This window comes from Archocentrus centrarchus, chromosome 17 (assembly GCF_007364275.1).
Source record: "Archocentrus centrarchus isolate MPI-CPG fArcCen1 chromosome 17, fArcCen1, whole genome shotgun sequence".
Classification (NCBI taxonomy): Eukaryota; Metazoa; Chordata; class Actinopteri; order Cichliformes; family Cichlidae; genus Archocentrus; species Archocentrus centrarchus.
In genome coordinates this window covers 23280994-23402889 of record NC_044362.1, presented here as the reverse complement: position 1 = coordinate 23402889, position 121896 = coordinate 23280994, and the positions used below count along the sequence as shown (strand labels likewise).

General features: G+C 39.8%; 3 protein-coding genes and 3 long non-coding RNA genes across 15 annotated transcripts; 2 read left to right on the top strand and 4 right to left on the bottom strand.

Annotated features, from left to right (window-relative positions):
- The first annotated feature begins 396 nt into the window (after positions 1 to 396).
- Positions 397 to 21687, top strand: lrrcc1 (leucine rich repeat and coiled-coil centrosomal protein 1). 3 transcript variants are annotated; one of them, XM_030752072.1, is made up of 20 exons: positions 397 to 430; positions 721 to 810; positions 3161 to 3366; positions 3535 to 3600; positions 3694 to 3861; positions 9285 to 9451; positions 10161 to 10379; positions 11865 to 12064; positions 12781 to 12955; positions 14355 to 14503; positions 15488 to 15692; positions 16620 to 16759; positions 17163 to 17364; positions 17908 to 18093; positions 18381 to 18555; positions 18928 to 19091; positions 19271 to 19479; positions 19696 to 19833; positions 20418 to 20553; positions 21548 to 21687. In XM_030752072.1, the coding sequence occupies exons 2-20, from the start codon at positions 767 to 769 to the stop codon at positions 21656 to 21658; spliced, it is 3060 nt and encodes a 1019-aa protein (XP_030607932.1). In that variant the 5' UTR covers positions 397 to 430; positions 721 to 766; the 3' UTR covers positions 21659 to 21687. The 3 variants fall into 3 exon arrangements, with proteins under 3 accessions (XP_030607932.1, XP_030607934.1, XP_030607931.1); XM_030752074.1 differs by having other exon boundaries at positions 407 to 810; positions 11919 to 12064; XM_030752071.1 differs by having other exon boundaries at positions 407 to 810.
- Positions 21688 to 22790: 1103 nt separating this feature from the next.
- On the top strand, positions 22791 to 50959 carry e2f5 (E2F transcription factor 5). Of its 7 annotated transcripts, none has more exons than XR_004021281.1 (9): positions 22791 to 23086; positions 24529 to 24638; positions 24839 to 25000; positions 25542 to 25650; positions 26192 to 26513; positions 30252 to 30383; positions 30665 to 30703; positions 31091 to 31212; positions 46911 to 47249. XR_004021281.1 is itself a non-coding variant. In XM_030752110.1 (8 exons), the coding sequence occupies exons 1-8, from the start codon at positions 22958 to 22960 to the stop codon at positions 50803 to 50805; spliced, it is 1056 nt and encodes a 351-aa protein (XP_030607970.1). In that variant the 5' UTR covers positions 22791 to 22957; the 3' UTR covers positions 50806 to 50959. The 7 variants fall into 7 exon arrangements, 3 of the variants coding, with proteins under 3 accessions (XP_030607970.1, XP_030607971.1, XP_030607969.1); XR_004021278.1 differs by lacking the exons at positions 31091 to 31212; positions 46911 to 47249 and adding exons at positions 31592 to 32604; positions 32695 to 32824; XR_004021279.1 differs by lacking the exon at positions 46911 to 47249 and adding an exon at positions 31592 to 32624.
- On the bottom strand, positions 32863 to 43512 carry ackr4a (atypical chemokine receptor 4a). Its single transcript, XM_030752108.1, has 2 exons — positions 43446 to 43512; positions 32863 to 37724 (listed from the first exon to the last, which is right to left on the bottom strand). Exon 2 carries the CDS (start codon positions 37707 to 37709, stop codon positions 36603 to 36605), a length of 1107 nt encoding a protein of 368 aa, XP_030607968.1. The 5' UTR covers positions 37710 to 37724; positions 43446 to 43512; the 3' UTR covers positions 32863 to 36602.
- Positions 50960 to 59677: 8718 nt separating the features above from the next.
- Positions 59678 to 62696, bottom strand: LOC115796244 (uncharacterized). Its single transcript, XR_004021292.1, has 2 exons — positions 62572 to 62696; positions 59678 to 59817 (listed from the first exon to the last, which is right to left on the bottom strand). It is a non-coding gene; the product is annotated as an uncharacterized LOC115796244 (long non-coding RNA).
- A 42450-nt stretch (positions 62697 to 105146) lies between these two features.
- On the bottom strand, positions 105147 to 105835 carry LOC115796471 (uncharacterized). Its single transcript, XR_004021304.1, has 3 exons — positions 105690 to 105835; positions 105512 to 105595; positions 105147 to 105368 (listed from the first exon to the last, which is right to left on the bottom strand). It is a non-coding gene; the product is annotated as an uncharacterized LOC115796471 (long non-coding RNA).
- A 5436-nt stretch (positions 105836 to 111271) lies between these two features.
- LOC115795322 (uncharacterized) lies at positions 111272 to 115842 on the bottom strand. Of its 2 annotated transcripts, none has more exons than XR_004021251.1 (4): positions 115824 to 115842; positions 115251 to 115389; positions 115055 to 115175; positions 111272 to 112916 (listed from the first exon to the last, which is right to left on the bottom strand). It is a non-coding gene; the product is annotated as an uncharacterized LOC115795322 (long non-coding RNA). The 2 variants fall into 2 exon arrangements; XR_004021250.1 differs by having other exon boundaries at positions 115819 to 115837.
- Positions 115843 to 121896: the final 6054 nt, after the last annotated feature.

Genomic DNA, 121896 nt, shown 5'->3' with positions numbered 1-121896 from the left:
TAGTGATCCCCAAAGGGAGCAGCCGAGTCCTAGTTTGTGAATCAGAGGGAAGTATAAACATAAAGAAACATCTAGTAAACTCTTTATTTTCTTGTATTTTACAAGAGAAACATTACTGTGATGTTTTATTTGTTTATTTTTATCACAAACGTCAGTTATAAAATAAGAGAGGTGTTTTTTACACGCCATGTGTTGTGTATGCCTCTTTTTCTATATTTAAGCAGAGAACTGCAGTGAATAATCTTTCTGAATCTTTTCTAATGGCTGATTAACCATTTCCCCTATTAGTTTTGTATTAGTTTTGTGTAGGTACATGTGTTGTGTTGCTCAACATATCTGAATGAAAGGTTCAGTGGGCGGAGCATAGAAAGCTGTCCCGGATGTGCCCGTTAGCGACGTCAAGTAAACAGGAAGTATAATGCGAGAAGCGGTTCGTTCAACTGAACTACAATGAACAATGAATAGCCTGACGAATTTTTAACATGTTGTTTGAAAATTAAGTTCTAAGGATTTTTGGGCCCTCTCAGAAGTTGTAACGGTTCTCTCTTGATGGCTCGTGATGAGTTTGCCTCCTCCGAGCCTGCTCGGTAGTCGCTAAACTTTGGCTAGCCTGCTGAGTAACTTAGCAAGAATTTTTGGCAGATGTGTTCTTTGACTTCTCGCAAATTGTCTGCATATTTAGCCAAATGTCAGTGACGGTTTCTTAATGTACTTTTTTAGTCAGCAGACTTGATGTGTAGTGGTAGGATAGCTGCATGTCGTCGCTATGGCAGGCAAGGAACTGAGTCTTATTGACAAGAACGTAACAAGGTAAAGTTACCTCTTCACAACTTTTTTTTAGACAAAAAACTTGTGCCTGTATAAAACATTCGAGCCACTGGGTCCTAACTTTGTAAAGTAGGTTAACAGGTATTAATGAAAAAAATGTAATAACGTATCAAAATTGACATATTGCACTATTTTGTTCTTGGCTGTTCTTGGCTGACAAGAGTGGCACCCAATGTAGTTTCCTGCTGTTGTAGCCCATCCACTTCAATGTTTGATATGTTGTACATTCAGAGATGCTCTTCTGCATACCTTAGTTGTAATGAATGTTTATTTGAGTTACCATTGTCTTCCTATCAGCTGAAAGCAGTCTGGCCATTCTCCTCTGACCTCTGACATCAACAAAGCATTTTCGTCCAAATAACTGCCCCTCACTGAATATTATCTCTTTTTCAGACCATTGTCTAGAAACCCTAGGAGTGTTTGTGCTTGAAAATCCCAACTTATCAGCAGATTCTGAAACATTCAGACCAGCATGTCTGATATAACAACCATTCCACATTTAAAGTCACTTTTCTTTCTCATTCTGATGCTCTGTTTGAGGTTCAGCAGATTGTCTTGACCATATCTACATGCCTAAATGCACTGAGTTACTGTCATGTGATTGGCTGATTGGATATTTGTGTTAAAGAGCAGTAGGACAAGTGTAACTACAGTGGCTGGTGAGTGTATGCTAACAGACTGACAGTCCAAATCCAGAAATATTGTGATAAAAGAAGCAAATTCTCTCAGCTGAAAAGCTGTAAGACGGTTTAGCATCTCTTCTTAATTAATTGACTATCAACATTTGCCAGTTCTCTTTCATTGAAGCCTGCCATTTCAACTCAAGTACTTAATCTCTTTGGAGCCTTTAAAAATAATTAAAACAGTTTAAACAACAGTTTGATTAAAATTCTCACAGGTCACATAAAGACTATAACTTGTGATGGCAGAAAGATTTAGAGCAGAAGCATTTAGTCAGTTGAGAGGCAGTTAAGCAGCAGCAGCTGCATTAAATATACACAGCTTAAAAAAATAAAGGAACACTTTGTAGTCAGAATATATAACATTAAGTCAGTTAAACGCCTGGGATATTGATCTAGTCAGTTAAGTAGCAAAGAGGGTTGTTAACCGTGGAGCCTGATTGATATTTGCCATAGAATACCAGAATTGGCAGGTCCACCACTGGTGCCTGTGCTTTTCTCAAATGAGAGCAGGTTCACCCTGGGCATCTTGAGAAGCTGTGGAGAATATGCTGCCTGTAACATTGCTCAGCATGACCAATTTGGTTATGGGTCAGTGATGGTCTGGGGAGGCGTATCCATGGAGGGATGCACAGACCTCTACAGGCTAGGGAATGGCACCCTGACTGCTACTTGTCAGACCTGGCACTGGTGCAGTGGGTCCTCCTGGTGTGCGACAATTTGCGGCCTCATGTAGTGAGAGTATGCAGGCAGTTGCTGGAGGATGAAGGAATTGATACCATTGACTGGCCCCCATGCTCACCTGACCTAAGTCCAATAGAACACCTCTGGGATTATGTTACAGTTCATACGACACCACCAGGTTGCACCTCAGACTGTCCAGGCGATCACTGAGCTCTTGGATCTGGGAGCTGATCCCCAAAGACACCATCCATCGTCTCATGAGGAGTATGCCCCGATGTTGTGAGGCATGCATAGAAGCACATCTGGACCATACAAACTACTTAGTTCAATTTTTTTTACTTGCTGTAATTAAAGTTTGGCAAAATGGACTACCCTGCAGTATAATTTTTTTTTTTTTTTTTTTTTTTTAACATTTTTTATGTTTAGGGTGTCTTTGACTTCAACCCTCTGTAGGTTGATCATTTTAATTTCCATCCAAAGATTTAGCAGCGTTCCATTCCTAACACATCACCCAGCCCATATCATTATAGATATCCAGCATGACAGGTGTTCCTTTAATTTTTTTTGAGCAGTGTAGTGTAGTTCACAATTTCATCAAGCACTTGTGTTTGATGACAATAAAGGCTTCTGATCTGATCTGATCTGTATGAATGCCACATTTTTAGTAAGTGACCAGAGGTTGCTGGTTTGGAGTATTTTCTTTGTAGTAAAATATGAGTATTGTCTTTAATGTTTTCGAAAACTTGGTACCTTCTGAGTTTTGCACAGTTGAATTGAGTTTTTTGAATTTTCAATAGACATTTTTCTAAAGTTTGGCAGGAGTCATAAAGTAAACTGTTAAGCAATTGTTGAAATAAATCAAAGTTATTATTAAGATAATAATCATTAGCTGGTACACATTTACCTGCAGTTATGTGCACAAAGTTTTACCTTCCACTGAGACTCTGACCTTGCTGCCCTCTTTCTAGCTTGCTAGATATTCCCCTGATACCCACTGTAACATCACTTAATCTGCACTGCAATCACATCCCGAGGATCGAGGGCCTGACCTCAGCTTGGCACCTGCGACACTTAGACCTTTCCTCCAATTGCATTTCGAAGATTGAGGGTCTAAGTTCCCTCACTTCCCTGAGGACTTTAAATTTATCCTGCAACATAATCACCAAGGTTGAAGGTGAGTCTTTAGTCACCATTTAACGGAGATAATAAATGCCTCTGCTCTCTGTGAGTTCTCCACTAATAATTCTTTATTAGTGGATCTCGTGTTTACTCTGACATTGCTGTCACTGCTCTTTGAGCTGTAAAATCACTCAGATGTTAATGTTCTTTCCTTTCACTCCAGGACTGAATGGCCTTGTGAATCTAACAAGATTAAATTTGTCCTACAATCAGATAAATGATCTCACTGGTAAGTTGAATATTCTCTTAACAGTGTTTTCTTTTTCTGCACCCAAATGAGAACACTAACGCGTAAACGATTCCCCAATGCTGTCCTCATTAGGCTTGTTGTATCTCCATGGCACGGAGAACAAGCTGAAACACCTCAGTCTCCATAGCAACCACCTGGACAGCATTGATCACCTCCTGCAGTGCCTACTGGGATTACAAAGGTTAAGAGAGGTCACTTTAAGTCAGGATGGCAGAGACAACCCTGTCTGTGGGTCACCAGGTAGGAATCCTTAACTTGAATGTAGAAAAAAAGTAAGAAAGACCAGCAAATAAACAGTGATAGACAGAAGTCCTATTCACATCTATGGCAATAAATATGTATGTAGAGGTATTCAATATGAATACGTTGGTGACAGTGATAGCGCTCTTTTTTTTTTTTCTCTAAGATGACTTTTTCTTTGTGTTCACTTGATTGTGATAGCAGACATACAGATAAAAAAAAATGCAGGGAGACTGGAGGCAACAAACAAACCAGAACTTTATTATGTGTAAGCTATAGCTTATCTGAACCACAAGGCCAACAGACACTTAAGTTGATTGAATACGTGGCCACTTCTGTATTGGAGTGCAATTGTAGCAAGTAGTTGGCTCTTATAATAGCTGTAAATGTTGGCTTATCAAACATATCAATACACTGAATTGATGTAGAAAAAGAAAAAGAGAAGGCTGACGATTGTCTGGGTGGAATTTTCATTACAGCACAATGCATAGAAAACATAATTTAGCTGAAAAGGCTTGAAGTCAACTCTAAAAGTTTTTGTACTTGCATACTTGAGTTATTTCCCTTTGAACTTTTTTCGGTTCCTTTCATTCGTAGTCTGATCCTGTGGCTACACTGAAGACATAACATATGCCCAGCAGATGCATGTAAAATGACTGCATTAGAGCAGCGCCCAAATGGTGTGTGTGAGATTTGCTCCTCAAATAAAAAAATACTACTACTTCATTTATTTAATGTAAGTTGTGTGCCGGCGTTTTCCACAAAGAAAGTGTTTTTTTTTTCCGTTTTTTTAAAAATGGAACTTCTGGTATATGTGAAATTATTTTAGCACTGGGGTTTATTTTGCCAGTAGAAGATGACTGATTTGAAGTAAATTGATCAATTAAACAGTATTTTTCTCTTGATTATATTGATCATACTAGATTATAATATTTTCATAATATTTTTATTTTAGAGAGTTTGATTTTCTGTTACATGGCACTGAACAGGAGTGGCCCTCCAATCTCATTGTACATCCTGTATAATGACAATAAAGGCATTCTATTCTATTCTATTCTATTAAAGCTGTGGTCTATAATTCAGACTAAATCAGCTTACCCATATTTCATATACTTAAAGTGAGAAACTTTAAGTTTTATAGAACACTATTGGGTCAGAAAACTGAACACTTAATACAACCATGGAAACAAAAGCTCATCATCTTGTTTGTCAATTGTCTGCAAAATATCTGCAAATCCTGTATGGGTATTGTGGCCCAAGTGTTGTTTAGTATGCGGTTTCTGCAGCTAGATGAATCATACATCCTGTGGATGCTTTTTGAGGTTTTATAGCAACAGATACCCTCTCCTTAGCTAGCCAGGGTTGATCTCACCACAGCTTGTATCCCAGCAGCAACTGTCCATGGATCTGCCCTCTTGATCCAAATCCACCTACTGGCTCTCTGTGACTTTAATGACCTTCCTTGACCAGTGTTGCCTAGCAATAGAAGTACTTTTCAGAGTGATGGCCCTGCAAATCCTCAGCACCCTATGTCACCAGTCTCACAGTACCAGCTTTTTCTTTGGCATGCATCAACTAGTTCCTGGCACACTTTCATTTGCCTCATCAATATGTTCTTCCTCGGCTACTGTTATGTCCAGCATGATCACTTGCTCGATGAATTTGATTACAGTGATCATGTACCTATGTTAGTGTTATCTGGGGTGGGAAATTCAGCTGCTTACTAAGGTGCACTTCCATATGCTAGTTGTTGGTGGTGGGGAGGGGGCCAGCTTTAGTTTCATCTTGTTGGTGAGATTTTTCTCCAGCTCTTAGGCGATGGTCACTGGCTGATGGCAGCCTCTGGTGGTTTTAATGGCCGTGGCTACACTCTCAGAGATTGCCTGTGATAGTACCTGTGTCTAAGTGCTTTTGAGCAGCTGCTAAGAAGGTGTTCCAAGGAGCACCTTCTAGAGTAAAGGGGGCAAACCTCCACGTCTCCTGCCCCAGACGTGGAGGTTTGCTGGACTGGGCAGGACATCGTAAACACCTTGGACCAAGAGCTTTATGTAGCTATAATACCTGTGAGTTCATCAGGCTACGAGAGCATCTGATGAACTGCTCATTCTTTGTTTAAGGGCATCCTAAACTCGCCACTTGGCAGGCTTTTGCATATGTTACATAGTAATGTAGGTAAGTCATGTAAGAAAAGCCTGGACTGTCAACAAGGTGTTTGCTAAGTAGCAGTGTTTCATGTGGGGAAGAATAACTCCCTTTGGCATTGGTTTTGTCACTTTTCAGAAATTTTACATGCACTAAGAAAGTTCTATAACATGTTAAAGAAAAATAAACTTAATATGGGGACTTTAATCTTCTGTCGACTGTCTAATCGCACAAGTCAGTGAAAAAGATCATCACATCAGCTAAAGTACTATGTAGGAAATTCACAAATATTCCATCCATCAATTTATTTATTTATTTATTTTCTTCTGCTTATCTGGGGCTGGGGCACAGGGTCCTGAGCAGAGAAACCCAGACCTGCCTCCTCTTGCTTATCTGGGGGAACACCAAGAGTTATCATCTCTCCAGCATGTCCTGGGCCTGCCCCTGGGCCTCTTCCTGGTAGGACATGCCTAGAACACGTCGCCTAACAGGCACCCAGGAAGCATTCTAGTCAGATGCCTGAACCATCTCAACTGGCTCCTTTTGATTTGGAGGAGTACTGGTTCTACTCTAATCACTGCTCAAATGACTCCACCCTATCTCTGAGGGAGAGGCCAGCCCCTCTTCTGAGGAAGCTCATTTCAGCCGCTTGTAACAGTGATATTGATCTTTCAGTCTCTACCCAAAGCTCCTGACCATGGGTTAGGGTAGGAACATAGCTCGGTCGACAGCTTTGTTTTTAACGCTCAGCTCTCTCTTCACCTCAGTGGACTGATGTAGCGTCGGCATCACTGCAGCCACGGCCCCAATTGGACTGTCAATCTCCTGCTCCCCTCTCCCCTCACTCGTGAACAAGACTCCAAGATACTTAAACTCCTCCACTTGGGGAAGCAACTCATTCCTGACCAGGGGTGGGAATTCCATCCTCTTCTGGCTTCTGACCAAGGCCTCAGACTTACAGATGTTAATTCTCATACCTGTCGCTTCACACTCGACTGTGAACCATTCCAGTGTGAGCTGGAGGCTACCACCTGATGAAATAAACAGGACCATATCATCCGCAAAACACGGAGATGAGATTCTGAGGCCACCAAGCCTTCCGCCACTTCATCGAATTAGTGAAACAAGTTCAACTTATAACTGGCAATGTGGACCAAGCTCTCGCTGCAGTTGTACAGGGACTGAATGGCCTATAACAGAGAACGTCAACCGGCAGCCCTCGGGCCACATCCAGCTCCCAGAATAGTATTGCCACAGGTACTATATGCCAATCAATCATGTCACATCATAACCCGTTAAATACCCGTCTCTGATCAGTCTGAATTATCGAAAGCCTCCAAATGCACTTCCCACTGCCTGTAAAAGCCTCCATGGTCCTAGAACCAATCACAATACAAGATCGGACCATGTGACTTCAAATATTTTCAGCACTGCGCTGCACTGAGGAGCCGGCTTTTGTTGGTGGTGATCAGATTGTAAACACAGTGGAAGTCTAGCCTTGTTTTGTGTCGAAAAAATGTTTGGCGATCAAACTTGTCTAACCAAAGGAAGTAAAATTGTAACGAGATTTCTGTGAGTGAGCATGCAGAAGGATCATTACTGGCTGCTAAGCCTACTTCCTGACCTGCGCGGGGCTCCTGTCTCCTTTGCTGTGAGGGTCTCTCACCCGGGCTGCTTGCAGGGGGACTAGATGGGTAGGTGGCTTGGCGTATACCCCATGTGGTCGCAGCCCCCCGTATGCGTCTGTCCCTCAGTTGTCATGAACCCCGCGGCCTAGTATCTACTATTCTGTTGTTAAAATAAATGTGCTGCCATTTTGTGTCATTGCAGTTGTAATGTGTGAATCTATGTCAAAATCTTTTTAATCATAGTCTGATATTTGGGCCTTTTGCCTTCATTCAGACTGGACAGAGGACGGACTGAAGCTTTTGCTGGATTTGCGTCAAAACAAAATATTATTTATTAAAAAGTAGGTAAATTACTATATTTACATTTTTGAAAAAAGGCACCTCACCATTGCCTGTAAAATGAAATTACTAAAATTCACCATAGGATCTGGATTTTTTTTTAAAAAAAGCTCTTTTAAAAGAAAAGTGTCCAGGCAGATTTAGATGGTTTTGCATCTGAACTCATTCATGTATTCCTATATTCATTTTTTTTTAAAAAATCAACAAAAAAGGCTTCTGAAAAGTAGATTGTGCATCTTGTTGCTCTCATGTAACATTTTATTTTTTCCTGTGCTCATATCTATAATGAGCACAATTTGACACAATTGCGGTGTCTCCATAACAACCGCCAACATAACAGAAATCACGTAAGTGCAAGACTTGCACATCACATCAAAATAACAATAACAATGGGCCAGACACCCCATATTCCCACAGCTCTCCCCCCACAGGATACCCCGAGGGACACGATTGAATGCTTTCTCCATGTCCTCAAAACACATGGAGACCTACACCCTGGCATTGACCTTCCCAGGGAGGCTGAGGAGTGTGATCCCCTAATAGCTACAACTCACCCTATGATTCCCCATCTTGAAGATGGCGACCACCACCCCAGTCTGCCAATCCAGAGGCATTGGCCTAGATCTCCATGTGATGTTGCAGAGATGTTTATTTACATACTGATAGACAATTTTGTTATCTTAATTTTACCCATAGTTTGATCAGAGTTTATTAATAGTCATTAACAGTATCAGCTATGAGCAGCAAATATTTGTTTTTTAAAAAATCGTACACAAATCCAGAGGATATTTTTCAGCTTTTACAGAATAACCGATTTAAAACTTTCCCTGCAATGAAAGCCAGTGAAAAACAGTCAAACTGACAGCGGCTACGAGTAATGACTGTGATCTTTTAATCTCTCTGTTCATCTTATATTTGTGCTTCTTCGTTAATTGGATTGACTGCAGTGATATTAATGTAAAAAGCTTTTCAGTGATCCTCTGCACCCATTATCCATAGCTTTCTGTTCATGATTAATTTACAGCACTGGTTGTTGAAGGAATCTCTTTTCATGTTGTTAAATCTAGGAATCCTTGCTTTCAGTACGCGTAGATATACTTACATAAGCTGTGCTCAGTATCCATTAAATAGGGTGCATCAGTAGTGCATATGGAGGTGGCAGGCAGAGGTTATTCATTTAGAAGTAATTATTTGATCTTTCGTGAAGGTCATAAACCCCACTGATGTGACATTACTAAATAACAGGCTCATTGCAATCAGACAACTCCAATCTCATCAGGTTTTTCTGACACGTGTGTTCCTGTCTTACTGCAGGTTACAGGGAGATTGTTATGCAGTCGCTGCCACAGATCTCTGTTCTTGATGGCCTGAACCGACTGGGAAACCCATCACCACAAAGTCTAGGTAGTCTCTGTGATATCCCTGGCCTGGAAGACTACGTGGACCTCCTGCTCTCATCTGACACGAGTCACAATGAAGCGGTAATTTTTGATGTCAAGCAATTGGCATAAAAAATTAATTGATGCCATCAGTTAATTCAAGTGTAATTCTCTTATTTGTTTAAATATACTTACCATATTTCAGAGACAATTTTTTTTTTATTAAATCAAGTTTTATTTAACCAGAAAGTCTCTTACAATATGTTAGCTTTTTTGCAAGTTAATTTACAACAGTTAATTTACAGCATTCATAAGCAGTACAATGCAATAGGATAAGAGGCATAAGGAAAAAAAAAACTTTTAGAGCAGTTACCACTTATTGTATGAGTGACTTTTGAATGCAGCATTTCAAAATCCTAAGAGCATAGTTCATTATACAAATACAATTCCCATCTATTCATCTAATATCATAATTACACAACAATGCTAATGGAAGGGTTATTGTTGAGCCAAATAGATTCCCCAGTTGTCTCTGAATTATTCAAACATGATGAATTTAGTGGATTTATGTGTACTGGGATAGTGAAAGTTTGGTACAATATACTTCTTTGCATATTCATTGCACCAGATGGCAGTTTCTGTCTGTGGTTCTATAGCAAGACCACTGCATCAGGAACTATTTTGTTTGCCATTTTGAACTCTTTTCTGTCTCTTTTCCTGTGTGCAATGAAGTTCTGGAAATGCATTATAATTCTACACCACACATTTGCATTTGGAAACCCTGAAATAAAAGTGAAAGTTTCCATTGCAGGTCAGAAGTGATGGTTCTCTCACCACACCCCGCATTGACCAGCTGCTGACCCAATTTCGTCGGAGGAGTACTGCCTCTGAAGTAATCGCAGATCCAGTCACACAACCAGAACCTCAGTGTACCCAGCCGGTCCGTTCCACTGTGGCTGATAAAGCAGACCCTGTTAACGAAGAGCGCATCAGGAAACTGGAGCACCAGATGTCCCGGCTCATCCAACAGGTGGACACTTTTTTTAAAGATTAATTTTTTGGCATTTGTGGGTTTTTTGTTTTGCTTTGTTAGTTTTTTAAATAGTGAAAGAAAGGAAGAGATGGAAAATTTGCACTAAGTGTTAAATTCTTTTTTTTTTTCCATCTACTGCACTTTGACATTATTTGTTTAATATTCATGGTTATATTTTTGAAATAATCTTCACTTATATTCACTGTGTCTTTATATCAAATATTTTTTAAATCTTTTTTGGTGGTTAAATAGTGATTTATCACCATATACAGTACTGTGCAGAAGTCTTGAATCACCCCTAATTTCTTTATATTTTGTTTCCAAGGAGCAAGGCTTTCTTTAATTTTTTTTTCTTGATCAATAGTTCTCCAGGCTTTCTGAATGTCTTTCAAAGTTTTTCTTTAGACTTTGGCAGCTGTCTCACTCAAATTCAGTCCAGTCCCCGTACCTGACCATTTTCAAAGGAATGTTGTTTTTCCTTTATTAAACAGCTTAATACTGACCTATGAATTTTTCAAGCATAAAATAAAACAAAACAGACAACTTAGCAAAGAAACAACTTTAAATTGTATCTTTAGGCACTTTGGTAGTAGCAGCCTGTCACAAAAACACATCGTTTGTTTTAATTTCTTTAGTTGAATCCATGAAAAATGCCAAAGATAACACAATTTGACAGGCATAAAATAGTATTTTTGCACCAACAAGGTGATCCCAAAGAGCTATTAGCTGAAAACCTGACATATCTTGGCCAGTGTGTCCTTAAAATAATGAGGAAACTAGACAAGTGGAGGACAAAAGAAGGCCTAAAAAAAATTATCTACAGCAGATGAACAGTATCTAAAAGGCATATCCTTAAGAAACAGGAACAAATCTAGCCAAGACCTGACACAGGACCTGAGAAATGCATCTTGCCCATTCAGTTGATCCATCTACTGTTCGTTGAAGCTTCAGCAGAAATGGTCACAGTGGCTGTCAAGAAGCCATTCTTCAGGAAGGGAAATGAGGAGAAAAGGCTGAGATATGCCAAATTAAATAAGAACTGAGCTAAAAATCAGTGCAGTGGGTCTTATGGAGTGATGAGTTTCAATTTGAATATTTTTGTTTCTAATTGTTAGGCATGTATGGAACAGGTGAGGAGAGCGGTACAAGAGTTAGTGTCTACAGCCAGCTGTAAAACACGGTGGAGGCTCTCATGGTTTGGGGCTGCGTTTCAGCCAGTGGATTTGGGGATCTTGTCAAAATTGAAAAGTACTGTCAGATTTTGATCCACTGTGCAGTACCATCTGGAAAGGGTCTGATTGGCAGCAGCTTCAAACCGCATAAACTCTGTTTTTGCCTTAGATACTCTTTATGGTTATACATGTTTCAATAAATTGCTGCACCTATTTCCCATTCTCCTAACAAAATATAAAGAAATGAGGTGTGACACAAAATTTTAGCACAGTATTGTATATTTTTAATATTTCTTTAATATTTACCCAGGCCCCTGCAGATAATAAATCTCAAAGATCTACCCATTCTGTGGTGGTGGTACAGAAAGCCAAGCGGGACACAGACCGCACTTCAGAAAGTGAGTGTGACAGTGGGAAGGAAAACAAGAGGCGGACAAGAATTCCCAAATATCATAACAGCATAACATCGACAACGACAGCCAAGGAGACCAGGAGCACGAGATCAGACAGGTGATTCTGCACACAAAAGAGGTTTCAGCTGTCATGTTAGCTACTTTGAAATGCCATCATGTTCACATTTGGACTCCCTGATTTTGTTACAGTAGCTGAGAGCCACCTCAGCAAAGCCCAAAACTCCCTGAACCTAAATTATGTGAAGGCATTTTAAACACTGGTGGGCACTATATCAAAATCAGGGACTGCGCCTCTGAGCAATGATAATCACATTCATAAACTCACCAAACAATATGCAGCAATGGGTATTTCCATATTGTTCGCTATGCATCAACTTAATATCATCAGGTGTCTTGATTAGGGAAAATCCTTTTACCTCTCAGTTGAGAGGAGGTGATAAATTTTCCTCAGTGAGATGATATGTTATAGACTTTCCTCCTCTCTGTTAGAAATTACAGCCGACACCTCGCTCGGATGATTAATGACCAAGTTTCTCTGTCCTGCCCCCTCATCTTACTTCATCAGCCACTAATGACATGTGCTTAAGATTCAGTAATTTAACTTAAGTAATCTCACAACAGCCTTCATCAAAAAAACCAAGGTGATTTTTAAATAATACTTTGAAATTAAGTTCAGAGGTGTTCAGACTTTGCATCCCTATAAAACGGAGTAAAATTTCTGCTTTGACCTTTGTTTAGCCAAACATGAGCTGGAGGGTTGTTTAGAATCAATTTTACATCTGGTTCAATACTTGTGATTTGTTTTATGTGCAGCGATCAGGAAAATCATAAACAGAGGGCTTCAAAGTCTGCTGTGGGACCCAAGAGGAAGGCTGGCAGCACAGGGAGTGCAGAGGCAGCGAGGCCAACAAGGAAAGGACCTTTGAGAGCAGCTAAGGCCTCAGGCGATGTGAAAACCAAATCCACGGAGGAGGAGGAAACCTACAGGGTCACCTAACTGCTTCTGTTTTTATTGACTGAATATGAAATGGAAAAGATTATGTCCCCCATACAAAAAGAGAGTAATGTAGTGTGTTTCTAGCAACATCTGCGTAAGCAAAAAATACAGGAATGGAGTAATAGATGCCTCTTCCAGGAGGTGACAGAAAAGATAACCACAATGAAGAGAAGGTTTTCGCTTTAAACTTTTTGCTCTGTTTTATTAAGAGCGTTCTGTCGGTAATCTCAAGGTGAATTCTTCTTGATACGTTATTTTAAATTTAAGCACAAAATAGAATTCAAGTTAAGAGTCATCATCTGTTGGCTATTTTATTCCAGTACATTCAATGAAACTCTTGGTGTTTTACTTTGATAAGTAAGCATTTGATTATTTTCCTCCATATAGAAAGTTAGTTTTTTAATTATTCAACAAAAAATCAACAGATGCAATGTTCTTCTGTCAAAGTAACAAAATTCTCTGCCAGTTAGGCAGGTTCTCTACAAGTCTCTTACATTAGTTTGCTTATATTATTTGACAACTCCTCCATGTAAAATTCCTTCAGTTACAAGAGATTCTGGGGTTATCATGCATATACTGTCTCTTTCAGATACCCCCCCCCCCCCCAGCATTTCAAATTATTTCGAGCTGCACTTTCTGTTCTTTGTCATTCCTTATCCTGCCGATGAGATCACTTTGCTTCAACTTTTGAACAAATACTTGTCCATTATCTTCAAGCAGAATTCATAGTCGAATCAGTTACTGCAAACTCCCCTGTCCTGAGGCAGCAAAGCAACATCACTCATATTTCTACCATCATGCTTCACAGATTATTTCAGGGTCTTCTTCTGAAAAACTATAATTCATATGCATCAAGCCCATCTACTGTCATTGTGGCCAAACAGCTCTTTTATTTGATCTGCCTGTCCAGAGCACATTATTCAAAAAAGGCCCCGTCATATTCTTGATGTTTGTTGGAAGACTGGAGTTTTTCTTTAATGTTCTTTTTGGACTGCATAGACTTTTTTTCTGGCACACATCCCATGCAAATCAAATTTGTGCAAAACTTTCTGATATTGGATTCATGCACCCTGACACAGAGTTTTAAGTCTTACCAGCAAGCCGCAAAGCAGATGTAACATATGAAGAAAAAATGGTGAAATTTCCCTTTATTCTTAATATTCTTTGGAGCTACTCACTTATTCATTAAAAAAAAAAAAACCCTCAATGTTGTTTTTCATAGTTCATGTGCAAACATTTTTGTGAGACGTTTTGAATAGAAATGTGAAAAACACTTGAGTTGTAAGTAGGGATCAGCTTTTCAAGTTAAAGAAAAATAATGTCACCTGTTTAACACTCTTTTTGTGTTTGCTCCGTGGGTATTCATGCTTTGTGTATGTGCTTTGCTCAGACGATTGTGGAGGAGCGTGACCAGGAACGGGAAAGACGTTGGAAGGCAGAACAAGCTGTGAGGAAGCTAACGGAAGAGCTCAAGTGCCTGCAGACCAAGGTCAGTGAGGAAAAAGACCTTCAGAGCATGGCCCTGCACACTACAGACAGGTAAGCACAGTTACTGTATGCAGCTCTTTACACAAACATCCACTTGAATCAGTTAGGCAGCTCTAAAAGCAGATTTCATGCTGAAAAAAAGATAATTGAACTTGTCTCTATGGATTTTAGTTGTCAACTTCATAATGGATCCTCGTTTATTTCTACTCTCTTCATCTTTTTTTGTATTGGTTCTCTTGAGACCAAGGCCTGCTGCCTGTCTCATTGTTGAACAATGAGTATCCTTCCCACCATTAAAATTTCTCACTATCACGGTGCCATAGCCTCTTTTGAAATCAAGCTCATATTTTGGCTCCGTTACACCAAAACCTTTCAAGTATGCCTGCAGTCGTCTGTGATAATATAGCTATTTAGTATAAAGATCATTAACCGACGCACCCATCCTGATTATATACCTAACATTTAAATTTCCAGAGGCTATGATTAAATATTCCTATCTCTGCTGCCACAAGGCCATTTTACTTCTTCACTGTACAGTCCTTGCTGGCACCACATCCTGCTTAGATAAATCTGCATTATGGTTGTAATTAGAGGCCCGATGACACGCATATGTCAGCACTATTACACAAATCAATCTTAACTGTCACTTTCTAATGACACTGAACACGGCTGTTACTGGTGCTGGCTATGCTCAGTGACAGACAGATTACAGTGACTCATCAAAGCACATTTTAATAGTGGGCTATTGTGCATGAGCTACTGTTTTGTGCTTTCTTAGATGTCCCCTGTATGCCTCATTTCCATTCTCACTTTCTTTGTCTCTCCTGTGAGATAAGATTTTGACTATACAGTAGTGTTAGATTTCTTCAATTTCATAGGCTATCACATATTCGACGCTATGAGAGGACAGCCAAGGGCATCACAGAATTGGGGGGTGCATTCTGGTACCAATTTCTATAGAAAGGGAAAGGAAAAATTCAGAGTATTACTGTGGCTGCTCTTGGACGCCCTTATCATATTTTTCTTCCCGTCCAGACTGAAGGAATTGTTGCTGAAAGAGCGATCGGGGCGCTCTGAGCTGCAGGCTCGTGTTGAGGAGCTGGAGGGGAGGTGTCAGTCCCTAACCCAGCAGCTGGAGCAGGCCCGCAGCAGCGAGGAACAGCACAAGTCTGCACTGCATAAACTGGAGGAAAGCATTTCCCACGGAGAGGCACTCAGGGCACGCCAACAGGCTGAAGAGGTACAGATGCTCGTTTATTTCCCTGAGAACACATCATTTTGATAAAGATGCGGTATATTCAGTCAAGCAGTCCTAATCAGCGCTCGACATACAGTTTTTCTGCCATCAAAGCAAGTTTATCATTCTGCTTCTGCTATATCCGATTACCAGTGACGTGCGGTGAGGGTCGTGACTGGTGAGGCACTGACGTCATCACATCAGATTTACAAACATATAGCTTATTCACCATTTGATTGGCAACAGTTGTTTTGTTTAACATTAACATAGTCTGAAGCAAACCTTTTAGCTCCGGTGTTGGTCTTCCTTTAATTAGTTGTTAATGAAAAAAACAAAAAAAAAAACTGTGCATTATATACACCAGCTAAAATATGGAAATTTAGTTCATATAGTAAAAGTGTTAGAACATTTTAATAGCCACATGCAAAGGGAAAGTAATCCGGTCTCACTGCATAGCATGCCAGCACAGTTAGTAGTCATTGGCAATGACTATACTGAGCCGCACCCCGGGTTGCGCAATCCGTGGTGCGGCTCGCCGGGCTGGTGCCTCACCGTTCGTCTCTTAGTATTTGACCGGCAAATGCGAAAATTCAGCGATTTTGAAAAAACTAATCTAAAAATGGTGTAGTTAAATGGAAAAGAACTTTAAAATACAAATCACTGAATGAATATAACCATTTAATTTATTTTTTAATTTTATATTTCCACGATGACAGGTGAGGCCGTGCCTCACCTGCCTCCCCTGACTGCACGTCACTGCCGATTACCTGCCACTGAGCTCCCCTTATCGCTCTAATTTTTGATTGTAACCGTGCATTAGTTCACTGATCCAGCCAGGAGTGAATACATTCAGAGAGATAAAAGGATTCAGCACAGGGAGGTCATTCAGCTCTGACAGGCTGGTACAAAACATGTGCTGACCTTCCTCAGATAAAATGGCAACAGGAGCTGGAGAACAAGGCAGCAGCTCTGAGGAGAGAGTTGGACATCCAGAGAGCCTCAGTACGACAGCACAAAGACAAACTGCAGCAACTGCATGAACTGCTGGCAGCGAGGGAACAAGAGCACAGGTAAACCTAAAGGGTTTCTGAATCATTGGAAGAAGCTGGGCTTAATATAAAGTTCATATCATCTTAAATGCCATGGAAAGCTATTCTCTGAGCTATTTTGTGAGCAATGAGTTCCTACACAATGAAACATTTTCTCCTAAAGTTTGAAACATTAAAAATTTTTTTTTAAATGTCTGGAAAACTTTCATTATTGCTTATCTGTCATGAACCCTCCACCCCCAAGGTACCTGATTTAATGCCAAGTTTTAAGGGGTTCTAATACTTAATGTAGTTTTCATTTAGAAATTTGCATCTAAATTAAATATTGGATGCAAAAGATGTAAAAGATTACAATATGCAAGTTAAATGCCTTAGAGTTTCTGAGGCTAATGCCTCATCCCTGTTTGCCTTATTCGTCCTACAGAAAACAGCTGGAGTTGCGGTTACAACCTAGTGGGGCAGATTTTCGTGATGCTGTGGCGAAGGAAGTGGTATTAGTCGAAGAGAGACACAGCCACAGGGAGGCGGAGCTGCAGGAGAAGGTGGCAGAGGGCAGGAAACAGTACTCTGCTCTGGAGAACGAGTTTCGCATGGCGCTAACCATCGAGGCTGCTCGCTTCTCTGAGGTCTGCTGTAAGATGGACCCCTGCCATCCAGATGGCCTGTAATCACTGTAATGTTGCCCTGAATTTTACACTACAATCTCTGAGCAGTCCAGCTGATAAATGATTACTTTGTACACTAAAAAGTGAAATGATTGAACTTGATTTCACCCCAATTTGGTTAGACTTGGCTGATGCCTTTTTCCTAGCATGATGGGGAAAGTTGGTATTAAATTAGGATCTTTTGCCTCTGGACAAGTACCCTGTGATTGCCACATGGAAAGAAACCTACAAAAGGACTGGGTTCAAAGCAATTCAAAATGTTCAAAATGTAATCTCATTCTTGATTGCTACTGCTTGCACAAATTTCTGCTTTTAGTCATCCAAACTTTTGACCTTTGAGAAAAGTGTGAAAAAGCTATTGCTGGCCACATATTTCTGTAAAGCTACGGCTCTGAAACTGTTCTGACTGATTAAAATGTCAAGTCAGGTAATGCTCGGACCTTCACTTTGGTTAACTCCCAAGATTTCTCATTCACATTCAGTTCCACACTCACACTTCTGTAGGTGAAGGAGGCATGTGATCAGATGGCTGCAGAGCTGATGGAGCTCAAGGCAACCCTGGCCCAGTCCCAGGAGAGGGAGAAGAAATCAGGCTCTCTAGTAAAGGAGCTCACCGCTATGGTCAAAGAACAGAAGAGCCGCATCTCTGAGCTCATCAAAGCCAAGAGAGACGCTGTCACTGATCTAAAGGTGTGAAGCACTGCAGTAAGAGAGTGAGGTGTGATTGATTTTATTCTAGCACTTCAACTGGATTTGAGCCCAGATTGAAGGATCTGAAATATTGAAATGTGACTTTATGCGAGATAAAATAGGCAAAGATTCATCAGTTGCTGACTTTTCAAAAACATGTTAACCCTGGTCCTGTAGGAGACCGACTACAGTGAGACATCATGAATACTGAATGGTCCAGCTGCCTTCCCATCTGTCAGTCATGACAGATGGCCATTGATCATTAATACTGTCTGTCTCTCTGCCAGAGCCGTCTGCATTCCTTGGAAGCAGAGGTGGGACAGGACCGGCGCCTTGGCCTGCAGCTAGAGTTGCTTAAGAAAGAAAAGGCACGACTATTGTCTCAACTCACAGCTCAGGAGTCGGTGATAGACGGCCTCAGGGCAGAGAGGAAGATCTGGGGCCAGGAGCTTGCTCAGCAAGGTGGGAAACATCTTGGATGGTACTTGTTTTGCACCTTGAGTCTGCCTTATAGTGCACAGAAAAAGCTGATAATGCACGTTTAGCTGTTTATTGGCAATCAGTAAAGAAGGTCCTCCCGTGGGCCTGTCTAATGCATTGGCTTGTCATTAACTTATAAAATTTTGGCGATTAAACTCTAAAGGTAATTTAAAGGAGGATTATAGTATGTGCTGATTTTATTTTTACCAGGTAAAAGTCTGCCATCTAGTGGTTATAGCCAAGATGCACAAGCAGTTTGAGCCAGTTTTATTTTTGTATCACTCCTTAACACTTGTGTTTTATGTGTTTACATAGTGAATTAAAGCAACGTTTTTGTATGTTATTCTTCTCCAGGAGCGTCCTTGGCTCAGGATCGTGGTCGTCTAGAGGCCAGGATAGAGGTGCTAAACTCTGAGCTGGAGGCTCAGAGGAAACAGAATGAGCGGGATAATGATGCTCTTAGAATCAAAGCCAAAATCATGGACGACCAGACTGAAACCATTCGCAGACTCAAAGAGGTAGGTTGATACTTGTATTACTTAAGTCACAGGATAAACTTGAGGCAAAAAAACAATAAAACATTAAATTAAAAAAAAAACAAAAACGGGTGAGTTTTAGCCTTCTTTTTGTGCTTTTTAATCATATGGATTAATTCATATTCATATGCAGTCTCTCTTCTTCCGTCACTGCTGTTTAGTCCCTGCAGGAGCGTGACGATCAGATCCGGAGACTGAAGGAGGACACAGCTCAGGCCCAGAAGAGGTTTAAGCAGCAGCTGGAGGAGGAAACAACCCACCAGGCTGAGCTGAAGGAACAAGTGGAACATCTGAGCCTGCGCAAGGAAGAACTGAAGCACCAGCTGGAAGACAAGGAAGCAGAGCTCGAGGAGGTTCAAAGAGTTTACAGGCCAGTGCCCCAACATTAACACACAAAAAAAGCCTGTTTTACACAGAATAATAAAATTCAAATGTCCATTCTAATTAGCATATCAAAATTATAGTATCAAAATTTATGTATGTAACATTTTAGCCATAACTGGTGCTGCTGAAATGAAGATGATCAGACATGAAAGTTTATAAAAGTTTCTAAAACCTTTATGTTTTGTGTCTTTTATGTTTTTAGTGAATCCACAAAGAAGTGGCAGGAGAAGGCAGACTTGCTCACTCGGCTGGAGAGCCAGGTGAAGCGTATGAAGGAGAACTTTGATTCCAAGGAGCGCTTGCTGCTGGAAGAAAGAGATAAAGCAACAGAAGCCCACAGGTATGCTAAATGTCAAGATATTCCCTGCCTGTGGTTCTGGGCCTGCCCTTATCAGGGACTTTAGGTGATGCTTTTACACTGCTGCTGGTCCCCTTTCAGGGGTCAGACATGTCAGAATGTTTATATCATTGATTGTTGTGTCTTTGATGTTTGTCTCTTCTTTGGTTGCCTGCTGGGAAGAAGTCAGAAGGGCTCTGCGGTTTATTCTGCCTGGAGGACGGCGGTGTTATTTTCTATGTCAAGGAAGATGATAAATAGCTTTGTAAATTTTGCACAACTAAGAATAATTTTTTTTTTCAAAGACCTTATGCAACTGTAATTTTATATGACTTAAAAAGTCTCAGATGTCATATCAGGATTAGGAAAGTGTTTGAGTTATGTTTACCCGGAAAGCAAGGCAATGCGAATGCTTTCGTTGTAAATAAATCATCACATAGGGCTGCACGTCTTGTGTTAGTGCTTTATATCTGTGGCCCTTACCCTCAAAAATGCAGACTGATGCTTTGTCCAAGGCAGCATTTGGAGAGCATCCAAAGTGCCCCTTGTTATGCAACCTGTCACGTTTGTATTTGTCTGTTCTGCAGAGCTGCAATAGAGAAATTGCACTGTGTAGACGATGCTTTTCGTAGACAACTGGAGTCCGTCCAGACTGCCCATCAAGCCGAACTTCTGCGACTCGCTAATGAAAAACAAAAAAAAATAGAAGAAGCCAATCAAAAGGTAAAATGTGGACAACTTTGCCACAAATGTTTTTCTCCAAGGTGGAATGAAGAAACACTGTTGTGTGTCTGTGTGTCCTGGTGTGAGAAAGGTGAATGCCAGGATTGATTCGCCTCCTTTGTGACAGTTCAAAAAATAAGTAGTAACAGAGACTTAAACATTTCATCACAGGCTTCAGCTGCTTGCATCACTGTTGGATTCATAAAACATTATGAGTGATGGCAAAGATTCAGTCCCTGAAAGGCTGACATTCTTCACATGCTGTAGTAGTTAATTGTCATCCAACAGTTGATGAAATTCATCACTTTTTCTGGAGAAAATAATAGTGACTTTGACAATGTATAAACAGAAAAAAGTGGTTTTCTCACACCTCTAGTCCAGGGGTGGGTTTTCCTCAGAGGGCTATACTGTGTAAGATAAAGTAAGCAAAGGGCCACACTTTGAAGTACTGAATGTAAATGTGATATACACAGCACTGAATTATGCTCCAGGGATTTTTGTAGACATCACAAATAAAAATGGGTCCTTGTTCCAAAAACTAAGAACCTTCTCTTAGAAAATGTGACTTTTTGTGTCTCTGTGGTATACTTCAAAAAACAAAAAGCAAAGAAAATGCATCTTTTCACTTTCTTTGTATTTGCCATTGAAGTAAAGCTGTTGTAGTTCACAGAAAAGGTTTGCTTGGACAAGAGTGGCACACTCTTCTGAAATCGTGTTAAATGGCATTTAAGACTTATCTCAAGATCCATTAACATAAAATATGTCTTTTACTTTTTGTCTTTTTTTTGTGTGTGTGATTGTTTATTTTTCCTTTTAAGACATCCAGGGCCGGATTGAGATGGCCCACGGGCCGGTCTGGCCCTCTGCTTGTATTTTACCCACGTGTGTTCTAGTTATACCCTGGTTTGGATTAAATTTCATCCAATAAATAATAAAATGCTAATGAACATAAAGAACTTTTGAAAAGCAATTTCTCTGCATGCTTCTTCCTCAGGTATTTGAAGTGGAGGAGGAGATGCGTCAGCTCCTGGAGGAGACGGAAACCAATAAGAGAATCATGGAAGAGAAAATGAAACGTCTCAGCAGTGTACTAAAAGACTTTTAACACATAAAGATGGAATAACACTGGATGACTGTAACAATTAAATTATTTTTATTACTTTTTTGTATATTTTAGATTTAATTCTATTTTAGTGTTATTTATTGAATAAATTCTGCTTTAAGCTCATTTTTGTTTTGTCTTTCTAACACAGAGACATGATTTGTTTATGGTTGTTTATTGTTGTCTTGTCTAATCCAGTAAAAGGTTTGGTCTGTAGGCATGCCAGTTCAGCACCTGGACTCTTCTACTGTGAAGCCATGCTGTCGTAATAGAGGCAGTATACGGTTTAGTGTTGTCTTGCTGAAATATGCAAGGCCTTCCCTCAAAAAGATGTTGATGGGAACATATGCTGTTCTAAAACCTGTATATACCTTTCAGCATTTGTGCCTTTCCAGATGTGCAAGCTGCCAATTCTGCAGGCACTGATCCACCCCCATACTATCAGAGATGCAGGCTTTTGAACTGAGCACTGGTAACAAGCCAGATTGTTTCTCTCCTCGTTAGTCCCAAGCAGTCACATGAAAGAACCATGCCTGCTTTTAATGCTCTTGAGGGCCCAAAGATCTTGGGCATGGAGCCTGCCCCTGCTACCATATGGCAAGAGGCAGGGTACACTCTGGACAGGTTGACAGTCGGTCACAGGCTAACACAGACAGACAGACAACCATTTACACTCACATTCACGCCTATGGGCAATTTAGAATCACCAATTAACCTAATTTGTTGCAAAATGTTCCTCCAGCTATTTGTTTTTCGTACCACTTAGTAAAAATTTAATGATTATTAAGTTCTTATGACTTATTAAGTCAACCTTTTAATACATTTTGATATAGTGTTTGGTAATTTTACCAAAATGTGACAAGATTTACTAGGTAGCCCTAAAAAGTTGGAAATTCCTGTTACAGTAGCCAAAACATTAAACACACTCTATAACAAAATAATTTAAATAAATTTATAAAGTAAAATAGCTCACATAAAGAAAGAAATTTTATTTATTTTTAAATATTTTGCTATGGGCTTCCATACTAATACTACTAGTAGGGATTGGTCAGTAGTCTTGTGCAGGGAGGCGGGACTTACGTGGGGTCAGAGAGTGGCTACCACAGCACGAGCGGCAGAAGGGTTGCCATGGCAACAGTACCTAACGTAACGTCCGTTCATTTAAAAAGCCTTCAGGTGCTGCTGTCGTCCCATTGAGGGAACCGACGTTATCTGTCAGCGTAAAGAAATTACCGTTATTTGCGTTCAAACACAGGTGGCTATGTAAAAAAAAAAAGTCAGGGTTTCTTTTATAAAAAGAAGATGGAATTTGAGACGACGGAGACCGCACGCTCGACACAGAGTCGTCACGAGAAAAGTTTGGGGCTCCTCACCATTAAGTTTGTCAGCCTGCTACAAGAAGCCAAGGACGGCGTCCTTGATTTGAAAGTGGTCAGTGAAACGGAGACGACGGGCTTTGCGGGTTGTTCTGGGGGAGCATTAGTTGGTGTTTTTGCACTGCCACCATTTGTCACAACAGATGCGAACAAAGGGCTGTCAGTCATTACTGGTCCAGTCAGGTGTACTGATTTGCTTAACAGGTGGACTAGCCAGCCGCCATTCGCCGGACTCCTCGTTTATGCATCCACTGATACTCAGAAGGTTAAAAAGTGCAGATAAATACTTATTTAGAGATTGTGTGTTGATGTGTTTGCAGTTAATGACAATGAACCAGTTTTTTTCTGTCCATAGCATACTCCCTAAAATGTCATTCCTTTCTTTCCCTCCTTTGTAAACTAACAAAACTGGTAGCCTATTCAGGAAAAAAATAGCTAATGAATGCACGACATATATTTAATCATTGTAGCCTTTCTTTAATGTTAAACCAATCCTAATTGGATTACACTAAAATACACTATTATTAAATTTAATAGCAGACTCTCCTGAAACGGAGCCACTAGGGAGATGCTATTGTACTAGTTTGACACCCCTTGCGTGTCCATCAGTGATCCCCAGTCTGTTTGCATGATGATTAAACATATTATCTTGTAACCCAATGTCACCAGCTGCATATGTCCGTGAGTTACGAGCAGATGAACTAGGAGTCCTCCTTTTTTTTTTTTTTTTTTTTTTTTTTTGAAACACAAGGCACTATTCAGTTATTCACTCAAAGAAAAAAGCTAAGATTTAGATTTAGAGGAATGCCTTCCTGTAATTATGCACATCGGTTTCTACCTTCCTTGTGACCCACGTTCTTGTGACCCATCAGATATCTGTTGTGACTCCCTGTGGGATCCTGACTACTGCACTAGAAACCAACATGTGATAAGACTTATAGCACCTATATAAACTTTTACTAGTTAGTTCTCTATATTTGATTTAATCTATTCAATTGCCACCACTAGCAAGGTCCTCAAATGTTGGGCATCTAGTGAAATTTTGAATCCCACATGCCTAAAACCTTGTAAACAGCTTTCACTCAGCTTTCACACTCTAGTGTCCTTTTTTAAGACTTCTGTGACATGTTAGCTACCTGTATCATCCCCTGATCTACCTGAAGCTTTAATTACTATAATTGTTGCCATTTTCTTTAAATCATTAATAGAGTTTTCCCTCTCTTCCTGCCCGCCAAACTTGGGTAATGTTTACACAGCAGGTTCCTCAACCCTTTCCCTCCTCCCTTTGCCTCTGCTGTTGTATAACTGGCTTCTTCTGCCAAGGAGTTTGATTTGTTGTTTGTGCAGCTTAATTTGCCAAATCCCCCATTTGCTGGCTTCACTAATGCAGTGTTCACTACAGAAATTTCCTGGTATCTGTGGTGGATCTTAACAGGGGTTCATCTTCAGATGTTACTGAGTAAGATCTGATATGCAGATGTCTGTGTGAATTAACAGGCTGCAGACAGCTTGGCAGTGAAGCAGAAGAGGAGGATATATGATATCACCAATGTACTGGAAGGTGTGGGGCTGATTGAGAAGAAAAACAAGAATATAATCCAGTGGAGGTTTGGAAAAGATCTTTGAAGTAGTTATTTTAATGCTTAAGTAGCTTTAAAAATGCACACAAAGTTGCAGCTTCCTCATTTTTAGCTTGGCAACATGAATTTAAAGATAAATGTACTTTTTGATTGACAGTGGAGCAAACGCTAACAAAACGGTGCAGCATTTGGTTGATGTTGCATATCAACGATATATTTATTTGAAGGGGTGAGAACATAGGCAGCCAAACTGAGGAGGGGCTTGAGCAGGTAAAAGTTTTAAAGGCCCAAATTGCTGAGCTGGAGGCCCAAGAGAAAGAGCTGGACAACCAGAAGGCCTGGCTGGAGGAGAACATCAAACACCTGAACCATGATCCCATTACCAGCACATATCCTTTTTATGACTCTACTTGTCTGATATAAATGGTTTTTGGTTCACTTAGGGTCACTGTTTTTGTGCATCACTGCCTTTTTTTTCATGCATTTAGTTGAACAGTAGTTCTGATTCGTCTTTTTATTTTAAGACTTTGTAAAATAGCCAAATATTAACTCAGTGTTTTTCATATTAAGTGAGTAAAATATGGTACTGGGGCTCGCTTTGCTTTTGACATCTTTCCATGAAATGTCATTTTTTTTTTTTTGTTTTTTTTTTTAAATTGGCTGTCTACCTAGTCTGTAATTCTAGACCTCTTGAGGCTCCATTTACTCAATTCAGAGAAAACAAATCCCTCTCTGATCCTTTTAACATTGTTTGCTTATTGAACAGAGAAAACACTATAAAGCAGGGATTATAAATATAATTACCATTGTCAGGCAGTGAAATCACAGCCAGGCTAATCCTGACTTGCACAATACTCACAGTCTTGTTTTTCCAGTTTATTGTCTCTTATTTCCTCACAACAGAAATCCAGTTTCCTTAATACTTCTCACTTATAAATTTGTGACACATGAAGACATCTGCAGTGCTTTTAGTGGAGAAACCCTTCTAGCTATTGTGGCTCCTGCTGGGACTCAGCTGGAGGTGCCGCTGCCAGAAATGGTAGTATTGCTTTACTTATATGGAAATGTACGATTTTGTTGGGCTCTTCATTAACGAAAGCAGGCACCAGAAAGATGAGCATTTATTTTATGTATTCTTTGTTTTTTGTGGTAATGAAGCATGCTATATCTTGCAGATGTTACTGAAAAGAGTGAGGAGCAGGGTCATTATTACATTTGGCTGTCTGTGGCCTGTATGTGCTGAAACATCAGTTGGCTAGTCTGTAACTTGTTTGCAGTGTGTGTGTCCTTGTTTTGCAGAAAACAGCTGCCTGCTGCATGTGGAAATGTTGCTGTGGTAGTAAACTGTAAAGTTAAACAGCAAAAACAAAATGCATAGTGCACTGAAAAAAAAAAAAAAGCTAAAACAGTGTAGACCTGAATAAACTGCAAGATTATCTGATTTTCTTTGGTTTACCACTACAAGCAAGTTATTTCACATGCAAGTGATCATGTGATCAGTTTGATATATTGATGTAAAATACTGACTATACAACTGCTTTATTAAACTACACACTTACTGATATGCTGCTGTTTGTAAGGGTCAGAGTGGTCAAAAGAAGTACCAGGTGAACCTGCGCAGCCACTGTGCTCCCATCCAGGTCATGCTAATCAACAGAGATTCAGACTCCAGACTACCTGTGGTCTTTTCTGTGCCACCCACCAATGACATCTCTCAGATACCAACTCCACCCAGCACTCCCGCCAGCCAGCAGAGATTCCCCCTTTCAAATTCCACTTCCAACATCACCACGACCTCCTTCTACTGCAGCCAGGAGTCTCTCTGCTCAGACCAGCAGATGGTGCTGCCAGAGCATGATGATGTGCTGACCCCATCAGCCACCCCTCCTGACATGCAAATGGGTAAGGACAGGCTTTGATACTTGAGAATTTTAATACTTTTGAAGTTCTTCAGCAAGCCCACCACATACAGTTTATACTGACTGTTAAAGAGGCTGTGGTTAACACAAGTTTCAATAAATTTGAATCTACAATCAGGTTTATAAATGAAATCAGTAAAAACTACAACAACTTAAGTTGTTTATAAAATGCATAAATTAAAGGGGTGTCACAAATAATTTCTGACATAGTGGGCAATTCAGAAAAACTAGCTTTATGTTCTGATGTGTAGTTTTTGTGGGAACAGTTTGGAGAGTTTTAACTAATTTTATAGGTGCCAAAAAATGTTTCAGAGTACTCACACTCTGCTTGTGCTGCATTTGTGGGATAGGTAGAACTATTTCCTTGATCATTGCAGTTATTAGTGCAATTAATGTCTTCAAATGTCCACATTTGCCTAACAAATGATTTGCAAACTGCTGCACTCTGGACACAAATGAATGAACTTGATGTACTTTACAATCAAATTCTTTCCTGAAAGCACACTATTGATGGGTAATACTCAGGACTGATTACTTTGAGTAATGGTTGCTTTTGCCATTACATTTGATCCATAAACACTGCACTTCAGTTAACAGCCTTTAACGGTGGATTCATTCCCACATTCACTTCCTTTAGCACGTTTTGCACTTCCAGCACTTTTTGTAGTTCCAGCTAAAGGAAGCAAGTTAGATATCAGCACTTTCTAAAAAAATGTTTTTTCACCAGTTGTTATCCCTTGAATGCTGTCATAAACAGCATATATGTCAAAGAAACTGGTAAAATATTTCAGATATGATGTGAAGGTGGCATAAACTGACCTCTTCTCACTTGACTTCTGCATATTCCCCATGGAGTTTCTTATAAACATGCAATCAGTGTTCTTTAACAGAACACACTGTGTGTGTTCTTTCCTGATTTCTAACAAAATGTGTTTAAGCCTCAGGAGCTTGTGTACTCATGCCAGTCCCAAGCTGAGATAAATGGGAGGGTTGCGTCAGTAAGGGCATCCAGCGTGAAAATTAAAACATGTGGATCCGTCCTTTGTGGTGACCCCTCGGGCAACAATGAAAATACCTTCTTCTTTATTTAAGGATTTCACTTCTGGTATTTTTGATGTTCATGGCACATTTTTGCAACCAGTAGTGTGAAACCTTTGCCTGCGTATATTAAAAAACAAACAGAGATTGCCAAATCCACACTGTACCTTTCAAGGAGAGAAAAACTTACACCATAATTATTTTAGTGGTACACAGTATAAAGCTTCCCAACTTCAGCCTAAGCATTAGGTTAAACTATAGTGCACAGTATATTCTGCTGTCACATATAGACACCAAAGTGACTGTAACACAAGTCAGCAGGTGACATAATGAAGATTCAAAATGACCATTGAAAGTGTTGTAATTCTCAATTTACTATTTACTTTTGAGTGTCTTGTTATATAGGTAACTGTGAAAAAGGGAATGAGGAGGTATGTTTATCCACAGCTCTGGTATGCAAAATGACTGCTCAGCTACATCAATGAACATGTCACATGTCTAAACTGGCTATAAGACTGTCAACACCCAGCAACCACCCTGCAGCTGTTTATTCATCCTCCACCTTCTAAAAGTCAGAGGATCTCCTGGCTGTTGAACTGTACAGAACAGTCATAGGGAAATATTTTGCCTACATACACAGATTAACTTTCAATAAAACATGCTGCTACTAACATGGAAGTTGCAGTCATGGAAACAAGCCTCACCTGAAATTGCTTGTCAGGCAGTCTGATTATGTCGGAGCCTCTGAAAATGGGGGGGGGGGGGTATTTAGGTGTCTGTAATTCCAAAACTGGTAATGCAATACTTTTGTTAAAGCCATTTAATTAAAGCTAAAAGTCTGCATTTTAATCACATTTTAACTGATAAATCCACTGCAGTAGTGTACAAATGCAAAATTATGAAAATGTGGTATGGTCCAAATACTTATGCACCTGATTTTAAAGCACACTGAAATGGATTATGTAAATGTGATTATTGCTTTAAAAGGATTGCTGTTCATCAGCTGACTCAGAAATATCGGCTGTTACAGTCTTGACTTGCAGTCTTGACAAGAACAGCAGAAGTGTGTTAATCGTTACTTTCTTCTGTAATAGTGTGTGGTGGAAACAAAAATAAAACTGCTCTGTCAGTTATCATGGCTTCCATCGACTTTCAAAGTGCAGTTAAGTGAAATGGACCTCAAGAAATAAATCTAAAATCTTAGAAAAATTATAGCATCAGTAAACAGTTTGGGGAAAAAAATCTGCAAAGAAATAGGACATTCAGACACAAGTACAAGCAGACTTCTACACAGAAAAGTTAACCTTTACTAACCTCAAACTATTGTTACCCTGGGACAGTTTTTCATTTTCTTTATCAGATTCCTCTGAAATAACATCCTCCACCCAAATGAGTCACAACAAGATATTAAATGAAATTCCTCCCAACCGCAAATGCTTGACACCTTGGTTACACTGCTTAATGGTTACCTCACAACTGCCTAATATTGTGAAAGATGCACTTGTGCCAGCAAAACATCTCTGACCCCTGGGGGTATGGTCACATGACCTCTGAGGCTATCCAGTGGTGACTGGCACTGGGATGTCTGCAGTGGGTCCTGTAGGTGCTCCCTGGATGGGACTTGTTTCTGCAATGCTCAGACTGGGTTCTGGGCAACCTGTTTGGCTGTAGTGCTGAGGGAGATGTGTAAGAATGTTTAGGTGGGTGGCACTTGTGACATCCACACTGATGCTAATTTTCAAAATTCCCCAGCAAAATATTGTATTGCAATATCATGCACTTCACTGGTTTTAATGCTGTGGCTAATTGGTGTGTATTTTCATGTGGCATGTAAAGGAGAAAAAAAAAACTCAGAAGATCAGTTTACTACATCAGCCTTTACTCATAAATATTTGTTCAGAGTTAAATACTGTAAATGGTGATCTAGAGTGAAGAAAGCAATAGATCTAGCAGTTTAAAAAAATCACCAGTTCATTATTTTTAAGGTTCTTGCTTCCATCCATAGGAACTGCGTTGATTATGTAAATAACAGGACATCTGGATTCTGGCTATCACGTGAGACCCTGTTTGAACTTTTCCCACATCATGGAAACATATTAGACTTTTTTTTCCCTTGTGCAGGAGACTTCCAGTATATTTGACAGAAAAAAACACACTTCCATTTCTGCATCAGCTGTAGGTTAATAGAGGATGAGTCAGATTGCACCAAAATTAGCATACTGTCAAAGCGAAACCCAGTCTGACCTTCCTTCCAGAAAAAAAATGAGGAATTGCCTCAACAAAATCACAAGACTTTTGCTGAATGATTTTTAGTGTTACTTAACACTTTGCAACTTTCTGCACAATGGCATGAATGTGAAAGAGGTCAATGGATAATTAGTGTGTGGTGGTTATGGTGGTTGATTTTTAAAGACTGAGTTAAGTAAAAATAATTCAGACATAAAGTGGATCGCAGTGACCTCATGGTCACCCAATAATAAATTAACAGGCTTTTGGCTCTAACTTCTTGTTTACCAGACAATTAAGAGTGATCTCAATGTTGTTGCCACAATCCTTACATTAAAGTAAACAAGTGCATGTTCCAACATTTTTCAAACACAGCTGACATTCTGTTTTCTGCATCTGGATAACTTAATCCTGTGTGGTTAAGTGACCCAGTCTCATCCCCTCTTTCTATCTGCAGTGTGTCACAGTCGATCAGCATTAGAACAGCAGCAGATGGACTTGGTGGACCAAGAGTTCCAGTCTGTCCTGGATGTGAACAGCCTGCTAAAATTTAGCACTGCTGGAGACCACATGAAGGATGACAGAGAGGGTGAGGCCCAAGGATTTGAACACAGTTAGAACAAAGACCCCCCCCCCCAAAATCACTGAAGCCATGGGGCAATTTAATGTTTACTTGATATTTGTTTCAGTTCTGATTCAGTTGAGGCTTTTAGATCTGAGCATTATTTTGTTTAATGTTTTTGCTTCCAGTAGGAGATGGACTGGTAAGAGGAAAAAACTGAATTATTTACAGATATGCTACAAATGGTCCATAACAGTGAATGCTTTGCACCACAGTGGAACAAAAACATGTTTTTAATTTCCTTGTAGGAGCTGTTGACCTGATTGATGAACTCATGTCTGCTGATGGTAAGTTTCACAACACCTGTGTTAACTAGATTCAGTATATACAATTATTCCCAGTGGTACATATGCCAACGGTCACAATGAATTTGTCTTTTTTTTTTTTTTTTTTCCTGGCTAAAATGCGTATTGCTGCTGACCCCCTCCACACCACAGTAAATTGCTTAGCTTCCATTTGCCCCTCTGAGCTTTAGTACTGTTGTTGGCAAACTCTTAACTGCTGTAGGTAATACACAGACCTCCATACAGCCCTGCTTCAAATAAACTGAGACCCCTTTAATAATAAGTGCCTTGAGGCGACTGTTGTGATTTGGCACTATATAAATAAAATTGAATTGAATTGAATTAGTTATAAAGCTGTGTTTTGCTGTCCTCTCTGGTTATACATTTCAGGCCTGAAGCATCACTTATAAGTCTGTTTTAGCTACTGGAGGTCAAACAGAAAACAGATGATTAACAGATGATCTACAAGACTAAAAGTGCAGAATTAATGCGAACATGCTGATGCTTACCAGGTGTGTTAACATAAATGCCATCTTAGTTTGGCATGTTAGAATTTATTAAAGAAAATATGAGACTCATTCATTTTTTAAATATATAAATAAGATATATAAATAAATATAACATTAATATTTTTTTTTTTTTAAGTTCTGCAGGTATCTAGTCATAAAGCTGAGTATTTTTGTTTCCCACCGTAGATTTATTTGACACCGAAGGAGGCAGAGCCATTAGAATTTATCATCTGGGTACCGCATTATATAAAACAAAGTGGTGAACTGGCCAGCAGATGATTATTCGCTTCATTTGGTCCATGCCGCTAATGTAGCTGGAATGTGTATTCAGTGTGTGTGCAGTCTTTTCTGTTTTCCCACTGATTCCTCTCTCCACATTCAGGTATAGACTACAGCTTCAACCTGGACAACAATGAGGGAGTGTGTGACCTGTTTGACGTACAGATCCTCAATTACTAATGGCTGACGATGACTCTAAGACTTTGAGAAGCACTTTTTGCCTCGTTAAAACCAGATTGTCCCATTGTGTTAAAATTACACAGCTGATACTTTGATGTACCACTGTCAGCTTTAAAAAAAAAACAAAAAACTTTACTACCATTGCCAGCAAAAGAAAGTGCCTGAATTAATGAATCTTAAGGTATTTACAAAGTCATGAGCCATGATGTCTCAAGTAAGCAGAGACGAATCCTTCAGATTCCTGCTGCACTTTTGTATCTTTGCATTTTTCCATGTCCAATGGAAAGCCTGAAACTTGAACACGACTGTTTACTTTGCGCAGCTCATCAGCATTTGGGACTGTAACAGTTCTGTAACAGTGTGTTGAACTTTACAGTAACTTGTAACTTTTCAGTATTCGCTTCTTTGATGATCCAGTTCAAGGAGTGTAAGTTGTTTTCATGCAGTGCACCTTCACCTAACCAATTTTCCAGTTAGATTTCAACCACCATTTTGTATTTATGAATGAATGTTTTGGATACACTTTGTTCACCTTGTTTCTGGGGAAAAAATGCCAGAAAAATGTATTTTCTAAATTATTGTGATACTGACATTTTAGGCCTTGGTTTATCCTGTCATTAGTTAAATAATTTAATATTTTTACTTGATGGAAAAGAACTTTAGTTCAGGATGGTTGAAACTGAAGTTAGTTGACTGCCTTAATCATTTAATTAGTATAATTTTCTGTATTTCTGTTCTAAAAATAAGGTTGGTGAGTAGCATTTTTTTTTTTGTATATTTCATATTTTTCTTTTTTTTTTTTTTTATACTAAATCTTGTTTATGTTCTAGTTCTATTTGCAAAAGAAATGTATAGAAGGAAAACAACCAAAAATCATTCCAATGTGAACTTTCAGTCTGAAGGGAGTTGTCACGATTGTCTCGAATCACACAGAAGGTATGCAACAGTTAACCCCCCCCCCCCCCCCCCCCCCCCTTTTTTTTTTTTTCCTTTTTGGCTCAGTGAACTGTTTTGCTCTGCTAACAGATGACTAACCTCACTCAGATGTTTTCCATGTGAGAATATGTGACCTGCAGTATAAACAAATACTTGATTTTCACCAGCTGGGATACAGGAAGAAAATGTAAAGATTGTAATAAACAAACCTCACATCTAATGAGTAGAGAATTAATGACACATGTAAACATTTCATTTGATAAAGTTTTTCAAACTACAGCATGCATTTGTAAAAGGATAAGTTGCAATAGATATCTAAGACATTTAAACTATACAATATTATATCTGTCAGGGTTAATGACGCCAACACTGGACTGCAAGTGTAATACTAAATATCTGAATGTGTGCAGCCCTCCCTCTGTGAGCAGATAAACATTTTCTGTCATTTCAACTCAGTGTTAAAACCATATGTAGTGATAAAATACAATTACAAACTTGTCATCATCGCCTCATAAAAAAGTGTTTTTTACCCTGCTGTGCAGCCTTGGCTCTCAGTGCGTAGAAGCAGATCTCTGAAACACATATTTTCCATACAGATGTTCCCAGGAATTCAGGAAACGACAAATGCGGTTTTCCCACATCAAACAGGATTGAGTCCCAGTGGATGTAGATATAGTGCATGATTCTGAAACACCAGCAGTGCATTACAGCAATCTTGTGAATCTTTTTTTTTTTTCCTTCCCTCAGGAAGGCATCTTGAGTTCAGAAAAACGGATATTTGGCAAACATAGGGGTTCAAAGTTTTTTGCTCACCCATTTATAGATGCAGGCATGTAATATCTGGTTTGCAGGCTTTTGCAGTATAACATGAAGAGGGTCTGGAGTATTTATTCAGTCCTGATTGAAATAATGCTTGGCTTAATTACAACAAAGAGCATTTGTTCCAGTAGATCTTGTTTTTCTTTCCTTTTATGGGTTTTGGTGTGTAATGCAGAGACTTCAGTAAGAAATCTTACTAATACTGTGTGGGCAGAGTGGATGTTTCTGGAGAAATCCCAGAGAAGCATCACTTAACAGTATTTTCAATCAAGATCTTCAAGTTAGGTCCATAAATATTTGTACAGTTACATTTTTTATTTTGCCTTTGTGCACCATCCCAGTGGATTTTAAATCAGTTTAATATACTGTATATTGCCAAAAGTATTCATTCACACACCCAAATCATTGAATTCAGCTGTTCCAATCACTTCCATAACCACAGGTATGTAAAATCAAGCAAGCAGACTGCTTCTAGAAACATTTGTGAAAAAATGGCTCGCTCTTAAAAGCTCAGTGAATTCGAGCATGGTATTGTGATAGGATGCCACCTGTGCAAGTCCAGTCATGAAATTTCCTTGCTACTAAATATTTCTGTCAACTTTTAGTGGTATTAATACAAACTGGAAGTGATTGGGAATGACAGCAACTCAGCCATGAAGTGACTGGCCACGTAAAATCACAGTGTGGGGTCAGCAGATGCTGTGGTTCAGAGTGTGCATCCAAGCCTTACCTCAAGTGCAATGCAAAGTATTAAGATGCAGTGGTGTAAAGCAAGATGCCACTGGACTCCAGAGCAGTGGAGACATGTTCACTGGAGTGATAAGTACTACTACTACTACGCCTGGCAATCCAGTGGATTTGGCGATTGCCAGGAGAACGGCTCTTGTCTAACTGCAATGTGCAAAGTTTGGTGGAGGTGGGATTATGGTGTGGGGTTGTTCTTCAGGAGTTGGGCTCAGCCCCTTAGTTCCAGAGAAAGGAACTGAAAGCTGAAAAGAAAGCTTCAGCATACGAAGACATTTTGAACAATTTCATGCTCCCGATTTTGTGGGAACAGTCTGGCGTTATCCCCTTCCTTTTCCAACATGACTGTGCACCAGTGCAGAAAGGAAGGTTCATAAAGACATGGATGAGTGAGTTTGATGTGGAAGAACTTGACTACACAGAGTCCTGACCTCAACCCAAAAGAACACCTTTGGGATGAACTGGAGTGGAGACTGTGAGCCAGGCCTTCTCATCCACCATGAGAGACCTCACAATTGTGCTACTGGTCAGATATTCCCATAAACAAATTCCTAACCCTTGTTGAAAGGCTTCCCAGAAGAATAGAAGCTGTTATAGCTACATCATATTAAACCCTATGGGTTAAGAATGGAATGTCACTATGCGTCCATATGCGTGTGAAGGCAGATGAACAAATATGTTTTGACAATATAGTGTACATGTCTGTTTAGGTATTTAATCTGGACTGACAGATTTAAAACAGCTTGAGAGGGGAGGAGGAAATTTCAGATGAGTCACACAGTAACTTTCTAAATTGGCTTCTGGAGTCATAAGAAGTTAAGTGAAAGTATCTGTACTGTAGGGGAGAGTGGGGTAAGATGAGCCTGTCGGTTAGTTGATCTACCACTTGTATAAAAGCAACCATATTCACATTTTTTTGTCAACTAACCCTGAATTTGGTTAGCACCTTCCTTTTCATTGGTCTGTGAAAGGAAGAACCTGTGAAAAAAAAAAGTGAATACTTTTGGCAACATAGTACATTACTGAAGTGAAGCCTTTATAACTATTTTTAAACACAGTCCCCAGAGGCTCCAAAGTAATTGGGCAATTGACAAGCAGTTTCATTGCTAGCTTAGGCCTGTTCCCTCGTTATTACATGACAAATTAAGCAAATAAAATATCTGGAGTTGGTTCCAAGTATTGAACTTGTATTTGGTAGCTGTTCACTGGAACAATATGGACCCACAAGATGTTGATACAAGTAAGTGAGGGAGGCCATCGTTAGGTTTATTTTGTTTTTTCAGAGAGAAAGTAAAAATCTCCAAATCTACAGTTTAGTATATTCTTAAAAAGAAAGCCAGCTCAGTGAAACCAAAAGACCTGAAAGAACAAAGAAAACAGCTAAACAGCTGCAGAATTCTTTCCTTGGTTAAGAAAAACAAGAACACTCTAGAGGAGGTAGGCATATCACTGCCAAAGTCTACAAAGTGCTCATGACTGATAAGATAAATAGTGTTTACAGCAAGATACCAGAATGATAGCAAGAGAAAAAAGTGTGGAAAAGAGAAACGGTCATGATCTGAATCATACCACATCATCTGTCAAACAGGGGAGGTAATGTTATGGCATGGGTATGGCTACCAGTGTAACTAGGTCACTAGTGTTTACTGATGTTGCTGCTGATAGAAGTAGCAGGATGAGGTCTGTGTACAGGACTGTACCCGCTGCTCAGATTCAGACAAATGCTGCAAAACTGATCAGATGGCACTTGATAGCGCAGAGGAAAAGGACCAAAAGCATACTGTAAAATCAACCCAAGTGTTTCTCAAGGCAAAGAAATGGGATGTTCTTAAATTGCCAAGTCAGTAACCTGATTTCAAGTCAGAGTATGCTTAATTTTGAGCCTCTGAAAATGGAGGACTGTGTATAAAAATGACTGCAGTTCCTGAACAGTTAATGCAACACTTCTGTTAAACCACTTGAGTTAAAACCCCTGATTATTTGATTTCAAATCCACTGTGGCAGGTGTCATTGTCCAAAAACTTATGGATGCTACTGTAAATAACACATTTACTCCTGCAAAGAGTACTTATGAACCTTCTCAGCAGGACCTTTCATAAAATATGGAGTTGAAATTATTTTTTTCTTTGCAACAGAGCGCAAACCTTAGACTGCATAAAGCAATTATTAACAGTCCTGACTACTTAACCACTAGAGGAAATTGTTTCAGATATTCATGTCATATCACATTGCCATAGTTAATATAAAACAAACAAAATTATATATAATGGGGCCTTTTTTGTGTTTAAGCCAGTGGAATTTTTGAACAACTTTATGATTTCCAAACATGCTGCTACTGCAGTTGCTCAACAACACCCTACATCGAAGAAAAGCTGTATCTGATCTCCTGATGGATGCGTGTCCTATATACACCTCGTTGACATTTTAGTCGTGTCTCATATTGAGAATGTGTTCGTCTCTTGGGATGCAGTGTGAGAGTTAAACGACATCTCCATCCCCTCCTCCACAGTAGTTTCTGTTCTTTGGCTTCCCCTCTTCCTTCGCTTCTCTCCAAACTTCTTGGCCACTTTCATCATGTGCATCTTGAAGGAAGACCCGACGAAGGCATAGAGGATAGGGTTGAGACAGCAGTGAGTGAGAGCCAGGCTTTCTGTCACCTGAGCCGCCTGATCCAGCACTTTACTCGTCCCGCAGTGGGTCACTAAACTGTAGACCGTATCCATTGCTCGATATACCTTCACCACATTGTAAGGCAGCTGAGTGACTACAAATACCCCCACTACAATGAGGAGGACACGCAGAGCCTTCCACTTCCTGCTTCTGCTGTCATCAGGGAGGCTTCTGAGAGCACAGCCCACACTCCAGTAGCAGGTCACCATGACCACGAGAGGAAGCAGGAATCCCAGGAACACTTCGACTACCTCCAAGGCAGCTTTACCCCCTCGAGCCATAGATGGAGGATAGACAGCCAGACAGATATTTCTATTAGATGCATGCCTCACTTCTGAAAGTATTAAATCAGGAAGGCCAAGGAGGAAAGCTGTCATCCAAACAGCTAAACACACCTTCCAGCAGCATTTTCTCGTGAACACCCTCTGTAGCCACCCTCTTTGGTCTTTACCTTGTGCTCTGACTAACGCTAAGTAACGATCCAAGCTGATGCATGCCAGCACCAACATGCAGCAGGTGAAATTCACTGTGTAGCAGGCAGACACGATTTTACAGACGACCTCCCCCAGCTCCCAGCCCCTTGCAGCATCAGCAGCCCAGAAAGGGAGCGTGAGGAGCAGGAGCAGGTCGGCCACGGCAAGGTGGGTCAAGAAGGCATCTGCCATGGTCTTCAGGCGTTTGTGGTAAGCGTAGACTGCCACGACTAAAGTGTTTCCAGCCAGCCCCACTACCAGACACATGGTGTACATGATGGGCAGGAAGAGGGCTGCAAAGGACCGGATGTCCCCCTTCTCACACACGGCAGGATAATCATCATAGCTAAAATTGTCGCTAATGTTTTCATAGTAGTAGTCTTCCTCTGAGAAATCCATGGTGATGAGATAAAGCTGTTGGGGAAAACACAGATGTAAACATTCACAAAAATCACAGAAACAGCTTCAACATCAAAAGTTGGCAGTATTTATATACACTGCTCAAAAAAATTAAGGGAACACTTAAACAACACAATATAACTCCAAGTAAATCAAACTTCTGTGAAATCAAACTGTCCACTTAGGAAGCAACACTGATTGGCAATCAATTTCACATGCTGTTGTGCAAATGGAATAGACAACAGGTAGAAATTTTTGGCAATTAGCAAGACACACTCAATAAAGGAGTGGTTCTGCAGGTGGGGACCACAGACCACTTCTCAGTACCTATGCTTTCTGGCTGATGTTTGGTCACTTTTGAATGTTGGTGGTGCTTTCACACTCGCGGTAGCATGAGACGGACTCTACAACCCACACAAGTGGCTCAGGTAGTGCAGCACATCAATGTGAGCTGTGGCAAGAAGGTTCGCTGTGTCTTTCAGTGTAGTGTCCAGAGGCTGGAGGTGCTACCAGGAGACAGGCCAGTACACCAGGAGACGTGGAGGAGACCGTAGGAGGGCAACAACCCAGCAGCAGGACCACTACCTCCGCCTTTGTGCAAGTAGGAACAGGAGGAACACTGCCAGAGCCCTGCAAAATGATCTCCAGCAGGCCACAAATGTGCATGTGTCTGCACAAACAGTTAGAAACCGACTCCATGACGATGGTATGAGGGCCCAACGTCCACAGATGGGGGTTGTGCTCACAGCCCAACACCGTGCAGGACGCTTGGCATTTGCCAGAGAACACCAGGATTGGCAAATTTGCCACTGACACCCTGTGCTCTTCACAGATGAAAGCAGGTTCACACTGAGCACATGTGACAGACGTGACAGAGTCTGGAGATGCCGTGGAGAGCAATCTGCTGCCTGCAACATCCTTCAGCATGACCGGTTTGGCAGTGGGTCAGTAATGGTGTGGGGTAGCATTTCTTTGGTGGGCCGCACAGCCCTCCATGTGCTCGCCAGTGGTAGCATGACTGCCATTAGGTACAGAGATGAGATCCTCAGACCCCTTGTGAGACCATATGCTGGTGCGGTTGGCCCTGGGTTCCTCCTAATGCAGGACAATGCTAGACCTCATGTGGTTGGAGTGTCAGCAGTTCCTGCAAGATGAAGGCATTGAAGCTATGGACTGGCCCGCCCTTTCCCCAGACCTGAATCCGATTGAGCACATCTGGGACATCATGTCTCCCTCCATCCACCAACGTCACGTTGCACCACAGACTGTCCAGGAGTTGGCGGATGCTTTAGTCTAGGTCTGGGAGGAGATCCCTCAGGAGACCATCTGCCACCTCATCAGGAGCATGCCCAGGTGTTGTAGGGGGGTCATACAGGCACGTGGAGGCCACACACAATACTGAGCATCATTTTGACTTGTTTTAAGGACATTACATCAAAATTGGATCAGCCTGTAGTGTGTTTTTCCACTTTAATTTTGTGTGTGACTCCAAATCCAGGCCTCCATTGGTTAATAAATTTGATTTCCATTGATTTTTGTGTGATTTTGTTGTCAGCACATTCAACTTTGTACAGAACAAAGTATTCAATGAGAATATTTCATTCATTCAGATCTAGGATGTGTTATTTGAGTGTTCCCTTTATTTTTTTGAGCAGTGTATAAGATGTATAAATCCAGTCCTTGAGATAAATATTAAGGTTACACAGCTCAGTCTCTGTAAAGACATTGAGCATTCAGATTTACAAGCACAGAAGTGTGTTATCACAGGTTATTTATATCTGTAAGTCACATATGCTCTCTTCTAAGGTTATTTTTCTTCACCTGTGTGTACGTCAGCTGAAGTCTAAAAACTTAAAAACATATCAAGTACAGGGCACAGTATTGTTAAAAACACTGAATTTAAATATTATTAGAAATTTTTAAATGTCTGTGATTTTAAATTTAAGTTGAAGAGAAACAATCAGATTTAAATACCATTCACATTTACAGCAATGCTAATATATGATGTGCTTCATGTTTTTAAGGTAAGGATCAGAAAAGATTTAATGTTTCTTCAACAGAAATTAACAAGCCATACAGCTTTGGGGGGGTTATGGTCAGCTCAAATATGCATGCAAAACAGAAAAAAGTTTTACGGAAGTTTTCTTCTAGAAATTAAAAAAAAAAACTTTAAAGGAGTTCTCATAAGTTTATAGGGGAGGGTGCAACCAGAGGACACACATTCTGCCACTCAGTATTATAACTGAGTGATATAGTTCTCATTTCTATTTTCTCTGTTTTCTTCTTAACTTCAGTTTCTCGTGTTTTCAGAAGTCTCACAGTTGCAGAATGAGAGTTTGCACTGAGGGTGTGAAGTCAGTGTAGCAGAGGTCAGGATGTGACTGCAGCTCTGTATACCACAGGCAATTCATGTAACCAGTGCTCAGATAAAAGAATATTCAACAGTTATCAGTTAAAAGAAACAGAGGGATTTTGTTATAAAAATACTTTTTTTAAAAAAGTGTATACAACAAGAGATAAGTGTTTTTCATTTCACAGTGCCTTTAAACTTTGTGGTTGAGCAACAGTGTGCACATTGCTTGGCAGAAGAACTATCTTAAATCAAGAGGGAACACAAATTAGTAACTGACAAAAATAAATCAAACAGCAGGCAACTATAGATCTGGATTTTATGTTCCCATTACAATGAAACTGTAAAATACAACTCTGCTGAACTGGAGGCAGAACTGGAGTCACATTTGGAAACTGAAGTTCCCTGGGTTTAAGAAAATACATGTAAAGAAGAAATACTGCAATCTGGAAACAGTTGTGTGATTATGTGCTAATTATTTTGTCGTGATACCACCAGTGTTAACATCTGGACATCATGACCTGGCTTGAACTGTTCCTCCCTCTTGTACCTTAACTGAGATAAATAAAGCAATTTCATTCTGCCTCTCTGCATTGACTGACATGTCCAAAGTGCAGAGGACACTAGATTTCACCAGTGCACGTTGTGTAAACTATCAAATTTCCCTGTAGATCTCAGTGCAGTTCATTAATCTTCTGCTCCACTACATTTCACAGGGGGATATTATTCATGCCACTACTGTACATTTATTTGACAGCAACAGTTAACAGTTATCTTCAGAGTTTTGCCTTTTTCCAAATGCTGATTTTGAGGTTTTTAGAGTCAAGTTCAGAGCATGAGACGCCCACGTTTCCACTTGTACACACAAATAAATGATCAAAAAATAAAGTGCTATGCTGGAGCAAATATTTAGAGTACCAGTCAAATATTTGCGCAGATCAACTCAGTCGAGGTTGTTTATGTCCATTCTTTTCTTTTCTTTCTTTTCTTTCTTTCTTTCTTTCTTTCTTTCTTTCTTTCTTTCTTTCTTTCTTTCTTTCTTTCTTTCTTTCTTTCTTTCTTTCTTTCTTTCTTTCTTTCTTTCTTTCTTTCTTTCTACAAACTGTAGATACACAAATGGTATCTTCATCACTTAAGCTTCATGATATGGAACAGTTTTCTGTTAACTGTTGACCTTCAGACTTTTGTTTGTGAAGAGCAGCCTATCAGAATGCTTAAAGAAAGATGAGCTAAAACAGCTTGTTTCAGACTGTGAAGAAACTGCAGGTCTGCACCAGAAGGATAAATGTGGTTTATTCTGAACAGTGAATAATGCAAAGCTACTCCAGTAGACTCCAGGACTAGAAGTATGTAGCTGGAAATTAGAAAAATAGGCTTGCTATTTATATTAAAGCAGATTTTTTTTTAATGAAAGTTACTGTAGGGTCTTTACCTTATATAAAGCACCTTGAGGTGACTGTTGTGATTTGGTGCTATTTAAATTAAATTGAATTGGGATTGAACAGTTTCTTCATCAAACAGTGTCTCTCATGAGGACTGCAAGGATAAGAAGAGCTGTTTCTACTGCAGAAATGTTTATTAGAGCTTCAAAATTCAACAGTTAATGGTATCTCAGGCTGGAGCTCACATCACTGCGTCCCAGATTTCAAGAAGCAGGCACATCTCAGTAACAACAGTATCAGCTTTGGTCAAGAAGCACATGGAATTAAGATCAGACCAGCAGGAATTTTGACTTTGGCCTGATTAGTCATAGTTTAGCTCCAAATGTTTTTTCCAAGGCGTAGAGAAAGTTGGATGTTTGTGCTGAAGCACTGAGAAGGATGTTTTGAGAGAATCTTTGTGTGACACTGTTGGGGATTCTTTGAGAATTCAATGGAACACCTATGCCAACATCCTGGAACCACAAATAATCATCATCTGTTTGGAGTTTAGAGTGAACCTTATCCCTCCACCACAGCTGGCCACTGTGCATATCCGCCCTCCTTGAATCTGAATCTAGTTCTGCCAGGAAGTTTTTTTCTCTCAGCACTGTCACCAAGTGCTCTTATGGGATCATGGGTTTCTGTCTATATTATTGTTTTGTTTTTAACCATAAAACACATTAAGATAACTAAAGTCAGAATTTGCAGTTTATGAATACAACTAATTTTAAATGAAGTTGAATCACTTATTCTGTAACAGGACAGTGAGCCAGAACACACCCCAGGCTCTGTTAAACTGTTCTTAACTGCTGCATCAGATGACCTGACCTCCATACTCCCCCAGCATAGACCCACTGAGATAGTTTGGGATGAGCTGGACTGTAAAGTGAAAGAAAAATAACTGACAACTGTTGAGCATATGCTAGAATGCCTTCACAATAAACACATTAAGGTAAGAGGATCACGAAACTTATCAAAGAATAAGGTGACTGAAGAATTACAGACAGATGCAGGTTTGCAATGACTGTGTGTACTATTTACACAATGCCAGCTGGTCCTGCACGACCATCCACACTAAGAGCCCGGTTCTGTTGGAGGTTTATTCCTATGGAAAGGGAACTTTTCTCCCCACCCCCAGCCAACCAAGATGTGTAATAATATTCCGATACAAAGTGTTCCCGAGTTCTAAAAATGAACAGAAAAAAAGTAATTGCTCTGCTCTTCAGTTTTACTCTACACTGTAGAAAATTATGATGGTGAGCAGGATAATAATAAACCTTAATTGAGAAGATATACTTAAGGTATTCAGTGGTAGTGTATTTAAATATAATCGGTTACACGTAAAAGTCCTGCACTGGAAATGAGACCCCTAATAAGTGTGTGAAAGTCAGAAAAAGGTCCAAATATTGTGTTAAGAAATACTCTCACTAATGTATGCTTATGTTTATAATAGTTTATCAAACAGCCTATCATTTCTTTTTGAGTTTTCATGGATTTGAAGAATAAATTAGTATGAAATCAAATTAAAACAAAGTAAAAGAAAGTTAAAGTACCTCATTTTATATGCTGCAATGAGTAAATATCTGCATGCCACTTTAAATCACACTTTCTGCATAATTAGTTTCATTCAGTCCACTGTGTTATTTTGTATTTATTTGCATGTAAGGCTATTTAATCCTTGTATTACTTGTAATGGAATAATTTCACTCATTCGAATAAAGATCTAAATTTTTATTCAATCATTACTTTGAAGTTTCATAACTTCTGATCCTGACGGTTACAGCACGGAAACCTGACAAAGACCTGTATCCATTAAAAACAAACAAAATCAATGAATGGCGACTGGATAGCAAAGGTGAGAAAAACGAACTCACAGCAAACCTGTCTCTCGCGTTCACCGTAAATCTATGCAGCTGACCACATTTGAAAAAGAAGTTTGCATGAATATGTTCAATAAATACTCACTGTGCCTTTTTAACGATCAGTCTTGTGCGCACAGTGAACTGCAAGCTGCTGACACACTTCAGACTGCTCTGTGTGGAGAGGCGGTGCGTTTGATTTTTACTCCAGCTCAACCGGTGTGGGCGGAAAGCTTTAAAAAAAAAAAAAAAGAGGTACGAGAGCTTTATAGATAGATATTTTTCATTTTAGTGTTTTGTTTATTTATAAAGAGACCAGTATGTAACACAAACCATGCAGTATAGCCCGGCATTTATAGCCTAAACAATTTTTCTTTTCAATTTTGCAGCAGATTTTTAAAATGAATGAAAATCAAAAATACATGTGCAGGATTATTGCAAAGGACAGAAAAAGCCACTGTGGAGTTTCCAACTGTTTCTCCACTGCAAACTGAATACAACCCTGGGGCTAAACAGCATACATAAATAAAATTTCAAGCTTTAAATTTTTATGTTTAATCGGAAGCACGTGTGTCGCTTTGGGGGGACATTCAGGGGGCATGTCTCCCTCCTTTATCTAAAACATATGCATGTGTGCCCCCAGTAAAAACATGAAAGACGCAAAGGATTTAGTCCGGAAATCTGGTAGTGCACGTTCTGTTGCCACCTGGTGCTTGGTTTTTGTGGTTTTCTTCACATAAATTAAATTCCATCAGACACTGATGCAGAAAATGTGTAAAATTCAGCATAAATTAAGGAAATTAACCCTCTGGATGCTCAAATTCTCTCACTTATGTCCTGCCAGTGCTCAAAGGAAACCTATGCACATGCCTAGAGCCAATAAGTCAGCAAGAGCCGCCGACTCTCACAAGCAGACACACTTGTTACTATGTGGGTGCATACTGTATCCCCTCTCTAAGCCACATGCATTACTCCAAACCTTACACTTAACCTTACACAAACCCAATTTGAAAACATTAAAAACCAAGTTTCTCTCAAACTGTGCTTTGTAGGAGTTCTCATGCAGCGCAAATGCATTTTAAAGCTGAAATTCATTTACCAGCAATGACTTTAATAGTAGAGTTTCTTCATATTTTTTGTCAGATTTAATTCAAATTTAGTGTTTGTATTCTTGCAGTAAATATACTCTGCCAGCTGCAGTCTTTGATTATAAACCGACGGTTTGTGCCTGAAGGAAGCACCCGCTGTTTTCAAATACATGCACATGTAAAGGGGACAGAATTTTAAAACAAGTTTTATGTTGCTGCACAGTTTAACAATGTGATGAAAATCCCTTTTTCATAATGCATATAAAAATTCACAATGAAACAATGATCCTTAGATGTGGCTAAATTAGTACATTTCTATCATTTGCTGACACTGCAACAGTATGAGCTGTTAAAGGATTTGTCTGTCATCGATTCTGAAACCAGTCTTACCACTAGGAGGGAATCTGTCCAGTTTCATGTCCATCTTGTATCCGCACACATAGTTCTGAGAAGGATGACTCAGACAGAGAGAGCAGTGAAGTGACAACAGACAGAAACCAAGCCATACGGCGCCATTTGTTTGTGGTGTTTATTGAGGAATCATTTTTTTGTGTTTTTACATGCCTGAACATGTCCAGGCTGAGCCAAGCTGTTGTGTTAAGAGCATTTTAACAGAACACCATAAATACTGAGGAACCACTCTCAGAATGACAAGGAGTCACACGATAAATGGGACAGTCTGCCAGTGCCCCTGAAAAACATACTATGTTGCACTGTACATCCACACCCACAGTCAACAACAACCCTGCACTGAAAACCTTAAAGAATGAAGATTCGTTTTATTAATCCATCCACATTTGGCAGGAGATCAGCGTTTGTTCTCTTCTGTTCTCACCGAGGCCAGCTGGAACAGTTTGATCAACAGGGAAACACAAACACTGGGTTCTCTCCAGTTTTCTGAATGAAATCGTTTTACGGTATATTTGTTATGTTTTTGAGGAACTTGTGGCTGGTGAGCTGTATCTATGCATTCATGCATGACACTGTCTTTTAAGCTTAAAATTTTATTTTAAATATTAATACAAAGTGGTCATGGCATGATTTACAAAAAAGAAATCTGCACAGATTTTGTTATAAAATGTTTAGTTTTAGTTGCATTTTTATTAGTTTCAGTGTTAATTTTACTTTTTTTTTCTTTAGTTTTTTTTGTATTTTTATGTATTATTGTGTTTAGGGCACATCCCAAAGGCAAGATTTAAGAATATCAGTAAAGATGTTACAATAAATTTAGGAGCTTTTTGAAAGCAATTGTTTTTTTATTTGGTTTACCAAGTTCACCAAATTGTTTCAGTGAGTTTTTATTTTTTTCAACAGTCTAGTTTATAATTTTATTTTTGCTTAACTAAAGCAGGTAGTTTTAGTTATTTAACCTTGGATATTTAATAACCTTGGTACTTGGGTTTCTAATAAGAGGGAACTGGCAGCAGATACTTCACGTCCTGGGGGCTGCTCCAGCCAAGCCAACTTTATTTATATTTTATTTTAAAACAGCAGGTGCTGACCAAAGTGCATGAAGAATACAATAAAAATACAAAAACTGTGCTCTAGGATCTCAGTGACTTTGGAATCTGGGGAACTGGAGGCTGGAACAGTTCATTGGTCTCTTTCTCATTTAATTTTTTTCTTTTGCAGTATGGTGAACCACATTCCCCTGCTGGGTAATTTGCTGTTGAGGAGTAAAGTACTATTATTACTCCTGGTGCCTGTGTGGGTTCTCTCCAGGTCCTCCAGCTTCCTCCCACAGTCCAAAGTCATGCATGTTGGGTTAACTGGTGATTTTAAACTGGCTACAGGTTTGAGTATGAATGATTGCATTTCTGCATCAGCTCTGCAACAGCCTGTCAGTCTCTCCAGGTTCTGCCCACGTCTCCCTCCTGAGGCTAACACCTGAGACGGGCTTCAGCCAGCCTGTAAGCCTTTAAAATATGAGTTCAAAACATTTAAAAATATAGCCACAATAATAAAATTAAGTCATATTCTTGTTGTTTTCTTTATGTTTATATTCATGCTTTAATACAAACAGACTGTATGTAAGTGTGGGAGACCACTTGAGGTTTTCTCTGTGTATTTTTACATGCAAGAAATCACTCACTTTTGTACTTTAACTCAGAAACACTTTATTTTGAACCATAATCCATGAAAAAATAGCAGTTACAGTTGTTTTTTAAATCAAAACCAATAAACTGAATAAAACAGATTTACCAACAAAAACATCAACTTCCATTTTTTCTGTTACACTCATTTATGTAGTGCCTTTATATCTTTTTGTGTATATCACTTACACACCACTGGTCCAAGTAAATATTTTGCTTTTTATAGTTAGCACTGCACAGTATATTCTTATGAAAGCAAACTTGCCAAATAGCAAAGAAAAGATATAGATTTTATTACATTTTTTTAAAGTGTTTAAAGATAAGGTGCTATTAATGTGTTTGTGCTTCTCTTCTCTCATCTTCTCTCACCTTCTTTGCTCCGATCACCAGAAGAAACAAAGCAGGAGACTCACTGAGAAGCAGTGCAGGGATAAACACATCAGGATCTGCATCAATCAACCACCACCCAGGTGTTAAAAAAACAGAGACAAGAGCCACAGATGTCTTTTCTTTAATGTGTTAGTAATTGTTTGCATTGTGTTTACTTTTCATTTTCTTACCTAACATATGTGATCTTTCCTTCACTGCATTCCTTTATAACATTATCGGAGACAGACTCCCAATACGGCTTTTGGGTCTGCTCAGGAAAAAAAAGAAACACGAAATAGCCCTGCTGCGTTAATCTTCATAGCAAAGATGCCACACGTTTCTTTGCCGCTGCTGCTGCTCAGCTGAAATTTGGACACGTTTCCTGAATTAGTCAAATGTACCGTTGTGGTTACCTTTGGCGCTTTGGCTTTGTGTCTGATCCCTGCTCTGTCTTCTGTAATAAAAATAGAAAACAGTTTTAGGGGGAGCTGCTATTTTCACAAAGCATGCAGAAAAACGACTTTAAGTCAAATTAATGTGATGTAAAATAAAACCAGAGGGTTGATATGTGATGGTTTTTGAGATGTAAATACTAGAATTAATATCATTAATTGGTTAAATAATTAATTATTATTATTTTTTAATACAGAAATTGGCCTCACCAACTGGCTTCGTCGACATCCTCCTTGCATCACACGACAGCCTTTTTGTGGGTTTTGTGGGCTTTTCATGTTTGTGTTGTCTATAGTAGTTACCTCCTCTGTCTGGGAAAAAGAAGCAGATATTTAACACTTAAAAACCACATCGTCCTCTTCTATTTGGATTTTTGTGGTAAGTAATGCTAATCCAAACACTGGATTCTGTAAAGTGGATCTCCTTACCGGTGGCGGCTGTTCAGCTGTCATCTCAGATGAGGCTGTGATGAGCAGGAATGCCTGCAGACACAAAAGGACCAACAGCAAGACTTTGTCCATGATGAGTGACTGAAGAGTTTGATAAAGTCGTGAAACACACACACACACGTCTTTATATACCCTTTACCAAGAAATGACTTCCATTTGAAGACGGAAAGAAAAGGGCGTGTGTGCAGATAAAATGTAGCTTGACCAAAAACATACAGCATATATGAAGAATGTTTGAAGTGGTTTGTTTAACTGATCTTGATTTAATTTGATCCCATCATTTACTCTGTGTTTATTTACCTGATCTCTTGGCTTCCTTCCTGCCGTCCCCCCTCGGGTATTTTACAGCAATAAAAACAAACAGCTTGAAAGGTAAAATGTTGAAAATGTTGCACGGAACCTCCCAAATTCCTGAAATTAAACACTTAATCTTCATTATGAAATGAGGATTATTAAACACTGCACTGCTTTGTATTTTTTCACGAGGTGGCGGCATTCATGAAGGCAGATTTTGAATCTCGGTCTCGTGCTGTTTTCTTAAGCATAACCTGGAAATTTGTCTGTGAATGTAGTGTCATGATTGAATATGTGCATGCCTTGTTAACACATAGATTATAGGTTTAAGGTTAGGTAATTTAACTGTATGGTTTGCACGACAAACTGTTAACATGCATAAAACCCCAACCATGCCTACGTTATTGCAGTATGAGGGAAGTGGTGTGGGTTTAAAGTGGATGTTATCTCCCTTTTACGGCAGCAAACAGAAAGCTGAGTGGGGCAATGTTCAGGGAAATACTGTAATTTAAGCCCCACTCGAAACGGCTTTCTTAGATGTTTCGTTTATGTGTGGGTGGGTGTGGATGTGGGTTCACTGTTGTGAAACGTGCAATTACTAAATATTTTCTTCCAACAGACAAAGCACACTGCTGTGCTGTCTCACAAGCTTACAGCTACAGTTCTTTGTTCTGTAATTCCCTGTAAAGAAAACAGAAAACCTGCTGTCTTTAATAGATGGGGAGATATTATGAAGTTCTTTTCTTTTACAACAATGTCGTTACCATATTGAAGACAAGCATTAATCTTAGTCCCTTGGGAACAGGATTACATTTTATCATCATACAGATCCATTCAATTATTAAATCTGAAACAGCATGACAGATTAGTTATGGTGAACCTGATGTTTGCAACAGTTAGATAAAGGGCAAAATAAGACACAGGTTCACATTATAAATAATAGTGAACCAAGATAAAAAAAAAATTTCTGCAGCATTTGTGTGTCCCGTGCAGACATAAACACCTCCACCAAGGGTGTTGTTTCTGGTAGAATTTGTGTCTGTGTGTGTGTCATTCTGTCTGTAAACACAATAGATCCAAAAGTTTTGAATGAATTCTAATAAAACTTTGTAGGGGTGTAGAGTGGGGTCATCAATGTCAACATGATGATTTATTGTTTGAAAACTGATGAAGAACTTAGAAAGTATGATTCTTACAAGTGTGTATTGTCACCATATAAAAAATCTCTGACTTCTCCTTCAAGATCAGTAGATTTATCTGAATCTCTCTCTCTCTCTCTCTCTCTCTCTCTCTCTCTCTCTCTCTCTATATATATATATATATATATATATATATATATATATATATATATATATATATATATATATATATATATATATAGTGCTTCTTGCTAACTCATTTTCAGCTGGAGGGAATGTTTTGTACTGTAAGGCTATGGTTGAACAGTAGGGGTTGATGTGACTGGGACATATCAGCATAAAATATCGACTTTTCTTACATGATGCAAAGTTCCTCTGGCTAAATACTTCATAATAGCATATGAAAAAAACAGCGCTTAACATTTGTGATAAAGAAAACTGTCAAAGATGAGCAGCAATCAGCAGGAGTCTCAGTCTTCAGCTCTCTGGTCTTGTTTCAGCTTTTTTTCTTCTGATCATTCACACACACACACACACACACCACACACACACACACACACACACACACACACACACACAGTTTCCTGTGAAGGGTTCGGTGTTGTTGGCGTAAACTGTAAAAAGAGAGAGAAACAGATTACAGCACAGTTTCCTGTCTGCAGGTGTTCAACGTGAAAGCAGCTCAGCTCAGATCGTCTTTAAGCAGACATCTGAACTCCTGAGTTTGTTCTTATTTTTTTAGCACACGCAGACTCATTTTCCAGTGCACGTGACCCCGTGACCTGATCTTACACATGACATTTTACTTGCATGTTCGTGTCTTGTACTTACTGCATAAAGTTGTTATAAATTTACCTTAAGGTCATTGTGACTTTGAGGGCTGACCCACCCCTGCGACAAGGAAAACAAATAATTAGCAATTCATATCAGTGTTCTTATCAATGCCTCAGTATACATTCTCTTATTCTGCTGTAAATAGGAAAAAAAGCAAAGAAAAAAAAAAAAGCAAATCTAGTCTTACTTTACCAAGGAGGGAACAATCACCAGGACGGATGCCACAGTGGATCTGTCATTTGGCTCTTTGTTTAACCTTTCTTTTGTCATCCAGAGTAATTCCCTTCACCAACAAAAAAAATCTGGTTAAAATACAACATTTATTCTTTACTTGCATTTGCAAGCTTCAGCTAAAAAGAAAGAAAGAAAGAAAGAAAGAAAGAAAGAAATAAAGAAATAAACAAAGAAAGAAAGAAAGAAAGAAAGAAAGAAAGAAAGAAAGAAAGATGCTGAAAATCATTTTGCTAAAGAACATAACCATTAGTGGATGCAACAGTTATCCAGCTCTGAAGGCCAGGTACATCAGTAAAATGGTTTAACACTTTTTATTGCTATTTCCATTTTATTTAAATAGTGCCAAATCACAAACAAGACAAACAGTCGCCTCAAGGCACTTTGTATTATAAGGTAAAGACCATATAATAATTCCGTCCTGTAATCCTTGCTGATCTTTGGATTTTGTTACCACATCCAGAGATTGTTGCTGATGATCAGCTGTCACCAGAGTGGCTGCATCTGCAGGAGTGAAGGCTGTGATGAGCAGGAAAACCTGCAGACTGAGCAGGAGCAGCAGCACAGTTCTGTCCACGATGAACCGAGGAGTGTGATGCAGCTGTGAAACACTCCAGTATTTATAGAATCCCTGCTAGCTAATCATTTCAACGTGGACAGGGAGGAGGGAGTTAAGTGGAGAGTCGAGGCAAAATAATGAAACTATAGTCAAACAATATACAGACCTCGAGTGCCTCCTCTTTTAAACTATGCAGATGTACACTGACAGCACTTTTCTGGCTGGAGTTAATATCTTGCAGGGTAAAACTGTGGTTGAAGAAGTCTGAATGCTCCTGATGTTTTCCTTCAGTCAGGTGTGGTAATAACTCAGAACTGTGACTTTTGCTCTGTTCATTTTGTATTCAAGTGGCCACCTGCCCATATTAAACCGCACAATTGCACATATATGTATTATACCTCATCACTAGTTGGTGCTTTGGAGATTTATTTATTTATTTATTTTCAGAAGATACACATCAGCATAGAATCTAGATATTTCTTGCATGATGCAAAGCTGCATTGGTTACTGTCTTGAAATTAGTATTTGGCAAAGCAACAAATTTCTTGTAACAAAATTCCTTGACAGAGATGTACTGATGATGGTAACAGATCAATTACAACAGCACTTGTCCTGACTGCTTTTTTTTTTTTTTTTTAATCTTCTGTATCAAGAACAATATTTCACTTTTTTCAGAACTTCCTGGAGAGGAGTTGATGTTGTTTCATCAGTCTGTGAAAACAGAGAGAAACCGAAATAGTAATACAGATAATAGTCTGTTTCCACAGCTTACCTGCAGGTGCATCAAAGCGCACCGTCTGAGTGGAATGTTCTTTTGGCAACATCTAAACATCTGGCTTTGTTCTTTTTTTATTGAGCAGATGTAACCCAGGTTACAAATATTGCGATAATGCAATAGAAAAATGTCACATTAAATGCCATCAAATAGTACGTTATAATGGATATAATTCATGTTACAAATAATTTGTAGAAGAAGGTTAAAACATTAAGTTCACCAAACCAAAAGCCAATTGTGGGAATGCCCCTTTAACGTAATTCTTATATAGTAAATGAAGTTTTCTGCATGGCCAGTTATGCAGGCCAGGTTTTTGTTGTTGTTGTTGTTGTGTGAGTGTTTCTGTTGTTGGGAAGAGTTTTCTGGGCGTTGAAAAAGGCCCGGGCCATTTCTCAATATGCGTACTTGTACGGACTTGTGTACTTTTGAAATGTCATCAGTCTCAGCCCAAGTACTGTTCCGATTCAAAATACGCATAAAGTTCATGCAAAGTACCCAGATGTTTTCTTGCTCCGCTCCTATTATCAAGGATTCATTGGTGGTGACTTGTATGGACTTGGTGCAGCCAAGTATCCCAGAATGCATTTTGAATGAAACTCAAACGCAGCAATGGTGGAGGAGAGCGGCTAAAACTGTGAATACATTTTGAAATATTACTTCTTCTGTGAGAATGTAGAGAATGTAGATGTGTAAACTTAAAATATCTGCTCAGTTTATCAGGATACACTGCCTGGCCAAAAACAAAGTCGCCACCTGGATTATGATCTGGGGTTGCTGCAGTTGGTCAGGTCTAGGTTCAGCAACATTATGTGCTCAAAGAATGAGGTCAGCTGACTACCTGAATATACTGAATGACCAGGTTATTCCATCAATGGATTTTTTCTTCCCTGATGGCACGGGCATATTCCAAGATGATAATGCCAGGATTCATTGGGCTTGAATTGTGAAAGAGTGGTTCTGGGAGCATGAGACATCATTTTCACACATGGATTGGCCACCACAGAGTCCAGACCTCAACCCCATTGAGAATCTTTGGGATGCAGAAGCTTATCGAAACAATGCCACAGCGAATGCATGCCGTAATCAAAGCTAAAGGCGGTCCAACAAAATATTAGTGTGTGACCTTTTTTTTGGTGGTGACTTTTTTTTGGCCAGGCAGTGTATTTTGTTGAACTCAGCTGTGTAAATCCACACAGAGCAGCAGCAGCTGATCACAGCCTGCGCAGAAAGAAAATCTACCGGAGCTCACAACAGAAATTATTGTGAGCTGAGACTCTTTTCCCCACGTTGAGTAATTACAACTGATCTTAGGGTTCCCCCCCTACCTTTTAACTCAAGAATCTGCACTTCTACTTAAATACAGAACATCTGTACCTTTGCCACCTCTGTCTATACTGTATGTGAATTTCCGTCAGTGAATGGGTCATTTTGTCTGCAGCATAGTTTGCAAATAAAGGTGGGCTGACTCCATCTTGTGGTCACAATGTAGAAATACGGAGGGTAAGAGTAACAGAAGACAAGTAAATATCACCAGATTAAAAGTAAAGTTTTATGGGTTTTACTTCCTTTCTGAATAGAAAGCAGTTAAAATTACAGTATTCATCACATTTTACCCAATACGATGTATTAAAGGGAGCATTGTTATTGCATCAGCCTTCTTTAATTCATCAGTCTCTGTAGATACAAATTACAAATTACTGCATATTCAAATGATAGATTTTACGACAACTTCAATGCCTATTAATTTGGGCACAAAGTCAGATAAAAGTCAAACACATTTTGTCAATTTAAGCTGCAAACATGTTATTATCTATATATTTTATATATGTACACCCTTCTTTTCATGTTTGAATGCTGTCTTCTTACCTGATCCAGATCTGGATCGCTCACTGTGACCAGAGGAGCCGCAGAAGCAGAAGAAGTAAAGGCAGTGATGAGCAGGAAAGCCTGCAGACACAACAGGAGCAGGATCGAAGTTCTGTCCATGATACTCAATAACAATAACACACTAAACACAAAGCCAACCTTTATATCCTCCTAGAGCCAGTGTGGAATCAGGTCATAACAGGATGTGAGCTATTTTTCTTCAGTACTAACAAATTACATAATTTCCATGACATGCAAGTCATTATTAACATGGAAACTTACTGAGAACAACAGTGAGCTATTTGCTCATTGTCCATTACTTTGTCACAGATGGTTGGCTGCTAGGGACATTCCAGGCTCCAGTTGCCTAGGTTACCCTGTTTTATGTTAGACATTTGTCAATCAAAAGTATCCTGTGCTCTCATTGGTAGTTACTTGTCTCGCAGTTGGGAAAAGTTTAATTTGGAACCCGCTCATGTTGTACCACAAGCTGTAAGTCATCGGGTTTTGTCATTTGATGTCACTAAATGTCGTTCATCTTCTATGTTTGATCATCAGTGCTGGTCTCTTGCTGTGTGGATGCAGCTTTTCAGCAATGCAGGTCAAAAGCTTTCTTCTTCCAGCAGTCACACTGTATTTTCAGCAGGAAATACATTCTCAAGTTAATGAAGTTTTGCTGCATGTGCAAATATGTGCAACTGTTTAATGTCGGTTTGCCATCCTTACTATATTACCTGAAGTTATTCAGTGTGCTCTGAGGTCTTCTACCTGTGGGAGAGTTATTTCACATATGTGGAGATTAATAACTGTCATATAAAAACATCTATTCATGCTGTAGCCTGTGCAGCAGTCTGTCCACACCAGAATCCAGTGGAAGGTGAGTAGGGCTGGGTCCAGTCCAGGTAGCTGAGACAGTTAGGTCTGATGCTGAGGTATCACTGCAGAGGTCTCTCTCATCATTTCTACAGCAGTGCCCCGTTGAATGAACCAACCAAACCAAAACAAAACAAAACAAAATGCATTTTTGGGCTCTTTTTTTGAGTGTGAAACACTAAATTATATTTTTTGGTTGTATGATTAAAAATCGTTTGCACATCATGAGATACTTCACTCATACAGTACACTGTAAATCTTGTATTCTGGTTGTTGTTTGGTAAGGGAGAATGTCCCCCATTTTACACGTCTTGGCCAATAACAGATCGGAATGAAAAAAACATGATGTATTAAATTGACAGATGACGTCCCAATCAATGACTAGATAGTGTGATGTTAAAATTTTGAAATTAATGTCACTGTGGAGATATTTTAATCAGAATTTCAAGTACGGAATCTTTCTAAAAAAAAAAAAAAGAGAGAACATTTAACTCAATCAGATACTATTTTTTAATATATATGTATATTATAATATATATTTATTTAATATCTTAATCTCCCTCCTGTCTCTTAAAAAAAGGGAAGAAAAAAGAGGAGGAGGCTCTTACTCAGCCTGTTTCTAATTATGTTGATTTTTGCATGGCTTTATCAACATTTACATTTTTAAAACCTTTCTACACATTTAAGATAGAGATTGTTTTTCCCTGTTTCCAGTCTTAATGCTAAGTTGTGCTGATTGCCCACTGTCTCCAAGCTACAGATGTGAAACTGATATTTATGTTTTTTTAAATAATATCACAGGAATGGCAGCCTGAATCTCATTGTAATCTATAACTCATTTAAATGTTGCTGCCATGTAGCATAAGATGTAATCATGAGTTAAAGTTACTAGTAATAAATCTTAGGACTGACTGTTGAACTGAAAAACAAAGTTCTAAAATGGAGAAAAAATGTATTTATATAAGCCCTTTGGTCACCACGTAGACCACTATGTACATCAATTTCTATATATTTAATATTCATTGTCTGACATCTCCTACCCAAAAAGATTATATAGACAGAAGAAGATTTTTTTCCCACCTGTATCATGACCAAAGGGGCTAACAGTTAACAGTAGAAAAATATTTACTTTGAGAACTTCTTTGTATGCTGTCTTTTCAGAGTGGTAATATGCAAACTATTGTCCACAATATGGACCTAGACAATAGTCACATTTGCAGACTGAAGTAATCTGCATTATTATTGAAGACTGAGGGCTTAAGATCTATCTGTTTATGTATGTAGCTGTCTATCTTGAAGACATTCACATAAACTCTTGAATCTTAATCATGAGGAACCACATAAGGTAACTTGGTTTACATTATAGCATGGGAAAAAGTTATAAAAGAAAAAAAAGTCATCCTCTTATAACTGTAATGGCCCTGGGTCTTTTGCCCAGTGTGTTGTGTTTTACTTTTTTGTAGTTCTGTTTGAGTTTCTTCTGTCATGTTTCTTTTTTTAGATTCCTAGTTTATTATTGGGTTTTGGATTTGTTTCTGTTTCAGGTTGAAATGTTTTTTGTATCTCCGTGTGTTGTTTATCTTTTGTCAGGTCCACATGTCTTAGTTCTGGTCTCTGTGGCTGCAGCTTCCTGTTTTATTTTGGTACAGTTCGTCTTTAGTCCTTGTGCTTTGGGTTTAGTTTTGCTTCCTGTGTTTCCTGCCCAGCTGTTTCCAGTTGTCTCATTCGCTGGTGTGTATATTTCTTTCAGGGGCGGAGCTTCTGGAGGGGCTGGGAGGGCGGCACGCCCCCGGCCCGGGGCTAGAGGGGACCCGGATGGGAGAGAGGAGAGGAGAATAAGATTTCAGGTAGCCAAGGCCTCTGTCACGTCCGAGGTGAGGTGGAGAAGGAGGGCCCTGTCTTGATTATATCGCAATATGCATGGCTCAATGTGCACAGTATACAACCCACTATACATCACCCATCATTCATGTTTTACACGGGGGTTTTAAAGGTTGCCACAGTCAGGACTGAGTCATGGTTGCTCAAAACTTTAAAAGACCGATTGACTTTAGTGATGTAGTAGGTGTAAAATATTGAATAAGATGTTGGACTGCATGACTGGCTTTATTTTCACTCTAAAGGCCGTTTCACACCAGACGCGCTGCGTTTTTGCGAATAAATCGCCCTCATAAAACGCACTGTGAAAGAAAGGAAGTCGACATCAAACGACGATGTAATGAGTTTGTGATGTTTAAGAGAAGGAAGAAACAGATTCTGGGTTCATCCAACTCATAAGAAAGCAGCAGCAGGGACAGTTTCATGGTTTGATCCAGGAGTTGAAGCTGCATCGCGGCCGCTTTGGCGCATACTTCAGGATGTCAGTGGGCAGTTATTGGCAGAGTTGGGATCATATGTGAGGAGGCAGAGAATAATTTCAGAAAGCCGACCGGATTAGAACAGCGTGTAGCTGTGTGTCTGAGGTAAAATAGTATGAGTTTACTGTTATCAGCTGTATATTCAGTACATTGGTGCGCGTTTTGAGCTATGAACTCGCATGTTGCTAAATGCAGCGCTCTGATTGGTCAGATCTGTTTGTGCGTCTGGTGTGTAAAGGACCGGACGCATAAATTCCGTGCGAATGTTTTGTGCGTTAAAAGCATTTTTCGGACTCGCCTGTTCTTGATGCAGCCGTTCACACCAACCTCGTCATTTCACAGGACGAATTTGCAGCATTTATTTTTCGGTTCAAGTTCGATTTTTCTGAACAAACAGGTCTGACCAATCAGAGCGCTGCATTTAGCAGCATGTGAGGTCATAGCTCAAAACGCGCACCAATGTACTGAATATACAGTGATATGGGACAATAAAATCATAATATTTTACCTCAGACACACAGCTACATGCTGCTCCGGGTCAGTCGGCTTTCTGATATTATCCTCTGCCTCCTCACATGTGATCCCAACTCTGCCAACAAGAGCTCAAACTGTCCCACTGACATCCTGAAATATGCGCGAAAGCATCCGTGATGCGGCTTCAACTCCTGGATCAAGCCATAAAACTCTCTGCTGCTGCTGCTTTCTTATGAGCTGGATGAACACATAAACTCTCTTTCTTCCTTCTCTTGTTTAGAAACATCAGGGCCTCATTAGATCATCGCTTGATGTCGACTTCCTTTCTTTCCCAGTGCGTTTTATGAGGGCGATTTATTTGCAAAAACAGCGCGTCCGGTGTGTATGTAGGTTACACGACAAGTTCACATCCGAAAGATTCGGAATTTCATGTCGTTTTTACGCAACGCACCCGGTGTGAAACGGCCTTAAAGGCCTTAAGTGGAGCATTTTTACGGACTAAGCTGAGTGGCATTTCATAACATACACATTCCCACTGTTCTGGGCATGTGTATGTTGTAAAATGATGTTTATTATTTGGGTATAAAGGGCCCGGTCATTTGCCCCGCCCCCGGCCCGGCCCTGATTTGTTCCGCTAGTGATTTCTTCCCCTTGTTCCTTGTCATCTGTGGTGCTCTGCTCACTGTGTGTTTTTTCGGTTGTCTGTATCCTATCTTAAGTTTTCTTAGGTTGAGCTGCTAACTCCATCCAGCTCAGTAAACCCTGTTTCGATCAGCAAGTATAACTGAGGTTTAATTTAATCCTGTTTTTGAGTCCCGCATCTTGGGTCCATCTCCTGCCTGCCACACAGCTGACCCGTGACAGTAACATCTTAGGGTTGAAAATTTGAATTTCCTGGGATTTCCATGTGCCCTATAAAGGGTTAAAATATATAACGGGCTATTTTACAGTCTAAAAATTCTCTCCAAATTCTTAACCCTAAATGATGCAGCTGAACTACAGTACTGCTGATATTTTTGACCCTTTTAATTTAAGTTACACCACTCATAATAGAATAATTGAAACAAAGAAAACACTGTAGATTTAAGCTCACTTTATTAAGACAAAAAATATATTGGATGTAAGTTTAAATGCTTTCCAGAACATGATCAAAGGACATTGTGTGAATAGAGACACAGAATGACTGCAAGTGTATGGATAACCTTAAAACATCGATTTTAAGCTTCCTTCAATATTTCTCTAACACTTATAGATACTTTAAAGCCTTAATTTTAACAAATTTAAAACAATAAGTATAATGCCCGATGTAGACAGACAACATTACATACATTTCCTGTTCTTACATCATTTTTCTCATCACATAAAAAAAATGTTTTAATCAGCATCTGTTTATTTAGTAAACATTTGCAGGAGACCCTCAAGAAAGCTCAGAATGAAGACCTCATTTAAAACTCAATTCCTTTCCCACACTCATCAGTCCAATCTGGTGATATGTCATAGTCTTGTACCAAGGTAAGGATTTCACTTATTGAAACATCATGTGCATATTTCTGTGACAGTGCTTTGAGCAGCGTGACTGCCTCCATTTGGGGTCCATTGGTTTATATACAACTAGTTTGAGGAGCATTTTAGTGGCTTCTAAGTGGGCTTCATTTTGATGCATGAGCATGGAAAACCCCCACATGCTGTCTGGTTGACGAATGCAACAGAAGACGACACATAGTTGGAGATGCTTTGTAGGGAAGCAACTTTAGATGTTTTCTGAGACAGAACGTGCAGCTCTGTGATGAACACCTGAGTGTGCTGTAGAGTGCTGAGAGATGGGAGAGCACTAAATCCACTCAGTCCACTCAAAGAGAAGTTGTCCAGGACTCAAAGGACCCCCCCCCCCCCCCACCCCCCCCCCCCCCCCCCCCCCCCCCCCCCCCCCCCCCCCCCAGCCAATCAGCTGTCTCAGACTGAGACTGAAACTGGAATAATGCATTTCAGAAAGCGGATTTCTTGAAACTCATCACTGCCACTGCCTGATTTATGGTTATCTTCAAACTAATTTAATCTCCGTTTGGAGGAAGGAAATGTTCTGTGCTGTAAACAATGACTTGCTTGTTCTCAGTTTCTGAAAATTCATACATTGCTTTTCTGCAGGGTTGTGAATATGTGTAATAATGTTTTTCTTTCTATGATTGTTAAAATGAATTGATTAATTGAATGATTTATTAAAGTTCATAGGCCTCTTCTCTTCTCTTCTCTTCTCTTCTCTTCTCTTCTCTTCTCTTCTCTTCTCTTCTCTTCTCTTCTCTTCTCTTCTCTTCTCTTCTCTTCTCTTCTCTTCTCTTCTCTTCTCTTCTCTTCTCTCCTAGTTTTTAAAAAAGCATTCCCTACACTCGTACATATTATCCTTGCCAACTGGTCTATAATATTGCCCTCCATGGAATGCATACACATGTTGCCCATTAATAGTCTGTTGGCAATAATCATCGAAGCTTTTGCATGGAGGAAGTAATTTATAACACTTCCAGCATCTCAGGTTGTTGCCCATGTTGCTCTCTGATGGTGCGTTTCCCATTTTTGATGACTTTCTTTCAGCAGTTAATCAATAGTTGTCATGTACATCCAGTGTTTTCCTGAAAAAAAAAAAAAAGTCTGAATTTTTATAACAGCCAGCCAGTAATCACAAGTAGTGTTGCTTTGATTACTGTTTAAAACAAGAATATCTTATGAACTCAGATTTCTTTGCCATTAATTTGCAGTGCAGAGAAAAAATATTTGCCCCTTTTTAGTTTTTTGCGTATTTGTTATACTTACACTTTTCAGATTATCAAATGAAGTCTAACATTAGACAAAGATAACCTGAATAAATATAAAATGCAGTTTTTGAAAGATGTCATTCATTAAAAGAAAAAAAGCCTACATTGTCCTGTGAGAAAAGAATTGTTAAATCAAGAAATCCTTTAAATAGAACCTGTCTGACAAAGTCAAATAGGATGAAACTTTGTTTATAAAGCACTTAAAGAACAGCATCCACTGACCAACGTGCGGAGCACACAAACAAAAAATACATTTGAATAAAATACAAAACAAATTTAAAGCAGGAATAGAAATAGGAGACACGTTTTAGATGAGTAGAAACAAAAACAAAATCAAATCAACATCTCACATTGGGTTGAACGCCAAAGAGAAGAGGTAGGTCTTAACAGCAGATATAAAACTGACCCGTGTAGAGGCCTGTCTAATGTGCAAAGGCAACAAATTACACAGTTTGGGAGCTACAACATTAAAGGCCCTCTCCTCCCTGAGCCTCGCCACATCCAGAAGTAGCTGGTCAGCTAGAAGCAATTCAGAAAAATAAGTAAAACATTTCAAACTTATTTTACCTTCATCTGAATAGAGGAAGAAGCAATGAGTGACTCAAACTTCTATAGAAGTGAAACTGAGCTTAAAACTCGAGTGCTGAATATAAATCACACACAGTTAGCTCCCAGTGACAGTGGTTACACTTGTATATTTATACAGTATACTCTATAGGACCACAGGTAGCACAAAGTACAAGCTGACAACATCACAGGTAACACAGTGTACAAGCTGACAGCACAGCTCGTTCAGTTACTAAACCCATTTAACGATTTCCCTTGTTTCAGACATGATTAAGTTGAATACTGGTTTCTGTCTGGGTGTGATACAGGCAGTAAGTGTACTTTGAAAAATCATTGTCGTTAACTGAAATAAATAAAAACTATAATTAAAAGGAAAAAAACGATAACTAACTAAAACTGAATTGTGAGTTTACAAAACTAAAACTAACTGAAATTATAGATAAACTGACTTTCATTTTCTTGTTTGTCATTTTTTAAAGCATTGTGGCTTGATATGAAATCATCGTTTCCGCTCTCCGAGTTCAAGCTGGGAGCGCCATCGCGCAACTGTGTGTGTGCGTGCGCGTGTTCATCGAGTAATGACAGCGGTCTGCCGAGAAAGCAGCACAGTCCCATATGGAGTTTCTTTGATTATGATAGCACAAACAGAAGCGAGTGTTGTGGATGATGAAAAACGTGCGGAACACTTCTCAGTCAGGAAAAAACCACCAACATCAAAGTCCACCTGAGAAGCGCACACAAGGCAGCTACGGAAACCGCTCTCTTCCTACGGGGTAACCTGGCGTGCGCCTCTGGAGAAACGTGACTAGTTGTTGGGTCCAGGCAGCCCACAACCCTGTGATTAACCTGTTTAGTCCATGTGCGTTTCCGGCTACTTTTCGCCGCCTACTTTATCAGTTAGAGAATAACAATCAGAAATAATAATCAAAGCATCAATATAAGGACTCACAAATGTCAGCAAATTCCTGGAGGGAGACTGACATGAGGGAATGAAGAAAGTGAAAAAACGGGGACAAATGTGTTTGCAGCCAAAAAAAACCAGCATAAAGAGCGAGGACCGAAAAAAAAGAAAAAAGAGTCCCAGCCAGCACCGCATATAAAACACCAGCACACGACCACAAGGTAATTAAAACACACAATCCAGCTACACAAGCATAAATGAGATCGGCCACTTACGTAGGTTGTGTACAGAGGCCGTAAAGACCCTGCAAGTCTAATTAGGAGCATCTAACCAAGCTAGCTTCAAAACAGAAGCAGCTTCAGGTGGTGGAGAACATCAGGATACAGCTGGATTTGAGCTTTGATTCCTTCAAAGTGTTTGATTTTGTTAAACACCACATGTAGGTGTTGTTAATTTACTGCATTGATGCTTAACTTTATTGGGAGTTTATTATAGAATTTATTGAGTTCATATTTTTCTTTCTTTCTTTCTCATGTGTGTCAATATTACACACATTTAGCATGCATTGCTGCTGTCTTGTGAACAAGTGGTTGTTGAATATATTTTTTTAAAGGCTATCTTTTGTCGAGTTTTCATTACACAATAGTCACTTTTGAGCCTTGAATCTTGCACCAGATTAAGTATGAAAATACTAAAACTAATACTGAAACTAACTAAAACTAAACATGAAACCAAAAATAAAAACTAATAAAAATGAGCAAAACCACTCTGAAAACTAACAGAATTAGAGAAAAAAAGTAAAAACGAACTAAAACTACACTATAATGTAAAATCCAAAACTATTATAACCCTGCTTTACACTGCTGGCCTGTCTTGAACTGTCTTCTGTCACATTAGTAAAATGATGAAGAATTTCAAGTGACACTTGTGCTGTAATCAACCAGATCATGAAAAAAGATGCTGGAATATTTTTCTGAGAGTGAGAATGTCCAGTGATTCATTTAGTTGGCTTAAAACACTGAAGATCTAGCTCACAGAATGGGTGTTAGTTTTTAGCAATTCAGAAAAAAAAATAGTAAAATATTTCAACCTTGTGACATTACCTTTGTCTGAAGAAAGGAAGAAACAATCAGCACCAAGACGTCTATAGAAGTGAAACTGAGCTGAACATTAATCACACACTGTTAGCTGCCAGTGATATAAGTGCAAGAATAAGGGCGTGTTTAAAGGGGCGTCACTGAGGTATTTTTACACTGCAATGTTGCTGTTTCTGTTTAAGTAATGGGTTTGAATGTTTCTCTCAGCATGATGTTAAAGATTTATCCAGCATGAATACAAAGCAAGGAAATCATCCAGTTTTTACTGAGATAGTTTTAAATGCTCCGTTTGTTTCTAAATGAATCTCTGAAATATTGGCTGACTGAATTTTCCTCCTACCTCACCACATCTGTCCTGTCCATTCTTTTCTCTGCCAATATTTTTTAAACATCCAATAATTGCCCTTGGTGCTAATGTTTAATGGAAACATGTTGCTGCCTGTCAAAAGCATAAAGAATTACATTCAAGGGAGAGAGATGTAGGAAGTTCAGATTGTTGTGCTGTACTACACAAATGATTAATCACTGTGAATGAATACATTATCTTATGGTGCAACTGGGTTTTATCAGATATTTCACTCTTAGTGTCTGATGTATATGTGACACATTTTCCTTGTAATTGATGTTCAACATTAAGAAAAAAACAACAAAAAACAGAGAAATTAACCTTTTCCATAATGATGTTCATGCACTCTTCTCTTCTTTGCAGTCCACCATGGAATAAGGTGTGTAACTGTGTTGCTCTACCTTTAACCATCCTGCATAAATACTCACAGATTGGTGAACCCCATTTGTTTCCTGTATGCCTCCTGCCACGCAGGTCAAAACTGAGTTTTTGAAACCTCATACAGTACAACCCCAGTATAGTACAACTCAATAATATAAAATGGAAGAAAGCACATGCAAAATAAAGTTTTAAGAAATACTAAAAGATACATTTTAATTGGTATCAGCTCATTTCATCTGAGACAATCACGGCAAGTGTAGGAGTCAAGGGTAAGCTACAAACTCGTACTTAGGAGCAAAAGTATGAGATTATAAAATCTGCATATGCAAAACCAGGGAATGGAGCAGAAAGCCATTGCCACAAAATTTGATTTTAGACCCCCAAACATCTGATATTTTGAAGAATTTTGATGAATCAGATTTTATTTTTTATTTTCTTACACAAAGGATGGATTTTTTACAAGTCAGATGAAATTCCATGGGCCATTTTAATCTGACTTTGAATCTGATGCATTAAATTACCTCATATTATACTTTTCTTTACCATAGTGAGAGATTTTTGATAGATCCAACATAACTTTCACACATAAGGAAAATACTTCCATCAGTTTTTAAGACATCAAGCTTTCTTTGCCTCACTAGCCATGAGTGTGTTATGGCTGATGTTCCAATTACACTGAATCCATCTTGTCTGGCTTTTGGGCAAATGCTTATTCATGCCAAAGTCATACCATATACTCTAGATTTCATGACATGGAAAGTTATTTACATTTTGTAAGATACGTAGAAATAGCTAATGTCCTTTCCTTCAGTAGAACCTGGGCTATTTGAAAATTGGGCCACTGTAGTCATTCACTGAAATGCCACATGATGTTTGAAACCTAGTAAAGAGGTTTGTTTAGTTGCTTCAAACTTGTAGCCTGAGACTTCAGTTGAGAAACAAACTTCTCATCTAATTTCCCAAATGATTGATAAAAGAAATGAAAAATATATAACAGAACTTCTTTGTGTTATCTTTAATTAAAATGAGGACACAAATGTAGACAATGGTACAAACAAATGAGGCAAACAAAGGAAAACTTTCAAAGGGAGAAAACAAACTGTTGAAGACTTCCATCCAAGTTTGCACAGCAAGGCAGACAACAGGCCTCAGTTAACATGCTAAATGTTAAAGTTCATGACAGTACAATTGCAAAAACTGACAAAGTATTGCTTGTTTGGAAGGCTTGCCTGGAGAAAGACTTTTCTCTCTAAAAAGAACAGAACAGCACATCTTGGGTTTACAAAGTTGCGTTTGAACAACTACAACACCTCTAGAACAATGTCCTTTAGACAGACAAGACAAAGTGGAGTGGTTTGACCATAATGCACCACATTTTCTCAGCACAACATTTGGTGAAAATCGAACACAGAGCACCTCATACCAACTGTCAAACACAGTGGTGATGATTTGGGCTTGTGTTGCAGCCACAGGACCTGGCACATTGGAGTAATTGAGTTGACTATATCATCTGTTATCTGTCTGAGAGATAAACAAAATAAAGAGAGATAAAACTGGAACTGAGTCACACAATGGGACATTGATCCCAAACACAGCAGCAAATCTGCAATAGATTGACTGAAAGAAAAGATTCAAGCTGTTGCAATGGCCCAGTCAAAGTCCAAACTTCAGCCTGACTAAGGGATCCTTCACAATTATCAACATTTTCTAAAGCATATAGAATTAATATAACATTACAGTTCTATAGAACACATGAATAATTGGACTATTATGAACTGTGTATTATACGTACCATTTAGATTTTAGATTTTTTTTAATCTTTATCTGGTTTTTTTAGAAATACTTGCAGGGGAATTTTGCTTCACTTTCAGTTTCACATTCACACAGCAGTGGACGTGTCTTTCAACCTTTGTGTGGCTACAGTTCATGTGCTGATTTATATAAAAGTGTGTCTGCAGTTCATGTGCTCATCAGCAACTTCAAAATGTACCACTACTGTGAGATAACAGAGTACTGCACAATACTCTCTTATTTACCTTGCAGTGACTTTGACACATGGGAAAAAGGTTTCCCTCAATTTCTGAAAAATTAAACCTTTGTAAGAAAGTGTGTTATGGCTGCTTATAGATTTATCCTGGAATCCAATGTGAGTTTCTCCTATTTAGTTTTACACTGAACCTTTTTCTACTGCACTTTTACAATGAGTGCAGTAAATAACCCATCTTAGTTTGGAAATCCTGCAATTTGGGGTTCCAGTTTATCTCACTAGGTAGAGTATATGTTGTGATTCTAATAAAGAGGCCTGGGATTGAATCTTTCCCCAAGTATTTACTGTATGTTTTCCCCTGGTCTATCTGTCCTTATGTACATTAAAAAAAAAGAAAGAAATGTTAGTTTCAATTTTAGTCAGGACTGTCACACATTTCTAGTAAACAGGCAGCTATTTTTATGTTTCTAGTTCTTTTCCCCCCACAAAGTAAAATTTTTTTTTTTTTTTTTTTTTTTTTTACTGTTGCAACCTCTGAGTTTCTGCACTGATATATCCTCAAAATGGCAGTAAGAGCCACCACAATCGTACACTCATTTCTTCAACCCAGCTATGGTAGCAGTTGCGCAATGTGCCAGGTTACAAAAATCGAGAGGTGCACAACCTGCAGAAATGCTGGCTAGTGACAGCAGATGTCAACTGGGGGTAGATCAGTTCACTCTTGTTAGGAGAACTAGTACAAACTGGAGAACAGGAAGGGTGTGTGATAATTCAGAAAGAGGAAATTGATTAGCTGACCGAAGGATATACTCAGGAACCGAACTACAAATTTAAACCCAGAAACAGGAATCGTGTTACTTGACCCAGGGATGGTCTCAGGAACAGAAAGACTGCGTGCTTACTCAGACATAGAAACAGGAAATCAGTTAGCTGATTCCAACTTCCAACTTCTTCAGGTGGATTCCTTCAAAAAAGTTGGCTGACTAAAAGGTACCAAGGTGCAAGCTCTGGATTCGAGAGGTAAACTGTTTTGTAATTGTTTGGATGGTTATTAGTAAACCCATTACAAAATACACATTTCAACCCAATTTTACACCTTGTTATATATGAATACACTGAAATGATGTTTAGATACTGTAATGTCCATGTAGCTGAGGTTATCGGGCCATCAATAAGATTTGTTGTCCTTGGCAGCACATCTTGAATTAGATGTCAGCAAGCAAATGTTAAAAAAAGACCTGAACAAAGTGGTTCCAAGTAAACTGGTGGAGGAAGGGTTTCTTGTTGGGCTTGGTTCACCTTGTTAAGGTTCTCCTGATAGGTCTATGGAGTCCCAGTTGAAACCTGCAGTGCTGGTAATGGATGGGGAGTTGCCTGCTGTTGAGTCGCCACCTAGAATTTAAAAAATAACCAGTAGATCTAGTCCTATTAGTCCTTTTCACTCCCTTGAAGGAGGAAGCACTTAACGTTCCGCTTAACAAAATTACAGTTAGAGGCCCAAGAACTGCGGAAGTTGGAGCTAGAGGTAGAAACAGAGAAATTCCTTAAACTCCGGAAACTGGGGCTGGAGTTGCAGGCTGATAAGGAAATAAGGCTGCGCCAGCTAGAGTTAATGGCAGAGTTCTAACACTGCTGTTCGGCCTTACCCTCTTTCCATTAAATTGGCTCTACTATACATAATCCAGGCCCTTCCACAGAACCCACCATGGGATCTTTCACAGGGTCTAGGACTTCTTCAACTGGCCCAGGCTCATTTAATGTGAGTAAACAGATTGTGTTAGTGCCAGTGTTTCAGGAGTCACAGGCTGACACCTATTTCACTGTGTTTGAATGTGTTGCTGCTTCACTGCATTGGCCCAAGGAGTTTTGGCCTCTGATACGTCAGCGCAAATTGGTAGGAAAAGCCCAAGAAGTGTGCTCAGCTTTGTCATTGGAGGATAGCTTGTAGTATGATGTTGTCAAGTCTGCCATCCTTGCTGCATATGAACTGGTGCCAGAAGCATATAAATGGTAAATGGACTAAGCGCTTATACAACACGTTCTACATTTACCCATTCATACAAACACTTCCATGATTAACTAAGCAAAGTACCTTTATTATCTAACATATACACACATTCACACTCCAACACTTGCGTTGGAGAGCAACTTGGGGTTCAGTATCTTGCCCAAGGATACTTTGGCATGCAGCCCAGAGCAGCCAGGAATCAAACCACCAACCTTCCGATCAGTAGGTGACCTGTTCTACTTCCTGAGCTGCAGCCATACCAGTGCTTTTGTAATCATAAGAAGGCTACAAACCAAACTTTTGTGGAGTTTGTTAGAGAAAAGACAACTTTCTTTGATAGATGGTGTGCAGCAAGTAAGGTTTCTGACTGGGATACACCGTATGAGTTGGTACTGCTGGAAGACTTTAAAAACTGTATTCCTGAGAGGTGGTTCATTCCTGGGTCATTTGAATGAACAGAAGGTAACAACTGTGAAGGGCTGCTGCAGTAACCGCTGATGAATTTGCTTTAACCCATAAGAGTGTTTGCTGACAAATATGATAACCCTGCACAAGGTATTCCTAGGAAGAAAGATCATCACTGAAGCATAAGGAGTTTTCCTCTGTTCCAAAAGCTAAAAGGGAATGTTACTGTTGTCATAAGCGGGGCCATGTTGTTGCTGACTGTTTAGCTTTGAAGTGGAAACATCAATCAGCTGAGGTTAACCAAACAAAAGGGATTGGGTTAATTAAAACTATTCAAACCCAGGGCACTGAGGAGAGACAGAACGAAGAGCCTGATCCATGTTTTGACCCATTCATATGTGAGGAATCTGCTTCGTTAACAGGTAAGCCTGAGGATGAGCAACCTATAAGAATTCCATAGTCACTGCTCCCTTGGAGGTTGATGGGATTGAACTACCTGATGTTTTCCACCAATGTGCTAGACTGCTGAATTCAGAGGTGCTACTAACCCTGCCTACATACCTGTCTCACTGATCAAGTGCCCAGAAATTAGATATTGAGGCCCTAATTCAGTCCCATCTGACTCTCTTTGGTGATATGTGTACCACAGTTCTGGAGCATGACATTAATGTTGAAAATGCAGTGCCAATTAAACATGCCTACAGATTAAATATGGCAAAGAGAGCGGTGATGAAGAAAGAAGTAAGTTACCTTTTGGAACACAGTCTAGCTAAGCCCAGTGGTAGTCCATAGAGTTCCCCCTGCTCACCCCAAAATCATATGGCTCCCCTTGCTTCTGCACAGACTTCCGTAAGGTGAATGCAGTAACAGTGTCTGATTTCTTTCCACTACCCCGTATCGAGAACTGTATAGACAGTATTGGCTCAGCTGCATATGCCAGTAAGTTAGACCTCCTTAATAAAGGCTAATGGCAAGTTCCACTTACTGAAAGAGCATCTGAAATAATAATGCATTAGACTTATATAGCACTTTTCAAGGTACTCAAAGACACTTTACAATTTCATGCACTATTCATTCACACCTCAGTCATACTCAGAGGTGGGAAGTAACGAAGTACAAATACTTCGTTACTGTACTTAAGTAGATTTTTCAGGTATCTGTACTTTACTTAAGTATTTATTTTTCTGAGTACTTTTTACTTTTACTCCCTACATTTTTACACAAGTATCTGTACTTTCTACTTCTTAAATTTTCAAACAGACTCGTTACTTTTTAACACGTCAGAGAGAAGTTTGCATTTCCGGTCAGTGCGCCGTCAAACATCAAACGATCTGAGCCTAAACGGAGGAATAATAACACATAAGAGACAATCGTACTGGCGTATCCTCCATCATCGGGGCTTATCTCGTACAAAGGGATTAAATACGCAAACCCATATAATTAATGTATCATTTATAGCGCTATAATCGGGCCGGACCGAGTCCGTAAGTTGCGCTGCGGCACATAAACAGCTTAGCTAGCGCTACTGAAGAGGAGCGAGCACAAAGGGAGTAACGTGTGGCAGGTAAATGCAGCGTTTCTAAATGCTCAACAAATATCAGCAAACACACAAAGTGTGTGCAGTTTGTTACACAGCTAGCTAAAAGAAGAGCTGCTGTATTTCAGGGAGAGCAAAGAGAGAGAAGTTCACTCAGAGATGGAGAAAGAGGACAGGAGAGGAAGAAGAGAGGTTAGAATTAAAGGTAAGGACTGGAAAATAAACTGAAGTATGCTGACTTTGTGTAATTCAAAGATTCTATGAAAATACTGCAGTTTAGGTTAGCTTGTTGTACTGTATTTACAGTAAAGCTCTGTGTTGGACTGGAGCACAGTGTTTGTGTTCATGGTCAGAGTTACAGGTTACATCAGTGCAGCAGAGATGAGTTTGAATCAAAGCTGCTGATGCTGAGATTCATTCACTGAATCCAACATTTCTACAGCCTGTATGCTGTCAGTGTAGGGGATGGAGATCAGCTCAGATAGCTGTGAAATACTGGGTTACATCTTTGTAACCCACACAGAGCAGTAAACCTCAGAGCAGCAGCAGCAGGTCAGCTGATCACAGCCTGCACACCAACATCATTTACTGGAGCTCACAATAGAAAGTTGTGATTCTTCTCCCCATGCAGAGCCACTACAGCTGATCTTAGGGTTCCTCCACCTTCTGAATCCCACTGTAACCCCTGAGTATCCTCATGTTGGTGTTTAGGTGGAGGCACAGTCACCCTCTACTATGGAGGACACAGAGAACAGAGCTGTGTTTAAATTCCCTTTCACAGTTTGTGTCCTACATAAGAGTTTCAAGCTGAGTGCATTCATTAGGATTAAAATTTAGATTGGAATAACGTTTGTATTCTCATGTAATATTATTTTATATTATTACAATAATATATAATGAGGTTCGGTTAGTTTTACACAAAAATAGCTTGTAGAAACATCCTCCAAAGAACTACTTTTACTTTCTTACTTTGAGTACATTTCAGAGCCTGTACTTTTTTACTTTTACTTAAGTAGAGAAGTTGAACCAGTACTTCGACTTTTACTAAAGTATTTTTTAACATAAGTACTTGTACTTCTACTTAAGTACAGAATGTCAGTACTTTTGCCACCTCTGGTCATACTTGGTGGTAAGCTACTAATGTAGCCACAGCTGCCCTGGGGTAGTCTGACAGAAGCGTGGCTGCCAATTTGGCCAAGTGGTGGTGATCAGTGCACCATGTGCTTCGGAAGCTTATTTGTTTGATTATGTTGTTTCTGGTTAATTGTTTGCTTTGCTTGTCAACCCTATAATGGCGAAGGTGTTGGCTGTGACACAACATACTTCAAAAGTGCCACCTTTCGCAGACTTCTGGCAATAAATACCATAATACACCTACAGGGCTGTGAAGTGCAATTTCTGAGCTTTCAGGAACCGTTTGAATTTTTCTGATAGGGCAAATGGTTGCTGAGTTACAGTGAAAAGCCAACTGGTCAAACTTCCTTTGATCAGCCCTCAACAGCGATATGCTACGTCTTAACCAGCTGTTCGCGGCTAGTGAGGGCTTCAGCGGTGATCACCTAACATTAAAGGGTTAGTCTTGTTTGTTCTTTGTTCTCCATTTTAGTGCCCTGTGGAAGCTGGTAGGGGAGAACTGCCATTTTCTTTTGATGACCCACCCAGGCGATGCCATAGTACGAAGGGACGCAGTACGAGCTCTGTATGTACACAAACGGCGAAAGCGGAGTTTTCAGGTTTCCAGGTTTGTGCCAAAAAGTAAATTCCGACTTTTTAAAATGTATTATCTTTGCTTATATTGATAAATAGACTGTGGTGCACAGGATTTATGAAGGGGTTATATATAAAATGAAGAAATTACTTGTTATGCAAAGATATTTATTAGTCTGTATTATTGTATCTACATTATAATCAATCTAGTCCTTTTTGGCTATTCTTTAATATAAAATTACAGTTCTATACTACCATTACAGTTCTATAGAACTGTTGCAATTTCTGCAGCCCTCTTGTCCAGATCTCTCAGGAAAAAAGACATTTTTAATAACAATGATAGTTTTTACCATCATTAATAAAGAATATATGAAAGTCACTTCGCCAAAAAGTGACTGCAGCTTCTATCATGTGACAGGAATGTTCTTTATGACTCAAAATGAGTTGATATTATTCATAAGAGATAATGTTTGAGAAATGCTTGACAGATTATAGGTCAACGAGTCATTTACAACTATATAAATACCAGCAATATATATATTTTTTTGTGTGTCAAATACCAGAAATCACTTTTTTGGCACAAGACCGGCTATTCAGATGACAAATTGCTTCACTGCCACTGTGTACAGTGTGGCGGCATGTACATTTTGTGTACATGCATTGCAATACACAATCACATTCAAATTCAAATCAGTTTATTGCACCCTATAAATTCTAATATATAGGTATATCTTTTTATTACAGGGTGTAACTCAGTGCCTCTTGCCCTGTGACAGCTGGGATAGGCTGCAGCCCTCCCGTGACCCTGAAAAGGATAAGCGAAAGAGAATGGAATGGGTGGATTTTTATTAGTGTAGCAATGCAATGTTTTAATAGAAAGGAAAGAGTATATTTGAGCCCAAGACTTCCAGAATTTTTCAACACCAGGAGATGTCTTTTAATACTTCCTGCTACATTAAAATACCAAAGAACCAGGTGAAATTAAATGTTTTTGGGAAGGGGGTCTGAAAAAAAGTACTCTTTGTACAAACTGGAAAATGTTAATAATTGTGAATGACCCCTAAAACGGACCACACAAAGACAATACTGAAGTACTAGACCTTTATTTCTGAACATTGTTAGAAACAGGGGAATTTTGCTTCACTTTCAGTTTCACATTCACACAGCAGTGGATGTGTCTTTTGACCTTTGTGTGTCTACAGTTCATGTGCTGATTTATATAAAAGTGTGTCTGCAGTTCATGTGCTCATCAGCAACTTCAAAATGTACCATTACTGTGAGATAACAGAATACTACACACTGCTCTCTTATTTAATTTACAGTGACTTTGACACATGGGAACAAGGTTTCCCTCAATTTCTGAAAAATTAAACCTTTGTAAGAAAGTGTGTTATGGCTGCTTATGGATTTATCCTGGAATCCAATGTGAGTTTCTCCTATTTAGTTTTACACTGAACCTTTTTCTACTGCACTTTTACAATGAGTACAGTAAATAACCCATCTTAGTTTGGAAATCCTGCAATTGGGGGTACTAATTTATCTCACTAGGTAGAGTATATGTTGTGATTCTAATAAAGAGGCCTGGGATTGAATCTTTCCCCAAGTATTTACTGTATGTTTTCCCCTGGTCTATCTGTCCTTATGTACATTAAAAAAAAAAGAAAGAAATGTTAGTTTCAATTTTAGTCAGGACTGTCACACATTTCTAGTAAACAGGCAGCTATTTTTATGTTTCTAGTTCTTTTCCCCCCACAAAGTTTAATTTTTTTTTTTTTTTTTACTGTTGCAACCTCTGAGTTTCTGCACTGATATATCCTCAAAATGGCAGTAAGAGCCACCACAATCGTACACTCATTTCTTCAACCCAGCTATGGTAGCAGCTGCGCAATGTGCCAGGTTACAAAAATCGAGAGGTGCACAACCTGAAATGTTCCACTCGGGAGAACTCCAATATATAGGTGCTGGTTATAAAACTAGAATATCATGAAAAAGTTGATTTATTTCAGTAATTCCATTCAAAAAGTGAAACTTGCATATTATATTCATTCATTACACACAGACTGATATATTTCAAATGTTTATTTCTTTTAATTTTGATGATTATAACTGTTAAGTATAGTTTCCCCATTGTGGGATCAGTAAAGTATCATAATCATAACTGACAACTAATGGAAACCCCAAATTCAGTATCTCAAAAAATTAGAATATTGTGAAAAGGTTCAACATTGAAGACACCTGGTGCCACACTCTAATCAGCTAATTAAGTCAAAACACCTGTAAATGCCTTTAAATGGTCTCTCAGTCTAGTTCTGTAAGCTACATGATCATGGGGAAGACTGCTGACTTGACAGTTGTCCAAAAGATGACCATTGACACCTTGCACAAGGAGGACACAAAAGGTCATTGCCAAAGAGGCTGGCTGTTCACAGAGCTCTGTGTCCAAGCACATTAAAAGAGAGGCGAAGGGAAGGAAAAGATGTGGTAGAAAAAAGTGTACAAGCAATAGGTATAACTGCACCCTGGAGAGGATTGTGAAACAAAACCCATTCAAAAATGTGGGGGAGATTCACAAAGAGTGGACTGCAGCTGGAGTCAGGGCTTCAAGAACCACCACGCACAGATGTATGCAAGACATGGGTTTCAGCTGTCGCATTCCTTGTGTCAAGCCACTCTTGAACAAGAGACAGCGTCAGAAGTGTCTTGCCTGGGCTAAAGACAAAAAGGACTGGACGACTGCTGAGTGGTCCAAAGTTATGTTCTCTGCTGAAAGTAAATTTTGCATTTCCATTGAAAATCAAGGTCCCAGAGTCTGGAGGAAGAGAGGAGAGGCACAGAATTCACGTTACTTGAGGTCCAGTGTAAAGTTTCCACAGTCAGTGATGGTTTGGGGTGCCATGTCATCTGCTGGTGTTGGTCCACTGTGTTTTCTGAGGTCCAAGGTCAACGCAGCCGTCTACCAGGACGTTTTAGAGCACTTCATGCTTCCTGCTGCTGACCAACTTTAAGGAGATGCAGATTTGATTTTCCAACAGGACTTGGCACCTGCACACAGTCCCAAAGCTACCAGTACCTGGTTTAAGGACCATGGTATCCCTGTTCTTAATTGGCCAGCAAACTCCCCTGACCTAAACCCCATAGAAAATCTATGGGGTATTGTGAAGAGGAAGATGCGATACGCCAGACCCAACAATTCAGAAGAGCTGAAGGCCACTATCAGAGCAACCTGGGCTCTCATAACACCTGAGCAGTGCCACAGACTGATCGACTCCATGCCACACCGCATTGCTGCAGTAATCCAGGCAAAAGGAGCTCCAACTAAGTTTTGAGTGCTGTACATACTCATACTTTTCATGTTCATACTTTTCAGCTGACCAACATTTCTAAAAATCCTTTTTTAGTATTGGTCTTAAGTAATATTCAAATTTTTTGAGATACTGTATTTGGGGTTTTCATTAGTTGTCAGTTATAATCCTCAAAATTAAAAGAAATGAACATTTGAAATATATCAGTCGTTGTGTAATGAATGAATATAATATACAAGTTTCACTTTGTGACTGGAATTACTGAAATAAATCAAATTTTCATCCATCCATTCCCTTCCCTTTATCTGGGGCCGGGTTGCGGGGGCAGGAGCCTAAGCAGGGAAGCCCAGGCTTCCCTCTCCCCAGCCACCTCCTCCAGCTCATCCGGAGGGACCCCAAGGCGTTCCCAGGCCAGCTGAGAGATATAATCTCCCCAGCATGTCCTTGGTCTACCACTGGGCCTCCTCCCAGTGAGACATGCCCGGAACACCTCACCCAAGAGGCGGCCAGGAGGCATCCTAATCAGATGCCCGAGCCACCTCAACTGGTTCCTTTCGATGTGGAGGAGCAGCGGCTCTACTCTGAGCCCCTCCCTGATGGCCGCACTCCTCACCTTATCTCTAAGGGAGAGGCCAACCACCTTTTGAAAGAAACTCATTTCTGCCGCTTGTATTGACGATCTTATTCTTTCGGTCACTACCCAAAGCTTGTGACCATAGGTGAGGTTAGGAATGTAGATCGACTTGTAAATCGAGAGCTTCGCTTTTACACTAAGCTCCCTCTTCACCACGACAGACCGGTGCAGCATCCGTATCACTCCATCACTCCTCCACTTGGGGCAAGAACTCGTTCCTGAGCTGGAGGCCACTCCCTGATGAAACCAACAGGACCACATCATCTGCAAAGAGCAGAGATGAGACTCTGAGGTTACCAAGGAAGAAGCCTTCTGTCACCTGGCTACACTTAGAAATTCTGTCCATAAAAATTATGAACAGAATCGGTGACAAGGGGCAGCCCTGACGGAGTCCAACACCCACAGGAAACGAATCCGACTTATTACCGGCTATACGCACCGAGCTTTCACTGCGGTTGTACAGAGACTGAATGGCCTGCAACAACGGGCCAGATGCCCCATACTCCCGCAGGACCTCCCACAGGACACCCTGAGAGACACGGTCAAAAGCCTTCTCCAAGTCCACAAAGCACATGTAGACTGGTTGGGCAAACTCCCACACAGACTTCAATATCCTTGAGAGGATAAAGAGCTGGTCCAGCGTTCCGCGACCAGGACCAAAACCGCATTGTTTCTCCTGGATCCGAGGTTCAACTAACGGACAGACCCTCCTTTCCAGCACCCTGGCATAGACCTTACCGGGGAGACTGAGGAGTGTGATCCCCTGAAAGTTGGAGCACACCCTCCGGTCTCCCTTCTTAAAGATGGGGACCACCACCCCGTCCTGCCAATCCAATGGCACTGCCCCAGATCTCCACGCGATGTTACAGAGGCGTGTCAACCAAGACAGCCCTACAACATCCAGAGCCTTCAGGAACTCAGGGCAAATCTCGTCCACCCCAGGGGCCCTGCCACCAAGGAGTTGTTTAACTGCCTCAGTGACCTCACCCCCAGTGATGGTCAAGTCATCTTCCTCGTCCCCAGACGCTGCAGAGTCAACTTTTTCATGATATTCTAATTTTATGACCAGCACCTGTAAATGATCCAAATGCTACTACTTCTGATGAATAGGTGCTGTGGCAACTAGATGTTAAATTAGTCACATGGCAAAATAGTAAACTCATCCCATTCAATTTTTAGTGATTTCTTTGAATACATGCTGCCTTCTAGCTCCAACATCAGCAAGAATGCAAAAGTATACTAAAGGTCAGGAGATAAATACAGACAAATAACATAGCAGCAGCTATTCCAGGGTTTTCTGATTGTTTTTTTTTTTTTCTGATTATTTTATGTCCTCTGATCTGTAAGAGGCACGTGTGTTCTGAGAGTGTGTTATATTCTAACTGTGAATTCCTCAGTGGATTTTTAGATATGAAATAAGTACATTGTCACAACTGTGTGCCAGAAATTTCAGCTCAAATCAAATCAAAAACAAGGAACATGGTAGAGCCAAAATGTTCTTTAGTTGGATAAGCTCAATGTCTGAGAGTCTTTAGTGAAATCAGTATGACAGTATCTACCCAGTGGATAGGAATATACTATAGGCTGAACCAGTGAGGGCAGTCATAAGACAGTAGCTGAAGTGGAAGTGATCTCAGCACTGTGGGGTCAAATAGGTGCCTGCTTGTCCTGTAGTCCATCGGTTTCCAGCGTGGATCCATAAAACAAAGTTTGAAGTTAGTGATAAAGCCACCCAGTCTTTGTACCTCACTGATAAGTTCTGCAACAGATTCAGGAAGTCTTTAAAGTCAACCTTTGGGAGACACCAAAAGTCAAAATCACTGCAGAAACATCACTGCATGTCTCAATCTGTCAATGCACTGAAAAAGACTTGTTTTTAAAAGGATTGTTATGGGCTCGACACACGGGGAGCGACAAACGACAGCGACAAATGGGCTGCATCACCATTGGGGTGAAACCGAACACACGGGACGCGATAGCGACGGCAGCATTGCGAATCCCGCTCTTATGTCACTCGTCTCCAAGAAATGTGATTGGTTATGAAACTGGAGGGATTTAGACATTTTCAAAGCAGTCCATGTCAGACACAGCAATAAAGATGAGGAGTCAGAAGATTTCATTGGAACTGACAGAAATCTTGCTGTTAAGTCTCCTCCATAAAAGAAAAAGACAACCTTGGGTTCATCCTATATTAGCACAAAAGTCCTCTCTATCCGTCTGTTTAACATTAGTCTGGTGCCAACACATTCCCATACAGCTGCCTTTTATGTGTAACTCGATAATCACTGCTTTTCCGGGGACTGATTGTAGCGGCGGTGCCAGTGTGGCAGTGGCTGCGGACACCCATCTCCCCTATGTTAGTCTTGTCTGTTCTTCTCTGGATGGTTGTTCCAAACGCAATTTCATTATGTTGTGACGGAATGTCCTTATATAATTTTTTGTATAATGATTAATTTTATTGTATGTATAATGACAATAAAGTTCCATTCTATTCTATTCTACTCTATTCTATTCTAAGTGTCATATAATATAGGAAAGTCAAACACAGCTAAAATGATGCTTTCCTTTCCGCTGATTGGTTTAGAGCCACGCGACTGTGAGAAAAGTAGAACATTTTTTCAACTTTGTTGTGTTGGGTCGCTTGGTCGCGTGTGCACGTCTATGTGTATGAGCTCAAAATTTCACATGCACAAATGTCGCCTGTCGCTTAGCTGGAGGAGGCCAAGCGATTGTCACCTCATCGCACAAGCTCCATAGGAAATGAATAGAGAGCGAGCGATGTCGCTCCCTGTGTGTCGAGGCCCTTATATGTAACATGGTTAAAATGGTTCGTGTTAAATCCTGCTAAAATGCACCATCTGCTGTTCAAATGTTATACTGCATTCACACTTAGGAGCAAGGATGGATAGTCCTCAGAGCCGCGAGGATCACTGATGAGGTAACATGTCTCTGCGATGTCTAACAATGAAACATGATTATCGTACTTATAAAGTATGTTTATGGTTTTCACTTATGTATATTACTGAACTATGTTTATTGTAGGTCACGACAGTTCTACCGTTCTGTCATTATTGTCGTGCTTTAGAAGTGTTTAGTTTGTGTAAAAACATGGTGGGAAATTATGAGGGGCCGTTAGGGACATTATTACTGAAACGCTCTCACACACACTACTGAAACGCCTTCCTGTTTAGCCAAAACACCTTCCTGTTCACTCGAAACGCCTTCCTGTTCACACGAAATGCTCTCACACACACTACTGAAACACGGTCACACACACTAAACCGCTCTCACACACACTACTGAAACGTGCTGACACACAGTACTGAAGCACTCACATACACTACTGAAACGCACTCACATACACTACTGAAACGCTCTCACACACACTACTGAAACGCATTCACATACACTACTGAAACGCTCTCACACACACTACTGAAACGCTCTCACACACACTATTGCAACGTGCTCACACACACTACTGAAACGCTCTCACACACTTGAAAACCAAGATTTCGTGTAAACAGGTGTTTGGTGTCAAAAGGAAGGCGTTTTAGGTGAACAGGAAGGTGGCTGAGGAAAAAAAGGCACTTCAAAATAGGGCTGTAAAGATTAGCCGACATTGTCGACAATAATCGACAATAAAAATAGGTGATGATGAAATTAATTTTTGTTAGCAGTCGTTTTCTTTACTGATGTTTTTTTTTTAACGGAGTGAGACATCTTCCTGTCCCTCTATCTCTGGTGAGTAGTGATGTTCATACCATAGATTTCCTCTCCGATCCAATACTGAGTAAAATTCAAGCTGGTATTAGCGATACCGATCTGATACCGATATTTTGTGCAAAAACACCTAAAAACAGTGGTGTAATTCAAATCTGGCTTCACAATATATTGATCACAGTATATTGATCATACTAGATTATAATATTTTTATAATATTTTTATTTAGAGAGTTTGATTTTCTGTACATGGCACTGAACAGGAGTGGCCTCAATCTCATTGTACATCCTGTATAATGACAATAAAGGCATTCTATTCTATTCTATTCTACAAAGAACACAAGATATCACTTTCATTTATTTAAACTCAGAAGTACATGGAGGTAGTAGCCTCATTTATAGTCCTTCACAGTGTGTTTCTAAGTTCTGGGTGATTCTTGGTGACCACAAGTTACATACTGTGGTAATACTGGCCAGCTCACAGTGTGACAGCCACGCGAATGTGTCATACTGGAACAAAGATGGACAGTTTCAGCCAATGTTACAATGAAAATGGGTTTTATTACATATAGTAAAGCTTCTTCTGCATTTTGATGTTTGCATCAGTGCATGCTCAGTGCAAGAATCGAATCGTTTTTTTTTGTATCCAGTACAAGTGATTAATAGGTTGAAGCAAAAGCAAAATATACATTTAGAATAAAGTATATAGTGTCAATCACTACATTTCACGCTGATTCATCTGTCTTGTTTTTATTTGTCATCCCTGGACAATCCCACAATTTATTGTATAGCTTCTTATCAGACTATCCACCTAATTCATCCAAATATACAGCACATTGCATTATTTAATTAATGCAGTGTTTAACAAATTTATTAGACCACCAAGAGTTAAGTTTATGTCACAGCAGCCCTAAATTAAGAGTATTAGTTATAGCCAAATACATATTCTATGCTTTGGTAATAGTTAATCCACCAATATGAGCAAAATGAAGTTTTTAATTATAAAATGTAATTATTGTTGTTATCCATGATTGCATACCTGAACAGAAAAAAAAATCTTTTAGTGTTTGTGTTATTTCTCAGAGAAGTCCAGTGTGCCGGCTCAAATTTGGGTATAAAATATAAATTCAGTTTGTTGTTTGCGTAATAACATAATTTTTTTAAATAAGTTTTTGATAGATTTCTAAAATACTTGTGTTTTCTTGTTTTTATAACTGCTGGTCTAATAAACTTGTTAAACACTGCACTGTACCATAGTATAGATGGGTCTATATGGGCATATATAATCTTTATTCTATTAATTTATTTTCAATGTTATTTGATTGTACTCATGGTTCAACGCCTATTCATGTTGGTTATGTATATGAAGTGACTGTTGCACCAACACAAAATTGCAACATGTTTGCAGAAGTTGTTGTGATAGTTTATAAGGACTGATCAAATAAAGCACTCAGGTCAATGGAAGCATGCAGGAAGGATTGTTGTGGCAGCATGCACTGGTATATGATGAGCAAACTACTGCTTCTGCAGAGAGATAGAAATGAAAAATTAATTGATAAAACTGTCTTTCGTACTTCCAACCAGACCTCCAAATATATTGTGCTAGAATCAAATTGTAAACATTTAAGCAATAATGATCACTCAAACAGTAACATGATGAGCTTTTACTGTAGAAAAACCTGGTCATTGCATTCCATTATTGTATTTTCTGTAATAAGAAAACTTTGGAATTAGAAGGGGGATCATTCACAGGATGATTCAGTGTTTATCAAGGTGCTGCTCTGAAACAAATATCAAAAAGTTTGTACCCCGATGCCACATGCTCCAGGTCTGCTGGCACAAGGAGGCTTTCTAATCCACAGTCTTTGTTTAATGGCTTCACCACCCCTTTGGCCACCTACATTGAAAAACACATGAGCATTGTTAGCAAACACGATGCGTGTTTTCATTCAGTCGGTCCCAGTAGATTACAGGTTTTTGTGTACCAGTTTTCTAGAGAAGTTAGGATGTTATGTAAATGTAAATAAAAACAGAATGCAATGATTTGCAAATATCATAAATCAATATTTTCTTCACAATAAAACATTCAATTCAATTCAATTCATTCAATTCAATTTTATTATTATAGCGCCAAATCACAACAAAACTGTCACCTCAAGGCGCTTTGTATGTGGGGTAAAGACCCTACAATAATATCAGAAGAAAACCCAACAGTCAAAACGACCCCCTATGAGCAAGCCACTTGGCGACAGTGGAAAGGGAAAAAACTCCCTTTTAACAGGAAGAAACCTCCAGCAGAACCAGGCTCAGGGAGGGGCAGTCATCTGCCGCGACCGGTTGGGCTGAGGGGAGAGAAAGACATGCTGTGGAAGAGAGCCAGAGATTAATATCAATTAATGATGAAATGCAGAGTGGAGTATAAAACAAAGTAAATAAGGTGAAATGAGAAACAGTGCATTATGTGAACCCCCCAGCAGACTAGGCCTATAGCAGCATAACTAAGGGATGGTTCAGGGTCACCTGATCCAGCCCTAACTATAAGCTTTATCATAAAGGAAAGTTTAAGCCTGATCTTAAAAATAGAGAGGGTGTCTGTCTCCCGAAATCCAAGCTGGAAGCTGGTTTCCACAGAAGAGGCGCCTGAAAGCTGAAGGCTCTGCCTCCCATTCTACTCTTAAGTATCCTAGGAACCACAAGTAAGCCAGCAGTCTGAGAGCGAAGTGCTCTATTGGGGTGATATGGTCTATGAGGTCTTGAGATAAGATGGTGCCTGATTATTCAAGACTTGTATGTGAGGAGAAGAATTTTAAATTCTATTTCTAGATTTAAACAGGGAGCCAATGAGAGAAGCCAATATGGGAGAAATCTGCTCTCTCTTTCTAGTCCCTGTCAGTACTCTAGCTGCAGCATTTTGGATCAGCTGAAGGCTTTCAGGGAGCTTTTAGGACAGCCTGATAATAATGAATTACAATAGTCCAGCCTAGAAGTAAAAAATGCATGAATTAGCTTTTTCAGCATCACTCTGAGAAAGGATGTTTCTAATTTAGAAATATTGCGCAAATGCAAAAAAGCGGTCCTGCATATTGTTTAATTATGTGCATTGAAGGACATATCCTGGTCAAAAATTACTCCAAGATTTCTCACAGTGTTACTGGAGGCCAAAGTAATGCCATCCGAGTAAGTATCTGGTTAGACACCATGTTTCTAAGATTTGTGGGGCCGAGAACAAGAATTTCAGTTTTATCTGAATTTAGAAGCCGGAAATTAGAGGTCATCCAGGCCTTAATGTCTTTAAGACATTCCTGCAGTTTAAACTAATTGATGTGTGTCATCTGGCTTCATTGATAGGTAAAGCTGAGTATCATCTGCATAACAATGAAAATTGATGCAGTGCTTTCTAATAATACTGCCTAGGGAAGCATTTATAATGTAAATGTAACGCCCATTAGTTGCACTAATAAGGAAAACCTCCGGATTTTTCCTGTTCCTAAGTGTTTAGTGAAAACCTCAGGCAATTCTTATTTTTTGCCAGCAGGGTGCGCATACACCCACATCTATGCTGACAGCAACGTTGTGTTCTCCCGTTTTTTTTCCCTTTTCCGTGTTTACTTTTTTTTTCTGGTAATTAGGCTGATCAGAGCACACACGGCGGAGAGGAAGGGTGTCGTTCGCTCTACTGCCTGTTAAGTCCAGGATAAACAGTGGAACTATACTTTCTTTTGAATGGTGTTTCGAGTGTTTGAAGATTTTCATTTTGAAAGTGAGCCGCTTTGACGGACATCGCCTCGTCAGATCGGTATATTGTCAAGTGGAAAGGCTCCGGTGAGTGAGTTTCTTTCAGCGTAGGCTAATATGCTAGTCGCCGCCATTTTGACTATATTGTTACTTATTCTTTGGCACATACGAAAGAAATATTTGAATTCAAAAGGTTTCTGTGATGGAAAGAGGAAAAAAACCAAAACCAATCGGAGCCAGATTTATTGTATTATGTTCAGTGGTGGTTTAATTTGTTCTGTTTGTTCTTGATATTTTTTTGTGCAAGTTTAACTATTGCTGTGTCCTTGGCTACACATGCAGTGTGTGTAGTTCAGTTAATTATATGAGGTAAACTCAAATGATGCATAATGTGGACTTGATGTGGTTATTTTCTCACACTATGTGCACTATGTGATGGGTAAGATGACACAAATCCGTACACATTGTGGTGTATTGGCTGTAAAAAAACAACTTTTAATGTGCAGCTACACTGACGTTGAATAACTTATGTTCATCGATTTACGAATGGAGAAAACATACTGTACAGTTTGACAGATTTAAGAATATAGATAGAAAAAAAGGAATATATTGGTTTTCTTTTAAGAAGGGATGTATCAATTACTGCTTTATGCAGGTTGTTTCGGGCCCAGTTTCTTTTCAAGAAGTTCACCAATTGGTAGTATTTTTTTTATACAGTGAGAAATTCAGTCGTTACTGAAGCCTTGTTTTTTTCAACTTGTTACAGTGCTAATAAATTTTTCTTCTATGTGTTACCTTTTCCAAATCTCTGTCCACGTTCATTTGTCCTCCGAGAGAGAACCTAATTTTTCTGATCTGGAACAAGTTGGGAGAAGCACTCTGTCATCCCTGTCTCATAAGGGTTTTAAAGGTGGAAGTGTTACATCGTCAATTTCTGTGGCGAGCCAGCCAGGAGGATAAATAGGAGGTGGACAAAGGTTCTAAGTTTGAAGGCACATTTTACATGTTTCCATGTGATCTGCCACTGGAGGTTCATTTTGTAGCATTTTTTGTGTGTGTAGAGTCAAAACAAACATGGATTATTGAACAAATGTATGGTATTGTTGTTGAACGGTCCATCTGTGTAATCGGTCTTATCGAAACTGACACTGATGCTGACATCATAGCTTCGTTAAGAACATATGGGACTGTAATCAAAGTAGTGCGGCTTTCAGCTGCAGTGAAAAAAGACACAGCTATCATAGAGTTTGCTTCAGACATCCCGATGGCAATATTTGAGTTAAGTCTTCCTCTTGAGATCACAAATGTGAACAATCTCACAGTGACATGGCAGGTAGATAGTGTTAATGCACTTCTGGATACTGCAAGTCAGACTGTAGCCCCTCGCACAGGCACACTTCTCGCTTTAAGCAGTGGCAGCGAGTCCTCTGATGAGAGTGTTCACTCTGAACACAGCACTACACCTCTCATACGCAACTCTAGTGTCAGAAAAGCTGTCCTTTCAAAGACCATCCTCTCGCCACCCTAGCACTAAAACAGATAAGAAAATAGCTCAACCTGCAGTGGCAGAAGAAGAGAAAAAGTTTTGAATCTCTGAAACTGAGAGATGATGAGCTAAATCCACCTGATGTGCAGCGAATTGTGGTTGAGCATGTGATCAAAAATGATTCTTCCACCTCTCAGAGCTCATCTCGGTGGTTGCGCCCCTTCTCTGGTAGGGCGCCCAAGCCTCCTGGAGAGGTTGATTTTGAAACATGGTGTCTCCATGTGGATTTAATGTTCCAAGATGGAGCCTCATTGGATGTCCAGCGGAGGAAAATATTAGAAAGTCTGCTCCCTCCAGCCTCTGATGTTGTTAGACAGCTAGGTTCCTCAGCTCTTCCTGGAGAATATGTGAAGTTGCTGGACTCTGCATATGGTTTGGTAGAGGACGGTGATGAGATTTTTGCCAGGTTCTTGAACACTTATCAAAACTCTGGTGAGAGGGCCTCAGAGTATTTGCAGAGGTTGCAGGTGTTGCTTAACACCGCTGTGAAGAAAAATGGAGTAAGTCAGTCAGCAGCAAATCATCATTTGCTGAAACAGTTTAAACGTGGCTGTTGGGACCATGATCTCACCATGCAGTTGGAACTGAGGTCGGAGAAAGATGCTGGTTTTGCAGAGCTGCTGCTACAGTTGCGGTCAGAAGAGGATAGAAGGGCAGCTAAGTTGGATCGAATGCACCGGCATTTTGGGGTCCCAAAGCAAAAGGTCACAACAAATGTGCTTTACTTGCCAGATACATCTCCTTGTGGAGATCCAAATTCAAGCGTCCTCCAAGCATATATCTCTGAGACAGAGAACTTAAAGAAGCAGCTTGCTGAACTGAAGCTGCAGCTCAGCACCAAACCTAAGAAACAGAGGAAATGTGTTAAAATGTCAGAATCAGCGTCAACTGATGAATCAGATGTGCATGCACCTAGAATTGAGGCACAAGCTCATCAGGTAACACACAAATCTCAGCCTAGGGCTTGGTTCTGCTTCCGATGTGGTGAAGATGGCCACATAGCCAAAGTGTGTGAAAACCAGATAAACAAAGCTGCTGTTGACCGAAAATACAAAGAATTAAAAGCAAGGCAAGATGAGTGGCGTGCAAAACAAAGTTTACCTTTAAACTGGACGGGCTCCCAGTCAATGGGACCTTACTGGAAGCCACAGAGATTGGTGAGAGTCCCAAGATAAGACACAAAGAAAAGCGAGTCAAATGTGAACATATGCACACTTTTGAGGAGGAGCTCCAAATGGCTTAGTAGGGCCAAGGTCAGTTGCTGTCGTTAGCATTGAAAAAGGTCAATGTCAAGCAATCATTGACTCTGGGTCACAGGTCACTACAGTTTCCCAAGTCTTTTCATGATACTTACCTGTCCTTCCCTGCCGATCCTGCCTCTTAGAGACATTCTTGAAGTGGAGGGGTGCAGGAGGTCAAAAAGTGCCTTACCTGGGCTATGTTGAAATTAATGTGCAGTTCCCAGAAAATTTCACGGGTAGAGCTGAGCATGTTAGCACTTTAGCTCTCATTGTCCCAGATTGCAAGTGCCAATGCAGAATTTCCTGCTCTGTTAGGCACCAACATACCTCTTATTCGCAACATTTACAGGACGTGTCAGGCTAAACAAAACAGCAACGTGGTGAGGACAGTAAAGTTACAATGTAAGAAAGCCATTGTAATTCCAGCTGGTGAGAAAAAAGGTTTTGAGTGGCTATGTGAGGAAGGTTCCCACAAACAAGGGAGCTCCTTTCTTAGTGGAACCGTCCACTCACTCCAATCTACCGAGTGGGTTGTCTTTTGTAGCTATGTTATGTCCAGCCCTCAGCAAACACACCTTCAAAGTCCACATTTTGCTAAAAATGAGACTGCCCACAACATAACAGTTCCCCCAAAACATAGCATAGCAGAACTTTCCATCCCTCTAGCTCTTTTTCCTTTATCCACAACCTCGGGTAAACCTGAAGAGAAATCAGGCGACACGATCCCCCAACGGTACTGCTAAATTCAACTACAGGTACCACAAACAACACAGCAAAATAACCTTCGACTTCACTGGTTTCTCCACTTTCCGAGGAATGGAAAGAGCGGATCACGCAAAACTGAACTCTATTCCTGAAGTGTTTGCAAGAGGCGATCTTGACTATGGTCATACCACAGCAGTCAAACATAAAATATTCGCCTCTCTGATCCAACACCCTTACAAGCAGAGGGCAAGGCCCATTCACCCGTCCGATTATGAAGCTGTGAGGCTTCATCTACAGGAACTCTTGGATGCTGGCATCATAAGGGAGTCAGAAAGCCCTTTTGCCTCACCAATAGTTGTTGTAAAGAAGAAGAACGGTGCCATCCGTTTATGTGTCGACTACAGAAAGTTGAAACAACCAGACCATAAAGGATGCGTATGCCTTGCCGAACATAGAGGAAAACCTTTGCTGCTCTCACAGGGTCCAAATGGTTTTCCGTGATGGAATCTGAAATCAGGCTACTATCAAGTAGAGGTAGATGAAGAGGACAAACACCAAAACAGCTTTTTGTCACACCCAATGGGGCTTCTGGGAATTTAACAGGATGCCCCAAGGAGTCACAAACGCCCCTTCAACTTTCCAAAGAGTCATGGAAAATGCATGGGCTCCCTCAATCTAAGGAAGTCGTGGTCTTCCTTGATGACCTCATTGTGTTCGCTGACACTGTTGAGGAACATGAACGCCGCCTCATGCATTGTCTTGAAGGCCGGTTTAAAAAGAGTTGGGCTAAAGTTGTCACCTGAGAATGTCATTTCTTCAGGAAGTCAGTCAAATATTTGGGTCATGTTTGTCTCAGAGAATGAGTTGAAACTGACCTGGAAAAATTGCCCTCTGACAACCTGCCTCGTCCAACTAACATCAGTGAACTGAAAGCCTTTTTAGGATTTACAGGGTATTATAGGAGGTTTGTCAGGATTATGCAAAGATTGCAAAACCGCTAAATGCTTTAACTGCTGGTTACCTTCCGCCCCGGAGAAGTCCAAAGGTCCAAAGCTATGTTCAAACTCTGACCTCAAATGGCCTTTCAATGAGCGGTGGACCTCAGACTGTGAGGAAGCTTTCAAGACACTCATTGAGGAAGCTGAAACAGCCCCAGTGCTTGGCTTCGCCGATTCCAGGAAGCCATATGTCTTGCACACAGATGCCAGCCTGCATGGGCTAGGGGCAGCTTTATATCAGGAGCAAGACGGTAAGATGAGGGTAATTGCCTACGCGAGTCGAGGTTTGTCAAACTGTGAGCGGCGTTACCCGACTCACAAACTGAGTTTCTAGCACTCAAATGGGCTGTCACTGACAATTTTTGATTACCTGTACGGTTGCAGAATTCACGGTCATGACGGACAACAATCCTCTGACCTATGTTCTGACATCAGCCAAGCTCGATGCTGCGGGACACAGGTGGCTTGCCGCCTTGTCGAACTTCAACTTTAGCATACAGTACAGAGCTGGCAAAAGAAACGCTGATGCCGACGGATTATCCAGACGGCCACATGATTCAGATGGAACTGATCTCACTACTCAAGTCGAGGATGACAGAGTGAGGCAGTTCATTTCAAGGTTTGTGGATGAAGGGGGGTGAACACAGCTTCCCCAAAGAAAGCTGTCAAAGCTATTTGTGAGAGACATGAGCTGTGTAACGCTCTAGATGACGGAGATGGCAGTTACTCACCTGTCACAGTAGGGTGCCTTGCTATTGGTGTGGGCGCTATCCCAGCTTGAGTTCTCTCAGGCTGATCTGCCTGCCTGGATCTAGCACTCTACCCACAGATATCACAGCAGGATTGGGCGGCAGAGCAAAGAAATGATCCTCGGATCAGCAGAGTTATTGACCTTGTTGGTGCGGTGTAAACGTCTCACTTACCGTGTTCGCGACAGGAAGATCAGGAAGTTCAACTCATGCTCGAGTGTTTGACCACTTGTGTTAGATAATGGCGTTCTGTACCGGAAGCGTATGAACCGGGGTGAGCCTTTCTTTCAGTTGGTCCTACCTCCCAAGGTCAGGAGATGGCACTCCAAAACCTCCACACTCCATTGGCCACATGGGACTGGACCGGACACTGGATCTTGTTCGCACGAGGTTCTATTGGCCAAGAATGTTTCTGGATGTGGAGAGAAAGTCAGAACCTGTGAAAAGATGTATTCGTCGCAAGGCCAAGGCTGAGAAATCAGCGCGCCTTGTGAACATCAGAAACAAGTCGACCACTTGAATTAGTGTTGTATCGACTATTTGTCGTTGGAGCCTGATAGGCGTGGGACAAAGAACATCTTGGGTCATAACTGACCACTTCAACAAAGTACGCTGTTGCTGTCCCCCAACTGCCGATCAGAGAGCCAAGACAGTAGCCAAGATTTTATGGAACAATTTCTTTGTTCACTATGGGCTACCTGAACGTCTTCACAGCGACCAAGGGTCGTGATTTTGAGTCTGTTCTTATCAGAGACCTTTGTCAGCTGTTGGGCATAAGGAAGACAAGAACAACTCCTTATCATCCTCGTGGAAATCCGTTGAGCGGTTTCAACAGGACGCTTCTAGAGATGTTAGGAACTCTCCAAGAGGAGGACAAAGCAAACTGGCGTGATTCATGTACAGCCCCCTGGTACATGCATACAATGTAACCAAAAATGACACCACTGGTTTCTCTCCATACCAGTTGATGTTGGGAGACAGCCAAAACCTCCCCATTGACGTGGCATTTGGACTACATCCAGAAGGATGTAAGAAGGTACTCACACAGATCATGTGAGAAAGCTGAAGGAAAATCTGCAAGACAACTATTAAGCTTGCCATCGAACACAGTGAAAAGACTGCTCAACGTAACAAGCAGAGATATGATCTTCAAAGTTAGGGAGTCTAACCCTTGAGGAAGGAGATCGTGTGATGCTTGTTCAAAAATGTTTCCTTTCGAGGGTAAACACAAGATAGCAGACAGATGGAGTGGTACAGTGTACAAAGTTTGTCAAGCATATTGACGATTCTCCAGTCTATGTTGTTAGTCCAGTGACCCTCCGATGGTCCAGAGAGGACACTTCATAGAGACTTGTTACTACCTTGCGGTTTCTAGCTTCCTCTATTCAAGACGAGTTTTAAGGCACGTGAAAGAAGAGGAAGGGAAATGTCAAACCCCCAGGCAAGTGAAATGCTTCCTGAGGTTGCTGAACTAGAGCAGCCATGGGAAAGTGAAGAGGAAGTAGATTATTACCACAAACTGTAGAGAGAATATCACATTCCCAACAGTAACCATTGTCCATGAAATCCCTCGTACAAGAGTTGACTTGACTGACAAAAAATGAGTAAGTTGCGAGGAGTCAGTCTGAATCCTGAGGCTGATGTGTTTCACCCAGTGAGTAACCTGGAAGGGAATATTCTGAGAAGTGGAAGGAGACTTACCTGTGGAAAATAGACTTACCTGTTGTGGATGATGTGGAGTTAGAAGTGAACTAGTCAGTGATGAATCTGTGGAAAGAGACGCAGTCGAAATTAGTGAAGAAAAAGATGAGGAACAAACTGATGGGATGATGGAAGACAAAGAAAGACTCAAGGAATCAAGTGGGGAGGAGCTGAGAGAGAGTGGAGATAACCTTGTTCAGGAAGAAATTCAAGATTCAGGGGTTAGGAGGTCAACAAGACAGAGAGTTGAGCCTGATAGATTGACATATAGGTCACTTGGGAATCCTTTATCCCTAGTTATGCACTCTATTCTGAAAGTCTAGACCAAGCTGTAATGCAGGCTCTTGACTTTACTGCTACACCAGACATGGGTCAGCTAATTCAGGTGTAAAGTCTAAGCATGCAGGGACGCACGCTGATTCAGGAGGGGAGGATGTAACGCCCATTAGTTGCACTAATAAGGAAAACCTCCGGATTTTTTCTGTTCCTAAGTGTTTAGTGAAAACCTCAGGCAATTCTTATTTTTTGCCAGCAGGGTGCGCATACACCCACATCTATGCTGACAGCAACGTTGTGTTCTCCCGTTTTTTTCTTTTCCGTGTTTACTTTTTTTTCTGGTAATTAGGCTGATCAGAGCACACACGGCGGAGAGGAAGGGTGTCGTTCGCTCTACTGCCTGTTAAGTCCAGGATAAACAGTGGAACTATACTTTCTTTTGAATGGTGTTTCGAGTGTTTGAAGATTTTCATTTTGAAGTGAGCCGCTTTGACGGACATCGCCTCGTCAGATCGGTATATTGTCAAGTGGAAAAGCTCCGGTGAGTTTTTCTTTCAGCGTAGGCTAATATGCTAGTCGCCGCCATTTTGACTATATTGTTACTTATTCTTTGGCACATACGAAAGAAATATTTGAATTCAAAAGGTTTCTGTGATGGAAAGAGGAAAAAACCAAAACCAATCGGAGCCAGATTTATTGTATTATGTTCAGTGGTGGTTCAATTTTGTTCTGTTTGTTCTGATATTTTTTTGTGCAAGTTTAACTATTGCTGTGTCCTTGGCTACACATGCAGTGTGTGTAGTTCAGTTAATTATATGAGGTAAACTCAAATGATGCATAATGTGGACTTGATGTGGTTATTTTCTCACACTATGTGCACTATGTGATGGGTAAGATGACACAAATCCGTACACATTGTGGTGTATTGGCTGTAAAAAAACAACTTTTAATGTGCAGCTACACTGACGTTGAATAACTTATGTTCATCGATTTACGAATGGAGAAAACATACTGTACAGTTTGACAGATTTAAGAATATAGATAGAAAAAAAGGAATATATTGGTTTTCTTTTAAGAAGGGATGTATCAATTACTGCTTTATGCAGGTTGGTTTTTTCCCACCACCCCACATTTTGGGTGGATTCTGAAGATGGCGAGCCAGAGGGAGAATCGGCGAGTGGAGAGGCGGGACGTGGGGTTGCACGCATGGAGGGTGTGACGCCAGCGGCCTGTTGTGCTGTTCGTCTGAGGAAAGGGGACGCCCATCGCAATATTCCAGATAAGACAAAAAAAGGAAATCAAACTACCCGGGTAGAGAGAGAGAGAGAGACCTGTGAACATTTTACACAGAGAGACTTGTGAACATTTTACACAGAGAGACCTTGAACATTTTACACAAGACATTTGACATTGACCCGACTTTTGACTGTTTGTTTTATTTAATTATTTTTTTTTGGGCCCAGTTTCTTTTCAAGTTTACCAATTGGTAGTATTTTTTATACAGTGAGAAATTCAGTCGTTACTGAAGCCTTGTTTTTTTCAACTTGTTACAGTGCTAATAAATTTTTCTTCTATGTGTTACCTTTTCCAAATCTCTGTCCAAGTTCATTTGTCCTCCGAGAGAGAACCTAATTTTTCTGATCTGGTCCAAGTTGAGAAAGCACTCTGTCATCCCTGTCTCATAAGGGTTAAAGGTGGAAGTGTTACATAAATAAATTGGTCCTAGCACAGAACCCTGTGGAACTCCATAATTAACCTTAGTGTGTGAAGAAGACTCCCCATTTACATGAACAAATTGGAGTCTATGAGATAAATATGATTCAAACCACTGCAGTGCAGTACCTTTAATACCTATAGCAAGCTCTAATCTCTGTAATAAAATGTTATGGTCAACAGTATCAAAAGCTGCACTGAGGTCCAACAGGACAAGAACAGAGATGAGTCCACTGTCAGAGGCTCTAAGAAGATCATTTGTAACCTTCACTAATCCTGTTTCTGTACTGTGATGAATTCTGAAACCTGACTGAAACTCTTCAAATAAACCGTTCCTCTGCAGATGATCAGTTAGCTGTTTTACAACTACTCTTTCAAGAATCTTTGAGAGAAAAGGAAGGTTGGAGATTGGCCTATAATTAGCTAAGACAGCTGGGTCAAGTGATGGCTTTTTAAGTAGAGGTTTAATTACAGCCACCTTGAAGGTCTGTGGTACATAGCCAACTAATAAAGACTGATTGATCATTTTTAAGATTGAAGCATCAATAATTGGAAAGACTTCTTTGAACAGTCTAGTAGGAATGGGATCTAATAAACATGTTGCTGGTTTGGAGGAAGTAACTATTGAAGTTAAATCTGAAAGATCAACTGGAGCAAGAGTCTAAACAAATACCAGCAGTGCTGAAAGCAGCCGAACATGAAGAATAATGTTGAGATGGTTATGAATAATTTTTTCTCTAATGTCTAAAATTTTATTTGTAAGAAATCAATGAAGTCACTACTAGTTAACGTGAAAGGAATACTCGGCTCTACAGAGCTCTGACTCTTTGTCAGCCTGGCTACAGTGCTGAAAAGAAACCTGGGGTTGTTCTTATTTTCTTCAATTAATGATGAATAGTAAGATGTCCTAGCTTTACGGAGGGCTTTTTATAGAGCAACAAACTCTTTTTCCAGGCTAAATGAGCATCTTCTAATTTAGTGAGACGCCATTCCCTCTCCAGCTTTCGGGTTATCTGCTTTAAGCTGTGCGTTTGTGAATTATACCACGGAGTCAGGCACTTCTGATTTGAAGCTTTCCTTTTCAGAGGAGCCACCGTACCCAAAGTTATACGCAGTGAGGATTAAAACTATTGACGAGATAATCGACCTCACTGGGAGCAGAGTTTAGGTAGCTGCTCTGTACTGTGTTGGCACATGGCACTGAAGAGCATAACAATGAAGGAATTAGATCCTTAAACTTAGTTACAGCACTTTCAGAAAGACTTCTACTGTAATAAAACTTATTCCCCACTGCTGTGTAATCCATTAAAGTAAATGTAAATGTTACTAAATGATCAGACAGGAGGGGGCTTTCAGGGAATACTGTTAAGTCTTCAGTTTCTATGCCATATGTTAGGACAAAGATCCAGAGTATGATTAAAGTGGTGGGTGGGCTCCTTACATTTTGAGAGAAGCCAATTGAATCTAACAATAGATTAAATGCAGTGTTGAGGCTGTCATTCTCAGCATCTACATGGATGTTAAAATCACCCACTATAATTATTTTATCTGAACTGAGCACTAAATCAGATAAAAAGTCTGAGAAATCAGACAGAAACTCTGAGTAAGGACCAGGTGGACGATAGATAATAACAAATAAAACAGGTTTTTGATTTTCCCAATTAGGATGGACAAGACTAAGAGTCAGGCTTTCAAAAGAATGAAAACTTTGTCTGGGTCTTTGATTAATTAATAAGCTGGAATTGAAGATTGCAGCTAATCCTCCTCCTCGGCCTGTGCTTCGAGCATTCTGACAGTTACTGTGACTCGGGGGTGTTGATTCATTTAAACTAACATATTCATCCTGCTGTAACCAGGTTTTTGTAAGGCAGAATAAATCAATACGTTGATCAATTATTAAATCATTTACTAATAGGGACTTGGAAGAGAGAGACCTAATGTTTAACAATCCACATTTAATTGTTTTATTTTTTGGTGCAGTTGATGAAGCTGTATTATTTATTGTTTTTGAATTTCTATGCTTAAATAGCTTTTTGCTGATTTTAGCTTTGGTTTTTGGTGGTCTGGGAGCAGGCACCGACTCTATGGGGATGGGGTTTTGGGGGGATGGCAGGAGGAGAAGCTGCAGAGAGGCGTGTAAGACTGCAACTCTGCTTCCTGGTCTCAACCCTGGGTAGTCAGTTTTTAGGAGGGTTAATAAATTTGGCCAGATTTCTAGAAATGAGAGCTGCTCCATCCAAAGTGGGATGGATGCCGTCTCTCCTAACAAGACCAGGTTTTCCCCAGAAACTTTGCCAATTATCTATGAAGCCCACGTCGTTTTTTGGACACCACTCAGACAGCCAGCGATTCAAGGAGAACATGCGGCTAAACATGTCGCTCCTGGTCTGATTGGGGAGGGGCCCAGAGAAAACTACAGAGTCCGACATCGTTTTTGCAAAGTTACACACCGAGTCAATATTAATTTTAGTGACCTCCGATTGGCGTAACCGGGTGTCATTACTGCCGACGTGAATAACGATCTTACCAAATCTACGATTAGCCTTAGCCAGCAGTTTCAAATTTCCATGAATGTCGCCTGCTCTGGCCCCTGGAAGACATTTGACTATGGTCGCCGGTGTCTCTAGCTTCACGTTTCTCAAAACAGAGTCGCCAATAACCAGAGTTTGTTCCTCGGCGGGTGTGTCGCCGAGTGGAGAAAAACGGTTAGAGACGTGAACAGGTTGGTGGTGTACCCGGGGCTTCTGCTTAGGACTACGCTTCCTCCTCACCGTCACCCAGCTGGCCTGTTTTCCCTGCTGCTCGGGATCTGCTGGGGGGGAGCTAACGGCGGCTAAGCTACCATGGTCCGCCCCCCTACAGGGGCCTGGCTAGATGTAGGATTTTCCAGGGTGCGGAGCCGAGTCTCCAGTTCAGAAAGCCTGGCCTCCAGAGCTACAAACAGACTACATTTATTACAAGTACCGTTACTGCTAAAGGAGGCCGAGGAGTAACTAAACATGTGACACCCAGAGCAGGAAAGTGCAGGAGAGACAGGAGAAGAAGCCATGCTGGTAGTGAGTCGGCTAAGGGCTAAGCTACTAGCTGAGCTAAGCTAGCGAATTTCTAAAAACAAATAAAGTGAGTAATGTGAATACAGGTGATTCAGCAAAGAGTATGCTATTTAAAGTAGGTGAAGATTACACTAAAATATGTTATTATCCAGATAAATCGAGTTATACAGATATAACAGCTAACAGACAGCAAAACACTGTGCTCCGAAACAGGAACAGGAAGTGATACAATACCGCAGTGAGAGCCAACACCAAATGACAGAAAACAGATCAATTCTTTAAACAGAAAATGTACATTTTCTGTACTGGTACTGGTACTGTATTTTAGAAAAAATAAGGTTATTTTGAATGTGCTGGCAGCTAAACATCTCAAAACTTAAAGTATAAAAAGGCAAGAAATCCAGAGTATAAAATGACACAAGAACCTATTATATGATATTTTCCATTTTGTAATGGAAAAGTGGAAATAGACTAAAATTTACCAGCCACATGTTAAAGGTGTAATTATACAACCTAAACCCTGGAGCTTTCTCTTGTGTGGTACTCAGTCCTTGGCACTGATCTTTTGTAAAATTCCTCTCTCCTTAAAAATAATATAGAATTTGTAGCTTTTACCTGATCCGGATGTGAATTGTACACTATGATCTGACCAGGAGCATCAGAAGCAAAGGCGGTGATGAGCAGGAAAGCCTGAAGACACAACAGGAGCAGCGCAGTTCTGTCCATGGCTGACATGCTGAAGTTAACAGAAACTGGAAGCTTGTTAGAACCACTTTTGTTTTATTAATAGGAAACTGCAAGTCATGCCCACAACATGCAAGTCATCACCAACATGAAATGTACTGCTTATAATGGGTGTTTATGAGGGGTGTTGCCCCAGTACATTGACAGCTGTGGTTTTGCTACAGTGAAAAACATTTTTAATCTTGGTTTAAAATAGAAGAAGTCCATGTTAAGTGTAAGTTTAATGTGCTTTTTTTATTTTCTTTCTGATACCTGGATGAAAGACTGTATGCATAAAAATTAAAAATTAAAATAAAAAATTCTTAGGAACCTCATTGTTTTCTACGGGAGACAGGATGCAACAGCTATTTATGCTCCAACTAAAGTCACAAGATCCATTTAGTTAAATTAGTATAGCATGGTGAAAGCCTATGAATGTGCAGCCACACCAGCCTGTTTACATCTATGTTCACAAACTTATAAATAAATGAGTTGTAGAGATCAAAGTATCTGTATCTGTTATCATGTCAATCAGAAATCAGAAAGTCTGCAATCTCAACATAGTTCCGCCCCCCCTTCACAGACATTATTGTATAAACATGGTTTCAAATCCAAGAAATCTCCTGTTGAACTGTTATTTTTAAACAACATGCTTTACTTAACATATAAAGCATGTGACTTAATGTTTCTAAACTGTGAACAAAACTCAACTTTATTCGCAGTTCAGGAGGTCATCCCTTTTGCGGACTGATACTGATACTTTGTGTCACTACCATACACCCCTGAGGCCTTTACTACAAAGCACGATTTGGGCATATCCAGGTAACTATAGGGTTTACTCAGGGTTTTCTGTACTATGAAGGTGCTTCACTTCATAGTGAACTGCCAGGTTATATCACCATGAAGATCCCTCTGATTTCTGTGTGGATATTAGGAGGATCTAAAATTTGATGACACCAGTAATAAATAAAGATTCTTAGATGCAACTTTATTCCTTGATTTGTTTTTTCTCTGTTGGCTGCAAATAATTTTACAACAATTTAATTATTCAGTCCCATCACTGGTGGGTGAAGTAACTGAGGTGGCAGGGTCCCTGGGGTGGACGAGATTCCTGAAGGCTCTGGATGTTCTGTCTTGGATGACATGGAGATCTGCGGTGGTGCCACTGGATCGGCAGTCTGGGATGATGGTCCCAATCTTTTGGCAAGATCCCCAGAAAGGTCTATGCCAGGGTGCTGGAAAGGAGGGTCTGTCTGTTAGGTGAATCTTGGCTTGAGAAGGAACAATGCAGTTTTCATCCTGGTCATCGAACGCTTTTGTTTGTTGACTTGGAGAAGGGGTATCCTGTGTGTGTGTGTGTGTGTGTGTGTGTGTGTGTGTGGTGTGTGTGTGTGTGTGTTTGGTGTGGTATGGTGTGTCTGGGCCCGTTGTTGGGGGCCATTGAGTCCCTGCACAATCGGAGTGAGACCTTGGTCTGCGTTGCTGGTTGTAAGTCAGACTTGTTTTCTGTGCGTGTTGAACGATTGTGTTCATAATTTTCATGGACAGCATTTCTAGCCAGAGCCAAGTGGCAGAATGCTTCCGCCTTGATGCGGTCCTGTTGTCTTTATTAGGTGGTAGGTAAGTGTGAAGCAACTGGGATGAGAATTACCTACCTACCTACCAACCAACCGTATCAGTCAGAAGTTTGGACGCACCTTGTAATTAAGTGGTTTTTCTTTTTTTTTTAAACTGTCTGCATTGCACCAAAGTCATCTAAACTGTGATGAAATCCATATGGAATTATTTAGTAAACCAAAAAGTGTTAAACAAACCAGAATATGTTTTATATTTTAGATTCTTTAAAGCAGGCTTAGATGACAGCTGTGCACATTGTGGCATTTTCTCAGTCAGCTTTATGGAGTAGTCACCTGGAATGGCTTTCAGTTATCAGCTGTGTCTGTCAAGAGTTCATTTCTTGATTTTTGTTCCCCCTCCTAATGTGTTTGAGACCATCAGTTGTGTTGTGAAGAGGTAGAGAAGATATACAGTGAATAGCCCTATTTGAGTAATTGTCATGGTCCTGGGCCAGTGGCCCAGTGCTTTCTTGTTCTTTTGTTTCGGTCTGTGGTTCTTTTCTAGTTATGCTTGGTGTCAAGTCTTCGTCTCTGTGCCCTTGTCCCACTTCCTGTTTTATTTTGGTATGTCTTGTTTCTTGTGTAGTGTATTTGGTTTTGCTTCCCCTTGTCTTGTCAGTGTCATTGTGTTCAGCTGTGTTACCTGCTGTTTCCGCTTTCCCTCGTAACCCTTTTAAGTTGTCAGTATCCGGAGTCCTGCATTTGGCTCCATCTCTGCTCGTCACACCGCTCGACATGACAGAAATGTTCTAATCTATAATATGGAAGGAACTTCTTGACTAAGTAAAGAAAAATGACAGTTCATCAAATCAAATCAAATCAAAGTTTATTTGTCACATATATATACATACAGGGTACAACTAGCAGTGAAATGCTTTGAGGACTCTAATAACAATATGAAGATATGTAATATGAAGATATGTAATCAAAATGTACACTGAGATAAAATGAAAGTGGAATTAAGAAAACATCAACAAAATAAAATATATAAACTGGCAAAGACCATCAAACATGCAGAAATTGGCTCTCATCAGGACCGCCCCAGGAAATGAAGACCAAGAGTTTCCTCTGTTGCACAGGATAAGTTCATCAGAGTTACCAGCCTCAGAAAGTTAACAGCACCCAAGATAAGAGCCCACCAAAATGCTTCACAGAGTTAATTCTTATATAGCACTCTTCTGCGCTAGCTGAATACTTAAAGTGCTTTATGCAACATTGCACTTACCCATTCTCACCCATTCATGCAAGCACTTCTATAGCTAAGTGCTTTCTATCTAACATTCACACACACTGATACTCCAACAGTTGCATCAGAGAGCAACTTGGGGTTCAGTATCTTACCCAAGGATACTTTGGCATACAGACTGGAGCAACCAGAAATTGAACCACCCACCTTCCAATTAGTAGATGACCTGCTCTACCTCCTGAGCCACAGCCATCTCAAGTGTTCAGGGAAGCTCCTGACCACAGTTGTACATAGTGGATGAATAAGTGTTGTGTCACAGTGAGCCACTTCTATAGAACAATAATGAGGAAGTAACACAAAAGTACACAAAAGCAATAGATGAATCAAACAGCCATTTGTTGCCTACTCACACACTCACTTAAATCCACAGTTGTTTCCCTCACTTGTCATAACTACAGTAAACTTTTGCTACAATGTACTAGGAACGAACAAACTACAATGATATTTGCCCTAATTCTCCCTATCCCTGTAAAAAAATATGATGCATTGTACATATGTCTGTGTAGATTCTCAGTTATCCAGGTCATAGTAGTCTCTGGAGCTTGGAGCTTTACCAGGGAGGACACCAGAGATAACAAGTTACCATTCCTGGACTGTGCGGTGCTTATCGAGGAAGATGGAAGCCTCAACATTGAAGTTTACCGGAAGCCCACACACACAGACCAGTATCTCCTCTTTGACTCCCACCACCCTCTGGAACACAAACTTGGGGTGATCAGGACCCTACAACACCGTGCGGAAAGTGTTCCCTCTAAGGCAGAAGGGAAGCATAAGGAACACACACACATTAAGAAAGCCCTCAAAACATGCGGTTACCCCATCTGGGCCTTCATCAAATCAGCTAAGATGCACAGGAATGAAGGCCAAACACAAACTACAGAGAATGGGAAGGACAAGAGGAACAACATTGTCATCCCATATGTGTCAGGCTTGTCAGAGAAACTCAGAAGAATTTTCTCCAAGCATGACATCTCAGTATACTTCAAACCAAGTCACACCCTAAGACAAAAACTGGTTCATCCCAAGGACAAACCCGCCAAACACAAGATCAGCGATGTAGTGTATGCTGTTCAGTGCAGTGAAGAGTGCTCGGACCTCTACATTGGTGAAACCAAACAGCCTCTTCACAAACGAATGGCACAACATAGAAGAGCCACTTCGACAGGACAAGATTCAGCAGTACATCTGCATCTGAAGGAAAAAGGGCACTCTTTTGAGGATGCCAATGTCCACATTTTGGACAGGGAAAACAGATGGTTTGAAAGAGGAGTGAAAGAAGCCATCTATGTCCACTGTGAACAACCATCATTGAACAGAGGAGGTGGATTACGTCACCAACTTTCCCCCGCTTACAGTGCTGTCCTGAGCTCCCTTCCCAGACGTCTCAACCCCCATTCACACCTTTGTTCCAGTGACCTCAATAGGCCACAGGAAACAATGGAGCGGAGTCCTAAGTTGGTTTCAACTGAAACCACTGATTAAATATGACCCACGCCCCCTTCACACCTGGGCACATGTGTTCAAGCACATGATCAATAGAGGGTCATAACCACCTCCAGGGGACTACGCCCACAGGGGTTTAAATACCTGGGTCTCTCCACCATTTGGTTGAGAACTGAAGAAGCCTTTCGGATGAGAGGTGAAACGTCTTCAAGAAACAAAAAGAAGTCCAGTCGCCTTTTTCAAGCTCCAGAGACTACTATGACCTGGATAACTGAGAATCTACACAGACATATTGCCTTGCACTTTGGGAGGAACACCCTTCAATTGGTGCGGGAGTATGAAAGGGACTCAAGAAAGCTAGCGGACTACAGGAACCACCTTCGTTTCAACTTGAGATGCAGACAGTCCAGACTGGTTCCCAAGAGTTTGCACCTTGGGTCCACAGTAAAAGGACATAGAGCTGACCAAATTCTATGGAGAGCACAGAACCACCTTTTAAGTGAAAGGATAAGACAGGTCCATTTCACCATAGATGCACTCCAGAACAAAATCCACCAGACCCAGCAGAAACTCTCATCACTCTTACCTCACACCATCGCAGAAGAAGTTTCTACATTTGTGGACAAAGCCCAGCTCGCACAACACATCAAAGGCAAGGAAAGACAACTACGTAAATTTCAAAACTCTGCAAACCAAGGCATACCATTCATCTGTTAACAAACAGGACGACACGATAAGCAATGGAAACCAAGGAAAGTGGGTGAAGAACCTATCAGACAGGGTCCTCACCAAACCAGAAGAAAATGTGCTAGCCAAAGGACTCAACTTTGCCATAGCCCCACAACAGCTTCCTATAGTAGACCTCATCACAGCAACAGAAACCGCTATAAGAAATAACAAACTTTCTCATCCTGTAGCAGAACAGATCAGGATGAAAGTTTCAGCCACCCTCTCCAGTGCAAGACTTCCTCCATCCAACCTCACCATTCAGGAGAAGAAGGCCATCACAGCCCTAAGCAAGGATCAAAACATCACCATACTGCCAGCCGACAAGGGGAGGTGCACGGTTGTGCTGAATTCATCGGATTACCACAACAAAATTACTACACTCCTCAGTGACAACAATACTTATGAGGTCTTGAGACGTGATCCCACAAGCAACTACAAGAAAAAAGTTGTTTGCTGCCTGCAACAACTTGAAAAGGAAAAAGCCATTGACCGCCCCACTTACTACCGCCTGTACCCTGGAGAAGCCACTCCATGCATTTATGGACTCCCAAAGATCCACAAAGAAGGAGTCCCACTTCGACCCATTATCAGCAGTATAAACTCGGTCACCTACAACATTTCCAAACACCTCGCCACCATCTTATCACCGCTTGTTGGCATCACACCCCACCACATTGAAAACTCTACAGATTTTACTAACAAGTTCCAGAATCTTGTACTGGATCCAGATGAAACCATGGTGTCCTTTGATGTGGTTTCACTTTTCACTTGCATACCCACAACTGAGGCAGTGGAGACCGTCAGAAGACGACTACAGGAAGACGATTCCTTACTGAACAGAACCAGCTTCACCCCAGATCAGATTTGTGCACTTTTAGATCTCTGCCTTACCACAACATATTTTAAATACAATGATGGATTCTACAGACAGAAGCATGGATGTGCCATGGGCTCCCCAGTGTCTCCCATTGTAGCCAACCTTTACATGGAGGAAGTGGAAAGTAAAGCTCTTGGTTCTTTCAAAGGGATGGCACCTAGCCACTGGTACAGATATGTAGATGACACCTGGGTCAAAATCAAAACCCAAGAAGTAGAAGCCTTCACTCGTCACATTAACTCAGTGGATAAATACATACGTTTTACCAGGGAGGACACCAGAGATAACAAGTTACCATTCCTGGACTGTGCGGTGCTTATCGAGGAAGATGGAAGCCTCAACATTGAAGTTTACCGGAAGCCCACACACACAGACCAGTATCTCCTCTTTGACTCCCACCACCCTCTGGAACACAAACTTGGGGTGATCAGGACCCTACAACACCGTGCGGAAAGTGTTCCCTCTAAGGCAGAAGGGAAGCATAAGGAACACACACACATTAAGAAAGCCCTCAAAACATGCGGTTACCCCAACTGGGCCTTCATCAAATCAGCTAAGATGCACAGGAATGAAGGCCAAACACAAACTACAGAGAATGGGAAGGACAAGAGGAACAACATTGTCATCCCATATGTGTCAGGCTTGTCAGAGAAACTCAGAAGAATTTTCTCCAAGCATGACATCTCAGTATACTTCAAACCAAGTCACACCCTAAGACAAAAACTGGTTCATCCCAAGGACAAACCCGCCAAACACAAGATCAGCGATGTAGTGTATGCTGTTCAGTGCAGTGAAGAGTGCTTGGACCTCTACATTGGTGAAACCAAACAGCCTCTTCACAAACGAATGGCACAACATAGAAGAGCCACTTCGACAGGACAAGATTCAGCAGTACATCTGCATCTGAAGGAAAAAGGGCACTCTTTTGAGGATGCCAATGTCCACATTTTGGACAGGGAAAACAGATGGTTTGAAAGAGGAGTGAAAGAAGCCATCTATGTCCACTGTGAACAACCATCATTGAACAGAGGAGGTGGATTACGTCACCAACTTTCCCCCTAACAGTGCTGTCCTGAGCTCCCTTCCCAGACGTCTCAACCCCATTCACACCTTTGTTCCAGTGACCTCAATAGGCCACAGGAAACAATGGAGCGGAGTCCTAAGTTGGTTTCAACTGAAACCACTGATTAAATATGACCCACGCCCCCTTCACACCTGGGCACATGTGTTCAAGCACATGATCAATAGAGGGTCATAACCACCTCCAGGGGACTACGCCCACAGGGGTTTAAATACCTGGGTCTCTACCATTTGGCTGAGAACTGAAGAAGCCTTTCGGATGAGAGGTGAAATGTCTTCAAGAAACAAAAAGAAGTCCAGTCGCCTTTTTCAAGCTCCAGAGGATGCATTGTACAGCCAATTCAGTCTTAGTGTGGCACAAATTCAGAAAAACATAAAAACAATTCTTACTTCAAACTATTAATAAGGTTACAAGATTAAAGGTTATACGTGCTGAGAAATCATCTGTTGCACAATTTAAATAATCGGAATTCTTTGAAGCTGTTATAACTCAAAAGAAGAAAGATATTCACTCACTTTAAATATGTTTGTTTTAGCTGGATTCAATCAAATTACAGTAGGAAATGTGATTATTTAGATCTTCTTAACTTAATTTATTTAGTCTTTTTTAGGCAATGTTATCACTGCACCTTCTTTTAAATTTCAATGTATTCTGATTTTTAAAAAGCTGATATATAATCATGTTGGATGTGTTAATTGGCTGTTCTATTGCTACTTCTGGCAAAGTAAACAGGTTTGAGCTCATTGCAGCTTTGTCCTTTGGTTCAGGAACTACATCCATACAATCAAAGAGGTTAAAGTCTGTGACCGCTCAATGACTGATACAATGCCGATGATCAAGAGGCCTTTAAATTGACCTAATGCTGATTTCTGACTCTACTAGATTCATTTTGCATTTAAAATAATTCAAAATAATATTTATTTATTTTATACTGGGCCTTGGTATGGCCCCTCATTTAATTCATACAAGCTGCTTTAGATCCCTTCCCCTCCTCTTAAAGATATTAATTGCAATCAGAATGTTCAAAAATTAACTAACAAAAAAATAACTATGGATTCACTGGTCTGAAGCTGGAAGAAGACAAATTCCTCAGGTGTTGTGTCAGGAAAGGCATAAAAATCTGCCATATCATACATACTGAGCTACCCTTGTGAATAAGGAAGCAGCTGAAAAGATTCTTTGATGAAGATTTTCACCACTAGGTGATAGTGTATTTATATAGTTCTTTAATTAATCATAAGTCATTAGTCAATGGATAATCTTTCTTTCTGAAACATCAAATTATGAACATTTTCAAAATGGATTTAGTATTTAATTCATTATGACCCAAAGTGTGAGGGCAAAAACTCACCAAGGAAACATTTACAGAGATCAAATCAGAGAGTAATTTTCCCAAATATTTTTCCAACCACAGCTATCGCCACCAAGTGGGACAATAGCAAGTTTCAGACACTTCTGAGTTGGCTACAGCTGTGGAAGCCATGTTCATCTTTTATACTGTCTGCTGTGCTTCCATATTGCTCTCTGTCCTCCTCTCATGTTGGAGTAACCTGCAGACTGGACACTGGACTCGCTACACCATCTTTTGATAAAAATTTGTATTACCGTATTTTTCGGACTATACGTCGCTCCGGAGTATAGGTCGCACCAGCCAAAAAATGCATAATAAAGAAGAAAAAAACATATATAGGTCGCACTGGACTATAAGTCGCACTTTTTTGGGGGGGGGGGGGGGGGTTGATAGAATCCGAGACCCAGAGCAGAAATTCCATCTTGAACGGCAATTTAAAATAATAATGGATTAAAGAACAGGACGAACACGGTTACACCTACGTTATGCTAACGTAGCACATTCAGCTACATGACGCACAACGAACACGTGTTCGGTATTGTTACGTTGTAAACACACTTCCAAAGTCGGCGATATTCACAACAAAGGTCGTCTTTATTAACAGAAAAACGGCTGCTGTAGGCCACAGCCACGCCAACCACAACTACAACAGCGGAACAGCAACACACACACAGGCAAGCTCTCGGTCTTTTTCTCTCTCTCCATGCTGCCTTCACGAACCTCCGAACAGTCCGAAATCCCACAACATCAACACGCTCTCTAACTAAGAGAATCGCTACAGTATGTTAACGTAACATTAAGTTATTCAGATAACCATAGCATAAAGAACATACTAACAAGTTAACCAAACCATCAATCCATTGAATTCTTCATCCTCGGTGTCACTTCTAAACAATTCCGTACACTCCGTAGACGAAGCGCCGCTTCCTCTTCTGTGTCGCGTTAGTCAGACTCGTCGTCAGCTGCAGTTCCAATTATTCCAGCCTTTCTGAATCCCAACAGGATGGTTTGTCACTGAAGCCCATGTTTTTTGATCCATCCAATGACTTCCAGGAAATTTGGGTGGCGCATTCTCCCAGTTGCCGTTAAGCTGTGCTCTCCATCCACTGAGCCCACAGGTTACGCAAGACTGCCTTAAAGCTGCAGTTCACGGAGATGTCAAGTGGCTGGAGTATTTTGGTTCATGTGTTATAAATGTCACATATACGTCGCTCCGGAGTATAGGTCGCACCCCCAGCCAAACTATGAAAAAAAGTGCGACTTATACTCCGGAAAATACGGTACATGATGAAAGCATGCACTGTATAAATAATTTTTAAAAATTGAATCAAAAATACATTAATAGTGGTTGTTTCATCACATTCTATTGGTGGCATTAGTTAAGACTGTAAAACATTTTAATTTGAAATTAGTTCTTTTTAAGTCAGCCTCTCATTGGCTGTCCCTAACAAGCAGATGGTTTGACTAGCAGTTGGACATGACTGCCATGCTCCGAGCCAAGACTGCTTGCCTGAGATAGGTATGCTACAAGCAGAAAAAAAACTGTCAACACTGAACATTTAGAGCATCATGAAGTCTGATCTTCTGGTTCACAGGGATTACAGGGATTACACGTGCTGACCTCATTATTTGAAAATTTTGGACATGTTTAATATACTATATGCCACCACTTTAACAGTGCATATATGTCTTAAAATGAAGGAAGAGCATAAATTAAAGTTTTTTTTAACATCCAGACATGTGTGCCACAACACAAAAAACACACAAAGTTGCTTCTGAAATATTTTAATGTAATTAAATGATCTGCATTTTCTTTTGTTTAGGAATTACAGCGTACAGTACACACTCATCAGCAATCTTAAGCAGTTCCTGAAATGCTTGTTTTAAAATTGTGTTCTTCAAGACAACACGAATTTGACTGATTCCATCATGTTGCATCAAATATTTGTTTCCCCAACATGTCTTATGGATGGAGTGGTGGGAATGAAGCGCTAAACAGTGAGAGAGTGAGACAAAGAGAGAGAGAGAGAAAGAGAGATGGTTAAGCAGCTGTCACGCATCTTTTCATTGGAGAACACGTTCAGATATCAAATTTTCTATTATGTATTTTTTTTTCACTCTAAAGCAAGCTTACTAGTAAAGGCGAGCATCCACCTGGTTTCTTCCCACAGCTTGTCTTCATGGCCCGAATTTTCATCTGCTCAATTCTTTTTTCTGCCTAAATGAACGAAATGAACATAAATGCTAACATTATAATACACAAACTTTTTTTCACAGTACAGCATAAAAAAAGCTACCTGCAGTCATCTTACCCTAACAGCAGGTTGCTGTTGATGACCATCTGTCACCAAAGCAGCTGCATCAGTAGAAATGAAAGCTGTGGTGAGCAGAAGAACAAGGACAATCAGCAAACCTTTGTCCATGGCTGAAGAAGTGAGGTGTCTGAAACACACAGGCCTTTATATACTCTCTGCCAAACCAACGCTTTACATATGAACAAAGAGGAAGTGCCAAAGTAACCACAATTTTCTTAAATTTTTTTTTTTACTCTAACAAAATTTCCTAAGTCACAGCTTCAGATGCTGAGTGTGTTTTTTAGGAGAGAAAATAAAATACTGTCCTCTTTCTCAACAGGTAATGTGGAAATGTTTTTGAAACAGAAACCCAAATGAACACAACACCTCTAACGTAACAAAATCTGCCCAGCTTTAACCTACAGTTCATATGAACGACTACATTTTTGTTAGTAAAAATAAACTTAATAAACAGATGTTTATCATGCTTAATGACCAGACAAGGATTTTTTTTTTCTAGGAATGGGTCTAAGACTGCAACTATAAAATGATTCCTAACTATATAATGATATCTATTTACACAGTGGAAAATGTTTAAATAATCAAATATGTGACGGTTTCTTGTACAGAAATCTGTTCTCTCCAGAGAAATCTTTTTTTGAGCGATATTCAAAGTGGTTCCATAGTGTAATGGGTTACACATTCACCTGATAGGCAGTAAATCCCTGCTTTGGTCCCTGGAGGAGACAAAAATCCCCTGGAGCTGCGTCAGGAAGGACATCTGACGTATTGCATCACAAATGAGAAAATAATGAAAGTGACCAAAAACTAATAAGTTTAATAAGTAAACAAACTACTTTCACAAACTTTTTCAGTAGGTTTAAGATTTACTGTTACTATTAGTGGTAAATATCAGTTTAAAATTTGAAAAAAAAATTAACCACTAGTAGCTTCTACACATAAAAGTGATCAAAAATAAAAGACTGAAATATTTCATTTGCATTGAAGTATTTGAACCTTTCCATGTGGCGCTCACAATTGAGGACTTTGAGCAGGACTTGAATCTCCTGGCAACTTTACAACATCTACTGAACATAAATGATGCACAGCTCTAAATATACAGGTATCATGAATTAATAATGGAGGAGCAAGTAAGCAAACATATGTAGCCCGGTTAAAAAAAATGGGAAACTGTAATAAATAAGCTGTTCATAATAAATATGTGATATTTGGTTAAAAACAGTTAAAGATATATTTTGTTGTGTTAAGTTCATGGCTGAAGTATTAAGAATGTTAAAAACCATTTGTTGTAATTATTGTATATTTCTTTTTGTTTTAAAAGCTGTATTTCTTTGAAAGAACTGGGTTTTCCGAATGGAAGTGAATGAGACACAGGTGCAATGGTGGAGTGAGCACGAGAGGAGACGAGATATAACACAATATAATAAAAAAGTGTTAATATATTATTATATGAATTATATAATAGGCATATAATATGAATTATAATGCATTACCCGTTTCTTTTTGCTCTCTCTCTTTATCCTCCTCTCTCTGTGCTGTTATACAAAAGTACAAATATAACGATGAAACAATGTTTACAAACTAATAACATGAATAAACTGATCCACACTATTTACAACAATATTGTAATTATTTGGCCTCTGCTGGAATTTGGCATTAGGGGTAATGTTCTTTTGACTTTCTCTCACCTGGATCTTGCTGCTGTTGCTTTAGAAAAATTTGTATATCCATCTACGGAAAAAAAATACAAAAACACAAAACACCAGAGTTTCCACCTCTGAATATAGTCATTCTTTACTTAAGTAGAAGTACTTGTGTTAAAAATACTCTGGTAAAAGTTGAAGTACTGATTTAAGTACAGGCTCTGAAATGTACTCAAAGAATAAAAGTAGCTCACTGAAGGCCATTTCTACCAGTTACTTTGTAAAGCTAACTGAATGTGCTACATTAGTATATATTACATGAGAATACAAATGTTATTCCACTCTAAATTTTAATTCTAATGAATGTACTCAGTTTGAATCTGTGATGTAAGACAACCAGTGAAAGGGAATTTAAAAACAGCTCTAAAATTAGTATGGTAAGGGGTTAAAGTGGGATTCAGAAGTTAATGGAATACTAAGATCAGTTGTTGTAGCTTTGTGTGGGGAAAAGAATATCAACTTTATAGTGAGTTTGCACTTTTTCTTGCTAATGTTTCAGGTACATTGGTTTTAAATCCACACCACTGATTAGTGTCATTAAATTGCCTCTTAAGTCTTTGTTAATAAAGACAAGCCTTAAATATGATCCTCAATGTTAAAATTGTTACAGCTGATTTGACTTTGTTTGAGCTCTGTTGCAACCATGTGAGAAGACCTTCCTCAGCTTGTAGCTGCTGTGACTTGCATGCTAACAAGGGTTAGTTAATAACTGTGGCCAGCCACAAAGTGTCTAGAACAAATAGACCAAAGTTTTAATGTAGTGTCACGGCTAACAGCCGCAGGCAAAAGGAGGACCCAAATGCAAACCCGGACAAGACAGCTGGACGTAACTGCACAAAGTTTATTTACAATGACACAAAACCAAGTCAAAATGTTAGGTGGGGAAAATCCCAGGGGAGGTCCAGATAGGAGTACATTCGCAGGGACCAAGCGTGGAGGGAGCACACTGGTGGAGAGGGGCACCTCTCTGGATTGAGAGAAGAAGTAAATGTTTGGCAGCGAGAAGTAGTGTTACACAGATTATTCCAGGAAGATGCAGAGGGTCTTACTTGCTGGTCTTGTGAAATCCGTAGAAGGGAAATGTAGTTGCTGTGAAAGCCTTGAGGTTGTCCAGGAGTGCAGGCAGGCAAAAGGTAGGTAAAGCAGGTGGGAATATCCAAACTACTGGCAAATGGAAACAGAGTTGAACCTAGTAATATAAGTGCGAGACAAACACAGAGGCATGAGCAAAAGCGCAAACTCCATAAGAAGGCCTGAAGTTTCTACCCCACAATCGCACACACTCTGGCAAAGACTGGGGCATCAGGCAGAGCCTTAAGTACAGCACTGATGGCCACCAAATGAGAAACAGGTGTGACTGCCCTGACCACCAGTCCCGCCCTCGAGGGGCAGAGGGACTCCATGCTGCCTGCCTCCTGGAGGAAAAGGAAAAAGAGGGAGAGCACCACAGCAACAACAATACCACATCCTGACATGTAGGAGTTATCCAAATGCTGTTTATTATCTATTGTGGTACAGCTAACATAATGCACAGCCTTTGGAATGTGGTTACACTGAAACCGACCTTTGTGAATGTGAATATGCACTTCATAGTTTTTTTTTTTTTTTTTTTGTTCCTTTGTTTGTTTTGTTTTGTTCTCTGTACAGCTGGATGGTATATATCAAACTAGCATGTGCATGAATGCAAAAATCCAGATTTCCCAGCATAACAGAGCAATGCAATGAGAGATTAAGGAGGACTTAATCTATAACTCATTTAAATGTTGCTGCTATGTAGCGTAAGATGTAATCATGAGTTAAAGTTACTGGTAATAAATCTTAGGACTGACTGTTAAACTGAAAAACAAAGTTCTAAAATGGAGAAAAAATATATTTATATAAGCCCTTTGGTCACCACGTAGACAACTATGTACATCAATTTCTCTATATTGTACTGTAATGTTCATTGTCTGACATCTCCTACCCAAAAAGATTATGTAGACAGAAGATTTTTTTTCCCACCTGTATCATGACTAAAGGGGCTAACAGTTTCAGATAGAAAAATATTTACTTTGAGAACTTCTTTGTATGCTGTCTTTTCAGAGTGGTAATATGCAAACTATTGTCCACAATATGGACCTAGACAATAGTCACATTTGCAGACTGAAGTAATCTGCATTACTATTGAAGACTGAGGGCTTACGATCTATCTGTTTATGTATATAGCTGTCTATCTTGAAGACATTCACATAAACTCATGAATCTTAATCATGAGGAACCACATAAGGTAACTTGGTTTACATTATAGCATGGGAAAAAGTTATTAAAAAAACAAAAACAAAAAACGTCATCCTCCTGTAACTTTTGCCCAGTGTGTTGTGTTTTACTTTTTTGTAGTTCTGTTTGAGTTTCTTCTGTCATGTTTCTTTTTTTAGATTCCTAGTTTATTGTTGGGTTTTGGATTTGTTTGTGTTTCAGGTTGAAATGTTTTTTGTATCTCCGTGTGTTGTTTATCTTTTGTCAGGTTCACATGTCTTAGTCGTGGTCTCTGTGGTTGCAGCTTCCTGTTTTATTTTGGTACAGTTCGTCTTTAGTCCTTGTGCTTTGGGTTTAGTTTTGCTTCCTGTGTTTCCTGCCCAGCTGTTTCCAATTGTCTCATTCCCTGGTGTGTATATATTGTCTGTGTTTTCCTCTTGATCCTTGTCATCTACATTGCTCTGCGCACTGTGTGTTTTTCTGGCTGTCTGGCTGTATTCTATTTTAAGTTTTCCTAGTTTATGCTGCTGGCTCTGTCCAGCACCATAAACCCTGTTTTAGTTAAAAAATATTGCTGAGGTTTAGTTTAATCCTGTTTTTGAGTCCTGCATCTTGGGTCCATCTCCTGCCTGCCACAGCTGTCCAGTGACAATAACATCCTAGGGTTGAAAATGTGAATTTCCTGGAATTTCAATGTGCCCTATAAAGGGTTAAAATATATAATGTGCTATTTTATAGTCAAAAAATTCTCTCCAAATTCTTAACCCTAAATGATGCAGCTGAACTACAGTACTGCTGATATTTTTAACCCTTCTAATGTAAGGTATAAGTCATTGGAATAATTGAAACAAAGAGATTTAAGCTCATGTTATTAAGACAAAAAAATATATTGGATGTAAGGTTACATGCTTTACATGCATTTCACTTTCCAGAATATAATCAAAGGTCACTGTGTGAAAAAAGACAGAATAACTGCAAGTGTATGGATAACCTTAAAACATCAATTTTAAGCTTCCTTTGATATTTCTCTAACACTTATAGTTACTTTAAATCCTTAATTTTAACAAATTTAAAACAATAAGTATAATGCCTGATGTAGACAGAGAGCATTACATACATTTCCTGCGCTTACATAATTTTTCTACATTACACAATTTCCCTTTTTTAGTTAACTTTTTCCCAGCATTATTCTCTTCTGCAATCAGTTTCAGTCACTTGTGTAATATAATACATTAAATTAAAAGCTGAAAAATGTTAGTAGCTTGCATGATTGATTGATACTTAAGTTTAATTAAATTTTAATGAGCTCATTAATCATGCTGCACATTTGTGGCTTTTAATTTCACCAATTTTGGTCAAATTTGTTGCATGAGTTTCTATACTACTGTGATTGTTCATCACTGATGTTTATATTCTGTATTTCGTAAAGAGTTGATCCTTTTTGTTTCCTCTTCTTTAAGGCTCTTTTGTAGATGCTGGATCAGATTCTCAGTTGTGCATGAATCTATGAGATCAAGGAGAGTTTTGCTGTTGTCATCTGTCCACTTGGAAGAAACCTGATATGTTTCAATCACATACAAAATCTTCATGATGGAAAAACAGCTTTCATCATGGTTGTGGTCAGTTAATGCTCCAAGGAGGTTTAGAATAGAATAGCATAGAATGCCTTTATTGTCATTATACAGGATGTACAATGAGATTGGAGGGCCACTCCTGTTCAGTGCCATGCAATAGAAAGTCAAAGGCTTTAGAAAGTTAAGGCTTCTACTAAACTCCCAGGAGCATCTCTAGCTACACTGAATCCCCATTAATTTCAGAGTCCAGTTTAAGATTCTGGTCCTGACTTATAGAAGTCTTCATGGTCAAGCCCCAACATATACTTCTTGCATCCGTACATTCCCCCCAGGCCTCTGAGGTCATGTGATAAAGGCCTACTGGCCTTACATCACACAAGGCTGAAAATTAAAGGAGACAGAGTTTTTGCAAAAGTAGCTCCCTGACTTGGGAACTCTATCCCCTTGTGTATAAGAACTGTGGATTCGGTGGAGTCTTTTTTTTTTAAAAAAAAAAAGCTAAAAACTAATTTTTTTAGACTTGCGTTTGGTTAGTTTTTTTTTCTCCTTACCTCAATTGTACTTTGTTTTAGTGTTGTGAAGCACTTTATGATTTATGTCTTCAGAGGTATTATATAAAAAATTTTTTACTCACTTACTTACTTACTGGTGACCAAAGTCTTTGTTCTCCAAGATTTGAAACCATCTTGAAGACTTCTTTGGTTTCTTCTTTTAAGTCTTGAAATTGTTCCACGCAGGTAAATAAAATCTTCAAACATCATTTGCCTGAAGGAGACATGTTTTTTTTTTGTTTTTTTTTAATCAACATCTGTTTATTTACAGTTGCAGGAGACCCTCAAGAAAGCTCAGAATGAAGACCTCATCTAAAACTCCTTTCCCACACTCATCAGTCCAATCTGGTGATATGTCATAGTCTTGTACCAAGGTAAGGATTTCACTTATTGAAACATCATGTGCATATTTCTGTGACAGTGCTTTGAGCAGCGTGACTGCCTCCATTTGGGGTCCATTGGTTTATAAACAACTAGTTTGAGGAGCATTTTAGTGGCTTCTAAGTGGGCTTCATTTTGATGCGTGAGCATGGAAAACCCCCACATGCTGTCTGGTTGACGAACGCAGCAAAAGATGACACATAGGCTTCTACTAAACCCCCCAATCCCCAAGTTGATCAGCTGTCTCCAGTTGATCAGCTGTCTCAGACTGAGATTGAAACTGGAATACTGCATTTCTTGAAACTCATCACTGCCACTGCCTGATTTATGGTTATCTTCAAACTCATTTAATCTCCGTTTGGAGGAAGGAAATGTTCTGTGCTGTAAACAATGACTGGCTTGTTCTCAGTTTCTGAAAATTCATACATTGCTTTTCTGCAGGGTTGTGAATATGTGTAATAATGTTTTTCTATGATTGTTAAAAGGTTAGGGTTAGCCAAAGGCCTCTTCTCTCCTAGTTTTTAAAAAAGCATTCCCTACACTCGTACATATTATGCTGGCCAACTGGTCTATAATATAGACCTCCATGGAACGCATACACATGTTGCCCATTAATAGTCTGTTGGAAAAAATCGATCGCTTTTGCATGGAGGAAGTAATTTATAACACTTCCAGCATCTCAGGTTGTTGCCCATGTTGCTCTCTGATGGTGCGTTTCCCATTTTTGATGACTTTCTTTCAGCAGTTAATCAATAGTTGTCATGTACATCCAGTGTTTTCCTGAAAAAAAAAAAAAAAAAAAAAGTCTGAATTTTTATAACAGCCAGCCAGTAATCACAAGTAGTAACTCAGATTTCTTTGCCACTAATCTGCAGTGCAGAGGAAAAAATATTTGCCCCTTTTTAGGGTTTTTTTTTGTGTATTTGTTAAACTTACACATTTCAGATTATCAAATGAAGTCTAACATTAGTCAAAGATAACCTGAATAAATAAAAAATGCAGTTTTTGAAGGATGTCATTCATTAAGAGAAAAAAAAGGCTACATTGTCCTGTGAGAAAAGAATTGTTAAATCAAGAAATCTAGAACCTGTCTGACAAAGTGAAATATGATAAAATTTTTATGAAGCACTTAAAGAACAGCATCCATTGACCAACGTGCTGAGCACACAAACAAAAAATACATTTGAATAAAATAAATAAAATACAAACCAAATTTAAAGCAGGAATAGAAATAGGAGACACATTTTAGATGAGTAGAAACAAAAACAAAATCAAATCAACATCTCACATTGGGTTGAATGCCAAAGAGAAGAGGTAGGTCTTAACAGCAGATATAAAACTGACCAGTGTAGAGGCCTGTCTAATGTGCAAAGGCAACAAATTACACAGTTTGGGAGCTACAACATTAAAGGCCCTCTCCCCCCTGAGTAGCTGGTCAGCTAGAAGCAATTCAAAAAAATTAGTAAAACATTTCAAACTTATTTTACCTTCATCTGAATAGAGAAAGAAGCAATGAGTGCCTCAACTTCTATAGAGTGAAACTGAGCTTAAAACTGGAGAGTGTTGAACATAAATCACACACTGTTACATACATTCTATAGGACCACAGGTAGCACAAAGTACAAGCTGACAGCACAGCTGGTTCAGTTACTAAACACATTTAACGATTTCCTTTGTTTCAGACATGATTAAGTTAAATACTGGTTTCTGTCTGGGTGTGATACAGGCAGTAAGTGTACTTTATACAAGGGTTATTATAGTTAAAGAAAACAAACGAAATAACGAAAACTGAAATAGAAAAAATAGTGTCGTTAACTGAAATAAATAAAAGCTATAATTAAAAGGCAAAAAACGATAACTAAAACTGAATTGTGAGTTTAGAAAACTAATTCAAACTAACTGAAATTATAGATAAACTGACGTTCATTTTCTTGTTTGTCATTATTTAAAGCCTTGTGGCTTGATATAAAATCATCTTTTCTGCTCTCTTAGTTCAAGCTGGGAGCGCCATCGCGCAACTGTGTGTGCGCGTGTTCATCAAGTACTGGCAGCGGTCTGCCGAGAAAGCAGCACAGTCCCATATGGAGTTCCTTTGATTATGATAGCACAGATAGAAGCGAGTGTCTTGTTGTGGATGATGAAAAATGTGCGGAACACTTCTCAGTCAGGCAAGAAAACACCAACATCAAAGTCCATCTGAGAAGCGCACACAAGCTACGGAAACCGCTGTCTTCCTACTAGGTAGGAAGTTCAGCTTGTGGCGTGCACCTCTGGAGAAACCTGACTACTTGTCGGTTCCACGCAGCCCACAACCCTGTGATTAACCAGTTTAGTCCTTGTGCGTTTCCGGTACTTTATCAGTTAGAGAATATTATGGCCCAAGCGGCCCGAGTAAGACAAGAAGAATAAATGCAGGTTGTAATAATATTAGTATTTATTGTCACCAAATAGGGGGTTTCCCTTTAAACTTTTTTTTCCCATTCACTGTTAACCGAATAACATACACCCGCATAAGAACACTACAACTGTTCACTGCAACTCATATGATGCATTCATTTCACTGCAACTCAATTACATATAAACACCAAAGGTAACACTGCAAACAGGATCGGGTTTCAGGGTTACGTTTAACAGCAGCATGGAATGTCTCCTTATTCAGGGAAGTGAGCCACAACACAATACGGGACATACAAATAAAGAGATATATAAAAATAGTTAGTCCGCCTTCTCATGTACTGAGAAGAAACACAATCCAACGCTGGGCGGACTAACCAAAAAGAAAAAAAAAAAAAAAAAAAAATCAAGAAGGACAGCAGGTAAACAGTGATAAACTGTTTAAAACACAACACATAATTACTAAATGCAAGGAACACTTTATTCTAGTCAATCCCTAAAAACAACTAAAAATCACTGCATACCTGTAGTGTCTAATAAGCCCACACCCTGTCACGGCAAATCCTGCAAAGCGTCAAGTGTGGCCCTGTGGAGTCGAACCCCACGCCCAGGCAATCCCACTTCAATCTTTGTTCTTCTGTGGCCCTGTTATAGAATATACACCCACATCAGCATGGACAAAACTGTTTAAAATAATTTAAAACAATTCTCCAAACCTACCACGATCGCATGCACAAAGCATGTGAAGCCAAACAACCACCTGGCCACCCACCGAAAACTGGAACCTCCCAACAACGCTGCCAGATTCCCTTTTATTGAGGCTTAGACCCATGGAAAGTGCGACCCCTTGTGCTACTACCTGTTAAAAGAATAACGATCAGGAAAAAATAATTGCCCCTCAATTCTTTAGAGCTTTGAGTCAACTGCTAAGTTACTATTAATTTGCTACTAATTCCATTTAATTTAATCATTTGCTTGATTCAGTTTTTTTAAGTGATCAAATGATTAATTTACTATATAATAATTTGATTGATTTTACTTTGTAACATTGTAATCTTTATTAAGTGAGAAAAGTAAAAACAGGGAGTAAAAACAATTCCCAACAACTCCCCCAGTTCACACCTTTTAGGTGTGAATCCACCCTCTTGATTGATTCACCATTTAATTAATCATTTGATTGCAATTTTTATTCTAAGACATTCTACTTTTGTTCATTAATTGAAAAAAAATAAAGATAAACCCAGCAACTCCCCCGGTTCACACCTTTTAGGTGTGAATCAAACCTTACTTTACCCCTCTCTCTCGCTGTCATCAGAATCCACCTCCCAAGAGAGCAGTGACATGTGGAACCAGGAGCCTTTTTTCTTGAGTCTTTCGGTCTGTCAGTCTGTTCAGGAGACCTTGGCATGAGCTTGAACACCTTGAACTGCATCAGAGTTTCTTTATTGGTAACTGATCAGAGTCCAGTCTCCTGCAGCCCCGGTGATGTTGTTCAGGCTCCTGTTAGAATGAAACAGACATCTTTGTTAGTTAAGTCTTATAGTGATTTTAATTTTCTCCTAGTCTATATCCCTTCTTTTGAGACATAAACTTTGTTTATGTCTCAATAATTTAACTTATTTATTAGCTTTTTGGATTTTTCCTTTGTTCAGCCAGTCAAAATTCAAAATTATCTCTGCTCTTCTCTTAATTCAGTTCAATTCAATTCAATTCAAAACCTCCAGCAGAACCAGGCTCAGGGAGGGGCATTCATCTGCTGCAACCGGTTGGGCTGATTGAAGAGAAAAAAAAAAAATTATATATATATATTTATTTCAATATTTTCTTCTAGATTCCTGATCTGTGTCTTTCTCTGACACAAACACACACACACACAGATACAAACGCACACACAATAACTCTCTCATTCTCACACACCAACTCCAGCTGTTTTCTTTCTCTGCAAGCCACACACACACATTGACTCAGATACATACACAGTAACAGAGACATGTTTCCTTTTCCTATGTGATCCAGTTTTAGAGTGTCGTCTCTTGAGTGGTGTGTTTAGTCTTGGGAAAAAATCCTCGCTGACAAAGTCTTACAACGCATATACAAAGTTTATTACAAAAAAAACATATCAAAACAGGCGCTTCTTGCCACCTGGGAGAGGAGGCCCAATCATCCTAACTCAACTCAACAAATTTTATATACCATAATGTTGGCAAACCCCCACAACCTGACTTTCCATATATGGCTATGAAAACAGCTTCAACCCCCTAACCTATAGTAGACATATGGACAATGCCTTATATGGAAGCAAGAGAGCCTGCAAAGGGGGGCTCTTTGTGCAGGATGTTTAAATCAAATTTCCTTTGCATGAACCCTTAAGGAAGAAGACACAATACATGCATTTAACACAGACTTTAGCATGGCAGTACAGACACCACAAGAGTTTTTTCCCAGCTTCCTGTCCCCCCATTCTTTTGAGATGCATAATTTAAAACAAATAATTTATCTAAGCTTTCGTTATATCTAATAAATGAATTTGTGATGTCTCCCTATTTGTTCATATTTACTACAACCTTGATATTTGTCCTCTGGACTTTATACATTCTTAATTTACTTTACCAGTTTCTTTTAGGATTTCATGCTTTTTTCCTCTGCAGTATCAGCCCACTTGTTCCCCACACACAGCATTCCAGCACTCAAAGGCCTTCTCATTCACACTTTTAGTAGCAACTTTACTAAGCTAACAATTTCATGCCAATTTATTAGTCTCTATTTTATTCATGCAACAGTTTTGTAGCAATTTTTTCTGCCAATCTATACCATGAAAGATTGCCCAAAACATTGGTTATCTAAAAGACAGCCATTAGTCTATTCTACAAGCAAGTTATTAATGAAGTCTTTCACCGATTACAGTGCGACCAGCCAGGCTCAAAACATAAGCTTGTTATTGTCAGTCAGCAGTTACAAATCTGCCACTGCCCCAGGAGTGACAAAAAAATAAATAGTAGTATTATTTAGGTCTTTCACTGATTACAATACCACCAGCCAGGCTTGACAAAAATATAAGCTTGTTATTGTCAGTCAGCAGTTACAAATAAGCCACTGCCCTGGGCGAGACCCAAAAATAAACCCTTAATTCTTTAAATATTTATTGATCATTTTTTTTTTGTTTTACAATGCCACCAGCCAGGACAAAAGCTTGTTATTGTCAGTCAGCAGTTACAAATTCGCCACTGCCCCGGGCGTGACAAAAATAAACCATACTATTCTTTAAATCTTTCACCGAATACAATGCCACAAGCCAGGCTCGACAAAAATATAAGCTTGTTGTCAGTCAGCAGTTACAAATACGCCACTGCCCCCTGGCACGACAAAAATAAACAATACTCTCTAGACTTTACTGCACAAATGTCACTACTCGTCATCTTTCATGGTATAAAAGCCAATTATCACACACCATTCTTCATGCTGCGGATATCAGCAGGGCTGGACTGGGACAAAAAAATCAGCCCTGGCATTTTTGGCTTAGACTGGCCCGCGTCTTAAAGCATTTGACACTGTCTTACGCTTGTTCAATGTGGGCATACCTTTTGCTAATAATACTTTTTTACACTTACTTTAGTAATGCTTAAATTGCAAAGCATTTACTTATCATTTAGCAGTTTTAAAATCTGTTATTTTACTTGTTTGAGTCCTTTTTAAAACATGTTTAACCACAGTATAAAGGCTACAAATTCAAAGTACTATGTAGCCTTTCAACACACATTTATCCTAAATATTTAAAATGCTATGATGTAGCTTAAAATGGACACTTGCTGCTCATCCAACACTTCTTGGCCTTGACCGTTTGCTATTTTATCAGATTAAGGTGCCGTGGCTGCCAGATTTTGGGAAGTATGCAAATACCAATAAATATTGATACTAATCAATCACCACTGCTCATGCAATAGAGCTAATGTTACCTCCATCACCTCAAAGTCCCTGTATTATCCTAACATTGCTACCTGCTTACGTATTACACTTCCCCGTTCACTCTGTCTCTCGGTTTCCCTTTCCAAAGCCTGCCCCTCTGGCTGCTCCTCTCTGTGTCTGCTGCAGCTGTCTTCACCTACAGTAGAACCGGCCCAAGCCTTGAAAGGGCCCTAAGCAAGATTTGATTTGGGGCCCACTTCATACCACTTCATTGTCCCCAGAACTTAACCATTATTAATACTAGTGGGTTAAAGTTGATTATTAATTTTTTTAAAGATGCATCACTGTTTCAGCCTTTTATTTTACTGTATCGCATTCGACACGTTTGGAGGAAAAAAGTTACATGAACGGCAAGTATAAACAACAGTACAAGTGGAAATTAAATACCGGCTTCTGCTATAAATTAGGGGTAATGGCGCAAAACCAGAAATACTGTGGATTGGTTCAAAACAGATGGGGCGGGCTTTGGTTTAGACCTTGCCTTCCCTTTGTTGGTGCACGAGTTGTCCCAGCCCCTTGGCACATCCAATCGGCGGCTCAGAAGCCTTAAACAGGAAGAAAGATACCTACAGAGCAGTCCACGCTCTTTAAGGAGACGTGGCTATTTTGTATTTCCTGAAGCAGTGGGGAGGTGAAGTTTTTACTGTTCATCTTTCACTTTAATATGTGCAGTGTTTTAGCAACTTTATCAGGGATTTATGTACAAAACATATTTTCCAAAGTCATGACAGTTGAACAACAAGATTAGTATATCATAGTCTGAATTTATCAGGGATCTTGTACAGGACATATTCTCCAAAGCCGTGATGGTTGAACACCAAGATTAATCCATCTTTAGAGAGAACAATCTGATTGCTGGTTTCACATTTTATCTGCCCTCTGTTTCTCTATCCAATTTATTTGAATTCTTCAAGTCACTGCTTCAGGCACTACTTAGTTATTCTAGTTCAATCATTATTTAATTCAACAAATAATATATATTTTTTTTTTGACCTGTCATGTCTGGCAGTTTTCGCAATCAGAATGATAATCTGAAGGCATTATTGTACCAAACATATTTGCTTTTACAAGACGTGCTCTATAATTATTTTCTATAGGCTATTCTTGTTAATTGTATTTTTTAAAAATTTTATTTTATTTATTCTTGCCAGATCTGACAGGTAGGGAAAGAAGAAGAGAGAGATGGAAAGCTAAAAGGAAAAAAGAAAAAGGGAAAAAAAGAAAGGGGGGGGCAGGAAAAAAAATAGAAGATAAAAGCTACACATACATACACCTTCACACACACACACACACACATATATATATATATATATATATATATTAGGGTGGGACTTTAACGCGTTAATTTCGATCAATTAATTATGGGGAAATTAACGCGTTAAAAATTTTAACGCATTTTAATCGCACTTTGCACCGTGGAACGTTTCTCAGTGCACGAGTTCCCGGCATACAGATTATATCGACGCACAATGTCCAAATTAGAGGCCGCATCCTGCGAAGGACCCGGCCACGTCTTTCGCAGCCCACGAACACCACAAAGGCCGGAAGTGAGCAGCTAGCCTTCATATCAGCTGCCGTCACCTCTGCGTAGCTCATGTCGCCTAGCAACCGTGAGTGCGAAGCACAGCTGTGTAAAAACAGCTGGTTAAACGGAGAACGAACTTTTTCTCCTTTTTGTGGTTTAATTTTAAGTCTTTAATTCAAAATAAGCTGTTAAAACAAGCATAACAACATCAAGGAATACAGCTGAGAGAATGATTAATTTCCAACTATAACAAGTGAGACATTAATGTTGAATAAAACCATCCAGTTATGATGCTTAACTTTAATTTCAGGAGTTTGCTTATCACAGGAGCACTTCCACCCTTCATTGGTCTGTGTAGCAGACTGGTGGGAAAATAAACAAAATTTTGAAGTTTAAGCTTATGTATATTGATTTATTCATCAACTAAACTTAAATTAATATTTCTCATGTCAAATATTGAAATGCGATTAAAATGCGATTAATTTCAATTAATTAATTACAAAGCTTGTAATTAATTCGATTAATTTTTTTAATCGAGTCCCACCCCTAATATATATATATATATATATATATATATATATTATATATATATATATATATATATATATATACATGCATATGCACACACACACATACAGTCTTGCTGTAGTTTGTAGTAATGTACATGTGTTCCTCTGTTATGGAACGTACTCAATAATGAGGGCAAGAAGCCGCAAACACCCTCCCACGGGATCCAGAGGCAGGCAGAGAAAGACCCAGGGGACCCGGGTCATCCACGGCCCACCAGAAGCACAGAAGACCCGAGACTACACATCCCAACGGCAACTGCGCGCACACCCCAGAGGAGGAGGACCCCAGACGGGGCCCCCACGGTCAACGGGCAAGAGCCCAGAGCGCCACAGGCAATGAGCAGCCCGCCCCTCCGGAAGGCCGGCCCCCCAGCAGCCGAGAATGCAGCCCCGAGGCCCCAGGCCCCAGGCGCCCAGGAACCGCCTGACACCCAGTAGAAACCCGGGTGTGGGAAGACCCGCCCACCCCCTCCTCCCACTCAAAATGGTTGGGGTAATATGTTAGGTGTATGTGGGTGCATATATTGGGAGGAATGTACATGACTGTATGAAAGCTACAGTGCTATTAAAATTGGGGGGACAGATGTAACATGTGCACTGGACAACAGCGCCCATCCACACCATCCCCCCAAGGCCCTCAATGTCTAAGATGTAGATAAAATTGAACAAATAATTTTTATTGCCCCTCTACTCTTTAGAGCTTTGAGTCAGCTGCTTTGAGTTTGCTACTAATTCCATTTAATTTAATCATTTGCTTGATTCAGTTTTTTAAGTGATCAACTGATTGATTTACTATAGAATAATTTGATTGATTTTACTTTGCAACATTGTAAACTTTATTAAGTGATAAGAGTAAAAACAGGGAGTAAAAACAAGTCCCAACAATATTAGGCCTCCAGACATCTGATATTTTGAAGAATTTTGATGAATCAGATTTTATTTTTTATTTTCTTACTCAAAAGATGGATTTTTTAAAAGTTAGATGAAATTCAGTGGGCCATTTGGATCTGACTTGAATCTGACAGCATTAAATTGCCTCATATTATACTTTTCTTTACCATAGTGAGGGATTTTTGATAGACTCAACATAACTTTCACACATGAGGAAAATACTTCCATCAGTTTTTAAGACATCAAGCTTTCTTTGCCTCACTAGCCATGAGTGTGTTATGTTGCAATTACACTGAATCCATCTTGTCTGGCTTTTGGGTACATGCTTATTAATGCCAAAGTCATACCATATACTCTAGATTTCATGACATTGAAAGTTATTTACATTTTGTAAAATATGTAGAAATAACTAATGTCC

Coding starts and splice junctions, on each gene's coding strand:
- lrrcc1 (XM_030752072.1), top strand. CDS start 767: ATGGCAGGCAAGGAACTGAGTCTTATTGACAAGAACGTAACAAG. Junction 10,380..11,864: donor TGTCCCGGCTCATCCAACAG/GTGGACACTTTT, acceptor ATATTTACCCAG/GCCCCTGCAGATAATAAATC. Junction 19,092..19,270: donor CCATTCGCAGACTCAAAGAG/GTAGGTTGATAC, acceptor ACTGCTGTTTAG/TCCCTGCAGGAGCGTGACGA.
- e2f5 (XM_030752109.1), top strand. CDS start 22,958: ATGGAATTTGAGACGACGGAGACCGCACGCTCGACACAGAGTCGTCAC. Junction 25,001..25,541: donor CATGATCCCATTACCAGCAC/ATATCCTTTTTA, acceptor AATACTTCTCAC/TTATAAATTTGTGACACATG. Junction 25,651..26,191: donor AGGTGCCGCTGCCAGAAATG/GTAGTATTGCTT, acceptor GCTGTTTGTAAG/GGTCAGAGTGGTCAAAAGAA.
- ackr4a (XM_030752108.1), bottom strand. CDS start 37,709: ATGGATTTCTCAGAGGAAGACTACTACTATGAAAACATTAGCGACAAT.